At 36.4% G+C, this 144,179-nt stretch overlaps 2 protein-coding genes and 1 long non-coding RNA gene across 3 annotated transcripts; 2 read left to right on the forward strand and 1 right to left on the reverse strand.

Moving 5' to 3' along the window:
* Positions 1-11,576: 11,576 nt before the first annotated feature.
* Positions 11,577-15,517, forward strand: LOC121416638. The gene is made up of 4 exons (XR_005970224.1): positions 11,577-11,767; positions 12,773-12,933; positions 13,239-13,329; positions 13,852-15,517. It is a non-coding gene; the product is annotated as an uncharacterized LOC121416638 (long non-coding RNA).
* Positions 15,518-55,966: 40,449 nt separating this feature from the next.
* LOC121417452 (steroidogenic acute regulatory protein, mitochondrial-like) lies at positions 55,967-64,223 on the forward strand. Its single transcript, XM_041611169.1, has 5 exons — positions 55,967-56,002; positions 58,103-58,205; positions 62,002-62,148; positions 62,666-62,834; positions 63,369-64,223. Exons 1-5 carry the CDS (start codon positions 55,972-55,974, stop codon positions 63,642-63,644), a joined length of 726 nt encoding a protein of 241 aa, XP_041467103.1. The 5' UTR covers positions 55,967-55,971; the 3' UTR covers positions 63,645-64,223.
* An 11,931-nt stretch (positions 64,224-76,154) lies between these two features.
* On the reverse strand, positions 76,155-110,709 carry LOC121417453 (dynein assembly factor 1, axonemal-like). The gene is made up of 16 exons (XM_041611170.1): positions 110,637-110,709; positions 98,027-98,326; positions 95,372-95,469; positions 93,905-93,996; positions 93,197-93,418; positions 89,797-89,963; positions 88,633-88,707; positions 86,772-86,836; positions 85,980-86,065; positions 85,209-85,276; positions 82,896-83,013; positions 81,199-81,281; positions 80,270-80,332; positions 78,795-79,004; positions 77,938-78,262; positions 76,155-77,343 (listed from the first exon to the last, which is right to left on the reverse strand). Exons 2-16 carry the CDS (start codon positions 98,282-98,284, stop codon positions 77,204-77,206), a joined length of 2,070 nt encoding a protein of 689 aa, XP_041467104.1. The 5' UTR covers positions 98,285-98,326; positions 110,637-110,709; the 3' UTR covers positions 76,155-77,203.
* Between the last annotated feature and the right edge of the window lie 33,470 nt (positions 110,710-144,179).

Genomic DNA, 144,179 nt, shown 5'->3' on the forward strand with positions numbered 1-144,179 from the left:
TTCATTGCAAATATTGAAAATAACATCTATTCATTCCTGAACTATCGGAAATATAACACCTATACATGTCTTATCATCGTAGCATGTGACGGGTATAGGCCTATTAATATATTTACATTACCTCAATAAAAATATGTTAATTAAAGTATATGGAACGGGTTCAAGGCCAGAATTTTATGTTTTTTCTTTCTTGTTTTGTTACATATATCGAATTGCTATTGATGTAGAGTTATTCATTAAACTGCAGGGCGCCTCTTGGAAAGCAGTTTCAACAGAACGGGGCTACCCTGTAGTATAAAATAAAGAAAACAAATCAAATAAATTAAATTACATTAATATCTGGTCTCGTTTTCTGCGTATATATTTTTTGTTTTGATATAAAAATCTATTTCAAATGCATGGAAAAAGATGAAAGTTTCAGGATGTAATCATTGTCTGTAGATTTCTATAATATCCATAGACTGGTTTGTAAGAAAGGTGCTCAAAGAGCCTTTGTTATAGAAAACTTATTTTTAAAAAAGAGCACTGAGAGTGTGCTATGTTAATGGTTGAAAGCAAAAGTGGGTGCCGATTATACTTATAAATGTTTGGAATGTGAAATTATATTCTATTAATAATTCAAATTTGAACTCATTACCAATCCGAGCTTGTGCAGGGGGGCTGCATTAATAACACTAAGTTTTGTTTGCCATTAACTGTGTGCTATAAATGGAAAGTCTTAAAATATACCTTTTGTGACAAGTTAAATTAATCTAGACGATAAATTAGTCAACAATTTTATTTTTGTATATGAGAAACTGAAAGGTTTTAACGGGAAAGGTACCTGTTTTGCTACATGGTTACATAGTTAGTGCTATGTGAATGTATTGAGTACTGCATTCGTGTGTCATCATTCAAATTGGCCCTTATTACACGATTAGACTGCTGTGAATGTTGCATTATGGGTAATGAAAATGGCCAGATATGAGTAGTTCGGGACTTGAGGTGAGGCTGTCGTTTCGTATGCTCTTTAATAAGGCGACACACACTCAGGCTACCGTGATGCCCAGGTAATGTTTCATCCCACGTGACTAACCAAACAGTAGAAGCGCCGCCATTGCCAAGAGGAATAAAGGGAATTTGTAAGTCACCTGACAAGGTCACCTGAGCGGGTATCGAATTGAAATCATGGGATTGCTTCTTGAAAGAACAGGCTTGGCATCGATTCAAATCTAGGGTTTCAAATGTTGCATCATCATTTAAAAAAGAATCTTGTTTTTTCTCTATTCTAAATATGGTAAATTCAGTTCAACTCAATTCAAATTATTTCAAAAATCACGTAAGGAAAAGATCTAATATGATAATAATTTATAACAATGATAATGATAATGATGATAATAATGATAATATTATTAATCATAATGATAATGATCGTAATAATAATAGTAATAAATAAAAATAGATAATCAATAATCAGGACTGTAAATAATAGTAAATGACATTTCAGTGATATAAATATGGAAATCAAAATACTAAAATTGTTGGTTACATGATTATCGCGATATTAATGTATGAAATAGTAAATTAGTGTGTTATATTTCAAACAGATCTATAGTACAATACTACACTGCTGAAAATGTTGCGCCTATAAATGTTTTTAATCAGAAATATGGCGAAATATAAATGCTGTGGGTCATCATTATGGGTAATGGAGTTGGCCAGATGGGAGAAGTCGAGGACTTTAGGTTGGGCAAAAGAACGTAGAGGGCAGCAACATTTTTGCCGTGTGGTGCTGCCCTCTGCGTTCGCTGGATCGGGCAATAAAGGTTCATATGCTCTTTAAATGGTAATACATGTACCTAACACAGAGTTCGTTCGGTCGTTCGGATATCTGTTAGAAGTGTTATTTTAATAGTATGCGGAAACCCGTCTGTTCCTCTCATTGACATGACTTCTCTCAAAAGCCAAAGGATCACCGGGGCTCACTTCCGGGAAATGTTCTTCGTTTCCGGGTCACCGTAGGTCAAGGTGGTTTTGCTATTTTATAGTTTGGATTGTCAATAGATATGTCAGAGAAGAGAGGCAATTGGATCTATCGGAGTTTGTCAACTCTCCTCCTGTATTTTTTTTCTTTATATTTATGTTTTCATAATGCCATTAACATTTTGTCGTCTTGTTAAAAGTGCTTTTCACCCTGCTAAAATTTTATTGCAAAAATAACTGAAAATATAATAAAATTCATGGTGAAGGACAGAGGAAAATCAATGAAAGAATAATACAAAAAAGTTATCCGAATTAAAATTTTGTCGAAGTATTACGTCGTAATAAATCATGCAAGCAACTTTTCACGCATTGTATGGTAAAAATCAATGAAATGTCATTTTCTCAGAAAATTTGAAATAGTTTCATTCTACCTTTATGATATCAAAAAGAAAGATCATTTCACATCCGCTCCTGAAAGAAATAAAAAAAAAGTCATCACGAGCTATTGAAAATTATAGAATTATACATATTATATCACAAAACATATTGGGGCCGCTGCTCGTGCACAATGTCACAAATTGAGAACTTCGAATTTAGATAATTCAAGTTTATGATATTGTATCGATTTACCTCAAAACCTTCACCAATAATCATTAATAATCTTCTTTAACAACAAACCTATTACAGAATGGCCATCGCTTTTACGGGGTACACCTAAACAACTAGGCCCGTATTCTGAGAACAGGTTTAACTAAAACTCAGGTTTAACGTTGTGGTTTAAGTATGGAGAGCCAATTGTAACATAAATCACTAACAGTAGAGATATCATACTTTAGCTCATTTGGCTCTCAAATCATTCATAATTGTGTAGGAAGTATAAATAGATGATTGTCTTCACCATCGATGAATCAAGAAATAGCACTGTAAACATAAGAAACATACAACTTAATAAAAAAAATTGATACTTTTGGCTGGCCATACTTAAACCACAATTTTAAACCTCAGTTTAAGTTAAACCCGACTTCAGAATACGGGCCCTAGAGTTTTAAGATGACAAAGGTGACGGAAATACTACATCCTTAGCATGACAATTACACCTTGGAGTTTTAACATAATAGTATCTGTTGAACACCACTTTCATGGCACATGCACAATTTACCGATAACCTCCAGAGAAATTTTGTTTGAAGGACTAGTCCACCCCGACAAAATGTTGATTTGAATGAGAAGAGAAAATCCAACAAGCAAAACATTGAAAATTTTCAGCACTATGCTAGTTTGATTTTTCTCTATTTATTCAAATCAGCATTTTGCTGGGGTGGACTTGACCTTCAAACAATGATGGTGAGAATGGTTAAAGGGCAGTGAAAAATTAGCATAGAAAATGCATACGACAATAATAACGAAACATCTTTGTGTAACGCGAAATACATATGCAAAATTGCATGTCTCTATTCACTTTATTCAATAACGAGCCGAGATGGGGTGGGGAGCTGTGTGTTACTAAATGATAATTAAATGTGTTTTCAAACTATTTCAATGCTTGGACTATACTAACAGAAGTGTCCTCATATTGATCCCTGATACGGTATTTAGATTCCAGTGACAGTTGGGATGGCTTTATTCCATATAGTGCTAAAAACAACAGATGATTTATCCATCATTGTGGTCTTTAGCGAGTCGATATATTCCGGGCTGAGGCGACGTTTAATTGCCCAGTTCACCCGGGGTCGATACTTCATTGTGTATGAAAAGCATTCTCATTGTCATCGTTAAGGCGAAGGTCATTATCATTTATGATCCGATTCATCTTGAGTTTCCGTCTGCTCTCTCTCTCCCTCTCTTTGTCTCTCCCCTTTCTATGTCTCTCTCCCTCTCTTGCTTTATCTATTTCCGTTTATATATCTCGTATTCTCCCTCTCTTTCCTCCAAGTCCCTCCGTTCAGACAATTTATCTTCAGTATTTGTTATAAAATGTCATTTAACTGTGTGTATTAATTTGAGTATGTATTATTCTGAACATGTATTTACACTGTTACTTCGATTGTATCCTTTTTTAACGGAAATAAATCAATCTAAATCTTTCATCTCTCGTATTCTCACACACACACACAAAATGTAGTTTATATTAGCAATTCCTTAACGACCCAGGTCACAAAGCCAAAACTTTAAAAACTATTTTTTTTTCTCTCTCTAATTCTTTGATATATATATCTTGTGTGTGCCAATACTTGCTTGATATCTGTCTTTCATTACTGTACTTTGTGTGGAACGTAATTTGACGTTTATTTAGTAAACTACACTGTCAATGGAGGTAATATTTTATTTACCGGTCGATATACAGAGTACTCCACATTTTGTCGTGCAATAACGCTTTAAAATATCTTTTCATAGCAAATATATCACTTTAATAGACACACACTACGGGATAGCAGATGTATGAGTATGAAATGATACTGTGTATAAATCTGTGATTTATATCACATTGTTAAGTGAAGTGTGTTTCAAAAGCCACTCTTTGCAGCGCATTCGACATTGATCGGTATTGATCGCTCCGCTAGACGCGATCGTCCAGTCGTTTCATCACCAGAATGCTGCTGCGTGTTATACCAGAATGCGGACTTTTGTTTTTAAATGTCATTGCCCGGGAAGGAGGCGAGGCATGTATGGCGATAGTGCTTGAATTCTGAAAGTGACTTTCTACAGGGCGTTTGGAATCGCCTGATGTTTCAGTCTGTGGCGAGCCCGAGAGAAAACAGTGAAAGAATAAGCAATAAAATAAACCGCAACGATCTTAAGGAGGCTACACCGTAAGGGCTAAGCAGTGGTAGCACCGTTACCTATGCATAATTCATAAGCTATGCTTGAATTAAAGATGGCGGGTGAACATATAAACACATTACATTTTCCCAAACTGCTTTGAGGGATATGATAATGAAGGGATCTTGTTGGGAAGTTGTAAGTGAGATGGAGAGGGGAGTATTTGGTGATGGAATAGTCTTTCCCCGTGTTGCTTTTTTCACCCACTCCCTCCCCTCCTCCCCATCACAACCCCCCTCTAATCCACTCCCCCCCCCCTCTCTGCTCTCTCTCCCAACTCCCTAGATCTCTTCTCTCAAATATTACGCATGAAATCAAATACTGTGATTAACAGACGAACTTGAACATGTAAATTTCAGACAATATAAAAAAAAACTAGATAAGATGCTAAGGCATCGTCTTTCAACATGTTCAAGTGCTCAAACGTTTAGTGACTGCGTCTCAGGTGCTAGCTTTAAGCAGTTGGGGTGCTAATAGCAGCACCTCGGGTGCTCAATATACTATGCCACGTGTAGTTGTTAAGAACCAATGTGCTGAAAAATCAACACCGGTCGTCCCATTACAAACGTTACAAAAATAAAAATGCTGGTTTAACACTCGATTGTTTCTTATGCCAACTCCCTTTCAGGTGGACGATAGAACATTTACAGAATTTATAACTATTTCTGTTTTAGATAGATTTCATTTGATTATTGATAAATAGAACAATGACAATTGTGATTTTAGGGAGCAATATATATATTTCAGGACAATGGGAAATGCATGCAAAATAAGCCTGTGCACGATTCCATTTTGGCTTGCCATACAACTTGGTGTAGTAGATATAAGCTAGATTTGAAAGACAGTATTCTTACTTCTTTAGAGCATTTTGATGATATTTTATTGTTTATTTTGTAGGCAGTGGACAAGTAAAAAGGCAATATACATGTTTCAGGTCAATGTCAAATTCAGAGGGAATTCATTTAAAACGTCTGGCAATGAAGCCTATGAATTTTACGCACGTGTCCGCGGCTTTAGTACCACCTTGTCGGGATAATGGCTAGGTCGCGTGCCCGGAGACCCCCCGAGGTCAAAGTGTCGCGTGCCCCCCTTCACCCAACAATGTCTTTGTCAACAACTTAAAGGGAAAGATTTCCCGTAAAAGGCCAATTAAGGGTTCAAATGTAAAATAAATATTTGATAATTATACCGCTTTGCTTGGTGATTGAATATTTTAGTAACTTGGCAATGTTTTGAGAATGAGAGAACATATGAGTTCCCCCCCCCGAAAAAAATGGACTCCTCTATTATTGATTAGTGCAATCAAGGGTCTATTAATATAAATAATAATAATAATAACAGCAGTAAATAGCCTCAATGGCGAATATAGGAGTGTGACCAGAAAGGGGAACGAGTTGATATTGAAGGGGAAAAATAAGTCAGAATAACTATATTGGTGATGATAATTAGAGGATAAAGCAGCAAATGAAGACCAAGGAAGGAAAAACGGGGAGAAGAGGAAGAAGAAAGGGGAAAAGACAAATTATATCAAAACATGGAAGAAGCAGAAAAGCAATCAAAAAGAAGAAGATAATGATAAAGAAAGAAGAGAAGAGAAGACGAAAAAAAAAGAGTTGAAGATTTTGGTGACAAGAAAATGACAGGAGGGATGGGTTTGATGGTTATTACAGGAGAGAAAGAAAGAGAGTGAGAAAAAAGGAAAATGAAGAAATAAAACGCATATCGTGGTTGTTTTTAATGGCAAAAGTGGACATAAGCATTATAAGAATATGGGTTTGAAACGGGGAGAATATACATGATAAGTTCAAGGGAATATATATATTATATATTAAGGATTCTCAGGACTAATCTGAAGATTTTAAGTCAATGACAACGATGTCTCTCACTTTAAGAACACGTCAAACGTCTTGCAAATGACCTGCTGTTCAATAAGATGTCACACTAATGATATTTATTTGAATATTTGCAAAGAACGATTCATTCTGCCATTTCACTACAACAGAAAATGAAAATCATATCAATAAGGAAACCAAAGGAGAAAGTTACACAGCAAAAATTGTGGTGTTAACCGGTGTACATAGAGGACCACACCAGTTATTTTACACCGGTGTTAAATTGATGGTGTTAGTTTTACACCTATAGGTGTTATTACAACACCTTTTGTTATTACATTTACACTCTTTGGTGTTATGTTTAATCTCTAGGGTGTAATTTTAACACCTCAGGGTGTGGTGCTCTATTAACACCAATTGGTGTCAGTTTTAACACCGCAGTTTTTACAGTGTATTAGAAAATAGTTTATTATTTGACGAGGGTTTCACTGCCATGCCTGTACCAAGTAGACCCTACTTCGGTTATTTTCACTTTATTTTATTATTTTTTTATGTGAAGAGCATATGAAATAAAGCTACCGAAGATAATATACGACCTGATGAAACGGGTGATGCTCATAGCCCGCTCGAGAATCAACTCGGGACATTTCTTGATGCGGTCCTTTAAATCATCTCTTTGTCTCGAAAATTCATATAGCTGTTTGACAGTCAGACACAGAATACACGTCAAACGTCTGCAAAACAGAACACGTGCCTATCTGTGCGAGTCTGACATGTCTGCTGTATTTATAATCTGAATTCAAGACACAAGCGATATTTTTACTCCTTTAATTCTGTTATTTTCACTTGAAAAACCTCAGGTTAGCATTAATATTGGCTCAGCAAAATTAAGCTATGTGTGCTTGCCTTATATCGCACTTAGAGTACGAATGAAATTTCGCCAATGCACAACGATCCGTATTATGATTAATTGTGATCATTGAAATAACCGCCAACAGCCTGGGTGCAAGAATAGTTGGTTCTTCATTGTCTGTGCCAGACAAAGAGTTGATATTTATATTTCATTGCATATCATCTTTTGAAATCTGAGCTTATGATAAACTTAGAATATGAAATACAGAAACAGAAGGATATTTTACACGGTGCTGTGTTTCTTCCAATTTTGCCATGTGCATCATAATACATAAAAAACACATTGTGATAACATATTCTTTAGAAACAAAGTATGAATGTATTATACTGAGTCACCATTGACTGTGCATTGCTAGTCTTCATTGATAGTCTCTTGAGATTTCCTTTCCGTTTTAGTTCAGTTCAAGCGTATTAATGTCAAATGAACCGTTAAAGAATACAATATGGTAAATAAAACATGAAGTAAATTGGCAATACATCTTTGATACATAATAATACAAAATCAATAGCTTGATTACACATGATGTAGAAAGCATGAGATATGAGACACTTAAAAGGAAGCAGAGCTTGTAGAATATTTGGTGTCTCTGAGATTAAAATACAATTTCTAAGTCATACAGCGTAGTGGGGTTCACGGTACATAATGTATCTTTTTGAAAACGACAAGAACACACTGTTCGAAACGTCGAGTTTGGGTGATTCTTTTGAGGACCAACAATTGACAGAAAGATACATGTTGTACCGTAAAACCCACAGCACTCTCCTTCGCCATGGAAACATTTAGAAGTTACATTTAAGTCATAGAGTAAAAATGAGATTGTATATATATAATATTGTTGACTAGTATACATTGCCTTAAAAATGTAAAACCAGGGGAGTGTTTCATCAACATTTTCATCCAATAAGTTGTCAGATCTGACATCTTTCTCTGATGTTGATTGGCTGAGAGGTACTGTTACTATGGTAACTGTCGGATAAAGTGGGACTTGTCGAATAAAACGTCCGACAAGTCCTTTCATGAAACGCTCCCCTGGAGGTCTATTTAGTTAAAAGAGAATCAAATAGCCTGATTTGTGTGGAGAAAAGAATATGTTTCTGGAAAGTATAAACGTGCCCGTGTGTGTATTTGAGTTTTGTCAGACGTGTATCAATCAGATATGATTATTTACGTCTGGGACCGACCTTTAACGTCACCACCCGAAAGACGTGACCAGGGCTCGAACCTCGAACCTCTGCATCAATTTGTAACTTCCCCACAGCTTAAATTAAAGGCGCACGCCACAACGCCCGTTTTTGTCTGGGTGACATGTTCATTGCGAAATACATGGATTGAGTAGTTAATTACTGGGTTATCGTGAACGTGAGGTCGTATTGCAAGACTACACGCTGAGAATGTTGCATTATGGATAATTAACTTGACCAGATATGAGTTCTTGAGGACGGAAGGTGGGGCTATATATTAAGACTTCTGGTTCGTATGCCCTTTAAAAGAAAATCACTCTCCGCTTTATCAGCATTCTCACTCTCGGCTGCCTGAATGTGTTGTACGTGATACAAATGATTGATTGATTGATAACGAATTTATTTCATCACCAAATTTAAACAAAATTACAAAGTAAAGCGAATTATGATATTACGTAATGAAACAAAATAGAAACCGTCTGAAAAGCAAAGCTTGTTCAATGAATAAGACATATTGATACAAAGTTCAAAATACATATATACAAATCATCATATCTTTCTTGTAGAATTGAATAATACAGATCCTTGTATAATGTAAGTTTTTTAATTATCCTTTTCTCCCGATTAAAAGATAAACAAGGCTGGATTACATTACAAGATTGGACAAAAAGTGAAAAGGACACATGAAACAAAACGTTACGAAAATATGACACAACAGAACGGTACAAAAACAAGGCATGTCAAAAGCTTTTCAAGAACAAGACATAACCAAAATAGTACAAGAACGGACAAAATAAAGCAAAAATAAATAAAAAGACCAAAATATAATGTAAGCATGCATTAGTTTGCAATTCCTACCAGAGTCCCGTTACATCAAACTTTTTATAATAACAAATTTCTAGTTAAAAGCTCCTGAAATCGTTTATTTAGTCTGATTTTCTGATAGTGAATTTGTTGTAGACTTCTTCAGTCTTTATGACATTGGACCCAAATCTCATTGTCCATCGAAAGCTATAAATAATGTTTATAAATAAGATATAAATAATGCACAGTTTGTGAGAGCGGCTCCTTCATGGAGGTGGCGGAACCAAGGGGGGGGGGGGTCTTCACAAAAAAAACCGACCATCTTATTATGATTTTTTGCTTAGTCAACCCCCTTCCCCATACACTTTCGGCCCCACCCCCCTCCCCACTTTGAAAAATGTTCCGTAGGTCCTGATACGTGGGGGGCAGGGGGCGACTGTCCCATAGTGTTAAAAAAACGAGGAGGATAAGAAAAGGGGAAAACGGGCAGAAATAAGCAAAAGGACAGCTGGTGAGAAAGAAGTCTTTGTCAGTCGTCTGTTTATTGCCATGTATAATGATAAAATACACATCAGATTATACATTGTGCTCGTGGAACGTTGCCACCCCCCTCCCCTCCTCCCCCTTTCTAAAGTTAGGAATATCTATAGTTATGTTCGCTATGGATTTAGCATATTCGATACACTCTTCTTGATTTCTTCGTTGACTGTATAAAGCACAATTCATTAAATGATGACATAATGGCCATTAATGAGAGCGTTTAGATTGCATTAGTAATATTGATTGCAGTTTATAATACACAGATAAATCGGTTTCAAACTTTCAATGACACTCAGTTATGATGGATCCTCGTTTGAAATTGTCAGTTACACTAACGAAACGGACTCCACACTGAAAACCTAAACTAGTCCAGCAGAGGCTCGACTAGGCTTTTACTAGTCTGGCATGTTAGTCGAGGCTGCTGGACTACGAAAAACCCGAATTTGAAACTAGTCCAGCCTCTAAGACAAGCTTTCGGCCTGCTGGACTAGCTTGAAATTAGTCGAAATTGCTCGACTAATGTCATTTTCGGTGCTGGACTAGTTTAGAGACGGACTAACTTTTGGCTTGTCAAGTAGGACGGACTAGTTTATCGCTTGCCAATCGAGACAGACTAGCTTTTAGCTTGTCAGACAGGACGAACTAGCGTGTAACTTGTCAAGCCAGATTGACTAGCTTCTGACTTGTCAAGCAGGACTGACGAGTTTAAGGCTTGTCATTCGAGACAGACTAGCATTTAGCTTGTCAGACAGGACGGACTAGCTTGTAGCTTGTCAAGCCAGACTGACTAGCTTCGGGCTTGTCAAGCAGGGCGGACTAGTTTATGACTTGTCAATCTAGACAGACTAGCTTTGAGTTTGTCAAGCAGTACACTAGTTTCAGTCTTGTAAATCGAGATATGTTGTCATGCAAGGTTTCCTGCTTAATAGCGAAAAAAGTTTTTCCAGCCTGGCTTGTCGAATTTCAGGCAATTCATGTCAGATGCTGATAATAAGATAGCTTTTACAATTTTTTTTTAAAACTAAAGTATGTTTGGCTTCACCACGAAAATGAAGAAAGCTCTTCGATATACCATTGTCCTCTATTGTTATTCCTGCATTAAGATTAGTACGCGTAAATCATATAGTTATTAGAAAAGATTAGGTATTTTTAGCACTTTCACAGAATAAATCATTATCATGGTTATATTGAAAAACCTGCAGCGCAAAGTACGACACGGAGCTTGATTCAAGACATCTGTTGAATAATGCAGAAAGTTCTAAAATATTAATGATTATCATGAAGTGCATGAAAGCCAAAGAAAAGATTGGATGAAAGATGAGCAACATGCAATTAATGTTATGATTCTTTCAAGATGTTGCCTTTAGGTATATTTAACCCATGTCCAACAATCAGTGTTTACAGGTAGGCCTAACTGGAATCTGAGCCTGTGCATTGAACAACCCGAAAAGCAAACACATGCATTATTGTCAACATGCAGTAGCACTGAGCACTACAAAGAAGTTGCTTATTTGGATACAAAGACCAATCCTAAGCCAGCTTTGCTTCAGTTGGAAATTGCCCGCTCAAATTAACGCTTTCACAAACAATGCATCATTTGGGTCATCATTTCGCTGTGTGATACGATCAGGGAAGCAAGTCTGAAGTTATTCTACTGAAAGCCTGTATCTTTTGCCTGTTTTCAAGAATCAGTCGCACCATATCGAAAACTTCAAAGTAAGTACGATTTTCCTCCTTTTTAAAGATTAAAATCGATATCATGCATGATCCTAAAGAGACAAATCTGGGAGAGGACGAAGAGCATATTAGGCACAGAAAGTCACTGCCCAGTTTCCAATATAAGTGAAGTGTGTTAGAGGAATGTGAGAATTTTCGTATTCTTAGGAGAGTACATCATAGTGCAGATAACTTCGGCTGGGTGTTTTCGGTTATATTTTTTTACTCTGCACTATTAAATAGGCGTTAAATTGATTTGTGGAACTTTTGAAATTAACTTTAGTATCAGGAATGCATCTTTTCTGAAGGAAATTCAAAATTATGTCATACATACTTAGCCCAAGTTATTTGAGATTGTTGTGTTTTCTACATGTAGGAAAGGAAATTCTTTGTGTTTCTTAATTTTGTAAGATTAGATATGTAATTGTGAGAATAATTATAACTGTTCAGTAGTATAAATGTTTTTCTATTTTATTTGTGATTTCTGGAATATTAAGTAGGCTTATATAATTTTTATAATAATTTTCCATTATAGGTGGATCTTTGTATTTGTAAAGCAGTCTTTAAATGGAATGTTTTACACGTTGAATTCCCCCATTGTCAGTTGGATTGTATTGATTTTGATACTTTTATACTTGTGCCACTATAAGTTTGGAAAGGAATCTTAAGAAAAATTCTTTATTCAGAATGCACTAAAAACAATTGAAATTGGAGCCTGCTGTAGGCAGTGTTGAAAATTAACTATGTCCATTATTAGGCTAAAGTTCAAGAAGAAGTGGCTTTTATAAATGAACTGATGCAAGTAGATGAAAATCGATAGGTTTATCCCTTTTTACATAACCCACGAATTTAAAAGATCCCAAGCACAAAATTAATGTTTATATGTTGCTAATGACGATGGCGAACTGCAGGAGCTAATTAATCATATTGTTTATCACAATAAGACGCACTGATTCTATAATAAAACGATGATGATGATATATTTTTTTTCACAACTATCTACAGATATGGGTCGTCTACAGAATAAAGAAATATGGTATATGCCGATCATTGAAAATGGGTCCGCTGAAATCTTCTATAACTCATCGATTAAATTTAGGAATGGCAAGAAGAAGCATACCAATCATCTGTGACTATAGACGATAGAGGTCAGGAAGAAAGAGAAGGTGAGGAAGTGCTTCTATGCTTATCTGCTGCTTTCAAACGATTTACATTTTAAAAGAATATAGGCAGAATAAAAAAAACATTATAAACGATTAATTACTGACAAGTTGACCATTATCATTATAACATTGATGATACTGTACAAAACAATGTTTCACTGCTGGTCTTAACTGTGTAAAGGAGCTGCATGTCATGAGCTGTTTTTATTGTTTATTGTACCTGACATATTCTGCATCGATTGATAAAGAGAGATGAAGTGAATATAATAATTGAACATCTGTTCTCCTTTTTCATTTAAACATTCTAGAAGCAATGACGAAAGCAGTAGGCCCATCCTTGGTAACAACATGACTTCTTCAGGGAAAGTTTAATGATCTCTTTGTGTCACCAGAACTGAGGTTAGTTAAATTTCAATGTGTAATTTTTTGCTTTCCTTAATTCATATTTGCTTAATATTGATATGATTTAACAAACATGAAACATTGTGAAATTTCTGATAAAGTTCCTTCCTCATTTAACATCTAACTCCCATGTTCTCTTCCATTTTAAATAAACACATTCTTATGGAAACATTAGTCACATTAGTCTTTAGGATTTGGTATGTTTATAATGAAATAGCTATGAGGCAATTGTTTTAAGGGGATTTCTCCACAAGTATCAGACTGTATGAAAACTATTCATGGTCCATGTAATTATGACGTAAGATACAGGGGCGATCTTTTATAGGCAATTATGATTTTTTTATAACAAAAAATACATTTATATACCATTACTATGATTTTCGTAGTGGTGGCTTCCTCGCCAGCACTTGCTGCTAACTTTGAATAATATCCATTTCATCCTCCTGATTCTCCAATTGTTTCTATCACTCTAATTGTCATTTCCATCTTCTGTTTTATTATTTATCTGGAATGTCACAGAATCCCGTACACATCCAGACGGACACGGAACACAATCCTCACCATCACCACATCACTCGACCTTCTGTCAGAGGACACGATGTCGATCTCTTCGTTTTATATCTTCTATTTTCAATATCCCACTTGCCTAGTAAGACTCTCATATCTATTCCGAAGATCTTATTAGATATTCAGGATGGAGACAACATTCCATACACGGCCATATTTACATTAAAAAAAAAAAACATGCAGTGAGTTAAGATAATTAAGCTACTTTATCTATCTGTGTTAATTCTTTATTGCTGAAATCTAGTATAATCAACACTCAGTGTCCTTATAACTTTGGTTAAGGTTTGTTCTATAACAATATCAGAATTATCTTAAATCTGTATATTATAAAATGTTGGTTTTCACAATTTCAAATCTAAATAGTGTTTTCTTAATCAGATGCCAAGTATATTATTGGATGTTCTTGGTATACATATGACTAAGTTTGAAAAAGTTTCTTTTTGTATAATCAACAAATGCAAATGTTGGTGTTATGACATTACAGAGCAAAATATTTAGTTCTTTTATAATGCATTAGGATTTATTTGGACAGAAACAGTTCGTACATACCAAATTCTCTAATTTGTATTATCTACATATCACCCTTTTCACAAAGGAATTTATCTATTTGTATTATGGATTTTTTCATCATTCTGTCACTCGAGTACAAACCCAAATTTTTCCCTATATACCTTGAATTTGTATCAAAATTATTGTTTTGATATTTTCATGATGAGGATCATAATAACATATACTGATACTGCAATGTACAAAACTATCCATCGAACAAAAGTAAGCAAATATACTTCCAGAAATAATGAAGTTGTCATATGTATATTTTTATATTTGAAGTCCTTCAATTGAATATCAACCTACATTCACTTATTGCCATATTGTTTTCAATAAAATATACATACATGTATTCCCTGTATCGAGAATGAAATCTAATTAATGATTATAATTACAACTTTGAAAATTTACTTTGATTTTTTTATGCGAATTCATTTTGATTTACTTTTTTCTGCCATGATTGTATTTAGTGTATATAAATATGCAATATTTTTAACGCTTTTCTAATGTTTTCAAGTTCAGGCCTGTCTCGAGTGGGGATTCCTCTGGAATGTACATGCAAACTATGCTCAGTGTATTGATTTGGAATATTTAGTATATAATGCTTTATTCGTTTCTTTCCTCTGTTGTTTTACCGTTTTTTTAATCTACGATTTATTCTAAAATATGTACATTTTTTATTACTTTCTTTTGTTATATATTTTGAAAAGTTTTTTTTATCTCATTATATAAATTGAAAGAAAGAATTTGAATATGATGGTTTACATAACCTTGTTAAAAGAAAAACAAATCGTCAAATAATCGTAGTATGAAGTGCGCATTAAACTGCACTTCCTAAAATAATGTTATGTTTAAATCTCGAAGGAACATCTTCATTTGGAAAAGTAAATAGGTTATAGATTTTGCATATATGTATGGAAGTTTAATTTCATTAACAGTCAGATGAAATAATGTTGATATTATTTTCTTGTGAACAAATAACAAATTCAAAACATTTTATTGTAAAGAATGCATTTATTAATGAATACTGTCAAGGAGGTATTTTTTTCTATCTTAATAGTGAGGAATAATTTGTCTCAAATTTGGTATGCTCTAGCCCATCTGGATGCCATTACTTTGATGATGTGATATTACTTTTCATGTCTTGGAAATATATGATACTTGGATAATAAAACTGTATTGTTACTGTAAATGAATTTACAAATTTTCTTGATTTCATATTTTGTTCCTCGAAAATATTTTCATTCGTAATATAGCGATGTCTAGCAACGTGGTGGGAACGTCTGAAGGCGCGGCTAGGTTTCCTGGATCATTCATGGCTAGTCCGTCAAGTTAGTCCGTCATGCTAGTAATGCAACCTAGTCCAGCTTGACGTACCGAAAAATGCTAGTTTCAGCAAACTAGTCCAGCTTAATGGACTAACATCAGGTTAGTCCAGCAGCAAGACTAACTTGAAGTTAGTCCAAGTGGGCACCATTTGGACCAACTTAAAACTAGTCAATAACTAGTCGAGCGACTAGCTATATGTTAGTCCAGCTTTCTGGACTAACCAATAACTAGTCGCTGGAGTAGCATCAAACTAGTCGGGCCTGCATGACTAACGTTAAACTGGTCGCTTGACTAGGAACATGCTAGTCAGGCGACTAATGAAAGGCTAGTCATGCAAGATGGACTAAGCAAAACTAGTCCATCATGCTAGTCCAGCAAAGCAGACTAACTTAAAGTTAGTCCAGGTGGGCACCATTTGGACTAACTTTAAGCTAGTCTGGCGACCAATTTTGGTTTTCAGTGCAAGCCAATCGACGATATTCCATGGGAAATAACGTAATAGCTTTGATCGGTCTAAAGTAGATTTCCCCAATGTAACTGTAGCATGACGATATACCATCATGACTATTACAGTATTTAATGTTATAATCAGTAGCAAATGAAGTGTAAAACCAAAATACGCGTTAGTTTTTCTTACTAATAAAAATGAATAATTGACAATCGAGAACCGAAATATGTCTTAGCTTACATTCCTTTCGACATGCCCCACGCCGGAAGACATAGTGATATAAATGGGTGCTATGAATGTTGAAAAAAAGTAGCAAGGACGAGTAGAAAAGAAAAAAATAGAAGTGACGTCATATAGGCCTTCAAAGGCCTTATTTTGTTATACATGGTATATAGTTACTTTACAAAGACCTCTTGGTTTTTTTTATTATTATGATTCCTTCTTTTGTTCCCTTGCCCTCTTTTTAGTTTTTGTATTGTTTTCTCTCTGTTATTATCTGCTTAAAAAAACGGAGCCCCCCCCCCTCCGCTCACCCGTGTAGACGCCCCCCGAAGTCACATGGAATTGTGTAGGATTACATCATGTGACAAGATATGTTTGCTATCGTTGACCTTGAACTATTACATGTATTCTATTGAATTGCGAAAGTATAAATGAACCCAAAGAATCGAGACCCGAGTTTATTACATAAAAAAAATATGTTTTTATATCAGTCATACCTCAGCAGTCCGATACAAATGCACTGTAAAACCTCGTGATTTTGTTTACAAATTGTAATTGTATAGATTAATGCTTGACTTCCAACTTCTTTGAAAACACAGTAAGTGGACCGCTGTTGTAACAGCTGCAGTAGAAAAAGAAGAAGAAAAAAAAAGAAAGAAAGAAAGAAATAAGAAGATAGAAGAAAGAATGTTAAAAAAGAAACAGATTAGTATAATTGTATTTCAAATAACGACGGGTCGCGACGCTCTTAAAATAATAATTTCTTTCAGTCACTTTGGTATACTCTTAACCGCGAAAGTCATTAACATTTCCCTGCGATAGAATTAGCTATTTCAATACAAAATACCACCCCCGACCAAGGAGTAACTCCTTGCTCTTACAAGAGGGAACACACATTAGCAGTTACCATGGTAACACGGAGATATCGTTAATTCTTATGTGCTTTGTCTGGAGTGGCGCGCTCTCTCAAAAGCCCCTGGGGTGGGAAATACTTTATTGTAATGTGCGCATATCTCTTGATGTGCTTCTTATTCGAACGTCGGCGATATTAACTCCTTGTAAAAATGGAATGAAATTATTTCTTTAATAAAGCACTTGTAAATCTCAGTCTGTCTGTGGTGCTTGTTCAGATAATCTAGCTTAAAAACATGTATTGCATACAGATTTGAATCATATCATAAGTATCATAAGTTGATAAGATATCAGTCTTATTGTTCATATACCATCATGATCATCACTACCGCAATCGTCATTCTTAACATGGCAATATTGTTATTTTCTCCATCATCACCATCATTGTCACCATCGTCATCATCATTATCATAACCATTACCGCAATCATCACCAATATCATGTCACTCTCATCATCACCATTGTCATCGATATCATTATCATCATCATCATCACAATCATCACCAGTATCATCAGCAACATAATATTCACCATCACTACTATCATCAGCACCATCATAATTGTAATCATCAGAACCGACACCACAATTATCATCATCACCATCATGATCATCATCCCATCATCATCATCGGCATCCTTGACATCACTATCATTATCATCATCATTATCATCATCACCACCATCATCATCACTATCATAATTGTAATCATCATCTCCGACACCACAATTATCATCACCATCATCATCATTATCATCGTCATCATCATTATCATCATCACCATCATCATCATCACCATCATCACTATCAACATCATCACCATTAACGTTATTATCATCAATTTTGTTGTCACTTTCTTCGTCATCAATTAAAAATTCATGTATACATTTATTGGCTTTTCTCAATAAAAGTATCTTTCTAGATTTTAAGGGGGAAGGAGGGAGTATAGGGTTCTTTAAACAAATTATTAGCAAACTGCTATCGAGCACCCAACAATATGTTTATGATATTAGATTGTACATGTAACTCATACGTCGATAAAGGTTTAATGACCTAAAGTCTTAAAGTACCAATGAAAATATCCCTCAATTTAAAAATGAAATAAATCGTAGCAATCTACCTATAAGTCAGGTTTGCTATACATTTTCATTTTTTGTCATAATTATATTTCAAATTTTGGGTGTGGATGATAATTTTCTCTGTATTTATCCCTCTCATAGCGAGTGGTGCAAGCGAGGATTATCCCTCGCATGTGCACTGCAAAAACTGGTGTTGATTTAACACCAGCCCGGAATTATTTCCATAACAGAGAAGTGTTAAACAACACCAGTTTGGTTTTGGTCTAACACCAGATAGGTGTTTATACAACACCAATTAAAACAGCATCGGTTTGATTCCAAAATGATGTTGTTTCAATACTTCTCTGGTGTGGACATATATAGATTCCGGGGCTGGTGTTAAATCAACACCACATTTTTTTTTGCAGTGTACGCCTGTCTACTGCTCTAATGTTGCAAATCACCGTAACATGTATAGAGACGTTTGGAATATTTCGTTCAGTAATTAAGCGCATCGATTCACGAGTAATTGATTCCCATATTTATTTAGGGAACCATCGATCTGTGCTGTCCTTGGGGGAAAAAGATGTAGGGTCATATCGATGTCATCGCGACGGATTTCAGAGATTTAATTGGCTACTGTGATAATGAATTCTCAGATTGAGGCCTTGTGTCGGGAGGTAGTTTTGCCGTGCAAACCTTTCGTTCAAGGAAAGGGGTCTGAATATGTAGCCTAAACGACTTGACTGGGACACATGCGCATAGAAAGTACCCATCGATCAGGAATGATTGCTTTTGTACTACATTCTTAAAAATGTCGGGCAACATACTGTTATGTAGTATGAATATAACTTCCTGTTATCCTTTCAGTCATTCACCCTCACTTGTTTACAAACTCCCCCAATGTCATCTTAGAATCCCAAAACCCCCAATACCATTTAACTGCTAAGCCTTGACCATAAAAAGACCAACCCTCAGTGACGTCAGCTAACTTCATGGAAGAAGTATGACTCACACTCCAGCCCCAGTCACTTGCACAGAGCATCACCACACCCCTTGATACCAGAGAAAGTTTGATAGACAGTGAGCTGTAGACCAATCAGATCAAGTTTAGATCACTCCCACCTTTAATAGTTACACCCCAAAACCAATGATATAAATAAGACTTCTTGATTATTAGAATAGAGAACACCAACGATAGAAGACTAGACCCACACTCATCCAGATAGACTTCAAGACTTAGACGTCCATCGAATATTATAACTTCACTCCGAATCTTAATCTTATACTTCGAAACTATTATATTCATCGTCTCCCGTCATATCCGAATCTTCATGTACTTCGAACTGTCTGTAGCTGAATATTGATAATTAAATACTTTGTGATTTGAACTGTACAACTTTCTCCAAAGTTTCTTCATTACGAGTCCCTAATTACCGATCCCATTCCCCAACACGACAATATTGTCCACACAACAATTGGTTAAAACTTCTGGGTACACAGCAAAAACTGTGGTGTTAATCGGTGTACATAGAGGACCACACCAGTTATTTTACACCGGTGCTAAATTGTTGGTGTTAGTTTTACACCTATAGGTGTTATTACAACACGTTTTTTTGTTACATTTACACTCTTTGGTGTTATGTTTAATCTCTAGGGTGTAATTTTAACACCTCAGGGTGTGGTCCTCTATTAACACCAATTGGTGTAAGTTTTAACACCACAGTTTTTACAGTGTAGTCTCAACCAGTAATGTGTGCTTTGAGTGAAAAATACACAAAATTGGTTGGATAAATTTTTAACCAATTGTTGTGTGGGCAGCATTTTGCCCGATATTTTAAGAGTGAAGCCTTATCTGAAGGCTCACTTGTTGATCAAAGTTTCAATCACTGTCTGTGCCTGCCTGCAGAATAGTCGAATTGTGTGCGTATTGTGTGTGTGGGTGTGTGCGTGCTTTCTTTTTGAGGTGTGTGGGTGTGTTGATATATTTATTTGTTTGACTGTTTATTGATTGTATACTTGCAAAGAATCTTTATTTATATGAATTGTGATTGTCAACTTATTGTTTTGAAAGAGGAAGAAAATAAAATATTATTTAAAAAAAAGTGTGTGTGGGTGTACCTCGATTGACCAATATGACAGTGAGACAGATGATGCACTGGCAATTGTGAAGAAGGGCCTCAAATTATCATCTTACATTGTAAACGGAAACCACCAACCACCTTTCTCAGACCACAAAAAAATGAAGAAAAACATCCGTTTACACTTTGGCAGCACGTACTTAGTTGAACGTGATTAAAATACAACCACCTCTTCTTACGAATCTCGTGATCATTGTTTTTTCCAATTTGTTCGGTCAGGGGTGGCACCACAGGGGGAGGGGGCACCCCCCCTCTAGATTTTTCGAGTACAGTGAAAAGGGGGAAGTAGGTAGAAATGAAGGAATAACATGAATATGGAGGAGAGGATACAAAGGAGGCATCAACTCTATGATTTGATTAAAATGAGAAAAAGGCTTTAAAACTATATACGCAATCGTTATTAGAACAAGAAAAGACATGATATTACACTTTTACGATATCAAATTTCGATAGAGTTAGATGAGAACTATGTGAAAATTTGACAGGACAGGGCCACAGAATTAGAATTAAATATGTTGTGAAATTTCGACACTTTAACCTGTCCCTCACTTCCGCCGTTGGTTATTCTCTTGCTGCATTATAATTAGGCAGGAGGAAATGTAAGAATATGATTAAATATTTTCTATTTCCCCTCGTTTTCTTTCTAGCTCTATTTCACTTTTCTTGTCGTGTTTGTCCCCTTTGGTGAGGGAATGTATGGGGTTGGGGGAGGGTCCAGTTCGACACAAGCCCCCCCCCCCATCATCTGTACGCCATTGTCTCTGGTGATTTGTTAGGAGGTTATCGCATGAAGATTCATTATAGACAAAACAATCTCGCTTTGTGTAAGGTGAAGTATCTTCGCATCGAATATCAAGAAAGATCGGGAGCATTTTGAGGACAAGAGTGGGGCACGGGAGTTACGACATGTGCGAGTCACGAGGTCGTTAGATCATGAATAGAGAGTTTTCGCATTTACAACTGAGACACTCTCTACAACGCATCAATTCCTTTGATATTGCAATTAAAATCACAATGGAGAGCTGACAGGCTTTTGTCGAAAGTTGTTGGACTCGAACAGCAGATCGTCCGAAGATTTGCACCGGACGAACAATTGCAAATATGTTGTTGTCGAAAGTCAAGAGATTCCGATGCTCCCACAGTCCACAAACATTCGACAAAAACCTCTCAGCTCTCCATTGGGATTTGACTTGTATACTTTCAAAGAAATTTGTGCCTTGTCGAGAGTGCCTCTGGAGTATATGCGAAAAGTCCTGATTGATTTGGCGTCAAACTACGCAACAGGGAAGGGAATTAATATCCCTACACTACACTGTAAAAACGCCGGTGTTAATTTAACACTGGCCTGGTTTTGGATAAAAACCTGTCTGGTTTTAGACCAAACGAAATTGGTGTTGTTTAGCACTTGTCAGGTGTGGACATATATAGATTCCGGGCCGGTGTTAAATCAACACCAGAGTTATTGCAGTGTAGATAGTGATATACACCAAGTACACTCTAAAAAATGAAGTTCTAATTTAGCTCTTAAAGAACGTGTACAGTGACTGCACTTCGGAGTGCTGATTTGTCTAGTTCAGATTTGAACGAGATAAGTCAGCACTCCGAAGTGCAGTCACTACACTGTTAGAAAAAATAGAAGAAGTTCCTGCAGCAGAGTCTCGAGAACACCTGTAATCTTACCGAATTGCGTAATCTTACAGGAAATTGGTATTTGATGTATGGAATCTTACAAATTTCCTTGAATAAAACACCCTTTTCCCCCTTTTTAAACAGACCTGTTCTGTTAAATTGCAGAAAAATTCTTGTTTTATGAATTTACAGAATGATTATTACGCAATTCGGTAAGATTACAGGTGTTCTCGAGACTCTGCTGCAGGAACTTCTTTTATTTTTTTCTAACAGTGTATACACGCTCTTTAAGAGCTAAATTAGCACTTCATTTTTTAGAGTGTATACAAAGACAGATCTATGGATAGAGTGAGCGAGTGTGGGTTTTGAAAATAAAATTAAGAATGAGGAATTGGAGAGAGAGGGGGGGAGGTAGGGATTGAGAAGAGAATACAGATATATTAATAAATCATAAATCAATAATGTGCAACAATACGTGAAACCTCTTGTGGCAGTAGTAGCGGGATAATCATGAAACCATGTGATTAATTACCACATGATCATACGAACATACGGAGGTGTATTTACCATGACTCCTATGATTGTCATGTTTGGCTAATCATCATGAATATTGTTGGAACACAATCCCTGATCGAAATAGACCGTGGAATAAATAATAGATTGATCTTTCCTGGGGTCTAGTGATATTATTTTCTCTCAAATCATGCTAATACCGATATGTGTGAGTCACAATGTTTTGAATCAGTTTGAATGAGCAACATTCGTGTTACATTGAGCACCATCGTATTATATACGAATTGTGTTGTCAAGATCATTAATGTTTAAAGTGAACACACTCAGTGTGATAAAATCAGTCGCTTGTATGTTCTGTAGTTAACGTGACCGTTTTTGACTCCAATTAGGGATTTCTCCCTTGCACGCAGCAGACTTGGTGGACCAAACGCTTCAAGGGGTACTCCGGGCTGAAAATAATGATATGTACAAAAATAGAGTAAGATTCACCGACCAACATTTAATATGTATATCACCGGCACCCCCCCCCCCCACTTGATTTTTTTTCGTTATGACTTGAAATAATAATTATTTCATATTTTCATACATGTGTGTACGATATGTCTCCCTTATAATGAAATAAGTTGCAGCGATGAATATCTAATGCATTAAATCAGCTGTCAATCCATTTCTTTTCATTCTTGGTGGACAGAATTTGAATAAACATAATTTCATATCAAAAAGTACAAAAGAGCAAGTGGGGATATGATATCATCAGATTGCTCATTGAATATTCATGAAGACATGCATAGAACTGTTTCACCAAAATAATGTAAATCTTTAAAATGTCTTAACTTTGTTATTCCTTGCGGATTTCGATGGAAATTTTTAGTGTTTGTTAGTTGCTTTTTTTAATCTGTTCCAACTGTATTATTTTTAGCCTGTGGTATCCATTTCAGTCTCTGTATACATTGGTTGTTCCGTTGAACTATGTGGTCCCCACTCACCAACACATGAATGATGAAATGTCAGAAAATGTTAAATGTATCCCCAGAAACCACGGTTATTCCTGACTACAGACTAGGCATGCTATAAGAGTAAAGGTGAATAATACAGACGCATCGTTCAGATGAAAAACGTTTTATTGCAAAAGCGTATATGGGAGGGGGACTGAATATATACACGAAATCGCAATTTTGGGTTCTTTTTCTTACAGTTCTGTACACGTCTACGACCCACAAAGGTTGATCATATTGATCCATTCCTTGGACTAAAACCATCTCCCCTATTATGTGGTGTTCAAAGAATAGCGTATTTTAGCATCCACTTCGCAGGCAATGTCTGGAAGGGGGCAGATTAGAGGTTAGGGTGGGAAGTTGGTAGAACGGAACAACACATCGTAGAAAAAACTCATCGTCTTAAGACTCGGACCGGACGAAAAATGTCAAATGTTTTGTCCATAGTCAAGTACCACACTGCTTTTTTGGTTTGCCGATTTTCGGCAAAGGCTGATTTTGCATTTAAGGGCTATAATAATATAATGATAATAATAATAATAGCGGCATATTTACCAAGGGTAGCCACTTCAGTTCCGAAAACTGTTCTCCCAGCGGGCCCTGCTATTATTACCCCGGCTTTAGGACGGCTACCTTGATCGGGCGCTCGAGCAATCGAGGAATTTCTTCCTACCGGGTACCCATTCACCTCACCTGGGTCGAGTGCAGCACAATGTGGATACATTTCTTGCTGAAGGAAATTGCGCCATGGCTGGGATTCGAACCCGCGATCCTCTGTTTCAAAGTCCGAAGACTAATCCACTGGGCCACAACGCTCCACATTTGACAAAAGATTCTCTATTGACAAAAGATCATCTGCGTTATAGAACGCGTCTGCCAAGCGATTGCAAAAATTGTCTTGATATTTTGTCTGGGACGCGTGCATAAAAAACACATTCATCGAGTACATAATTGATTTTGTTTGCTCGTTGTTTATTAATAGCTCTGGCATGCGTCCAATTACCAGGGTTGTTTTCTTATGATGGGGTAGTGAATAGAATCTCTCTATAATGATATGAGATTGTGAGATATCCGTGTGCTTTCCTGACATTCATTACCACTGGATATCATGGGCCAACTTCATAAAGACGTTAAAGTATGGTAATTTTGTCATTATTGTAACTTGTAATTGGCAGTTTAGCCCTGTTACCATGGTAGTTTTCGTAATAGTAAAGTTAGAATAGTTGCATATCCTTTTGTTATTGGCCCTGAGTTTGTATATTTTTAATCATAATTATGCAAACCGAAATCGAATGGGCATTACCAGCGTTGTACTATCTTCCCAATCTTCATCAACATCATCAGTATCGTCGTCATCATCTTCACCATTAACATCATCACCATGTTTATCATTGCCATCATCATCTCATTAATCATCACCATTATTGTTATTACTCTACTAAACATTATCATCACCATCATCGTCATAATCATACTCCTAATTATTGTCATAGTCGTCATCATTACCAACATCATCATAGTCATCGTCACCATTGCCATCATCATCATTATCACCGTAATCATCACCATCATCATAATCATCGTCGTCACCATCATCGTCATAATTGTCATCATCACCATTACCATTATCGTCATCATCATCATCACCACCACCATCATCTTCATCATAATCATCATCATCTTCATCATCATCACCACCATCATCATCATCATCGCCATCATTATCACATTTTTGGCACCCCCCCCCTTATTCTCTGCATTCCCTTAGAATTTCAGTTAAACTCCTGATTTTTAAAACACCTTGAGTTGAAGCATACCATGCCCTTATAAAGGAGAGCCATCAATAGGCTCGATACGGTTTTATTGTATCTTTGATCATTTTCTTAAATTATATCCCCTGATCAGCTAATTGATATGTACCACTACCAAGCTTTTACAATGTATTTGAATGTTAACTGAGAAACAGAGTATACGATAGCCCAAAACCAAGGTAAACTAACTCTTCATTTCCTCTAATAAAGATATGAGCTGTAATTTGCTGGGAATGTTCATGGTTATCTTTATTAATCTCTATGTACTGAAATTCATATCGCCTCTTTATTATTTTTTTTCTATTTCTTATTCATTTTTTTATATTGTTATGCTATTATTTCATCAATAAATACTGAATTATAGAAAAGATCTTTACACCCCCCACACACACTCTGTTGTTGTTTTTTCCAATCTGCCTGATGGTACCAGTTAATGCTATTAATAAGAAGTAAATTTAGATATATCTTTTTGGATATCGTCATTGCTTTTTATATGTGTTTAAAGTTTCATGTTAAGCTTATATTCATGTCAAGTTTATATCAGGCTTGTTAGGCATGGTAAAAACGATGATATATTTTGAGAATGGAGATGTTAGTATAGTTGGCGCTATATAAATGCAGATACTGTATTTTATTGCAGCGTGGGGGATGGGAACTAATGCCGTTCGAGATGCATTTACACAAGGCATGCCACTATGAAATGAACATAAGTGTGATTCATTATGACGTCACTATTCTGGCGATTGCGCAACTAACTTCATGAGTAATACTTTTCTTATTAATTGGACTTTTTAATGGCCTTTAGATCACTGCACATTCGTTGGAGATATCATTGTAATCTATCAGAATTTGGTGTAAATTCTAAAAATAAAATAGTTTACCCCCTCCCACACACAAACAAACAAACAGACAATCCTCCTAATCTCTTTCCCGCTAATATTCTTACTTTGTATGTATTTATATATTAATTGATAAATTAATTCATTCATTCATTTAGTTAAATATTTAGTTTGTTAGTTATTTTTCTTTTTTATTATATTATTCTAAAATTCTTCGTAGAACAACTGGCCATCCCTTTTACGGCACACATTATGCATACCCTGGGTCTGATACTCTACGAATGCTTGATCAGTACCTCCACACTCAAGTCAGCCACTTCTTTTCCCCGACGCTCACAAACACTCGAATTTTTTTCACGAAATATCATTAAAGCGGCAGAGCAGCGAGTGAGAAGAATCAATATTGTGATCACTGACTGCAATTATCATCCCTGGCAATCTGCATTCACCCACAAAACGCACCCTCACGTATCATTAACACACACCCACATTCACCCTCACTGACCGGACGCATTTTAGTTTAGTCCCCGATTTCAACCCGCACAGCAAAAACTGTGGTGTTAACCGGTGTACATAGAGGACCACACCAATTTTACACCGGTGTTAAATTGGTGGGGTTAGTTTTACACGTATAGGTGTTATTACATCACCTACGGTTGTTACATTTACACTCTTTGGTGTTATGTTCAATCTCAAGGGTGTTATTTTAACACCTCAGGGTGTGGTCCTCTATCAACACCAGTTGGTGTCAGTTTTAACAACACAGTTTTTACAGTGCGTGTTCGCCACAGCCAACCGTCCATTCACAACGCACAAATACACGCACACTATGATTAACACTCACCCGCACTTCACGCGCGCTCGTTCACACAGACCAGACGCATTTTACTCCAAATCTCAACCCGCGTTCAACTATCCGCTCCAAATGCACAACCCGAAAACTCACGCACACTATTGTTACATTACAAAAAAAAATTCGCTTTTTTAAAGCCTTTATTGAGATACTATCACATTTTTCATACATACAAGGGTAATAAATCAAATACATGTATACAAATTAAAGTGAAGTACACGTATACAGCAATATAACAAATGAAATGATATACATTCTTTATATAAATTTTTCGAACAAATATTATCATAACATTTAATACCAATAACAAAAACCACGTAATTTCATATGTATTTACTGTATAATAATACTGTATTGTATGATGAAAAATCAAAAGTAAAGAATTTTTTAGTGAATAGGTTATCTCATAATAATAAAAAAGTACTTATACATGTATATCCGTGCCTCCAACTTTTGTAAGACAATAAAAAAAAGTCTCTATGTTTATTCTTAAAAAATGGGCCTATACAATAATCGGAATAAAGATTTTATATATAAAACACACACGAAAACAAAACACAACATCAACAACAAAAAAAACCTTTTCCACACCCCCTAACAAATATTCTCTCTCAAAGCACACACACACACACCCACACGCTTCATTCCCAAATTTCCACTAATGCATGCTAAATAATATCCTCACTTCTTTTAACCCTTTCTTGCTACAGCCAACTATCAACACACATCGCACAACTTAAGCAACACACACACATGTAAAATTAACACAAACTCTCATGTCGCACTCGTGGATTTACCAAGTTTAAAAAGACATACATATTCTTTTCTAACTCTGTCGAGCTAAAATTATCTCGCTGCGATTTATTACTTAATGAAGCAATTACTTAATATTGGTTCTCTTTAATTGTTCTTTCTGGTGTCATGTACATCTTAACTCAGATTTATAAGAAAATGGATAAGTAAATAAATAAATAACTGAATTCATACACAAGTAAATAGATTAATGAGTAATGTACTTGATTAATATATAGAAAAGTTCATTCAATTTTTTGTTATTTATACATTTCACAAATGCATGGCATACAGATGGCAGCTAGAAGGCTGAATTTGGCATACTTTTTTGAATTCTCAAAGATAATACATTTTAAATAAAAAACAGAAGAAAGGTATTTACACTAGCGTTATACCATTATGCATATGCAATTAAAAATATATGAAATAAATAAGTTATATAGTAAATAATTGAATTAATATAATGAATCAATACATAATTTGATAAATGGACAATAGATGAATGATAACATACATACGCGCATGCATGAACATATATATTATACAATTGATCCTGCTTTTAATACTGAAAATGATAATAAATTAGGCATTTTTAAAAAGATAAATGCATAGATTTTGATGATTACACATCCAGGGGAACGAGCACAGTAATAGGCATCACTACCGCAGAGCATTCTACTACATCGTGATTTGTCAGATGAAGAGAAAGGTTACTCTAATGAGTACTATATGTGTCATAATATCACTGGATAAAGGGTATACACCATCATTACTTACCGTGCTGTACACCGTGCGATTTTCTGTAAACGCAGATGAGCTGGGTTGATTCATAATTTCGTCATAGTGAATAAGTGGGACTAATGAAAATGAACCATGAGTCGTGTAAGCTTTAATTCTGTGAAACACATGTCCCATAAATATTGTTGCTGTAAAAGAAATTCGCCACCTCTTGCTGACGTTTGAAATTGACTATGTAAAAAAAAAAATCGGATAAAGGAAACATTGAAAAAATATGTTGAGTCCTTTTGATTGATGATGTAGAGAACCATTGTTTCATGTTCTCGTTGGGTATTTCGTAATGCTCTCATTCAATTTGTAGAATGCATAAGCATACTCAATAAACTGTGCCACACAAGATCCTCATCCAATTCTAATATGATATAAATTCGTGTCTTTAGTTTTCCCACTGTTTGGAATTCCATTCCTCGTAACATACGATCATACACAAATCTAAATTTATTTAAAAGATGTATTAAAAAATCCCTCTTGTCCAAGTATTAATTCTTTTGCTCTCCCTATTTTACATGTTTTTGATGTCATCCTACATTATTATAATGATCTAGATATGCCTGTGTAATATATATTATAATTTCTTTTGAGAACTTATTCTCACAAGGCCTCTGTGCTTTTCTTCTCAAGTTCTCTTTCATTCAATTATGATATTTAATCAAGGCAATGTTTTGTTTATTTATGAAATGATTTACTCTGTATAATTGTATGCATTTTTAATTTGTTTGCATTGTACATATGTTTTTTTAACCTATTTCAATTTGAATGAATAAAGAATTGAATTGAATTGTCTGAATGAAAAAAAACCCACCCGCCTCTCGTAATACGGTAATAAACTGTAACATGATCAATCCACACGGCAAATATAACCCAAGCAAATATGGGACGTCTGATGGAGTAATTTCAGTCATGATTATTGATTTGGTAAACATGGATGAATGATTGGGCCTTACATGAAAAAGTGTATTTTAGTTTAGGTAAACCCACACGTCACTGAACATTTGACCGCATGTGAACGGGTCGCGTTGACTCATGCAATAGTGAGTCATAGTCAAATGTGACTCATCTTCTTTCCCGTGTGTCCACCTCATCGCATTTCACATGAATAGTTTGTTCCCGCGCGTCCAATTCCGCGGGAAATATATATGAATGGATCACGTGACCTTGCACAGAGGCATGATGGGACGGATCTATAGAGTTGACCTTCACCTACATGTAGTGACTTGGACTACTTTGATTTTTTAGAACTTATTTTTTATCCATATTATTTCATTACATTTGAGTGAATTGAATTCCATGATCTCTATAATCTATATTGTAAAATCAGAATCTAAGTTAAAAGCACCATGACAAGTTAGTACTTTTTCGAGTATAAGGTTAATCAAAAGTGAAACCTATTAAAATTCAGCACCAAGCTAATGAAAATGCAAGCATAAACTAAGAAAAGAAAGACGCATATAAAATGACCATTTTGATAAGCTCGGTCGCTTCACTTACTCGCATTTACGTAAGTCGTAAGTTTTTGTCCCGTTAGAGAACATTTTGAGCACACGCATGCAGTTTCTAATCGAAAAATTAAGGGTTTTTTTGTAATAGTTATTAATTATATTCAATTCTGATTTCATTTATTTTTTCTAAATATTTCTTTGCTTTCCTTCTGATCATGGTGTAAAGGTTCATTAATTTGATCGAATTAATGGCAAATGCAGGAGGGTTGCTACTGCTTTTGCTTTTTTTTTCAAAACCATAGTGATACAATAATTATTGAGTTCGGGTTTGGACAAAGTCATATCACACACTCAACATTATTACAAAGTAGTATGACCGTGGTTTAAATTGCCCAATATCGCTAGCGGGAATAATTGACCACGAACCGACCTGAAAAGCTGACCATTAAAGCCACGTCCTGGAGCTTTCCATGAAGCGATTTGTCAGTAATTCCCACCGACAATCGTTACAAGCTATTGAAATCCGTGCATCTGATTGGTCGAAGGTAATTGTGTCGGCGTAAATCACTGACAGAATGGTTTATGCAACGCTCCCCTGATATTCACCGCGGCGATCATGCAGAAAACTGCCGAATAATTGGGTTTTGCTATCTATCATATCGCTATAATTATGATAATGGTGACATTTATTTTTTTATCGAATCTATTCCTCCTGGAAGTGTATCTCTTACGACCGTTTAATGGTCAAGATGGCTCATATCTATACAGAGACCGGTGACCTACAATTTAGCAGGTCTCAATATCGGCTCTTTTGTTGAAATCTATCAAAGCCATATGGCTCCCGTCACAGAACTTATAATGTATCTAGCATTATGGATTGATTTTATCCTACGAACATTGTGAATACACTTATTCAATTAAATTATGAAGATTTACATGCCGTTATATTGTCTTTTAAATGCGAGCAAGCGAAGCAAGCGATCTTTTACATTTAAATAAACTTTTTAGTGTTAATAATCTACAATTTTTATCACATGATTATAAGATAGAAGCCTTCAAAATGCAACCTCGCTGCGTCACTCAACCTTACGAAAAATGAATTTTGCAGATACATTGGTATTGAAAGCTGGTTTTTTTTACTATATCTGCGGCGGGGATATTAATTATTTTTAAAGGCGAGCGAGTACGTACAGCAAGCGATTGTTGCAAAAAACATTCTCCTTTCACGATTTGATGACATCTTAGGCTATCTCTATCTCTGTATTTTTCATTTCTTGCTGCTTTGTCAGGAAGCAAGTTGTATTATTGTTACCATGGCGACACATTCACCTTGGAAAACCTCATCAACACCTTTACCGGAGGCACTTTCATGGTACATGTACATGTACATGCAAAAGTTAGATTACAATTCTGCAATAATTTCGTTTGATGGCCTTGCTATTTAAACTTTCCGCAGGAAACAAAATCAAATGTTCCCTTTCGATCACTCCGTGTCATTTCTCTATCCTCTTGACTGTCGTTTTAAAGAACAGCATTCCGTTTCCTTAACCTTTTCACTACCGAATTCTGTGATTTACATAGACTTTGTGCAGAGATTACTCGGTTCCAGTAGCCAATTATTTTTTTTTCTTCGGCGGAGAATACACTCAAATGAATTGTAGTGATTTAAAACAAATCAGGATGGATTGTGGTCAGGGACCAGTCGATTTCTGGATTATGTGTAAAGCCCACAGATTTTAATTCTTAAATCTCAAATGATTTTAAATTTAAATCCCTCAAAATAAAAGGATTTAGATTTAAATTCCTCGAGATTTAAGAATCAAGTGAATCAAGAATTGAATTGGTCCCTAACTACAGTTCATCTGGATTTATTTTAAATCCCTAAATTTGCAGTTTTCCAGTACGACTTCAATGAACGCGCAGAGTACATCAGTTACATTGTAGTAATGTTTCGTGGAAATGCATGCATCTTTATGTCGCCACAAAGCCTTATGAGTGCACAAGATTCGTAAATCAGCAAGAGATAGATCGAAGTAGGGATCTGAAATGTCAGATGTCTATGCCTTAGCCCACACTACTCATGAATGAGTAATGGATTGGTCTTCAAATTGGCAACGTCGTTGACGAACCACCCTCTCCGAATGCCCCACGCCCAAGCCCCCTGTGGCCACCGGCGTGCATAAATCGCTTGTCCGTAGGAGCACTCCATGTCGGGAGCATCTTGTAAATGATAATGTGCTGCTATGTTCAGTGCATTCAACGGTATAGTGAATAATTATGAGCATGGAAGACTACGTGATGAATACCATAGAGCGGTATAATGCGAGTATTATGTGCTCATATGCCTGGCTGGCAAGTGGGTGTATGTTAAAGGCCTCATACGGTGAACTCTTGGTGCTTCAAAAGGCTCTTTTTCCCTTTAAAAGTAATACTGCATCAAAACGATCAGTTATGATAAATATTGGTCGTTTTCAGATATACTATAATATTCAAAGGGAGGCAATGTAATTTAATTGAATCATTGATGTAAAGTATGTACGTTGTCCATGCATACACTACTTTCAATAAGCCACAAGCAGAATTTGTCAAGAAAACGTGGCAGAAATAGTAGCCTATATTGTAGACTTACATAATAAAACATATTTATGAAATCCAAATTCTCATAAAAAAAAACGATATAAACGAAAAACTGTAGTCACGATGGCTCAATACTAACATTTCAAACAAGTTGACTGAGTTGCCGTTTAGATCTTAAGGGGCAGTCACATTTCACTTGCGATGGCAAACAGCGAGTAGAAACAGCCATTTTTTTAATATAATGTTAGGCAAAGTGTGACTGCAGCAGTAGGAGTTCACTTAGTCTCATAGTCTGAAGACACAGACCCTGATTGAAACTTTGATCAACAAGTGTGTCTCCTCGCAAAGACTAGCACATACAAAACTTGCCGTTGAGTAGGCTGCACATTCAGACCCTTAACTCGAGTGAAGGGTTTGCACAGCAGACTAGTCTCATCACTAATCTCAGTGGTCAATAGCCACTGGGTCTTCACACGTTTAGACTACTTTCCATTTGGTCACACATCACTTAATCTATGATTAGATTGTCATTTAATGATGAAAATATATGACAGTAAACAAGATTTGTAGCAAAGGGAACGTGAGCTATCTTTTTGATGTATTTTGACAGAAACCAATATTCTGATACAAATCCCATCCCTCTATATATTTTCTACGTCTGTCTCTTCCACTTCCTCTTACAAGCGATATGCACTTCCTGTTCCCACGACCTTCCCATCATGCACTGCACCTCAGGAATGAACCTTCAAAAGTTCGTTCACCCGGCTCGAGACATAGTATTTGTTTTTCTCCCGCGCTTTCGCCGTCACTCGGCAGACGGACCGTAACTGCCTGTGTAAACTAAACACGTACTGTTATTGACTGACTAATCTGTATTTTGACATGTGACGTCTCATAAATGCCACATGACTAGCATTGTGACAAGTCACCTGATAATCATCTGAGTATCGACGCTGAATAGGTTTAACCAACGGAGCGTTAAAAGTCTGCAATGAAATGGAGATTTATATAATTATATTCGGATCATACCTATTAGAGTTTACGTCGGCCATATTGCTGACGATTTTCTTAAACGCTAATATCGTTGGAATAGTTTGGAAAAGGGTGTCTTAAGGAAATTTGACAATTTGTCTTAACAATACAGGAAGTTTTATAATTGAATATTATTATCACTAACATGATTATTGCATCAATTGAAGAAAGATGAGAAAAGTGATCGATATTATGTAGAATAACAGAAGATATACACTGGTTTAACAGCGTGAGGGTCATTTTACACTGTGAATGTCACCACAGTGTGATCACAGTGTGTTAAAAAACTGCACTGTCCGAAATGTAATGTGCACCGTTAGAAGGCTCGCATGTAACGGTGTGAAGATGTTTTCACACTGTTAACACCACGATAGTGTGAGTGTTCACAGTGTATTTACACAATGTAATAATGTGATGGTTTGTCTTAGTTTGCTTGTTTATTTTATATTTTTTAAACTTGCTATCAGCCGACAAGCGAGTCCGTAAAACAAAAGTTACAAACTATACAAAAAACTGCAAAAAGCAGATTTTTGAATAATAGGCTTAATGATAATTTTTCATTACACGCACATATATACATATAACCTTACACACACTATAAAAACTGTGGTGTTAAAACTGACACCGATTGGTGTTAATAGAGGAATACACCTTCAGGTGTTGAAATAACACCCTAGAGATTGAATATAACACCAAAGAGTGTAAATGTAACAACCATAGGTGTTGTAATAACGCCTATAGGTGTAAAACTAACACCACCAATGTAACACCGGTGTAAAATTACTGGTGTGGTCCTCTATGTACACCGCTTAACACCACAGTTTTTGCTGTGCAGAGTCAAAATACCGTGACAGTATCTCAATGTGGCCATGGGAAATAAGTTTTGATAAGCCTCTGATAGTTTCACACTGTGGACTCCTCGGCAATGTGAGGTTTCATAGTTTGTTCACAGTGGACTACGCTCCAATTGAAGAGTGTGAATATAAGGTCAAACTTGACATCTCGACAATGTGAGTGTTGATAGTGTGTGCTCACACAGTGAGTTCTGTATGACCTACTCTTACTTTGTTCAGATTTAACAGTGTAAAGGTGATTTTACATTTTGTTTCACACTGTAAAGACACTAAACACACTGACAACACTGTGAACACAATGACAACACACTGAGCACACGTTGTGAACACACTGTGACCACACAGAGCACACTAACAACATACTATGAACACACTAACAACACACTGTGAACACACTGGCAACACACTGACAACACACTATGAACACATCGTTAACACACTGAACACACTGAGCACACACTGTGAAGACAGAACGCACTGTGATCACACTGACAACGTACCATGAACACACTAACAACATACTGTAAACACACTCTGAACACACAATGAACACACTGTGAACACACTAACAATACACTGTGAACACACAACATACTATGGACACACTGACAGCACACTGTAGGCGCACCGTGAGCACACTATGAACACACTGAAAACACACTTTAAACACACAATTTACCGTTAACACACTTACAACACACTTTGACTTCACTGACAACACACTGTAGGCGCACTGTGCTCTTTCGAGCAGGGTACTTTAATGCATAATGCGTCTCATGTAAGCATATGTCCAATCGTAATTCTCGTCTGATGAGTTACGCCCTGCACGTAATTAAAGGATGCCCATTGATGCATAGCTGTGTAATGATCGTGACAGTCATTAGGTTCAACTTATATTAAGGTATCCATCTCTCTTTGTCTTTCTCTCTCTTTCTCCGTCCTTGGCCCATTGCCTACTATCCATCTCTCCCCCCTTTCCAACATTATCTCTATCTATCTTACATGTCTCACCCTTCATCTACGTACTCTAAAATAATGAGTAGATTTTCACTCCATCATTCAATCTCGAGTGAATTTAGAGCGCACATAAATTACAAGAACGAATGTTTCACACAAATGTCACTTTTAGATTGGTGAAACTCGCTGAAACGCAAATAACTCTTGATCTCGTGAGTTTAAAGAATCACTTGATTTCGGCAGAAATGAAATAACAACTTAGATTTAGATTTAGATTTATTTCCGTTCAACAATTTTTTTTTCAAAAAAATACAATCAAAGTAACAATACATATTCAATATAATAGATATTACAGACAAATCAATGACATTTCGTAACAAATGTTGAATGTAAATTAAACAAAACTACAATTTGTTGCAGTAATTTTATCAATGAAAAGAAACAAGAAATGAATGGACTTCGAATAGAGCAAGAACCAGTCACCTTAGTTTAATCAAAGGAAGTTCCCAACTGGCAGCATTTTCTCTTGATTATGTCATTATGGCCGTTCCGACCTTTTTCAAATTTCAAAAATATTAATTTCTTATTTTACTGGACAAGGAATACTCCTCCTGTTTTACACCCAAGAAGATCGCGTTACAACGCCGTACACGACTTCTGTATAATACTGGCAACAAAGACATTGGGGTGCATGGGGTTTGTGCATCGTTCTTATTCATATTTGCCGAAGTGTTTCTTTATCCCACAGGCGATCATTAATCTTTGAAAGCACATAATCACTCATAGATGACGGAGTATCAAAAAGAACCTTGTTTCCATGGTTACGTGTCGGCTGGAAGGGGTGCATAGCATACTTCTTTCCATTAAGAACTAAAAATCATCCCCATACATCTTACAACCCCCCCCCCCCCCTCTCAAGATTTTTTCTCCCTCCGACTCTTTGCAGCTTACCTGTTGAATTTATTTGATTTTGTATTTTATTTCTAGTTGTATCTATTAATGTTATTGCGTTTTCTCTAAGCGCTAAACATATGTAGTATATATGCATACTATTTTTTGATATACATGTAGAAATTGTATCACAAAATTTAATCTTCATTTCGGTGATTCAAATGAATTAATCAGATATCTGATTTTATCATATCTAAGGTATTTCAGCAAGTACCTTCACCCAAAGTGGCGTACTTGCACTTCTTCAGGTATGTCAGGCTATCAGGAGGATCAGAAACTTTCTAAAATCTAAATAAAAATGTGAACATGATGCAATAGCTGGCCCCCTCACCTGTTCTAGTCCCTATGCAGCTTTTCAACAATGCAATCTCATAATTATGAATATACCTATTATTATTTTACAAAATGAAATATACTCCTAAGGGTGTCATGAAACAAGAAGTTTGTTGACCTACTTTGGAGAGACCTTGCATGCATTATAATGGTACATAGTGTATCACTTTGAAATTAATTGTGGATATATTTCATTTGTGAGCGCCCTGGCTATTCCATTACGAATAAACAGCTGTTGTTAAGACATGTGTGTCCCATCGGAAATATTTAGAATGGAATTCTAACGGATGAGCATTCGGTAAAGGTTTGCCAAAGCTAACTCAATTTTCTCGACTGTGAGAGGTAATCAGAGAATACACATGGACATTAATACCTGATATTGATTGATTGATTCTTTATTTCCATGCAAAAATTTATCATATAACATAAAATATATTGATAATATTTCACGGTAAAATAACAATAAATAATCATTGCATGGGAGGGGACAGTCATATAGCACAGAGGCTTGAAAGAGCACGCCCCTATATCGCATATGACGATACGGTGTAAGATAACGACGTGTTTTCTTCCCATGCAATACATTAAGAACGATGGTACCTTTAAGATGTGCTGTAGACACCAATCTAGCTATAGATAATTCTACTTATTCTTTAATTGTAATATATTCAATTGTTAGTTGTAGTCTGGGCAAAGAAAAATGTATGTCAAATCGATGCGTTGGACTTCCAAGAATTCAACATTTGCATATGAAATAAAAACCTTATACCGCATATGCAATACCGAAAATAGTTTCGTGTGTGACTGTATCCTGGAGATTAACAATATAATTATGCCATATAAGGCATTTACCTTAAGACCTTATATCGTAAATGCGCTTTACTAGTTCTTAGGACACATTGATTAACCCATTACTTGCTAACTTGATGGTCCTTTTACAAAACCCAACTGCCCAAGGTTATGAGAAAATTTTAGTTAACAATTTAATGGAATTAAAATCAATGTTTAATCGTCTTCGAAATTAGCAATACCAAAGCACAAGAGCAGTTACCTAAAGTATAATAATTGAATTATTGCAATTCAATCATAATCAATGAATCAAGCCATTGCCCCTCCATATAAACCATCTGGTGCAACTAACATGAATTTATCATGTATCCAGACATAATAACTATTTAAGAATACTCGTTTCATATACAACCCGTGATATATAGAAGTGTTTACCACTAAAGCCCACTAGGGCTTATTTTTTATTATTCTTCTTTTTTTTAAAATTAGATTCATATCACTGAAATCAAATCATTTTCTTTAATGCTTCAGGTGAACTAATGTAATAAGATACGGGCGTCTGGGTTTGCGATTCTATTGTCGATTTGTTTTTCTTTTCCAGAAGGCCTTACAAAGTGGCTTTATGAAAAGGCGCGTGAGGTCAGAGCAGGGAACTTCTATGAAAGCCCCATCACACTTATTTGGAATCAGCAGGAATCAAGCAGAAGCTGGAACAAAAAAAAATATTCCAAAAATCTAGAAATTTTGGGGAGGATTCACCAAATTGGAGTTGAAATTCAGTAAATTGACCAGGTGAATCATGGCTAGTCAAAATGAACCGCAATGGAGTCAGATTGATAATTCGTGCTACATTCTTGGACATTCTAGGCACATTCTAAATATTCTGAGTGCATTCGAAATATTTTTGTCATTTCTTTTGCCCGTCCCGAAGGTTTTGATCATTTTCAAAACATTCAAAGGGGTATTTTCGAAAGATGTTCGAAGAACATTTAAATGACCAACACGTGGTCGAACAATGGTCCTTTCATTCCGGCCAATTCTGCTCGATTCGGAATAAGTGCGATGGGGGTTTAACACTTCCCTGCTCTAAGTTAGGTTCTCTTTACTTTCTGCCTAAACACGAAAGTGAAAGATGTTTTGTGTGGACCTACTGATTAAGATGTATCTGTGGGTCATGTGGGGGAGGGCGTGTGAGTGTATGTGTGTGGTTTTTAAGAGAGAAGGGGGGAGAGATACAGATAAAGAGAGGTAGATAATGGGATAAGATATGTGCGTGGGAGTGGGTTTGTTTTAAAAGTTATTGTGCAATAATGAAAACCAAACTAATTTTCTAAAAACTTTGACAAACAGTGTTGCTTCTATCTATGTTACGACATATTCTGATAATGTTATGATACTAAGCATTTTAGGCTGATGACACGACATTTGTTCTGATCTTAGTATCTTAGAAGGCATAGGATTAGAAGTTTGGATTGTAATCATGGGCGGGAATCCCAGGGAGACGTGTCCCCCTACTCAAAATAGTAGGGGGACACAATATAAAATGTCCCCCTATTATTTTGGTCTTTTATGATGGTAAGAAATACATCGTTGAAAATCGAAATAAAACATGTATTTTGGGACGAGATGACCTTACTTTTGGGACGAGAACTTTTTTTTTTTACTTGTCAAATTTTCCAGCCCCTACCTTTTGGAAAAGATTTCCGCCCCTGGTTGGAATAGGGATTTTGGTACAGAATCATGCAAAGATAAGGATTAAGGTTTATTTACACTTGAAAGGGACTATGAAACGTTCAAAGAATAAATATTACGATGATTTCATTCCTCATTTCGACTTTCAAAACATTCATATTCCACTTTATAAAAAAAAATCCATCTGAACACTTGCGTAATGCTACTCTACGAGCATAAGAATCACCCGAATATTTAGCTTTAACCGATTCTCATAGATTTTAGTAAAAAGTCACTTCAAAGGCCATGATTAGAACTCGGCTTAACATCTAACCCCGCAAACCCAACACACAAGATCGACGATGTATTCCACATCAGCTAGAAACGAGCATGCACCGGGTATTACCCCCGGGGGCTTGTAGGGGCACTTGACACGGTCAAACCACTGGAGGGAGAGCGACAAGGGGGTAAAATGCTTTCCAACTCGAGTGGAAAACGCTGATGTAGAAAGCTGCATAATGCTCCTGAATGGCGTACGTGCTAAAGCGTAGGGATACGTTCGTGGCATGCGCCATGTCTTGCCCAGAAAGTGGTTGGTTTCATATCGTGAATGCAAACGTATGCTCTTATAGGTCATTGGTTCTGCTATATTTTTACCCACTATGTTCATTATTCATTAGTTGGTTTGGAATTGCGGTTATCTTTCTTGAAAATATCTGCTGACAAATAGCTTAGATTTGTACATTACTTACTTAATGTTTTTTGTTCTTTAGCTTTTACAAATTTGGGTATACGGACCATCATTTTAAATGATTATTCACTAAACCTACACGAAAATTCGACAACCGAATTTAGTTGTGGTTAAACATAATTTCAATAATGTTCAATATTTAAGATTTTCCTCCTCCTATTTTCCTTCTTCTTCTTCCCGTCTTTCTTTTCTCTTATTCTTTTTCTCCATCTTATTATCATCACTATATCCAGGGGACCTTTATAGTCTCTCCCTCCCCCTCTCTCTTTCTCTTTCTCTCTCTAGTAGTGTCTGGGGCCCTTTATATTATCTCTTTTTTGGTCTCTCTTGTCTCTCCTCCTCAGTCTTCAAGACTCCTCTACAATATCTTTCGTTCTGAATTTCTGTTTCTCTCTCCCTCTCTCTCTGGCATCGTCTGTGGACCCTCGGGACCGAATCAAATTCAATTTCCATCGTGTGCTTGGATTTCATCGGCTCAGCTAAGCTGAAATGAAAACAAGGAACGTCGATGTGCGGGTCACTGAAACGGTGCTAAGTCGAACTTGCCCTTCCTGCATCGGTACACCTTCACCATTTAGCTCTCTCTCTCTCTCCCACACTGCAAAAACCCTGGTGTTGATTTAACACCAGCCCGGAATCTATATATTTCCACACCAGAGAAGTATTGAAACTACACCAGTTTGAAATCAAACCGATGCATATGTTCAAATTATAGGCTAGTACATCATGACAATTTAGTTTCTCATAAGAATATTGCAATAAGTGAGAATTAAAAACGTGATTTTTTGGGGAATAGTCCAAAGTGGACCTGACCCCTTTTGCAACGAAACTCTTAATCTTGACACTTTGGATCATTCTGAGGTCGCTTTCCTCGGTGTTGATGGAGCATTACTGTCAGACAAGGAAGTATTTTTTTTAATGAAATAAAATAAACGGGAACAAATCAGTTATTCATGAGAAAATATGTACATTGTATCCCCCAACAACAAGGAATATGAGAAAACCGCTTACTTTTTATTCCTTTGTATTTTTGTCTAGTTGTAATGCGAATGGAAGCGCATAAGAGGAACTAAAATGAAAGCTATTTTCAATATGAGGAAATACATGTCAACATATCTGTATTGTGATATGCAATAAACATGAAATTGATTTTCTTTTTGTACTGCTTCAAATAATAAATCGGATTTATTATTTTTTTATGGTCGGTGTTTATCGGTACATTGCCATTCTTTTCTTTCATGGGCTGAATCAGTTTTTTTTTTCATTCATGAGTGAATGGGAAATGCAGCGAAACTGATGTATTTAACGCTTTAAAGATAGGCTAGACTATCGTTTTAAAAATCAAACCTTGTTTATAATAGAAGATGAATTAAGGTATTATATTTGTTTGATGTTTAAACAACAATGCTTAATGTTTGGGCAGTGACGATGGTGACACTAACGTATGAACGACAGGTACATCACAGTGCAAAGTAAAACTAAATTAAACAACAAATATCAGATTTGTATACAACCTGGATTCGAATGTGAATTTGAGGTTGTGCCTTAAAATATACTTTATAAACAATTCATACCATAGACCCGTTTCATAAACACTTTTCACTATTGGTACTTTGCTAGTATTGTGAATGTATTGGATACATTGTCATTGGCTGCCGCGGAGCCCTGTTACAATGACAGTTGTCATAATGGCAAAGATATTACAGCTGTTACTCTTTATAAAACGGGTCCTTGATTATTGTTAAGGCCTAAAATAATGTGTTTCATTATTTAGTTTTAGCAAAAAATGTTCATTTTAAGCAATGACTGTCTACATTATCATTTTTGTTTTTTACTCCTGCTGTTTGTGATGGTGATGATATTCTAGCTTCGTTGCATGTGGGGTTTCACCCTGATATAGGGCCCGTTTCATAAAACTTGTAATAAAAAAAATTAGCAATAACGGTCTAAAGCTATTAAAATCATCCAATCGGATTGGCTGATAGTGATTGTGTATTTGTTATTTTAACAACTTTAGTCTTTATGAAAACGGGACCCTATTGTACTTGCACCCTATTGTACTTGCACAAACCCAAAGCAGACTCAATTGCTTCAGTCGATCTCGGCGGATTTGCATTATATATTCCCCACCGGCCAGCGACAGAGACAGTGGTTGGAAATAAATAACCCACGTCTAGTCTACTATGGTATATTCGAATATATCTCCTCCTCTCTTCTTCAGCCTCCCTCTCTTTTCGCATTTAACCCAATGTTCTGCGCTGCAGTCAAGGTCCGGCACTGCAATTTCAACGCGCTTGGCCTTGACTTTCAATTGGCGCGCTCTGGACAACGCCAAATCGGTACGGTGGTTGTAAATGGAATAAACTCGCGTGTGTGAACGGAGGGCTGTTTGGATGACACTTCGTTGTCGATTTACAGACACATCGTTTAAGCTTAGTCTTTCATCGAGGAAATTGTGATTTGACTTGGCAGCAAGCCGACCTCGAAAGGGAAAATGGTGGGAATCTAAATAGTTAGAGCACTCTCAATATAGGTAGACAACATTTGTGTGGTTTATTTATGAATATGGGCCTTCCAACCGTCTTTTGTCTCGAGTTATTTCTTGAGTTTTGTCTTTAGTCTCTTAACTTCCTTAGCATGTTTACAGAATCAATTTCTATGAAATTTTTGTAGTCAACGTCCAATTTTTTTCATGATGTATGTATATGTTATTGTTTGTGTTTCGTTGCATGTACATATTATGCATAATTTTTATTGGCGCAAATAATACAAACAAACAGATGTATTTAGACGAGAAATATAAAACGGGGATAGGTAATTTGATAACAAAGTAACATTTAACTGCAATCTTGTCCATTGCAATTTCAAAAAAAAATAAACTGATTTATCGATATTAGGCGATTTTATTTAAAACTTAGACTATTTGATATTTGACTTTGCAGTGTGTGGGGGATATATAATGCATGGTAACAGATATTGAGTAACAAGTTTCCTGATATTGAGTAAAACTGCAACATGTATGTTTGTTAGGTTCTTGTCCAATTTCAGGAAAATGCATGTTTTATTGGTAGATTTTGGAGCAGCTTTGGTAAATTTCACGACTTTTTTGTACACACGCGTGACAATAAAAACTTTTTTGATTGAACATTTTTGTGTGTGTGAATCAATGAAGAGGTTCTTTATAGACAGATTCTCATGATTGTGACGTAGGACAGGCTGAGAGCCGATTAATGCGTGATTCGGTGGCCTTCATTTAAATTAGGTCTTTGTTTCATTTTCGTGCTTCAATTAAAGTGCTAAATTGCTCATTAAATTCACATTATGTGAACAGTGACAATTCCGTCGAAAACGGATTAATGGCACTGAAATAAGCAATGCAAATATGCCAATTGTCGACGCTAGAAATTGTACATTCTTAAAGGCATACGCTGAAATCACATTGTTGCATTACCTTCTTAAAATACACCCTCCTTGCACCAAGCGCATGAGGTATGCCCCGTTTTACAGTTTAAAAAAGCAAAAAATATTGCTTGCTTCGCTCGCACGCATCATTCTATAGATTTCTTTCACATTAAGCAACTGCCCCCTCCCTTCCCTAAACTTAAGAAAAAAATATTATAAAGCAACAGAAATTTGTGTCTGTCACCAACTGGCCCCCCCCCCACCCACCATGAACACCGATTGACACCCTTGGAAAACTGCCTGGTAAAACATAACGAGGTTCTGGAAGTGTATTTGATTAATTTCATTCAAAAACATGATTTAATTTCCCTTTTCCTATAGTTACGAGGAAGGAACAGTGCAAAACTAGAAAAATATTGACAGCGATGTTGCCATTTCTCCATGTGGTCTGGTATCAGGGCACAGTCACACCAACGATACCGATAGCGAATCGATCAATGGTATGTCGTTGGTAATTACGTATTAGCTTTGATCGTTCTGAAGTTGAGTTCGTTGGTGTGGAATTGGGTTACTTAAACTTTTGATTCCCTTTTTATGGAAAAGTGAAATAAGGAAAACTTTTTTAATTAAGTGAGAAAGATGGAAAGAGATAAGAACTGGAGAAATGTTAAATGAGAATACAATAAAACGTTATATGAATGAGTGTATGTGTGTATGTGGTGTGTGCGAGTGTATGTGTGTGAAGAGAAGGAAGAAGAGGCATTGAGAGACGGGTGGATGGCAGATCGAAATGTTTAAGTTGTACAATCATGACTATAGTGATTATGTTTGAGTGTTTTGCGTATGTATGAAGAGCGGGATGAAGAGAGAGAAAGAGAGTGATTAAGAGATCGGTTTTACCCATAAGATGTAAGCCACATTGACATCCAATTTTATTTTTTGTGTGCAATCTACCGACATGTATGCCTTTAAATGACTTGAACAAACGACGTCACAATCAAAACATGTTCCCGTTTTAAGCTCAGTGTTATCATAATGAGAAATCATTTCAATGCAATTAATTTTTCCGTCGTTAGTTCGTAGCGGGGTCATTTTGGATGTGGGTGCAATCGAATTCCATACTTAGATATCTAACTTTGAAATCAATATCAATAATTATCAACTGGGCTGTGGGAGCCGTTCAACTACAGTGTGAATCAGTCCATGTGAGTTTGGCTTTTGGAGAGATCACTAATTAAAAGAAGAATGGTTATGATAGAGCTTAATTAGCTGGTATGCATGGCATTGGGAGTAGATTACTTATAATCAGATGGTGTATTGTGGTATGTAAAAGTTCAAATATGAAATTCATGTTTGTTGTCACTATTGTTTGCTTATCTAAATATTCAGAGTTCCGTATTATGTTTTATCATGATTATATATATATTTTTTTAATATTTCATAAACATGTTTACATGTTTTTGGTCAATGATATGAAATTTAGTTTGTTCGAACAAAACAATTTGTAATGTCTTATACACACAAAGATAACATACTCTCAAGGAATTACACACATTTACGAAAATATCATACAAATCAATTAACAAAGATAAGTGGAAAAAAAAGCTTTTATATGTACAATTGATATAGGGACAAGGGGGTTAATGGGTTTCTGCGGTAAAGTGATCTCAAAGGTTTGTTGTGGATGTGTGTATTTATCTTAATACTTTTCCCCATTTCTTTCGTTGTTCATTATCCATTATACATTTCCACATTATTAAGATACACAATATAACATGAATATTCATAGCAGGAAATAAAATGTTAATGTGTGAATTTAAATGATTATATCTATGTTTATGTTGACTTCGATATACGCTGGAAGCTTGGGAAGTGTGTGTGTGTGCGTGATTGAAGTCAATGCGAGTGTGTGTGCGTTTATGTGGGATTCTTCTCATTGCGGTGGACTAGTATGAGTTCGTTTCACTACAATTGCGTCCCATTGTTCCTTTGTCCTTTATGAATACATTCGATTAAAGAATAGATTACATGCCCTCCCCCATCTGTCATTTCCCAAACTACATTCACGCACAATAAATCACATTCATGCTTGCCAAGCCTAATTATGAGACACACTATCGTCTCTCGCTCAAAATCTAAATATTGCGCCAAAGAAGGTCGCCTAAGCTTGCAAGCTAAGTCAGGCCCAAGGCGTGAAACTTGTCCAAGTCAGCAAGCATTTGATTTGGAAAATTTAAATTAGTATAGAGATTGCCTCGCCTTGCCTTGGCGTACACCAGCTACTGCGAGTACTCACATCGTACTATATACTAGGCATAAACTGCGGCGCTCACGCTTCGATGCATGTCTGCCATTAGCACGGGGGCAACGCGGGGAGCGTGGATTTCACATCTCCCTGCCTGTACAGTGGTTTTACATTATGCAAGGATTTTTTTTTCACCGCTCCCTGCATAAAACGCGCTCCGCACGCGTGGGGCCAGGAGCGGGGGTTAACGCACATAATTCATGAACTCACCCACACATAGGAGATACCATAAGGAAGGACGATGTGACAAGTCGCTTGCTCGGCGACGCACAAGCAGACTGATTTTATTAAGGGAAATTGTTACTATATTTCTTGGGACATCTTGATGTATGACATTAAAGACTAAATAAAATAGTTATTCACTGACATAAAAAGATGAAGAGGAAAAAAATACCTTTCTATTGTGGTAATGATATAAAAGACCTATTTGAGTAATCACCTCACGAGGTATCGAACTGTTACGACAATAGAATCGAAAATAAAAGAAATGGTACTTTTTCTTTTTACCGACCTTTATGTCTGGCCTAATTTTGTTGATCATGTAATCTTTTTCATGACGTCGACGCCGATGATGATGATGATGACAATAACATTATAATAACTATGATGATAATGATTATGGTAATGATACTAATTGTTACTATCAAACAATTATTATTGTAGTCATAATAACCAAGCATGAGGAGGTTTATGATGCCAATGCAACAGTACAGTAGTAATAGAGGTATTAGTGGTATTATTAGTACTATGTAGTAGCAGTGATATTAAAAGTATTAGTAGTAGGAGGAGGAGTAGTAGTATAGTTGCAGTAGTATAAGAGGTATAAGAAGAAGAAGGAGAAAAAAGAAGAAGTAGTAGTAGTAGTAGTAGAAGTAGAAGTAGTAGTAGTAGTAGTAGTAGTAGAAGTAGTAGTAGTAGTAGTAGTAATAGAAGTAGTAGTAATCGACATAGTATAAGTATTGATGTTTGAAAATATATGTAGGTCTATTCACCAGTCGCTGTTATAGCACGCACATTTTCATAATATTTCCCGTGGTTGAAGTAATTTCGTAGTATATGGCATGTATGGGAACAAGCCAGCTTACTTAGAAAGAAGATCACATGTAACAGTGTGAAGGCTACCTCTTTATTCCATCATCACCTGGGAAACACGATGCTACTATGTACATACGAGATTTACAGGAATATTTTTAAAACTAGGTCACGAGTATGAAATCCAACCTGGCAAGTCGCTCAGAAATACGTGTTTAGAGGGTGGAGAGAGGGGTAAGAAGAAAAGAACACTTGTTAGATGTGAGGATAACAATGTTGAGCGGTATAGTGGCATAATGGTAGTAGATTTGGTAGTAATGAAGTAGTATAATGTTGGTAGTAGTAGAAGTAGTAGTAGTAGTAGTAGTAGAAGTAGTAGTAGTAGTAGTACATGTAGTAGTAGTAGTACATGTAGTATAAGTAGTAGTAGTAGAAGTAGTAGTAGCAGTAGTAGTAGTAGTAGTAGTAGTAGTAGTAGTAGTAGTAGTAGTAGTAGTAGAAGTAGTAGTAGTAGAAGTAGTAGTAGTAGTAGCAGTAGTAGAAGTAATAGTACACTGTTAGAAAATTTATCCTTAAAGTAAAAGAAGTTCCTGCAGCAGAGTCTCGAGAACACCTGTAATCTTACCAGATTGCATAATCTTACAGGATATTGGTATTTGGTGTATGAAACCTTACAGATTTCCTTTAATATAATTTTCCCCCTTTTAAACAGACTTTATCTGTTAAATTGCAGAAAAATTCCTGTTTTATGAATTTACAGAATGATTCTGTTATTGCTTTTTGCAAAATTTTCTTTCCTTTTTCTGTAAAATCAGGTATTTTTTAACAGTGAAGTAGTAATAGTAGTAGTAATAGTAGTAGTAGTAGTAGTAGTAGTAGTAGTAGTAGTAGTAGTAGTAGTAGTAGTAGTAGTAGTAGTAGAAGTAGTAGTAGTAGTACTCACTCTCTCTCACACACACACACACACACACCCTCACACATGCGCTCTCTCTCTCACTCGGTCGATCTCATTCATGTTTATACATCTAAATTCCTATTTCATCATACTATGGGCGGGGCTATTATATAAGGTTATCAATAGTTTCCTCTTGTCATTTAAAATTACTGAAATTCATATTTAGTGTCTCAATGAAACACTGGAGTTTCGTGGAAGAAAGCCCAGAAGCAGGATCGGGAGAGAGCGAGAGAGATAGAGAAAGGGAGAGAGAGAGAGAATGTGCTTTAATCAAGGCTAAGGTCATGTGACTCATCTTTATGATTCACGTGATCTTTTCTGCCTTCACAGGCATGATGAATTGCATATACGCAACACGTAAAAGGCACAGTTTGTTGCATAGATAATGATGAAACTTATAAATCATACTAGAAGAATTTCCATGCAACTAGGGGCGGATGTTTTGGATATATTTAGAATTTTCAAACAAGAAAATAAAACGCAAAGGCTCTATTTAAGGAGAGGGAGAAGAGTGTCATGCACCCAGCCCCGCCCCCTCCCTTTACTCATACATGCAAAATATAAGCCACAATAATTATGTTCGTGGACTGGTGTGGAATACCCCCCCCCCCCCCCCGCCTCATGAAGAAATCTCTATACCATCATGACCATGTACTCTACTTAGTCTATAGGGTGGTAATGTGTGCCAACAATTTGGAGGGGCGCAACGTCGTGAAAATAAAGAGTAAAATACTTTTTTTTTTAAAATCTGTCGCGAGTGAGCGAAGTGGGCGAGCAAACAATTTGGCATGTTCTTGGAATGAAAATGTTAATTTTGTGATAGATGTTCATATAATATTCAGAAGATAACACATTAATTCTTTCCTTAAATATACAGCCATGCCCATGGCTGCAATTTTATGTCAATTTCCTGTGTAGAAGCCAGTGGAGGACACATTTCATTGTGGATTTCATATACTAATAAACTGAAAATTAACAATGGAAACATCTATTGCACCATTTTTCTTTTCCCTTTTTTTAGTTTTCTTCTTCTACGTGGATTTTTTTTAGTGCACCATCTCCCTCAGTGTTTACACTACTGGGAACTTAAAAAGGAAATCGGTCAAGTTGCGAGGATACATCTAACTCGCCTATGGAAAGTGTCACAAAAGATATTAATTATGTGGCAGAGAACTGTAAAAGGGGTTTGCCATCAATACCGCTAAACCACATATCCATATTGTCTAGTGAAACCACATCAAACATGTTAATGATATGTCTAACGGAAGAGACTGGGTGGTGATGAAGTATGAGCTGTATATGTTCCCAGAATTGCTACATATAAATTTCATTAACCACCGATAGGTCTTTCATCGAATAAGGGTTACCATTCTCGTCTCTTTGCTGAACTGTCGTTAACCTCTTTGAAACATTAACAGTTTCATTTCATACCGATACAGTCACAACTCCAAAACAACTCCACAACGATCAAATATATTACGTTATTTCCAATGGGATATCATCGGTTAAGTTGGAGCCGGTTTCGTTGGTGAGACTATGGCACTTTGACACTGTCGCAGACAAATCAGTGAACCCGGTTCCTAACCGATCAAATATACTACGTTATTTGAAATGACATGTCATCGGTCGGTTTGAAGTCGGTTTCGTTGATGTGACTATAGTATAGCACTATGACACTGTCACAGTTTAACCGGCGAACCCGGTATCAAACCGATCAAATATATCCCGTTATTTCCAGTGGAAAACATTCGGTCAGTTTGGAGTCGGTTTCGTTGATATGACTATAGCACTATGACACTGTCACAGTCAAAGCGGTGAACCCGGTTCCAAACCGATCAAATATACTACTCGGTTTGGAGTCGGTTTCTCTGGTGTCATTGTATTATGACGAATTTCCTGAGTCATTTTCTCATTAACTATTAGTCACATACAAGACTGATGGATGGTTGTTCAGAACAATGGAGGTTTCTTCCGAGCCATAATTCACTGAATTTCATGGCATGACAAGTCTGGTTAATTTACATTTCATTGGTGTTTTGGAATTACCTGACAAAACCATGTTAGCGGAAATGAAAACCTAAAATGTTTCAAATAGTCCTTTCTTCAAAACAATTTAAAGGGTTTGTTTGTTGTTTGTTTTGATAATAATTTATTGTTGCTTCATACTATGTAAAACTCATTTGAATAATTTCCTTACTTGGTTTCACAGAGTTCGGTAATATTTATGGAGATATTAAGCAGAAGATGCTGGAGAATTGATTGAATCTATGAACCGATTCATCCAAACATGGATTAAAAACAGTCAAACTTGGTAATGTCAAATGGGGAGAGATTCTGTCTTAGAGGCCAATAAAACGAATAATTTTCAACTTTAAGCATATCTACATTTGAAAACCCACCTCAACACACATCAGTACCCTATCACTTGTAAAACTCAATTCATAACGAAAAAAGGGACACCATATCAAAGCTTAAACAACGCTTTTCTTCTCCCCTTGCGTCCTTTTGCACCTACCAGCCAGAATCTGTATACACCCCTTATTAACACCTTATTGGTAGTACACTAAGAAGCAATATCATTTAATAATGAAGCCATCGTTACCCAGAGCTTGTCAACAGCCTCAAAAGGCATGATAACATGTAATAGACTGATAAAAGTAAATGACCCGTAAGGTTATAACGTGAGTCACTCTGTATCATGTAGCGTGCCTAGTGCGTAGGCGGTGGCTTAATATCTAAAGAAGATGAGTAAGAGAGGGGTTACTCGTAAAGGTGAATGGAATATAGTCAGGAATCGAATGTTTCTACCAGCGCTATTTGTAGTTTTATTTTTTATTTTAATTCTGCTTAGTAAAGGTTGGAAATATATGGGTCATGTAGGTGGTGTTTAGATGAGGAAGGGGGTAATTGTCGGATATGATGATGGTGATGATGACGATGGTATGGTAGTGGTTATGGAGATTGTGATGATGATGATGATGATGATGGTGGTAGTGATGGTGGTGGTGGTAGTGGTGACGACGATTATGATGGTGGTGATGATACTAGTCGAAAAAGGGTCAAGACAGGGAGGGTTGTGATGATGATAATGATGATGGTAATGATGATGATGATGGTAATGATGATGATGATGATGGTGATGGTGATGATGATGATGATGATGATGTTGATGTTGATGATGGTAATGATGATGATGATGGTAACGATGATGATGATGATGTTGATGATGGTAATGATGATGGTAATGATGAAGATGATGATGATGATGTTGATGATGGTAATGATGATGATGATGATGATGATGATGTTGATGATGGTAATGATGATGGTAATGATGATGATGATGTTGATGATGGTTGTGGTGGCGGTGGTGGTGATTGTACCGATCTTGGTTATTAGTACTTTGGGAACTGTTTTGGGGGATTATTTTAGGTTCCATGATATTTGCTCTGGCGACAATTTCTCCGCTCTAAATTCCACACTGTAATCGAATGATTACAGCGTGGAGCGTTGTGGCCCAGTGGATAAGTCTTCTGACTTTGAAACAGAGGGTCGTGGGTTCGAATCCCAGCCATGGCGTAATTTCCTTCAGCAAGAAATTTATCCACATTGTGCTGCACTCGACCCAGGTGAGGTGAATGGGTACCCGGCAGGATTAATTCCTTGAATGCATGAGCGCTGAGAGGCAGCTCGAGCTAAAGCCGGGGTAATAATAATAACAACGCGCCTCGGAATAGAATATTTCTAGATAGATGGCGCTATATAAATGCCTATTATTATTATTATTATTAATATGATCAACTTTGACCTTCGATTTAACACTATACTCTACCTTAAACCTACCATAAAACACTAAGCCTACGTCTTTATAGACGAAATTAAACCCGGAGCAATTGTCGCAGGAGCTAATATCGTATGACTTATTTTTCAAGGGTGTAGGCTGGTTTGAGCATGGGGAGGTGCAAATCCTGGGCAGATGGAACTGAAGTTTGTAAAATAAGCCATTGAAAGCGGAAGAAGGGGTACACATTTCGTTTTGCTTGTCAGTGTCGGAAATCCTCTGCCTCAGCGGGAGGGTGCACCCCTCATCCCCCAGCCTACGCCCTTATTTTTAGATTACTATGATACGAGATTCGAATGTATCTCCTATTGATAGGATTTTAATCAGTTTTTTGGGCCTGTTTTCAGAAAGAGTTTGAATTAAACGCAATTTAATACAGAAACTTGACGCAGCGTGACTTCCAGAAAATGAAATGCGTGTATTGGGGAGTTGCGCTTGATATGTGCATTTAGATACAACTCTTTCTCCAAAGTGCCGCTGATATGTCAAAACAATATCACCATAAAAATACATGCATGCAATTGGCAGCTTAAATATGTTTCTTAATTGAAAAAGTGTGTCATGTAAGCTGGAAATAAATGATTTTTCGTAGTCATTTATCCTATAAACAAAATGACAACGAAAGTTTGTGGGCTGTCAATTGATTAAAGATCACGAAAGTTTCACTTTCATTCCTTTTGTTGATTTGAGTGAAAGAAATAATCTACATAGGTCTGCGAACTTCTGTCTCTTAAAGGAAAGAGTTGATTGGCAAGTTGTTTCTGAATCATCTAGAGGTATGGGTTTACTACTAGGCATTGGACGTACATGGAAAAACATAGATGGGACTACATGTAACAAACGATCGGTCTAACCGTACAACATGTTATCTGTAACGTTAAATATCATGATGTGTGTGTGTTTTGTCAGACGTGTATCAATCATAAATGATTATTTACGTCTGGGACCGGCCTTTAACGTCACCATCCGAAAGACGTGACCAGGGCCCGAACCTCGAACCTCTGCATCAATTTGTAACTTCCCCACAGCTTGGATTACAGGCGCACGCCACAACGCCCAGTTATCATGGTGGCATAAAAAAGGGTATTTAACGCACTCTTACTGAAATATCCTGTAATGATAGTTAAGAGGAATATCGATTCCATATTATTCTCTTTAATCTTCATGTAGCTGATAGCCGGGTTTGTGGTGAGCAAATTACAAAGTGGTTCATTGTAAATTATATTATCTGGACGACAAACATTGATATCACCATACATACAAACCGGATTTAAGACAACAGAAAGTTATTGGGGATAAAATATATCATTATTATATCAGATACAAGAAGAGTATCTATGGTATCTTTAAGAGTAAATGAAATGAAAGAAAAAATGTTTGAAATTGATCTCCATTTCTACCGGGTATATGGGCGTTTCGCAAAAGAAATCGGGGTATGAAGAGTTCAAATAATAATGAAAGTAAACTTTTCAGCTACCTATATCAAACAGTTTAACTCCAATTTTATCATTATTACAAGTAATTTCATTGTCTCATTTACATTTTCAGTAAATTGCAATAAAATTATCCCAAGTACATGTTCATCGTTCATATATATATTGACATAAGGGTAATCAAATAATAGATTTCAAACATAGCTTAAGTGATAATAAACGACAATGAACCCCACCCTCTTTGGCTTGTCATAATCCTAGTGGTACATAATGCCGTGTGTAACCAAATGAACGACATTCAGAAACCACCGGCCACTCGTATATGGAACCTCTTGTAAATCACATTAGGGGACACAGTGCTTGGAGGATTTCTCATAAATCGCATGAGAGACTGTAATGCGACCGATGTTTTACGAGAGCCTAATGGCTATGTCAGTGGAAAAAAGATGCAGATATAAAGTAAATGACAGAGGTTATTATGATTCAATAGGGGAGGGAGAATTGGGTGGAACAGAGAAACGAAAAAAAGAAGGTAGGAAAGAAAGAAAGAAAGAAGGAAAGAAAGAAAGAAAGAATAAAAGAAAGAAAGAAAGAATGAAAGAAAGAAAGAAAGAAGACACCAGAAGCGGATCCAGGGTCTTTAAAGGATGAAGTCTGTCAATATATCCTTCATTTTCTGACAAGCAAAGCAAAAAAGTTGCGACAAGGGAATCTATTTGCTTTATTTATTCAGCTTTCTAAAAAAAAAAAAATCTGTCTGTAAAAAAAATGTTGAAATGTGATATCAAGCTAGGTGGAAAGGGGCGAAAGATGAGAATAGTAAAAGATGAGAAGAAGAAAAAATGAAAAGAGAAACGGAGAGCTCGATTAATTTTGAATTCAAGAATTTGAATGTGATCAGAAATGTGTTCGAAATCAAGTGAAAACATTAACACTCAAACTTAGAGGTAAGGGAGTGGCAAGATGGCGCGGAGATGAATAAAAGATTGACGTCTCGGAAAAACTACAATGTTGAATAGAAGAAAATTCAAGCAATAATCGAAAATCGCAGACACCTTATTCAAGCCGTGTGTGTGTTTCGAGCTCCTTTATTCGTCCCATTGTCTCGATCCTTACGGCGCATTTCATTTGCATACACACATAATCTCTCACACCAAACACACACACACATATATCAATACGTTTAATCAGACGACAATTGGGTGTGTGCATGTTCTATGTGTACCCACGTGGTGACAACGCGCCAACAGACTACACTCTCCTCCCGACAATGAAATCGGTGTGGAAGCGTGTAGGTGTTATCATGTTTATGTAATAATAATTAAGAATGATAATCTCTTCTTATAAAGTGCATACCACATTATGTAGCCTTTTGACTGGAATGTATTCTGAGTATGAAATAAAAGCTTTCAACAATTGATGTCATTGGTGAAAACCATTATAGCATATTTTAGCATCTGCTTCACAGACGTTAAATGCAACGTTCATAATCTATTGGAAATGCCCTTCAAATCACGATGGACAGATTAGAGGTCATTGTCAAAAGTTGGTGGACCAGGGCTCCGTAACACAAAGGTTTGCGATTAATCGCAAATATGCAAGAACCGCACTGATTGGTCCCTGGTCAGTATTTCAAATCTAATGCGCGTGGAACATTGATATTGATTGGTCAGTTCATTTAGCGATTGATCGCTAATCTTTGTGTTACGGAGCCCTGGTTTGGTGAATGGCCTTTGACACAAATTCTTTCCGTTGCTTATTGCGTCTGCGAATGCTGTGTTTGCTAAAATGCCCTATTATTATTTATATGGTGAATATTGTTGTCCTTTCTTTATTATCTGAAGAAAGGGGGGGGGTGACATTTTGTGACTATAAGCAGTCATAAAAACAGTCAATGTAATTTGATTTTATTGCGTCTGATCGTTTACATCACGTGGTTCGTTTAATACGATTCGCTTTGTTAATTAGCATTCCCGACGCGAACGATCATTTTCATGACAATCCGTGACATGCGCCCGCCAGGAGGTCAGTGGTTATTAAAGGGTATGGTGTATCATATACAGTCATGCAGGAATGAACGCAGTTTCACACACTGTGTTCATGGTGTGTTATCAGTGTGTTCATAGTGTGTTAAGAGTGTGTTCACAGTGTGTTAAAAGTGTGTTCACAGTGTGTTAAAAGTGTGTTCATAATGTGTTCTAAGTGTGTTCATGGTGTGTTCATAGCGTGTTCATAGTGTGTTCATAATGTGTTCATTTTGCTTTCACAGTGTGTTCATAGTGTGTTCTAAGTGTTTTCATAGTGTTTTCACAGTATGTTTAAAGTGTGTTCATAGTGTGTTCACAATGTGTCGTCGGTGTTATCACTCTTTTGTTCACATTGTGTACTTAGAGTGGTAAGTGTGTCCAAAGTGTGTTCTTAGTGTGTCACCCAATGTGTTCTCAGTGCCACACGATGTGGTATTATAGTATTATTAGTGTCCAACATTGTGATCTCAGTGTGTTATCAATGTGTTCACATAGGCGACTATGTAAAGATGGACACTTAAAATGCCTAAGATAATCTAAGGCTGAACACCTATGTGTGTGTTCACAGTGTGTTCACACAATGGACTTTATGTAAAATCGACTCCACTTTACACATTTAAATAAAATGTGATAATTTTTATGTTTATTTGTTTTATCGGTGTTAAATCAACACCGATGTATTGCAATGTGGTTAATAATTATGAATTGCCGTATTAATGATCAACCTCTTTTTTTCTCTCTTTCTCTCTCTCTCTCTCCCATCCTTTCTCTCTTTTTTTCTTGTCTATCTCCTCCTCAATCTTACTATCTCCATCTATCAATTATTTCAGGCCTCTATGGACTTGGCAGGGATCCCGGTGGACAAAGGTATGTGCTAAGATAGATAGATAGATAGATAAATTGTATTTATTGTGATAAAAATTCAATTATGCAGACCAAGGCTTAATTACTTGAGTTTGTACAGAGTAAAATTTCAGTAAACATGGTAAACAAACAAACAAAAACATAAAAACAAAATATACCAATGTATAATATTAGACAGGGGATACAAAGATAAATGTATACAGATGAAGTAGTAACGTAAAAAGGAGGAATGGGGGACGATTAGGAGTAGACTATTAGACTATATACCTTTAACGAAATGATTGTTTTAAACGTAGATATATATTTAACCAATGTTGAATGAATAACAATAGATTATAGAGTGGATTGTATGAAATGATACTTGCTTTCTTTAGAAAACAAACGAAAGCTACTAATTAGGGTCAAATATTTCTTTTTAAAAATATTCCAAAATACTTTAAAATTATACTCTGAGTTGCTGATGAATTGTATCTCCAGAGTTGTTTTTTCATTTTCGAGAATGTCTTTCTATTTTAAAATCAAATGTCGTAACATAAACCTGGCAATATTGAATATTGAATATCCCCATGAAATCAGACAGTTGATCAATGGCTTCAATATAATTATACCTCCGAAAGGTCTAGGCCCTAGGGTTATGTTCATAAATCGTAGAAAACTCGATGACTCCTTCGATCTAGTTTGTGATTGATGTCTTTGGGCGAAGACATCATAGACCATAAAATATTAATAATATTTTATGGTTATTGGCCAAGGTTTTGATTATAACACTGAAAGTAATTGATTAGGCCTATTTATTTGTCAAAGAGTTCCAGTAAATTGAAGGAAACCACATATAAATGTAATGAATATTGTTCTCTATTCGATAGCAATCAATATTCTGTAATTGCAGTCATGTTGTGGTGGATCGGTTTACTCAGAAAACAATTTTTTTCGTTCTTGCATTTATACTTATACCTACAAACCTGTCTTTTAACTTATTCTTTGAGGAATCCAGACTCAACAATCCCTGCTTTTTAGTGGATCCCTCCATTTCCTCAACATTTGTTTAAATAGTAAAGATGAATAAAAGAAATAATATGCAAAATTATTTTCCATGAATAGTCTGCAGTTATTATTATGATTATCTAGTTCATTGTAAATATCATTATTATCATGATTATATTGTTTCGTGTCTATTGTAAATATTTATTTATCTATGCCATATTGTCATACTGTATATACTTGCATATTCATTTATATCTTTGTAATGATTTCTTTTGCTGTTAAATTGATTTGAGTTAAAATGAAAATAAACCAAACTGAAACTGAAATTAGCATAGAATACTCTTATATCCATGTATATACAAGATTAATTAACCTCATGTGTGCATAATTACGCTGTCTGTAAGTTACCAGCGACTTGACGAACGACTGGTGGCCCTTTCTGAGTCGTTAAATGTCAAGTCCACCACAGAAAAGAAAACTGTTGATTTGAATCAAAGGAGAAAATTCAAACAAGAATAATTCTGAAAGTTTTATCAAAATCGGAGGTCAAATAAGAAAGTTATGACATTTTTAAAGTCTCGCTTATTTTTCACAAAACAGTTATATGCACAACTCAGTGATATGCAAATGTAAGAATTGATGATGTCCATCAGTCACTATTTCTTTCTTTTTTTTTATTGTTTGAACAACATTTCAATTTTTACATATTTGACAAGAATGACCAACTTGGCTGAACCATGAAATATTAAAACAATGGTATTAACTCACTTTCAATGAGGAATAAAACTTCCTTCACATCACAAGGATGACAAAAATAGTTAATATATCATGTAATGAAAAACAAAAGAGATGGGCCTAGTGAGTTAATGATGTCATCAGTTTCCTCATCTTCAAGCCGAGCAGAATGTGCATATAACTTTTTTGTGAAATCAAGTGAAAATTTGAAATAACTTTCTTAATTTACATGCAATTTTGATGAAATTATCAGTGTCATGCTTGTTGGAGTTTTCTGTTTTTATACAAGTCTACTTTTTATTTGGGTGTACTTGTCCTTTAACTCTGAATTTATTTTTCTTTTTCTTTTTTATGTTCATTTTCCATTTCGCTTTTTGTGTATAGTTCTTGAATTCTTCACCGACCCAGAGCAGAGGCGGAAGTGGAACAAAAAGTCACCGACATTCGAGATCTTAGAAGAAAAGGATGACTTCAAAATTGTCTACACGTAAGTGAGCCCATCCCCATTCTCTTCTCCACAGCCCCCCCCCCCCCACACACACACCCACATCCTGCTATACTCGTTGCCGTCGATTTTCCCGTTGCCTTTATTATCATCATCATAATGCAATCCTGAAAATCGAAATATCGAAGAAATATTAACCAAATTAGCATACATGGCTGCCAGACCTTGTCAGTTTTTCTCCCTGTATCATCTAGGGAACGTTTCAATTCAATATAGTAATTACCTTCAGCAAGAACTTGATCCACAATGCGCTGCACTCAACCCAGGTGAAGTTAATGGGTACCTCAGTTGCAGGATTTGTTTTTCCTTGAAACGCAGCGCGCGTAACCGCTGCTCTGCTAAAGCCAGGGTAATCACGCTATATTGCTGTAGAGACTCCTGCTTATATAAGCAATTAGTAATCAGTATTCTTAATATTCCAATGAAAAATATGTATATCATACAATTGTGTAAAATTTTAAAATTGAGCAATTAAGAAGCAACTGTCATAACACTTACACAACATCCTATGATCATGATACAAGATAAAAAAAGAACTGGGGCCCGTTGCAGAAAGAGTTGCAATCAATTGCAACTCTAAAGAGTCATGCGCAACTTGATTTTCAACCAATCAGCAGCGCGCATTTGGGACTTGCGATTGATTTTTTTGACTTGCGTTTAAACGCAACTCTTTCTGCAACGGACCCCAAGACAATATTGGAATTGGTCAGTCATAAAAGAATACACTCTAAAAAGGGTTTTCCCAATATTGGGTAAAATGGGAACATGCATGTTGGTTGGGTAGAAATTTTACGCAATGTTGCATTGAAACAGCCCAATATGGGGTAAAAACAAGCCAGCAACATGTTCCCATTCTATCCAATATTGAGTAAAATTTTATTCTGTAGGCCTATGAGATTTTCATGATGACGGCCTCTGATAAGAATACATCGTCTATAATTAAATACATAAAAAGTGAAATATTTCAATTTAGGAAAAATATGAATTTGGTAATGGGTAAATGATTTTTATTCTATAAAAACACAAAAATACAAAGTCCGCACAAACCCACAACAAAATAAGCATAATAAGTGAATGATGAATATATTTTTTGTCAGTGGTTTTCACCAACAGATGCTATAAGCTCCTGAAAATTGTTGCACGCGTCTCATTGGCTGAAAGCAAATTAGTTGGGGAAAACCAATGACAAAGCCGTTCATGAACCCCCCCCCCCCCTGGCATCAGCTATCAGCATAGCGGCGATTTTCATCCGAATCTGACCCTTGCTTTTAAAAGACAATGCATATTAGTAGATGTGTGTTGGAAATCTATACGTATTAAAAATGGCGGGACTGACGCTTTTCTTTTTTTCATCGAAGTTCAAGGTTCACATTCCATGGGGTAGATTTCAAGCGGGTTTTTGAAAGGGAAATCGGTTAGTACTGGAAATATTGATGGAATACGATACAGGCCTGTGGATGCGATTTCCCCTTTCTTTTGTACAACGAATGTTTGGAAAACAAACAAGTTAAAAACCAGCTATTGTGAGCAAGTTCGGCAGCTGGAGAGTAGTCTTGTCGTTCAGACTAATAGACAATATTTCACATGCGCATAAAATACAGAAGGAAATATCATCGCGAGGAAATCCTTGTTGGGCTGGAGAGTAGTCTCTTGATTCAGGCTCCTAGACATATTTCAAATGTTATACCGTGCATAAATACAGAAGAAACTAATTAATTTTGATCAATTGCAAACTTGGGAGTAGTCTATTAGCTCAGCCTCACTTTTACATGTTAGTTTATCGTACCTTTTTTAACTCGTTCTGGATTTTACTGGTGTGAAACGTCTGAAGAGTGACTACAAGAAAACTTTAGTATGTTCACTCTAAATTCACTCCAAATTGAGTGATCGTGGAGGTCACTTCCAATGAAGGTGGATAGAAGGCTAGCTATTATTTCATTCTTAAACAATTCAGTTGATAATTTACTCTTGGGAAAGGATGATTTTTTCACTAGATGAAGAGTGACTTTCACTACTTGTTGAGGGAGTCTCACTTCTTTTAAAGTGAAACTTCGGTGTAAAATTAAAGTATGATCACTGTGAATTTACTCCAAATTGAGTGATCCTTCACGTTACTACCAAGGGAAATGAAAAGTGAGTGAAACTTTATCCGGGAACTGTATTCGTTTTTTAGGAAGTAGTTGAAATGGAGAATACAAGACTTATGGGTAAAATAACGCCACCTTTTTATTTTTATTTTATTTTATTTTTTTTTTTTGGGGGGGCTTCAGTGTTGTGTAAACTTTACATCATTCCATTCCATATTTTACCCAACAATTGTTATGCTTTGTTTAACTTATTTGATCATTGCTTACAAAACAGCTTCATATACATTCATGTAATGTAGAACATTCTTGTTTAGGAAATTATGCGTACCACATGTTGCTTATGATACGCACACATTTGATTCGATTACATGAAATGTTAAGGGCGTCAAACTTCCTGTAAGTTGTGAAAACATTTGGCACTTACTTCAAGTGTTGTTCTGTCAAGATATCAACCATCAATTTCAAGGACAAAATAGGAGTGGTATATTTCTGTTTTTAATTGACGGTTATGCAGCGAATTATTTGTTAAGCACTTGAACTAATTCCATCTGCGTTGGAATGGGACGGTCACACTTGCGGAACCGACTCGCGACCGATCAAAGTTTTCACGTTGATCGGGATATCATGGGTCGGTTGGGAGTCGGTTTCGTTGGTGTAACTGTAGCATTATGACGTGGTCAAATTCAAACCGGTAAACCCGGTTCCAAAACCGATCAAATATATTGCGATATTTCGAATGACACACTATTGATCGTTATGGAGTCTGCATGGTTTGCTTGTGTGACTGTAATATAACGCTACTTTCATTTGCAAACAGCTCCGTTGGCCAGAGTCCAATTTGCTAATATTTTTTCATGTGAGCCTGAATTAAAGAACTTACACATTGGGATACGTACGCGCTTGTATGTTAAAGGAGGAAAGGCTTGGCTAGAACTTTCATATGAAGGTTCAATGACGTGAATGATATCGGACCATTATTTTTCCATTCCAAAGAAAAAGCAGATTCTTTTAAGGGTGGGGAGAATTAATTAAAGTTTTAAACGGTTATCATTTTTTTTCATGACGTCATATGCAGCTAGCTTCCCCATTTATCAAAAAAACAAACAAATGAAATTTTAAAATAGCGTCTGTGTGCATTTCATGGTCTTCACTAATTGTATAGTATTTAAGGTGGCAAGTGCCCTTGAAAAACCATCATATGGTACAAGAATCTTGCATATATATTCCATCTGCATTTATGCATAGGCAATTGTAAAAACGTGTGTAACAAATACATGTATTGTCATATGTGGTATAAGTATATTTCATATTCTTCAATCATTACAGAGTATTCAATATGCCAGAAGCTTGTTGATGGTGGTCATATCGTAATAAACATACAACATGTGTGATCTCAACATAAATGCCTTAATATATAGTCATAAAGTAGATAAGTTTGTTCATAGACCTTAAGATAGTGAAAAGCATATGTAATAATGACAGTGTACATCACATCTTAACCCATTGCAGAGTATTCAAGGTGTCAACCGCTTGCTATGGTGTTATCACATGTGCATTCTTTACATAATGCATAAATATATCATATAACTACATAATATATTAATTAATTCACAGGCTTTTGAATTACATATGCGTATGTCATAAATGTCATATGTGGCATAAGTGTACATCATGTTCTTAACCCATTGCAGAGTATTCAAGATGCCCACAGCCTGTGATGATCGTGATGTTGTCCAATGCACTGTAGTAAGATCAGATGAAGACCCAATCCGTCATACCATCCTTTACAAGAGCTGCAATCATCCAAGCAAACCACCAAATAACAAAGGCCACATAAGGTTTGTCATATAAGGCATTGGATATATTCAATATGGTGTTCCGCTAACTTTAGTTGGTACATGGGAATGGTTACGGTGATGTTCCTAAGAATGGCGTTTACATAAGGGCAATGGTGAAAGAACTGGTTTAATCCCACTTGGATAACCACTTTTTCAGAATGCAAGATCTTGTTCTGTCATGATATGGTATCCATTTCACCAAAACCAAATGAGAATAAGATTAGCCGAAGTAAGAGTATTTCTTATTTAGTTTCTTGCTTTTGTATAATAAGTGCATGCTTAGCTTGGTATTAACGACCGTCTAGAAACATGAACCATCTAAAATAAGTTTTTAGAGACATTTGAGCGAAGTCCAGAAAACTGAATGTGTGTTATCGAAAGAAGCTCAGATCAAGCTTCAACTAAGTGTGAGAATATGTAAAAAAATTCACATCGCCCAATCCTTCGGCAACAGAATATGAACGTCTACATTTTAGATGCTGATGTGTCTTACTTTGTTTTAATATTCTTTCCCCAGAGCTGATGTTGGTGTAATGGGTATTGTGATTAGGCCTAAGGAGGGTGATGACGTAGCAACCCACGTGACCTGGGTGGGTCAGGTCAATCTCAAGGGATGGATGCCCAAGATGATGGTGAATAAGGTCACAATCGGTTATCCGGTATCGCTATACGATGACATCAACACGGTAAATAATGTCATGAATATCATATAAACTATCGATTTAAAATATGTGTAAGGGGTTAGTAATATTATGACCTCTATTAACTCGTAAGGTAAAGAACATCCGGTTGTTTGCTATCGCTATACGATGACAATAGGTTAAATAGTTTCGAGAATATCGATCGATTTATAAACTTCGTATAGAAAAACGATGTATATGATAACATTCCCTCATATATTTAAAGACCCCTTTAAAAATAGTCGGTTATCCACTGTCGCTACACGATAACATCTAAACGGTAAATAGTTTCGAAAATATCGAAAAGACGATAGATTTATAAAATGCGTAGAAACAAGTCATCAATGGTTTATTGAATATTAAAAAACAAATGATAAGATTTTAGACGAGTCTTCCACTTTAATAAAGCATTTTTTTTGTATGTTCAATTTATCCTAATACAAATGTTTTCGTTATCCTCTTTGTGCATCCTTTTATCAAATTTCACGTTTTGCGCCAGTCGTATCATTTTACATTTTCTGGGTTTCTTCAAATGTACAGTACTGGAAGAAATTGACGGGGCAGGATAAGAAGGACAAGAAAGAAACAAAAGCCGAAGGAGAAGAGGAAAATAAAGCAGAGGAAGGAGGCGAAGCAAAGGACGAAGAAGAAAAACCCGCTGAAAACGGAGAAGCCGAGCCGGAAAAAGCCGAGGAGAAGGCCGAAGAGAAAGCCGAAGAGACGAACGCCGAGGAGAAGAAGGAGGAGGAAGCGGCGTCGGAAGAAAAACCAGCCTCGGATGAGAAACCGGCCGAAGAGGGTGCTGCAACAGAATAAGATGACCTTCTTGAAAGCGAGAAGGAATATCGATTCGAGAAAGAGAGAGTTTTATCAAAATGGACATTTTTTCAAACACGTGCCCGATGTTTGATTTCTTTTGTTGGAAGAACGTCTCATGTTTACTGATAATATTTTGAATGATGCGTTCTATAATTTTAAGAAATATTAGCCCTCTGTCACCGTTATTTTGATGTAGAGTTACGTTCCCACTAATGTAGGAAGAGAAATATTACGTGTTTTAGTGTGAACACAAGTTTCTTCTACTCGTTGTGTGTAAACGCACTTGGTCAGCAAGTACTCCTTTCTTTAGTTATTCGCCATTTTACAAAAAGAGAGGGTTTAATCATTGTTGGGTCAGGAAAATTAGAGCCAAACTTTGGAAAGGCAAGTTTGCGCTGTTCGTTTTGACGTTCACACACACACACATACATGAACACACTTTGCAAGGCATGGCTAGTTAAAGCAGTTTTTAAGAAAATTTGCGTCAGCATTCTTGCGTTAGCTAAGTGATGATTCGTTCGTATCGAGCATTTAGACTAGCATTACTCGAGAGAATAATTTCACACATAATAGTAATATCTAATGGCATTCCATTTTGCTTTTTGTGAGTTTATGTAAAAATAATATTGACTGATCTTTCTATTACTAGTAACATATCGAAAATGAGTTAAGTCTTTCTATTTTTAAAGGGTATTTCGTTTAATTTTTCTTGGTCTTGTTTTGTCATTTATACTTATTTGAATACCATACCGGGGAGCGTTTCATGAAACAAAATAGTAATTCCAACTGGCTAATTTCGTTTTGACCAATCAGATGCAAGGATTTCGGTAGCTTATAACAGTAGCGAAAATCTTGGACTATTCCTTTCATGAAATGCTCCCTAATTTCCCCAACTAGGATAATACATGCATACACAAGAGCAAATAGCTTTGCGGATAATTTCGTCAGTGTTTGGAGAAAGCAAAATGATAGATTTAGTCATGATTTCAGAGTATTTTACATGAAAATTATCTTGGTAGAAAGTAATCGTTTTTAATGTTGTTTTCTTGCATTAAACCAACGAACGTAGAGGGCTTCAACGCTTTGCACTGTTGACGCCCTCTACGTTCGTTGAATTAAACGAACGGAAAGGTGCCTTGCATGCGTTTGGACTTATAATGATAATAATATATCACCAAACTGTGTTTCATTTTGACGGCTTCCGGTGTATATATTCTTTTATTCATTTATTATTTTGTCTACTTTTGTCGGCAACTATATTGGAATATTATACAACAATCATTGAAATTGCGACATTTAGGGTGAATAGGTTAAATATATCGACCTCACTGTATACATTTTAGCATAATGAAGATTTTATATATTCTGGGGTAAAAATGTTAGTGTCAGGATTGCTTTATACTACATGTTATTCGCAGATATGACACAATCACAAAGAGGTAGCCATTTCTATCAACCACATCAATCAGTCAGCCCACTTTGTATTAGATCCATAACGACTGGTGCTAAGACAATATCGTCAGATTTTTTTACAGGCATTATTATGTAAATATGGTCCTAAAACTAAAGAAGCAGATATCTGTTGATCAGGGAATGGTCTTTTCACTAGTCGAGTGGAAACAGCGATCGGTCTACTCGAAACGGATTTGTACGCGTTTGCAACTATTTCAAAACGGCATGGGCTGTCCAATTATACAGACGGTTCCGTACGTTTCAGATGTACACATGCTTAGTTGAAACAAAAATTGCAGCATAATATGGAACGCCAGTTGGGGCGCACAAATATAGTAAAGTTGCAGCGGCAAAGAACAAAATGAATAATTAGCTTTTCATAAAGGTTGGGTGTTTATGCATTGAACGAGTTAACGTACGTTTTCCTTCATAAATAGTGCATAAGTACATGTATTACACGTTTAAAGAACATGCGTGCATTCGTCCATGCACTCATGGGGAGTGTTGCATCGACATTTTCGCCTGACAAGTTTTCAGATTGGACATCTTTTCTTGATTCTGATTGGCTGAGAAGCAATGTTACTATGGTAACCGCCGGATACGATGGGACTCGTTGGAAGAACCATGCGACAAGTCCTTTCAAGAAACGCACCCTTGGCGCGATGAATCGTAAAAATACCGCTCGCATGTCGTACGTTTTCATTCAAAATTAAAGTGAGAATTCGATGTCAAATTACAAAGCTTTAAAACCTGATCGATCAAAGCAATATCAGAATCATTTGTGAGGGCCAAAGTGCTTGGAATCTAGGCCTACAGATATCCTTCCACTCAGTTTTGTTTCAGTGATTCCAATTTAGGCATATTTTTTAAATCGACCAATCATTGGAATAGTTATTGAATGTAACTTGGAGCAGTAAATAACAAGTATATTTCACGATACTAAGGCATAGGCTAGTATGGAACTGATTAGTACTAGGGTATATGGTAAATATAATCATCGTATAGTTTTTCTTTTGCATTCATACACTACATGTTTTGTGTGATTGGCATTATCGGCGATATAATTGTTCCAAACCATTGCTCTTTTGACCAAAAAGAAATTGTATCAAAAAGGAAACAAAGGCTCTGAAATTGACTATTTACGCCCTCCTGAAAACGGCATACTTCCCGTTTTGCCTTAGAAACTTTAGATCGGGATGGACGTGGTGCCAGAATGATCCATATTTTCTACTCCAATGTAGTATAACATGTAAGGTATAACCATCCTACCCACATAATTTACGTTTAATAAATGATGTATAGTTCCATACGATTGTTATATAACATACTTCAGAGACAGAGAGAAAAAAATATGTTAATAGTTTAATTGGCCAGTAATCATTCACCCAATACGGCATACAATATATTGGGTTAATTAGTGATTTTCTGAACGAAATACTCAGTCTGGTGAATATATTATGAATATTTTGGGCATTTTGCATGACGATTTTTAGGAATTTCATGAGTTGATTCCCGCAAAGCGTTCAAGTAGCAAAGTGGAATTAGTGTTTTGGGGGGTAATGAACTACTCACACGTCCATATTTACCTTCAACTGAAGCGAAATTATAATTTAACCATGTCATCGCTATATAAGAATCGTTGCTTTGTTTCTTGTACACATTTGATTTTCAAGGTGAGAAAAGAAAAAAAGCGAGATAGGGGATCTCAAATTTGCTATGCATATAAAAGTACCATTTGGGCACACACTTTGCTTCCGTTATTTTTAAGCGTTTCGTTGAGTTTTATGTTGATATTTTACTTTTCTACTTATCCGTGTACTTCCGTCTTGTCTATTCGTTTGTTTGCATGTTTTGAAAATGTTTTATGAATCAAACACAGGCAGAGGAACTGATTAAAATGCCATCAAAATCACTATCATTTACCACTTGACGATTATGACGTCACATATCTCAAATTTGGAAACGCAGCATGTTCCACCGTAGCTATCAGTAAATGAGACCTAGGGTCCGGTGCAAAAAGAGTTGCGTTTAAACGCTAGTCAAAAAATCAATCGCAAGTCCCAAATGCGCGCTGTTGATCGGTTAAAAATCCAAGTTGCGCATGATTTTTAGAGTAACGATTGATTGCAACTCTTTCTGCAATGGACCCCTATAGAGTATGTTTATGTCTGGGAATTATTCTATTGTATGTGAAGTTCTTTAGGATTTTTTTTTTTTTTGAGTAAGTGTTTCAAGTAATAACATTAAGACTTTACTTGGAACTATCAAAGTGATTTAGTTTAAGTTTTGTAAAAGGGGAGAAAAATCTGAATATTAATTGTCATGTACTGTTTTGTAATTTGCTTATTTTTGCATGCAACTCTACCGATATATGTATATACATTTTTTTCCTGACATATTACCTATTTATATGATTTCAATGTAACTGTCAGTCATTTGAATGTGAGCGAAGCTCGTGAGGGATTATGAGAAATGTGAAGGGCTTTTGAGCGCGAATGTGGGCGAGAGAGGGTTGTCAGTGAGTATGATGTATTGTAATACGATGTTCCTTTAATATTTTACTTATTACATAATTTGGTAAAGCCTGGATTCTGGAGGCTTCTGTTAAGAGAATGTCATTTAGGCCTGCACGATATAAAGGAAAACTTGAATCAGCACTAAGAATTTAAACACTGATATTTCTAAGAAACTAAGTTAAGATCGCATTGGGAATGTGATGAAAATTAAAGGCGTTAGAACTCACAAGAATAACATGTATACACTATCGTCTTGCCAACTTGTAAGTGTATCCACGAATTATTTCACTTAAGTTAATTCACAATCGTTCATTGCAAAATGGTGACATATAACTTAATTTGTTGGTTAACAAGTGACAAAAAAAAAATGAGTGAATAGAGGCTGCACGATAAAGATACATGAACTGAATATCTTCTTAAATCTACACCATTTTGTATTAATTAAACTTTTGAGAAATTAGTTCAACTTATTTTATTTATGATTAGCAATTTTTGTTTCAATAGCTCTAGGCATATATCTATATATAGAACAAGATGGAGCGTTTGAGAATCATGTGTTAAAAAATGGAAAAAAGAGAGAATTTAGTTGCAGGAAGATTTTAATGCCATTTGCACATTCACGAGCGCAACTTATCTTATAAGAGCAAAAGGGAGTTATCTCCTTTGTGGTAAGTTTTAGTAAGCGCACTCACGTCTTACATTGTGTCTGTTCAATGCATAGATGGTAGTTAATGGCATTAAAATCCCTTTGTAATTGAATTCTTATTTATTGACATAAAACTACATACATGTAATATAAAGGCATGCTAAACTGCCATAGAGTGTTATGTGGTAACGTGGTTATGTGTTAGTCAATTGTAGCAGTTACCTAACTAGATGTAGAAGTAGAAATTGCTATTCATATCTTCCGTTGCCGTTTTAGGGATCTTGCCGAAATCCTCAAACCTTCTAACGGCACGGACTGGTTTGAAATAATGAGTTCAATCGTAGCTTGCTGGATAAAAGCACATTGCAATATGAACTGTCCATATTATTTGATTTTAATTACACATCAGCAGCAACCATGTGATATATGAATATATATATTACACAAAAAAGAAAACTGGATTATGCATTCATGAATTTGTATGTATATTGCTCATGCTTTTTTTCTGTATCTGCAACACATTTAATTGTTGGATACATAGAGTTCATTTTACCTTCAACTTAAACCGATAAAAGCACACTTTTGATGAAAGAAAAAAAAGAAAAAAAAAGTATAGTCGTTAGGTTTGTATGTAAGTACTTAGCAGTGGTATTAGTGTTAGTTTGTAGCATATACTGTTAAATATATCAATTAGCCGTTTTCTATTGACTGAAAAAAGGGTTAGAAAAAGAACTGGATTATAAATACTGAATTTATATTATTGTGCAAACACTTAATATTAACTTATAACAAAATGAGACAAAAAACATGTCTAGCTACTCACTCATTGTTACCATGGTTGGCCGGGACGGCCAAAAAATGAGGTATTGTGATGTTCGTTTAAAATGGTGAAGCAATGTCAATAAAAAAATTCCTATGTTAAAAAAATGTACTTTGTGTGTAGTTATTACATGTATTTGGACTTAAAGGTCGAGTCCACCGAAGAAAAATGTTGATATGAATCAATAGAGAAAAATCAGACAAGCACAATGCTGAAAATTTCATTAAAATCGGATGTAAAGTAAGAAAGTTATGACATTTCCAAGTTTTAGTCGCTTATTTTTAACAAAATAGTTATATGAACGAGCATGTTGCATCTAAATGAGAGAGTCGATGATGTCACTCACTCACTATTTCTTTTGTTTTTTATTGTTTGAATTAAACAATATTTCAATTTTTACGAATTTGATGATTATGACCTCATTGCCTGAAGCACAAAATGTTAAAATAATGGAATTCCATGTGTTCAGGGAGGAATGAAACTTCATTTCACATGACAATGACGAGAAAATAAAAATATTTCAAATTCCATATTATAAAATACAAAAGAAATAGTGAGTGAGTTTTGTCATCAGTTCCTTCACTTGCATACCGACAGAGATGTGTATATAACTATTTTAGTGAAATGAAGCGAAACTTTAAAATGTCATAACTTTCTGATTTTACATCCCATTTTGATGAAATTTTCAGTGTTATGCTTGTTGAATTTTTCCCTTTTTATTCAAGTCAAGTTTTTGTTGGGGTGGACTTGTCCTTTAAGTTTTGTAATATCATGGACCCCCTACATGGTCGTATCAAACCAATATGCTGTACATAGTCATCATGGCTCTGGAAAGGAGGAAGATTGGAGTGCTTCAGCCCAGTCCCACCCCTAAAATATAATCAATCAATCGATACAATTAAATAAACAAATAAAATGAAATGAAAATGCTAATTACGGAGAAAATAATAATTAAAAAGAACAAGCAAATACACAAGTAAATTAAATATGCCTATTAAAAAAAATCTGTATAATTCAGGTGTGTGCAGGATATAATTAAACCTTGTAACCAAACTTAGATGGGTTTTTTTTCTTGTAAAAAAACTCTTAGCAAAAATCACCTACATACTGAAGTGAAAACCACGTCCCCTCCCAAAATTTATGTGTGTGTGTGTGTGGTAGGGGGGGGAGGTGTCAAATTTTCTTACCAAACCAGCCCCACTCCCCCCCCCCCCCCTCTTAGAAAATTGTTCCAAGGCCCCTGACAGTCATACCAACCGATTCAATAAAGAGACTATACATAATTATAGACCGATTAATTTGTAAGGAGTTGGGTTTCATTAGCGTGACTGTAATGCCAGCACTAAGAGTCCACTGGGCGGCGCCAGTTCGCGTCAATGCAAAGCGGCTGTGGCGCCTAGTGTGGTAGGTGCCCGTGGCGTACCTTGGCTCAAACTGGCGCACGGTGGCGCGTAACGATGCCTAAAATTCAATTTTGATCGATGAAAAATAAATTACAAACATGTTCAATTTTTTTGCGCCGTTACGCTCCACTAATCATGCCAGTTGGGAATTGAGTCACTGCACGCCACTGCACTACTTGCCTTATTGGCAACACTAGGTGTCACACAGCCGCTTTGCGTAAGCACGAACTGGTGCGCCAGCCGGTGGACTCCTATAGCATTACTTTGGAGAATGAAATCCTGGAAATCACTTAAAAACAAGGTATCTTTAACAGAAGTCAGAGCCATGTCTTTTACGCGGGAATCCAGCAAGCAGCCAGGCTTTTATATCATTTGTTGCATTGCCAATGGGAGGATCTCCATAGTACATTAGCGATCGCAATATTAAAATGCTCCTAACTTTATCATTTTTAGTCCGACTTTTCTTAAATTTTCTTTGATCTTATTTTTTGAATTTTCTCTTTCCACACAAGCCCACTTGTTTCAAGGGTTTCATCCCCCTTTAATCTCCGACACACATAAAACTCGCCTATTACCGTTGTATAATTTCAACTGAATTTTTTTCTTTTTTCACAAGATCATGTTTTTTTATGAGAGAATATGTAACACATGTTTTACAATATCACGGTTCAATCATTATTTTGTCTCATGTAGGATGAGCAAAAAGAGATGTATTGGGGTACATTATCAGTAAACAAAGAAGAAAGTGGAGGAGCCTTGGTATAGTGGTTCTGACTCTCGCCTTGTAAACAGAGGGTCGTGTGTTCGAATCCCACGGCGGTCTGGCGTCCTTTGGCAAGGCGTTAATCCACACTTTGCCACTCTCGACCCAGGTGCTAAATCCGGCCGGGGTACCCAGTAGGATGTGAAAGTCATTGCACCTTGTCCAGTACTGTGTTCGCCTCACCGGCGACTGACTGGAATACTCCTCAGGGAGTGGAGGATGTGCACCATTGTGTGCGGGAATGACCGATTGAATCCGATGACCGGGGTAATAATATATCTGTGAAGCGCTTAGACACGTCGTTCCGATGTATTAAGCGCTATATAAAAAGCGGATTATTGTTATCAAGAAAGTTGTTCATGACGACACACGTCTGCATTTTCAATGGGAAGATCTCCATAGCATTAGTGTTCTCGATATTCAAAAGCTCATAGCTCTATCATTGTTAGTCCCATCATTTGGAAATAATATTCTTTGATTTTTGTGTTTTCACAAAAACTAACTTGTTCCCAGAGTTTGATCCTCCTTAAAGGACCAGTCCACCCCAATTCCCCAAACAAAAAGTTGATTTTAATAAAAGGAGAAAAATCTGACGAGCATACCACCGAAAATTATATCAAAATCGGATGTAAATGCCATCTTAATTTTTCGCTTAATTTCACAAAACAGTTATATGCACATCCTTGTTGGTATGCAAATGAGGGGACTGATGACATCACTCACATACTATTTATTTTGTATTTTATTATATGAAATATAAAAAAAGTCTGATTTTCCTTTCATTGTCATGTGAAATAGAATTGTATTCCTCCCTTGAACATGTAGAATTACCATCATTTTAACAGTTTACAGCTAAGCCAAGTTGGTCCTCATGGTCAAAACTGTAATATTTGAAATATTGTATAATATAAACAATAAAAAACAAAAGAAAAAGTGAGAGACATCATCGACTCTCTCATTTGCATATCACTAAATTGTGCATATAACTGTTTTGTAAAAAAATAACCAAAATATTAAAATGTAACTTTCTTATTCTACATCCAATTTTGATGAAATTTTCAGCATTATGCTTGTTTGATTTTTCTCTATCGATTCAAATCAACAATTTCTGGCGGTGGACTTGACCTTTAGAGAAGATTTACTTCTTTAAATGTAATTCTGCTTAAGTCAAAGCTCTTGGGACAAAAGAAAACTATTCAACTAAGATGAAATTTTGACTAAGAAGAGGTATATAACTCGTGTTTTGATTAATCTGGGCCCCATCTTACAAAGAGTTACGATTGATTCAATCAATCTCAACTGTATGGAAATCCATCCACACCATAATTGTTTTCAACAAGAAATTTGCACAATCTCCTAACTAAACGAAGAGAATCAAACTGAATCTTCAAAGAACGATGATGACTGTACATGTATGAATATTCATTACATCTAGAAAATCTTTTGAACAAATTTGCATTTTAGATGTTGACATTGCCTGCAATCCATAGTTACGGTTGATCGGATCAATTGGAACTCTTTGTCAGACAGGGCTGTGGTCTACGATTGCTTTGACTTTCATGCGATTTATTCGACTTATTATTATTTGTTTGGCGTCACCTGTGCCTGGGAGGCGAAAAGCGAACTAAATCACTATGACCCGCAGGTCTCTCCTCCCGATATAACTGATTGGGGGGAATGCAGGTGGACCACTACACCGGGGTTTCCCCCCTACTCTTATACGAATAGTGCAGTGGGTTCTTAACGTGCAAAGGTGGTGATTCTCCTCTACACGGGGCCTCCATTTAACGTCCTATCCGAGGGACATACTGTATGGAAGAACCACTTAGGCAGAGTTATCTGCATATTTTTTAGATTGTGAAAAGTATTTTAAAATGGGCTCAGATCAGGATCAACAATCCATTTGACAAGCTGAAAAAAATGATACCAATTTCCTCTCCTTTTATTTTCGAAATGAAAACACTTTATTTTCAAGGCTAAGGTATCAAAACCCAATGATATACATGTACAAACAGTATCTGTTTTCCAGCAACAGTAATAATAGGCCCTACATTTTTTGTATGTACATTATTTACATAACACACGACATCCATACATGTTCACCATAATTCTAAAAAGCAAACATTCTACAGTAAAGAACATATCTGTAAGTGGTTTAAAGCAATAAGGAGCACTATAGGATTAAAAAAAATACATCTTACAGTTGTTGGACTTATGGGCATTTCAGCATGGATCGGTTTAACATTTTGGCGTTTTATATCCCAATCATATGTAAAATGATTTGTGTAACTCTCAAGAATAGCTTTATTAAACACCCCCCAGCTTTTTCCAAGACAAAAATGGTATTATACAGAGCTGCCAACCTGAACACGAACATTTGAGTATTTTAAATGCTGAAAATCAGTATTTTGGTGAGGAAATTAGTATTTTCAAAGAAATACCATAGCACAACACATAAGACTGAAACTTCAGAAATCAGTATTTTGCACGAAACCATCAGTATTCTTCTCATTTTTCAGTACTAAATACTGAAAATCAGTACTGGTTGGCAGCTCTGGGTATACCCAAGACGACACTGTCAAATAATAATAATAAAATTAAATTTTATTCATAAAGTGCTTCATACATGGACCCGTATTCTAAACTCAGGTTTAAATTAAACCTTGATTTACAGTTGTGGTTTAACTATGGAGAGCCAATTGGAGCACAAATCCCTAACAGTACACATTCAATGTATTAACTCATATGACAGCCAATTTGTTCATAATTGTCTGGGAATGATAACTGAAGTATTTTTCTTCATTATGAAAGCAAAAAGGAAACAAAATAGTAAACATACAAAATATTCAATATAAACAGAATTTTTGAACTTTTGGCTCCCCATAATTTTAGCAGAGTTAGACCATGGTCTAAGTTAAACCTGACTTCAGAATACAGGCCATGGTGTTTATAAGCACTTTACAAAAATCATTATTTAACACACATTATAGATATAATAGGACATTTAACAAAGAAGAAAAGGAATGTAATGTGTGAAGTATTATCATATTACAAATTACAAATTAGGTAAACAAGCCTACTAAAGTTGTGAATACAAGAGCGAAATATTACAAAAAAAATGATTATATCACTACATGTGTCTTGTCCTATACACATGCAGTTAAATGAAATCAGATTCTTTTTTTTGTTTTGTAAATCAATTCCCCTTAACTTGACTGTTAACATTGTGTAGCAAACCATGCTTCACAGTGGCATAAAAGTAGATAGATTCGAAAGAGGTAATTTTCTATTCGTGATTGGCAGTGAACTGTGTGAAATCAAATATTTTGATATTGACATGGATACATTTCATACTCTTTTAACGTAATTTCACACATATCTTTATACTATTCTGAAACCTAATATATAGCAATTTACAAGGAACAAATAACACAGGGCTGGGAGGGGGGGGGTTGCCCCCAAAATGCTTAAAAGAGGCTTGGTAAATCCCCATTCATCGCAGTGCTAAAGCTTACTAATGTTGCAGACTCAAGTAGTAAGTTGTGAAAAGTAGCCTCCAAAAATTAGAAAATAGTTTTTGGCCTGTAAGTTACCAAATTAGAAAACTGCAATCAAACATTTCAAACTAGCTTCAAATACAAAAGTATCAATAGATACTAATAGGTTGTACCATGGAATGACTACGGACGGAATATCGAATATAAACAGCAAATAATGAGAAGGCTAATAGCACCATCTTGCCTACTGATAACATTACAAAATTATTATTTTTTTAAACAAGATATTAATTTGTAATATCAAGAAAGAGGATCAAATAATAAAACAGCATGTCATACATGTGCGGACATCAGCATACGTAACTTCTCGCTATCGACAATAACCCTAAAAATCTTGGATGCAGTACATGGCCTGAATTTGATTTATATTTAAAACACAGATATTGTCCTTGTTCAGTGTGACTCAACAACTTCCGGTCTACTTGTGCCGATGCTAGCGTTAGTCTCTTGAAGTCCTTGAAGATAAACACCAGTTTTGGTAACGATCTCAAAATGAGTTTGAACAGAATCCAATCAAATTACCACCCAAGTGTTTGTATGCATGAATGAAAAATATATTTGCCAAGTGGCTCGGAAGAAAATGTGTAATCGCTGGGACATGAGCAAAATAAGCACAGAATTCCATCAAATGTTGGGTATGTTTCCGAGCAATATTAATCAGGGTTCCCACAGAAATTTGAAATCACAATTCCATGACTAAATTGCTGCTTTCCATGACTTCCCGTGATGTCCTGGGAGTTATGTAGAATTTGGGATGTCACAAAACTAAGAAAAATGGAAATCATGAACACAAATTATAACAGCAGAGTATGATTGGAGTATGAGAGTTGCGAGACACAACTAACTGGAAAGCTGCCATAGCCAAGAGGTAAATGCAATAAACCAGTTCGTAGTTACTTCGTGGGCAATTTTGGTCAAATGACCTTTCATTTCTTTCATTATGATAGGCAGATTTCAAAGTAAGATATTAGGTAAGCTTGCCTTATATAGCAGGATGAAGACATTGAATAGACCAGGTGACTAGAATAGCACACCAATGAACACTTAATGAAGGTATTTGTTGCATTCCTACTTTGAATGCATATCTTAGCATGTTGCACAATGTACTTGACAAACTGTGAAATACCACTCGTTCGTGGAAGCATTGTTGTTTTTTTGTGAATGTAAATGAAAACGACAATTCAAAAGAATATATGAATAATCAAGACATCAAAGTTGGTGCTTATCTCATTAGATTATCTCATTAGATTTTAAAGCACCATGTCACTTTAGTACAAATGAACTTCTTCTGATCGTGCGTAGAATCTTTTGATCATGCGCAGAAAGGAACTACGAACTGGCTTATTCCATGACTTTTCACAAATTTTCCCTAATTCCCTGACTTTCCATGACCACAATTTTTTCCAGGATTTTCCATGACTGTTGGAACCATGTTAATACACTGTATCACATACGCTTTCCTAGCTAACGCAGGTTCATCAGGATCATCGGGATTATTGGGTTTCAGCTACAATTTCATGATCTCACAAAGATAATTTTATTTCAATGTACCAGATCTAGATGATGATATTTTGGAAATAAACCTTGATTTTAAAGACTTTCTCATGAAATATTTGTTTGCTGCAACTGCTGTCTTTTACCTTGAATCACTTCATATATTTAGAGGAGTCATCATCATATAACTTACGGTTAGGTGTTAGTTTTTATCCCTCTTGCTGCATGCTATTCTCACCTTCAGCTACAGGAAACTGCTTGGTCACATGATTAAACGGCATTGGTGTCGATTTGTGTTGTGAATCTATTGTTCAAGGTGGGATGATCTATTGTTTCATCCCTGAACAGTATGACATCACCGATCAACACCAGTTGTTCATTGTTGTTCCCTGGTATGTAGTTCCTAGAGCCCTCATTCAAGTTCCATTTTAAGAATGTCTGTTAACATCAGTCCTGTCACCTGCCAATTGCCAAATCTTCTGACCCTTTTAAGGATTTCAAGAGTCTAAAGGTCCCACTCCCTGGAATTGAGCTCCTACAGCCTTCATGAGTTCCATTATAAGAATGTCTGCTATCATTGGTCCTGCCTCATCTGCCAATTGCCAAATCTTGTGACCCTTTTAAAGATCTCAAGACTCAACTTTAGGTCCCATGCCTTAGTATTTAGCTCCTAGAGGCCTCATAAGTTCCATTTTTCGAATGTCTGTTAATACCAGTCATGTCATCTGCCAATTGCCAAATCTTCTGACCCTTTAAAGGATTTCAAGACTCTTAAGGTGCCATTCCCTGGTATCTAGCTCCAGAGTCCTCATAAGTTCCATTTTAAGAACGTCTGCTATCATTGGTCCTGCCTCATCTGCAATTTGTCAAATCTTGTCACCCTTTTAAGGATGTCAAGACTGTTCTTAAGGTCCCATGCCTTGGTATTTAGCTCTCAGAGTCCTCATAAGTTCACTATTGAGACTACCGGTCTCCTCCCTGCCAAGCGTTGATCCTGCGTTAGCTGCTAATTCCCAAATCTTCTGTTCAATCTCCTTTTGCCTTTCTGCATTTTAGCAAAAACAAGATCAAAGCAAAGAATGACTCTTTTCATTTAAGTGAATTTGTTATAACATAGCAGGGGTGGTGGATATGGGGGGCTGGGGGCTTCAGCTCCCCACCTTTTACCAAACAGTGTACAAAAACGTCAAAAATTACCATCTGATGGTGATTTCTTTTGCATGGTCACTCCCCCCCACCTTCAAGAAGGTTCCCCCGCCCCTGTATTGCAATATTTTATCTTGAAGCTGTTTTTGATGTTGTACTGTATTCAACAAAATGTCGATGAGGAAGGGGAGGACAGGGACGTTTACTCCACCACAAAAATGTGTAGAAGCACATCATTATCAACAAATGAGTAAAAAAGAGAAAACAATAAATAAGCCATATGACATAGAGAAAGATTAGACAGAGTGCCATGTGGGTCAGAGTTCCCCAAAGGGAAGTTCTTCCTCGTTGCCCATGTTTGAAAGCGATTGGAAAGAGTTTCTTTGTATGCTTGTATTCGTGAACCTATGAAATCATCTCAAATCTTGAAGTAGATCTATATGAACAAATGTGTGTTCATAAAATACAAAAATGTTTGGTGAGTTATACTAACCTTGTTCAGATGTTAGATACTCATTGTCTTTGCTCTCATTGATCAGTTCACTTTCCTCGTCAACCTCCTCCCCAGCAATATTTGTCACACCAACGTTTCCACCTGCTGCCTCAACCTCCGACACCAGCGAGCCCGTGACTGCATCACTATGAGGCCCAACCTCTTCAACCAGGCATTTAGTTCGTCCACCTTCAGGGGATAAGGCAACCTCTGCCCCAGGTGGGCCATTGGTTGCACTGAATTGTTCTTTCAGCTGCCAGCTTCTTGGCAACCTTGTCTCCATGTTGCTGTACTCTGCCTTGAGTTGGTCAAAGCTTTTCGCCTCCTGTGAGTGAATAAGGAGTGAATATTTTCTGATTTAATTGATAATTGACTTAAACAAATATAGACATGACTTTTGATGTGCCAAATCCACTCTACTCAAAGTGCATTAAAAGAAAGGAGAGAATGTACAATATTTTCAGGAGAATATACATCTTATCCAAAAATCTCAAAATCAATTTTGATTTTGAGATTTTTGGATAAGACGTACAAGTCCTAGTCTATTCTTAATTAGATTTCTATGCAGTATTTCACAGTTTGCCAAATGCATTGTGCAACATGCTGTAATATGCATTCAAAGTAGAAATGCAACAAATGCCTTTATAGAGTTTTCGTTGATGTACTATTCTAATCACCTGCTCTATACAATTTCTCCATCCTGCTAAGTAAGGCATGCATACGTAATATCTTGCTTTAAAATCTCCCAATCACAATGAAAGGAATGAAAGGTCTTTTGACCAAAATTGTCCATGATGTAACTATGAACTGGTCTATTAATCACTTTTGTGTTACAGGACCTACATCAATCTACTTACCTTATTAGCAGAGTTTTCAGACAATGAGATATCTTCTATCAGACTCGTTGGGGACACCATACCATCCCCTCTCCCAGATTGCCGGCTAACTTCACTCTCTACTGGACCGACCTCTTCGATTAGAACTCGGCCTGATGTGGAGGGCTTGTTGACATCCGTTGCTATGGAGACTACCGGCTTGGTAGGTGTGATATCTTCAATGAGTGGTTTCTATAGAAAAGAGAAAGATGCAAATGAAGAATAAAAAATATAATAATAATAACTGGATTTATATTTTTTTCCCCAGAGGATACAAAGAGCTGTAAATGGCATAAGTTCAGGTTTATAGTTTATGCAGTTGTGTTTTAAGATGTTTTTTGAAGAGGTCGAGAGGAGAGATGTTTCAGAGAGATGTTTGAAGATTGTTCCAAAGATGGTGGCAAGGGACTGAAAATAATTGATGCCAGCTTGTTTTCTAGATTTAGAAATACCATCTAATATCATGAGAACTAAAGCTTTAGGAGCAATCATGAACCTCACTTTATTTTTCCATAATCTGGACTATAATACTGCTTTTACCTGGGTGAATATATGACTTATTGGTTGACTTTAGACAAATTTTCCTGTATTTGAATCATTGGAATAACTTTTCTACAGCTATATTCAAAGAGCAAGTTTGATACTCATTCCCGCACCTACCTCACACAATAAGGTGATTTATTTTCAATTGGTCTAATGCCAATTTATCCAATTACCCACTCGCCCCCTATCATTTGGTCTACCAGCAGTTTGTCCACAATCCCAAAACTACCATTTCGTCCAATATTTTGTCTAATAACCACTTGGTCCAATAGCCATTTTTTTCCATGTACCATTTGGTCTAATTGGACTAAGTATTAATTAGGCAAAATTAATGAAAATAAAATTGGGTATTCAACCAACTGGTTATGAGACTAAATGATCATAGACGAAATGTTGATTAGGCGAAGTACTGATTGGACCAAATGGTTATTGGACCAAACGGATTTTAGATGAAATGCTGATGGACGGACTGACATTGGACTACATGAAGGTGGACTATGTGATACGTGGACGAATTGGCAAATTACCAGTGAGGTAATCTATATTGGGTATCTTGCCATCTGTATATAGTAACATATTCTCGGATTTTTACTTTTTATTTACTTTTTTTCTGTATCTCATGTCTTGTTGATGTTTTTCATAAAATTTATTTTTTTTATGCTGATCAGGCTACCCTGTTTAAATATTTGAGAATGAATAAATACATACATACATTACATACATACATACATACATACATACATACATACATACATACATACATACATACATACATACATACATACATACATACATAGACAAATAAATAAATAATAACGCGATTAATTAATTAATAAATAAACAAATTAATAAATAAATAAATCAGGTTTCACAAAATGTAGAATGTCTTATTTTTAGATAACGTTATCACTTACATTCTGAGACTGCCTGGCCCACGTTATCTCATCTTCATCAATGTCTTCTAAATCTGGAAGATCCTAGTGAAATACAAGAGAGAAAGAGAATCTTTATGAAAGTTTGAAAGAAATTGAATAAAAACAACAAAAGTTATGGCTTTATTAATAATGAGACAAGTGAGACTATGCACGTCTGAGAAATAGAGAGGGTAGAGTATGAAAGAAATTGATAAAGAATACAAAAAGTTATGGCTGGTTATGAAATGAGATCTCTACGACCATGCAAGATTCAAATTGGCAACTGAGAAGCTGTGAAAAGTTGTATTGTCAGCTTTGCCATGTACTTTTTAATTTCATGTACAGGAATTCACTTAAAGTGCATTCCATTGGCCTCGGGCAGAAATCAAACATACAATAAATAATAAAATATTATAAAGGTGGCATTCATATAAAAGGACAGATGTACATTTTACTCCATCTAAGCACATATTACCCTGGTTAAACACCCTAAACTGTTAAACCTAAACTAAATATCATAAGCTTTCAAACTTACACCTAAACTATATAACCATACACCCTCAACTTTAAATTTTACACCCTATACTCTCAAACTTACACCCCTAAACTTTCTGCCATACACTTTCAAACTTTATACCCTAAACTTAAAAACCTTACATCTTCAATATTCAAACCTTACACCCTACACTTAAAAAAAATTACATCCTAATCTTGTAAACCGTGTACCCTAGACTTGGACATTTTTTTAAACACGCGCCAGATAAGCGCTAAATTAAGTGTACTTTATAGAGGAAATCTGCATTAACCATGGACTCAACCGTGGGTTTTCAAAACCACCCTTGTGAATTCGAGCCTAAATGTTCAAACTTTATACTCTAAACTTAAAAACTCTAACACACCACCACATCTTCTCCAAATGTATAACTTACGTCAATATTAATCTTTCCATCATCGATATCCTCTGACGATGTTTGTTGATCAGACCATGCTGTACGAGGGCTTGTGACAGAATCTAAAAACCAAGAAAACAGATTTTTCAAAATGCTGAATATCAAATAAGCCAGTGATATTGCCGTTTCTATCAAATTTGAAAATGCAGCTTCTATGCCGTTTCTATCAAATTTGAAAATGCAGTTTTATTCCTTTAAATCTTACACGATGGAGTCATTCTGAGGGGATAACATTTATGATTGTTTCTTTGATACCTATGTTTAAATCTTTATCTTTCCTCAATGCAATATAGATATCTCTAATTTTCCTGCAGATAAATCTTAGCATTTGTACTGCTTCAGAGGTAAAAATATGATGAAAGCTAATTATCATGCTTGTGGAATGTAATTGCATGCATGTTTAATGTGCAGAGCTGTAACCTTCACATCTGAAGGGTTGAATGTTTCATGGCGTACAACTGATACCATAATAAGTGGATTGTTCCTGAGAGTCTCCCTGCATTATGCAAGAAAACAGCAGTGATGACTCTGAAAACAACTCCATGTGAGATAAATAATTATCATCAAGAGGAGAAGATAAAAAAAACTCATTCATTTGATATTAAACTCCTAAATCCATTGACCTTGATTGTAAAGAAACTTATATTTCATTTTAATTTCATTTGTGATATCCAATAACCATCTCATAACAAATTTATCTTATGTGAGTAACATATTATTTTATCAATAACATACACAAAACCAATTCCTATCAAACTGAACTGAAATTACCTTCACACGGTCATCTAAAATCACACCCATATATTTTATGATACCTTATAAAGCTATCATATCCATGTTCCACAAGATACTGACAGAAAATTTTAAAAAATCCTGAAATTTTGTTAATTCTTTTCATGTTGACATAAGTTTATTGACCCCTATAACTGACCTATGAATTCACCTAGTGATATAAAATAACATTCATCCATCTGCTGACACTCGATTGCCATCATATGTTGTTTTTTATGAAATATTCATGTGTATATCTAGCATCAGATCCTACAAAGCATTTCATAGGCCCAATTGTCTGGGGATAATAGTGGCTCCACAATGCTTGTGCATGGGCCCATTCACTTCTTCAGTTTGTCGTAGTTGATGCTAGATGTGCTATTGATATGAGTATACATGTACACTTATTATTTTGAAAATTCAAAATCTTCACATTGGTTAAGATTTTGATATTTCAAGATCTTCACATGGTTAAATTTTATTGACCCTTAACAACCTCTGACCTTAATCATGTGACCTGGGACTCATACAAGTGGAATGCCTCTGGCGGTCTCACCTGCATCACCCGATTCAATATAGCAGCAGTGTTGACTTTGAAAACTACTATAACTCGCACAGGATGTTCAGTGATACTTGGTTACTCTTATGCCCACGTTTTATGAACTAGACCAATATGATGGCAATTCAACAAATGCCACCTACGTGGCCAAAGTTCATTGACCTTACATGACCTTTGACCTTGATCATGTGACCTGAAACTTGCACAGGATGTTCAGCGATACTTGATTACTCTTATGTCCAAGTTTAATGAGTCAGATCCATAAACTTTCAAAGTTATGATGGTAATTTAACAGAGAAAAAAAATGAGTCAAGTCCCATGTATTTATTTTCACGTTATATCTTACCAGGTTTCTGCTGATTCTCTGGTTTTTCTACATTGAAAGTAAAGAGATCTTCATCTTCAGGGGGATGGTGAATAAAGGTCTCAGGGTCTGGAATGTCTCTCTTAAAATCCGGACCATGCTGTCGAAAAAAGAAGATGGAAATAAGTGTTAAGGCTTCTCTGGTGAAGTGTTATAGACTTGTTCAAATGGAAAATTGTCAATTTATCTACACCTGCTTTGTCTAGTATTTGTGAAGCATTGATAGATTCTAAACATTTAGTGTTATAAATTCCATGTTATCATTACTATACTACTATTATTATTACTATTGTTATTATCATCATTATTATTATCAACATTGTTATTATCATTATTATTATTATTATTATTATCATTAACATTATTATAATTATTATCACTATTATCAATATTGTCATTATTATTATATTAACCTGCTTTATCTAGTGCTTGTGAAGCATTGAGAGGTCATGAATATTTCGATCTATATACTGTGTAATTCCATATTATCATTGTTAGTACTATTGTTTTATTATCATCATTGTTGAAATCATGATTTTCATTATCAATATCATTATCATTATTTCCTATTTTGTCTCATCCTTGTCAAATCCTACTTCATCTACAGTTCAGTCTGTCTACGCTCTACTAGATTCCACACATCGACACCCATTGATGAATTGCTATTAAAGGGGTACTCTGGGCTGAAAATATTTATATGTAAGGCTGTGTTTATGCTTCCACTTTTGAGGCCAGAATCAGCATTTCCAAACGTGGTTAGTCGAAAACACGGTTGCGTCCATGCTTACTTTCATTTAAACGCTGTTTCAAAACGCCGATCGTAAACTCACAAAAAGGTGCATTTGTAAACGTCGTTTGACCAGAATCAGGCTTTCTGGGGAAGTATAAACAGAACCATGATCGTAAATGTGTGTTTAAATGACGTCATTTGGTACATGCTTCCGGTGAGATTAAAATCCGCGGGCAAATACAGTCGTATTGCTCCATGTTATCTCCACGTAATAACAACATTCGGAAAAAAAACTTTCGAAAAAAGGCGCGCCCAATTTGACCTCGCTTTACGATGCGAAGCCAGCTGGATATCATGATTTGCTCTGAAAAGTTAAGCATAAACAGCACTCCCAGAACCACGTTTACGATCGGCGTTTTGAATCGACGTTTGAAATCGCTGATTCTGTCCTCGCAACGGAAGCATAAACACACCCTAAATAAATAGAGTAAAATTAACAAAGCAAAATGCTGAAAGTTTCATGACAAATGACAAAGTTATTGAATTTTAAAGTTTAGCAATATTTTGTGAAAATAGTTTTATACACGTCATCATGAATATTCATTAGGTGGGCTGATGATGTCACGACCCCTCTTTCCTTTTTCTTATGTTATTACATGATATCATAATTGTTTCATTTTTTTCATATATGTGTGAACAATATGTCTCCTTTACAATGGAATAAGTTGCAGCAATGAATATCTAATTCATTAAATCAGTTGTCAATCCAATTTTTTTTCAGTTTTTGGTAGAAAAAAATTGAATAAACCTTATATCATGTAATAAAAATACAAAAGAACAAGTGGGGATATGACATAATCAATTTGCTCATTGAATATTTATGAATACAAACCTAAAACTATTTCACCGGAATAATGCAAATCTTTAAAATGCCATTACTTTATTATTCATTGTCCGATTTTGATCAAATTTTCAGTGTTTTGTTTGTCTGATATTTCTTTACCCGTCTGAATCATTTAATTTTGAGCCCGGAGCAGTCCTTTAAAGTTTTATGATATGTGGGGCCCTGGCTTACCACGAAAAAAGCGATCCTTGGCCCCATCTTAATAAGAGTTGCGATTGATCCAATCAACAACAACTATGGAAAGCCAGCAAACTCAACATCTAAACAGCAAGATTGTTCAAAATACTAGATATGATGTATATTCATACACTTTTATTGAAAGTTTAGTGTGCTTCTCGTTGTTTTCAAAAGACATGGTGCAAAGTCCCTGTAGAAAAAAATATGACATTGATGGATTTGCATAGAGTTGGGGTTGATCAGATCAAAGGTCCTTGTCTTTTATCATACCTGATGGCCTCCTCTGTTGAACAATTCAAGAAGGCCATTAAATCCCATCTATTCTGCTAAGTGGACAATTAATTGCAAGGACTAGACTGATCATTCCGAGGTGTAGAACAGTTATTTTAGTGGCCAAAACAAATATGGAGTAGTGTGTGTGCAGTGCTTTGTAACCGAAAGGAAAAGGCGCTATATCAAATGACTTTTGGATTGGATTGGATACCTCTTCTAGTTCTTTGGCTTCTCTTTCCTTCCTCTTCTCTTCATTTCTTCTCCTGATTGCAGCAAGGGCTAGAAAATAAAAATTAAAAATCTTTAATTTCACATTCATACTGTATAAAGCTATATATTGGAGATGATACTTGATCTGTAAAGAAACTCCAAGAAATGTACTCACACACATTACAAAGGTTGAAGGGGTGGAAATTGATGAAAATCTAATTCACGGAATGACAATGTACGAGGATCTACTGTATAGTTACTTCATTACTACTTGATTTTCAATACGGTTTTTATTCTGTTAAGGATTGCAGCATAATCAGAGATTTCAATATAAGTATCCTTATGATGATTTAGACAGGGTTCGCACAGAAATTTGAAAACAGAATTCCATGACTTTTCCACGACTAAATTGCTGCTTTCCATGACTTCCCGTGACGTCCCGGGAGTCATGTAGAATTTGGGATGTCACAAAACTGGGAAAATGGAAATCATGAACACCAATTATGATAGCTGTGTATGATCACAGGGTATGAGTGTTGCGAGACATGACAAACTGGAAAGCTGCCATAGCCAAGAGGTAAATGCAATTCCATGACTTTTCACAAATTTTCCAAATTCCCTGACTTCCCATGACCACAAGTTTTTCCAGGATTTTCCATAACTGTGGGAACACTTTTTAGATCTTAAAACAGTCAGAAGATCAATGTGTCAATATTCACACCTTTATTTACAATGTTTAATTCCGAAATATAGTTTCTGATAGAATATTTACCTTCTACACTGTCCATGATCTTCTGTCTTTCTTTGTTGATCCAGCGATCTCTCTCAGCTTTCTCAGCCTCCCGACCTCCTTCCCACCTAGCAACAAAATCATCGGGAAATCATTATTAGAAGGGAATTCAACCCAAATAAAATGTTTTTTTTATCGGAAGAAGAAAAATCAGACAAATACATGGGTGAGAGTCTTGGCAAAAGTTGGACAAATTGGAAAATTATTAATTTTCAAAAGTTGTCAAAACTGGTAATCACTATACCAATTGAGACCTCAAATTGGCCACATTGAAAATGTCATCAGTGCATAAACTGAACGTTGTAAAATCATGATCACACTGAAGATAGATATCACAGAAAAGCATATATGTGAATTTTTATTGCATGGAGAAACACCCAATGTCAAAACTGGTTGCCACACTTATTTTGTCATTTTCTCAGCAATTACATAATTTCTTATAGAATCTTTTTGCACATATCTTTTTATCTAAGTGTACACAGATACTTGGGTGGTCATTTTGGTGGATTCTGTATAAACTCATTTTGAAATCATTACCACAACGGGCATTTATCATCACAATTTTTTCCATGTAATAATAATAATAATAATCCGCTTTTTTATAAAGTGCGTAATACGTCAGAACAACGTCTCTAAGCGCTTTACAGATATATTATTACCCTGGTCACTAGATCCTGACATGCTCCCATACAATGTATGCACTTTCTTAACTCCCTTTGGGAGCACTCCAACAAGAGTTCCAAGACTCAATGGCTAGACATACTACATACTTACCAGGCTAAGGTACAGGCTTTCTCTTTAGGAAACACAGGTCTATCATCCAAGTACGTCAGGTTTTTCTACACAGATGAAACCAATGCAAAAAATGTTAATGAATTTGTGGAGCATTGTGGCCCAGTGGATAAGTCTTCTGACGTTGAAACAGAGGGTTGTGGGTTCGAATCCCAGCCATGGCGTAATTTGTGTGTGCTGCACTCGACCCAGGTGAGGTGAATGGGTACCTGCCAGGATAAATTCCTTGAATTCATGAGCACTGAAAGGCAGCTCGAGCTAATGCTGGGGTAATAATATTAACATCACGCCTCGGTATAGAATATTTCTAGATAGATGATGCTATATAAATGCCTATTATAAATTTTTTCTTCTTTTTCCAATTATTATTGTCATTATTATTATGTAAAGAAATTAATAGAAAGCATCAAGATATGAAAATATAATAAGTTGGAAGCCATTTCATCAAATCTCTGTATAGATTCAACCATTGTATATAACGATAGCAAACTTGAGGTTTGTACCTATCAGCAAACTCACAGCTTCAATAGCTCTCTGGCCATTATTTCTAAAAAGCAAACTACTTCGTATTTTTTCTTTATAACTATAACTTAGGAATCTTTATGTATCAGTTAAATGCCAATGATATACCTTCTGTTATTGCCTCCCATTTAAGAAAAAAAAGCAGTGTCCATGGATATCCTACTCAGCAAAGTAATCTGTTTCATCTTCCTCGTGTAAGAACTTCATTTGCCAAAAGGAATATCACTTTTACAGGTCAAATATTCTGGAATGCCCTCCATAATGAAATATTACATTCACCCTCAATATATGTCTTTCGACGAAAGCTGAAACACCATCTTCTCAAGGCCTATACTTAGTACGAACACAGTTGTGTATCTTTTTATTAGTTATAGCCTCATTCCATTTGCTCTACTGGTTTATACCAAATTGATTTTTTTTAATGTCTTATTTTTTCATTGCTCCTTTATCATCGTTGTGCGTGGGTTGTGTTAATCCTTGGAAGATGTCCCTTCCTCTCATTGCTCCCTGATGCCATAAATTTTCCATTTCCCACTCTTAGCATTGATTATTTCCATTCTCCTACAGGCTCGAATTCAATTTGTTGCTTTCTACTCTTATTTCTTCTTACTCATCATTTATGTATTTGTGTATCCCAATTTTTTGTTTACTTTTCGTTTGCTCTTTTATTTATCCCTCTCTTGTCGTATTGATATTTTCACGGGACTCTCACTGCATATTCCTTGGAGCCTTTGTCCAACAAGCTCTGCTTTTACCTTTGGCTCCCCATATCTACACCTCACATTTTCTTTCTCTGTCATTATATTACAACCATTTACAAGAATGCATTATAGTACTTTTTTTCTATTAGTACACTTTTCATATTTTACGATATTCATTTATGCTTTCCTATAATAATTTGTATTGTATAATATTATTGTTTGTCTTGTATAATATAATTGTTTGTACTGAGTTGTTGACATTGTTGAAAATGTGTGTTTGATGGGCTTTCCATTTACAAATGCATGTCATCGTAAACAAAATAAAGCAAAATGTAGGAGAGCCGCTTCATAAAAATGCAATGCCACTCTACAGCAGGTACGTGTTTCATAAAACTTTAAGACGACTAGTGATCCTTTCTTACGCTAAATGGTATACACTAAAATGTTCATTGGCGATGGTTTAGCGCATAAGAAATGATCACCAGTCGTTCTTAACTTACGAACAGCTTTATGAAATGGCCCCCAGGATTCCTGGTGACTTTTTACACATTGCCACCCTGCATCTAAAGAAATAAATAAATCTACTTTAATAAAGTTGTAAATAAAGATATTGCACTTACCACATCGCGAATCAGAGTCTTGCGATAATTCTTGATCTGTTTGATCACTGGATTGTCCATAAGATTCAAAACCCTCTGTAATGTGAAATAAAACATGCACAGATTCTCAAAATTCAAATTCTGTTTCTCATCAAAACTAAAACTTTATCATAATTTCTACTCTTACTGATTAAATTCAATCAATTTCATGTTGTTTGTGATAGGTGAAAAAGGTCGCCAACAAATTTTTTTTGAAAACTCAATCCGAAAAAAAAGTTGAAGAAAAAAAAATTATTTGAATTAAAAAAAGTACAAAGTTGATATATAAAAAATTGTTTTATGTACACAAGGTCCCTAAACAAAACAATTTGATTTGATTTTATTTATTTCTGCATTCAAGATAATATATGCAACAATTCAATAAGGTGATACAATTCAGTTTCACAAAGTAATAAAGCAATATTCATAATAAAGCAATGAAAAATAAATATCGACAAGAAGCAATATTCAATCGAAAGAAAATAACAGTTTAAATGAATACAGGAGACCGCCATCGTGAGCGGTTAAGCTTGAAAATGATGGCGGCCTTGTAAAATGGTACATAAATTTATTTCTTCATTGATCAAGTGGGTGCAATGCAGGTGCAGGTGCGGGTGCAGTAAAGGGCAGTTGAATAATTAACTTGAAGAGGGGGATGCATATAATTCAATGGTTTTTCTTTTGACAGTGGCTTTGAATGAGTATATTGTTGAACATGACTTAATATTGTCTGGAAAGTTGTTCCAAATATCAGGACTTCGAACACTTCAAGGGCCTTTACAGATTTACAACTAAATCCTGATTTTATGCTTACATTTGCATAATCAACTAAAGATAAAATTAATTAATTTGGGAATAATAGGATACAATTTTGTAGATATTGTTTAGATAACTCAACAAACAGCAAAGAGCTTTCGAAAAAGGACCACCTCTTTACATGTAAATCCAGCAAAATACCCCTTATTAAGGTTTATGTGCAAGATGAAAACTTTTGAGCATGTCTCTATTTAGCACCATTTTGAGATTTTGTAATTTACCAAACAGCTTAACACAACTACAGGTACATTCAGTACCATTTTGAGATTGTTTATAGTATCACTCAGCTTTTTACTTTACAATCATGAAAATAAATCATTGTTATCTTACCAGAACTGGCATGGCAGCAAAGACCTCTAAGACCTTGGGATCGTTGATACGATTATGTGAGAGATCCAAAACACTGAGGTTAGGACAACCTTTGAGTTCCATCAAATCTTCAGCCGTTGTCAATCTGTTATGGGTGATCTGAAGTGTGTTCAGCTTTGGTAAGCAGGCTGGATAGGAAAAGAGAAAGAATGTTTATGAGAGAGATCCATAATGCTAACAGATCAGGTGGGTGTTTCATAAAACTGTTCGTAAGTTAAGAGCGACTTTAAGAACGACTGGTGATCCTTTCTTGTGGTAAATGGTATATACATTGGCGATGGTTAAGCGCGTAAGAAAGGTTCACCAGTCGTTCTTAAAGTCGCTCTTATCTTACGAACAGCATTATGAAACAGCCCCCAGGGGCCCGTTTTCCAAAGAGTTGCGATTGATCCAATCAATTGCAACTATGGAAAGCCAGCAAAGTCAAAATATAAAATGCATGTTTGCTCAAATAAATTCGAGATATGAATGAATATCCATAAATTCATTGACAACTTGGTGTGTTCTCCTTTGCTTACAAAGGACATTTTGCAAATTTCCTGTAGAAAAGATTATGACACTGATGGATTTCCATAGTTACGATTGATTGCATCAATTGTTACTCTTTGTAAGACGGGGCCCAGATTGATCTGTAGGCCATGATGTCAAGGGTAAAAGAAAAGAGAAAATGAGAGAATGGTTATGAGATCCACAATTTTAAGATTTGGAGAGCCTTTGAGTTCCATCAAATCTTCAGCTATTGTCAACCTGTTCTACATGATCTGAAGTGTGCTAAACTCTGGAAGCAAGTTGGGGAGGGAGAAAGAAAAAAAAAAGGTTTTGAGAGATCCACAATTTTAAGGTTTGGAGACCCTTGGAATTCCATCAAATCGTCAGCTGTTTGTAATCTGTTATGTGTGATATAGAGTGTATCAAGCTTTGGTACGCACGCTGGAAAGGAAAAGAGAAAGAGAGATCCACAGTTTTGGAGAGCCTTGGAGTTCCATCAGATTTTCAACCGTTAACAAACTGTAACGCATGATCCGAGTCCCTTTTCATAAAGATTTGTTATAGTAAAATATAATACACAATTTCTATTACAAATTTACCATCAGCCAATCAAGCAGAAGGATTTCAGTAGCTTTTATCTGTTATTGCAAATTTGTTATCATAACAAGTTTTAGGAAACAGATCCGCCGAGTGTTTACAGTTGAGGTAAGCAAGTTGGAGAGGACAAAATAAAGAATGATTATAAAAAAAAGAGATCCATAACACTAAAGTTTGGATAGCTTTTCAGTTCTACCAACACTTTGACAGTTATCAATCTTTTATAGAGTATAATACTCCAATATGTTGAGGGTGATCAATTTTGACATATTACATGTACATATCATCTCTAAATGTACTTTTTTAATCACGATAAAAATATCCGAATATTCATTTTGAGTGACTGATTACAGATTTTTTCATAAGGGCTATCTGGAACGAAGAGAATCTATGACAATAAAATCTTTGTCAAGGGTCGGTGAATTGGAACTGTGCCTTTGGATAACAACAGATTTGCAATTTTTCGTAAGCTCCGGAATGTCGGATGAAAGTGCTGGTCCGATTCAACAATTTTCAATGAAGGCCTCTCAGGTTTCAAATAATTTGCTTGATGCAAGGGTTGATTCTGCATCGCAGTGCGAAAGCTTCCAATTGTTGGTTATGGGACAGGCAGATCACTTATACCGTGTTTACACATTGACTCGGCTCGCATGTTGAATCCGTGAGCCGGGTTGAACACTGCGAAGAAGGGATCAGAGATCGCGTTGATACGTACATATAAAAAGGCGAGTTCAACACGGCCCACGGATCTCGAACGGAAGAAAAATTATGACGTCGCAAATCAAACGCGGGAAATTCACCACCGGAATCGAATCTTGTCTGTGTTTTTTGCGAACAACAATGCCAAAAGTGAAAGCGCGCGCAGTCACCTAGGTCAAGAGAGTTCGACACGGCTTTCTGTTTACACACGAAAAAATTGCCGAGTCTGACTCTGGTCGCGGGTTGAAACCTTCGATTTTGTAGGATCGATAAAGCCGTGTTCGACACGGCTCGCGGATAACTCTGATTGCGTTCACAAACATGAAATTGCCTGGTTGAGCACGGCTCTCGTGTTCAACTCCCGAGCCGAGTCAATGTGTAAACACGGTATTACTGACAGACAATGAAACAGCTGTTGATGGTAATGTCCACAAATGTGAAACATTCTCAGCCGTACTCACGGATATTCTCTCTCTATCCTTGTGATATGATTATGGCAAACATTATCATTATTTGTATGGTGTCACCTGTGCCTGGGAGGCGAAAAGCAAAGTAAGTTAATCACTGAGCCAAAGTTCTCTCCTCCTGATATAACGTATTGGGGGAGTGCAGGTGGACCACTATATACCAGGGTTTCCCCTAATCTTATACAAATTGAGTGTAACAAGGTTCTGCATGTTCTGTAAATTGTCCATATTGCTGATGCAATTTTATTTTCAAACCTACATGGTGTACTCATCGATATTCTCTATCCTTGTGGAGCGTTTATGGCAGACATTCCCGGCCCCGGCCATGGAGGATTAATCCATTGTTCCAAGGAGTGTAGAGAAATGTCAGAGTACCCTCACTCGGTGGTTTCAAACCGCCTCGATCACAAGAATCCCCGTTAAATTACAAGAACTTATTTAGGCTAAAATATACCCATTAATTACTTCTGCATTCACACCGCCCTGAAACATACCCTTTGGGATAAGTTCCTGAAGTTACCAGCATGCGCAGTATGGTCTAATAAGCAGGCAAGGCGCGAGATTCAAAATCACTAGCCCAGCAGCCCCCCACGGCGCCGCGCCCAACGACACGCTGGGCTAAAAGTTCCCGTAATTTGCTTTCACATCGCCAAAATACCTGCGACCTTGGAAAAATCCCTGCGAAAGTTCTCGTAATTTCGCCAAGTACCTAATATTTAGCAGGTATTTTCTTTCGGGGAAATTACGCATAGTTTGCTTTCACATTACCAAAATACCTGGTATTTTCTGATCGGGGTAAATTTCCCGATCAGAGAATACCTGGAACTGAAGAACTTCGAGGCAGTCTGAAACCACCTACTGACAACTGATACTAATCCTCCATGGCCAGGTTCCTACAAACACTGAATGTATCAAGGTTCTGCATGTTATGTTAGGTGGTTGTCGTTGATCTTGCTAATGATATTCTACTGCAAATATGAAACATTTTCAGCTGTACTCACCGATTGTGATGTGATTATGGCAAATGTTGGGTGTATGTTCTGTAGAATGTCGATCTTTCTGATGATATTCTACTGCAAATATGCAATTTCATTTCCAGCATTACTCACCGATATTCTCTATCCTTGTGATATGGTTATGGCACACATTGAGTGTATCAAGGTTTTGCATGTTCTGTAGGTTGTCGATCCTGGCGATGATGTTCTGCTGCAAGTACAGGCAGCGCAGCTCTCGCTGGTTATCAAGGTTTTCAATCTTGCGGAAGCCGTTGCATTCCAGGTAGAGGGCTTTCAGTCCGGTGTACTTGTCCAGCCCCTCGATGCGGGTGTAGCCTACAAAAAAATAATTTGACGAATCGATCAAGTTTTATTGTTTAACTAGACATACACTGAAGGTGATTGATACCTCTGCCACATCGCAAAGGATTTTCCCTGTATCTTTTGGCATAACATGCCGTTACCATGGCAACACAGTTTTCAAACTTCTTGAAAAAATGTCTTCCACATTATGACTCCGAATTATACGTTAAAAAACTGTCAAAATCTGAAGAAGTATAGTTTGATTGGCAAATATTTTTAAATCTAATTTTGTCCCATGATATAAACTGATACCATAGCATCAAAATTTCTTACACATCTTTACTGCAGGACAGATACAGTATGTATGCCAAATTTAATTGACATCAATCAAAATATGAGGAAGATAAATGCCACTAACGCACTTACGAAGTCTGACATACTATAACTATAGCCCATTTTTAACGTCCAAGTTCCAACGCATTGCTAATGTACCTAAGAAATGGGGGAAGGGTGACATACCTTTATAATGGAGATAAAGTACATCGTTAAGTTCAGGCGTCCTGTACAGGTCATGTTGCTTGCATATATCCTTCAATGCTTTCTCTGTCATTCTTGAAATAAAAACAAAAACAAGTGCAAAATTTCCAAGTTAAAGTTGATCTGGGGCCCGTTGCATAAAACTTTTTACCCGAGAAAACTCAGGTTGTTTTTACCGGAGTTTTTGCCCTGTGTTAAAGTCAATGGCAGAAATCAGACTAACCTTAGTTTTCAGTTTTTACCAGAGCTTTCTCAGGTACAAAGTTTTATGCAACAGGCCCCAGGGGGGTGTAACAAAGAGCTAATTGATTGATCATGGAACTGATTTCCATGATTGATTGAAGTGAATAATCAGTCGTAAAAAGGCCCAATGATTAATCACTAAGCTCTATGATAGGGGGCCCAGGCGTCTTTAACCCTTATACACCGGGGGGGGTATACTGCTCCTCCCCCAACACATTTTGCGATAAAACTGTAAAATGAAATTTTCGACAACACTGCTCACTAACTTTTTACATGTACTGTCAAGTATCCACGCAACTTTTACGCCCAAGGTACGCAGTTACAAAATCAAGAAAAATTATGTGAGTGTATGTCAAACCCCAAATCCCTCAAAAACGTGATTTCATGTTGATATTTCTAAAACTAGAGCTTTTTTTCTGGTGTGACCTCAAAAATATGTAAACTCAAGTTTGACAGCCCAGCCAGGCAGTCAATGTCTGATTGCTAGAATACAGAAAAAATTGCATCAAACTTCAATGACTTCATTCAAATGAATATGTTCATTGGTATTCTCAAGTCCTCTTTAAGTTAGGCACAACTCTGAGTTGAAATTATGGGAAAGTGTCCAATATTTTGCTTACTTTGAAGGTTTGTAAATGTTTATGGTTGTATCTTTTCTATTGCTTTTATGGTGTAAAACATTGTTTGAATTATCCCAGACAATGTCAAATTAACGGATAACATGACCCTGCGCTGTTAACTTCAAACACAATCTTTAGACCAGAGTTCACATTAAAAAAAACAATTTGTTTTGTTATTGGGGTTCCTCATTCTGGAGCATTATGGCCCAGTGGATTAGTCCCCAGACTCTGAAACAGAGGGTCGTGGGTTCGACATGTAGTTTCCTTCAGCACAAAACTGACTCAAAAAGTGCTGCACTCAACCCAGGTGAGGTATAATGGGTAAGAAACTAATTCCTCAAAAAGCTGTGAGCACCAGAATTGGTGGACTAGCCTTGACAGCTGGGGTGATATAGGAGCGCGTAACAGGTGAATATGTGCGCTATTCAAATACTCTTTGTTTCATTGGCGTAAATCTGTAACGACGGGCGTACTATTCAGGAGGGGTGAAACAATAATTCATCCCCTCCTCGAAGGTTAAGTTTGCCGTTTGGATTTACCCCAGTAATATGTTATCATTATTATTCTCAACATTTTATTTTTCTACCTTGGAAATCTGTCATCATCCTCAGGAACCTGAGAGTCTGTTTCCTTCTCGTCTTCCTCCTTCCTGTTTCTTTCCTTCTTGCTTGGCTTATCTTCATCCTAATTGATGAGAGAGAGAGAGAGGGGAGAAAGAGAGGGAGAGAGGGGAGAAAGAGAGGGAGAGAGGGGAAGAGACTACAGTCAAGCTATGAAAAGTACATTGATTCTCAAGCGATAGCTAATTTTTGGACCGCCATGCCAAGGGCAGAAATCTCTCCCCAAAGGTATGAGGGACCAGGGGCTGAAAAATTTGACAACAAAAAAAAGGGTTATCAGCACACCACAAATGTAAGGTAATTTCGACCAAAATAAATTTGACAAGCAAAAAAAAAAAAGGGTATAACCACAAAAAGTTATTTTGGGGGTGAAAAAAACTAAATTCTTTCCATCATAAAAAAGACCAAAAATAGTAGGGGGACACTTGATATTGTGTCCCTCCCCCCCCCTACTATTTTGAGTAGGGGGGACACGTCCCCCCTGGGATTTCTGCCCATGCGCCATGCAGAACAAATCCAACACTGTCAGTAAATGTATCGAAAATGCCCCTCGAATCAGAACGAACAGCCCAGAGGTCTTTGTCAAAAATTGGTGACCCCAATGACCGGGGTCCCGTAACACAAAGGTTAGTGATTAATCGTACGCTTGATTTCCACGAGTGATTGTGCATTGCAGTCAGTGCAATCAATCGCAGAAATGTGTTCTACGATCATTCCTAAGCTTTGTGTTACGGGCCCCTGATGGTCCTAAGTTTCAGAGCTGACAAATAATGGCAAATACATTGTGGGTCCAGGGGCCCATTGCAGAAAGAGTTGCAATCAATTGCAACTCTAAAAATCATGCGCAACTTGATTTTCAACCAATCAACAGCGCGCATTTGGGACTTGCGATTGATTTCTTTGACATGCATTTAAATGCAACTCTTTCTGCAACGGACCCCAGGACGAAAATGCAATTTTGATTCCACAATTTTCGACAAAGACTTCTTGGTTATTCATCGTCATGAAGGGCAGTTTACAATACATTTGCTATATTCTCAAAAGCATTCTGTATCAAAGTGTGAAAACTTCCTAATATCACAAGATGGTGGTCATGAAAACCCATTTAAATGTACACATTTCTTGGCTTGAAACCCCAAAAGTATTGATTTTAAAAATCTAGCAAACCTTACATATAAATTTATATGCATAATTTGTGACGTTAAAGGGAAATGAAACCTTTGGAACAAGTAGGCTTCTGTCGAATCAGAAAAATCAAAGAATAAGAACCAAAAAAGTTTGAGAAAAATCAGACAAATAATGACAAAGTTATGAGCATTTGAATATTGCAATCACTAATGCAATGGAGATCCTCTTATTGGCAATTCAACAAGGATGTGTGATGTCACATGTGAACAACTTTCCCTTTGGCGGACTTTAAGATACCCTCAAAATGCCTCTTTTTGCTTTTTCTCATGGTGATACAAACTCTTTATCCGTGATGTATTCTTTAAAAATCTGTATTACATACCAACCCCAAAAAAGAATACATGATCTACTGATAGATGTGATAAAAGAGGCACTTTAAGTGAAATATATAATAAAGTAATGGGGAGAGTTGTTCCCAAGTGACATCACACATATTCGTCGCATTGCTGATTCGAGGATCTCCATAGCATTAGTGATCGCAATATTCAAAGGCTCATAACTTTCTCATTAATTGTCCGATTTTTCTCAAACTTGCGTTGATCTGTTTCTTTGATTTTTCAGTTTTCACAAAAGCTATCTTGTTCCAAAGGCAAAGGTTTCATTCTCCTTTAATGCCACTGCACACCTTACAACTGTTCGCGATCCGATTTTGGAACAAATCGCATTTTGCTATTTTCTGAAAATGTGAATGGAACATATCATTTTATTTCAGGTTAAAATTAATTGAAAGAATACTAATATAACCATTTTGAAAGATTGCAAGCCTTTATTTTGGAGTAATGGTCAAATTAGTTTCAAATCGTAGCCAATCTACGACTGCTATGACGTCATTACGACTAGATATTGAATTTGCTTTTATTCTAAGAAGGATGATAGCATAGTCACAGATTTGAACAGAGGTGCTTGTATGATGATTTCGAACATTACGCAGTAAGATATACCAATTCTCAATATTAGCATCAAAATATACTACGTTTTATTCCAAAATTGAGTAGCAGACCAATCGTAAGGTGTGCGGTCACCTTTAAGTTCCCCTTACATTTTACTCACAAATGGACAAAGCAGAGGAACTACCCTTTCTTACATTTGAAATCCCTATAGGGGTAGCAATTACAACAGGTCAGGCGGGTATTTCATAAAGCTGTTCGTAAGTTAAGAGCGACTTTAAGAACGACTGGGGATCCCGTCTTGTTGTAAATGGTATATTCATTGGCGATGGCTTAGCACGTATAAGAAAGGATCAACAGTCGTTCTTAAAGTCGCTCTTAACTTACAAACAGCTTTATGAAACACCCACCAGGGCTACCATACTACAGCCTCGGGTATGTAGCACTAAGAAGTACTGTGTATTGTGCTAATGCTATAAAATATTGCATATTTCCATGAGACTTCATGTTGGAAAGCCAAAGCTCCATAATGACATTCCATTTTACCTTAACCAATTTTGGTCCATCATCTTTCTGTTCACCATCTCCTCCTCCTAATCCTTCACTTGACAGTCCATCAGCATCCACAACCTCAGCTCCAGGAATATCCACTTCCTCCGCATCTAGGGCCTTGGTGGGCTCACAGGAAGCTAGGTTGCTTGATTTTTCCACAGGCTCGATGGAGACAGGTTTGACTTCTGTGACGAAGACCGGTGCCTGATCTACAGACGGGTCTTCATCCACAATCTCAACAATAGTCGGCATGTTGGGTTACCACTCTGTCTCTGGTTGAAGTGCGTGTGTAATCTGAGGGATGTATCAACCAAACACGGAAAACACAACTGTCATGACTTTTCATCAAGTGCAATCCCAATCAAGCTATTAAAAGACACGTCTACCCCAACACAAAGTTTAATAAAAAGAGAAAGTCAAACAAGCATAATGCTGAAAATTTCATCAAAATCTGATGTAAAATGAGAAAGTTATGACATTTCAAAGTTCCGCTTAATTTCACATTAAGTTATATAAATGCACATCCTGGTCGGTATGCTAGTAAGGAAACTGATGACGTCATCCACTCATTATTTCTTTTGTATTGTATTATATGAAATATTCCAATTTTTCTTCATTGCCAAGTGACTTAATGATTAATTCCTCCCTGAACATGTGGAATTAGCACTTTTTATACTACATGTATATGGTTGCTCTTTGTATAATTTGTATAATTGTATAATTCAAACAATAAAAAAACTTGTAAACTTTTTTTAATCAAAGTGACAAGAAATCTAGATCTAGTTGATTGGTTGAAAAATGAATCCCCTCAGATACTCTAAAGTAGTAGAGACCAAAAAATGCATCAGAATTAAAGGGGAAGTTCACCCTGACGCAAACATTGTTGTAAAGATAGCAGAAAAAGTAATTAAACATATTGGTGAAGGTTTGAGGAAAATCAATGGAAGATTAAACAAGTTAATAGAATTTGAAGTTTTGGGATTTTTGACATCATAAACAAACAACTGCTCCTTCTTCTTCTTCTTCTGGAGACAGTAAAGGCCACCGTCTGGTGTATTGTTGTACTGGTTAAGTGCAGTATGGAAGTGGACCTTCATCATCCATTAAAAAAATGCTTACAGCGTGAAAATGAAAATAAAAACAACAACTGTTATTAACTGACTCGAGTCTTTTGTACTTTTTATTTAAAGGACAAGTCCACCCCAACAAAAACTTGATTTGAATAAAAAGAGAAAAATTCAATAAGCATAACACTGAAAATTTCATCAAAATCGGATGTAAAATAAAAAGTTATGACATTTTAAAGTTTCGCTTCATTTCACAAAACAGTTATATGCACATCTCGGTCGGAATGCAAATGAGGGAACTGATGACATCACTCACTCACTATTTCTTTTGTATTTTATTATATGAAATATTTTGGTTTTCTCGTCATTGTCATGTGAAATGAAGTTTCATTCCTCCCTGAACATGTGGCATTCCATTATTTTAACATTTTGTGCTTCAGGCAAAGAGGTCCTAATTGGCAAATTCGTAAAAATTGAAATATATATCAAACAATAAAAAACAAAAGAAATAGTGAGTGACATCATCGACTCTCTCATTTGGATGTAACTGGCTCGTTCATAGAACTATTTTGTTAAAAATAAGCGAAACTTTGAAATGTCATAACTTTCTTATTTTACATCCGATTTTGATGAAATTTTCAGCATTGTGCTTTTCTAATTTTTCTCTATTGATTCAAATCAACATTTTTCTGGGGTGGACTTGACCTTTAAAGATGTGAATAGAGGTACAAAGTAATGCAATATAAAATGAATGAATTAAAAATTGTTGATGATTTGTGATGATTTATTTAATGTTTCTTTTTAAAGGAACCGATGTGAAATGAATTGTCTATTCATACACTGAATAAAGGTCCTACTACTACTAGATCTACACAGTGAAAACCATTTTCAATTCTCTGATATATAACAGTTCATTATTTTTTTTCATGTGATATGAAGGAAAGCTGATTGCATATTGAAGACATCATAAATCAAATGATTAAAATTCTAATAACTCTTTTGTTTTTGGATCCCTTTTCTTTCTATTAACACCAGCAATTATTACATTTTTATTACGGCATATGATTGAAATGTTGGGATTGACTTGACCCAAGTTTTGCTGTGACTAGCAGACCTGTGCAATACACCGGGTGAGCACCCCACTCTTTGACTACTCTTGTAGCTATGGACAGCACATCTATCTCGCCCCCCCCCCCTATAATTAAGAAGAAAAGTGATTGTTAGACTCTGGCACAAGTATGACGAGGCGTTTACTGGATCTGGACATGCTGTGGAAGTTAGCAAAAATGTTGACTGTGGGCGTCGATCATATTTTGATACATTATGGGAATCATAATTGTCAGCTGCTTGCGTTCGCAAGGTCACATCTGGACAACAGCGGCGCTATTCATGCTATTGCTCCCTTCTCCATCCCATGATCCTTTGCGTGATTGTATTTGCGATAAGGACAGTCCATTGCTTTAGCCATTTAGGTCTCAACATCCAACTTCCAAGACCAAGTAAATCCAACTTTCAAAGTACTAAGAAAGTAAAGTCAAAGTAATGTTGTAAGTTAGAGTAATTACGGGATCGGAGTTCGGTTCGGAAGTTTTGCTCCTAAAATCGGAATCGGTTTGGATATCGCATCGGAAGATATTAAAAAACAAAAAAATACATTAAAATTTGTATGTGGCCGGCGCGTGGTTAAATGCGGCACGCTACACTGATGGAAGAATTTGTTTTGATCTCCGACAAAAGCGGAGGAAGAAGATGATGAGTTGTTTTGATCTCCGACATAATCGGAGGAAGGAAAATAAGATAATGACATTCCAGCGCGTGACACTACGGCCGATCAACGATAGGCCTCTTCTCTACAACATCGTGGTGATGGCAGAGTCCGTCGTGAACTTTTAGAGGCCGCATTACTTACCGAAAAAGACGCACTATTATCCAAAGTTGTTTACAATGATATTCACCTTCTCAACAACATTGTAGTGATGGCGGAGGTAATCGTAATCTTAAAAAGGTCGCATGACCTCCCGCAAAAAGACGCATTATTATCAAGTTGTTTACCATGATATTCACCTTCTCTACAACATCGTAGTGATGGCGGAGGTAATCGTAAACTCTTAAAGGTCATGACCTCCCGAAAAAGACGCATTATTATCAAGAGTTGTTTACCATGATATTCACCTTCTCTACAACATCGTAGTGATGGCGGAGGTACATGTAATCGTAAACTCTTAAAGGTCGCATGACCTCCCGAAAAAGACGCATTATTATCCAGAGTTGTTTACCATGATATTCACCTTCTCTACAACATCGTAGTGATGGCGGAGGTAATCGTAAACTCTTAAAGGTCGCATGACCTCCCGAAAAGGACGCATTATTATCCAGAGTTGTTTACCATGATATTCACCTTCTCTACAACATCGTAGTGATGGCGGAGGTAATCGTAAACTCTTAAAGGTCGCATGACCTTCCGAAAAAGACGCATTATTATCCAGAGTGGTTAACCATGATATTCACCTTCTCTACAACATCGTAGTGATGGCGGAGGTAATCGTAAACTCTTAAAGGTCACATGACCTCCTGAAAAAGACGCATTATTATCCAGAGTGGTTAACCCTGATATTCACCTCTACAACATCGTAGTGATGGCGGAGGTAATCATAATCTCATAAAGGTCGCATGACCTCCCAAAAAAGACGCGTTATTATCAAGAGTTGTTTACCGTGATATTCACCTTCTCTACAACAACGTAGTGATGGCGGAGGTAATAGTAAACTCTTAAAGGTCGCATGACCTCCCAAAAAAGACGCATTATTATCCAGAGTTGTTTACCATGATATTCACCTTCTCTACAACATCGTAGTGATGGCGGAGGTAATCGTAAACTCTTAAAGGTCGCTTGACCTCCCGAAAAAGACGCATTATTATCCAGAATTGTTTACCATGATATTCACCTTCTCTACAACATTGTAGTGATAGCGGAGGTAATCGTATAGTCAGATAGTCGTAAATATTACCGCGCATGTCAGCGTGTTCAACTAAATCTTATTTGCCTCCGCTTAAGATCAAAACATATCGTCTTTTTGCTGTTTTTCTTCCTCCATTTTTGATGGAGATCAAAACAAATTATCACCAATTATCATCATCATCGTTTTGTTCTTCCCCGATTATGTAGGAGATCAAAAGAAATCATAATCTTCTTCTCCACCTGCCTTTCCGCTAATATCTTCGTCAGACCTTTGGTGGAATATGCATCTACTGTCTGGGATCCATCAACCTCCAAGAACATCTACAAGCTTGAAATGATCCAACGCAGAGCAGCTAGATTCACACTGAATCGATATCACAACACATCAAGTGTGTCATCGATGCTGCAGGAGCTAGGATGGACATCCCTTCAACAACGACGGGAAATCTCTCGCCTTGTGATGTTCTACAAGATCCACAACGAGCTTGTCCCATTCAACTCTGATGCATACATCACCAAATGTACCAGATCAACAAGAGCTGTTCACACTCAAGGATATCTGATGCCTCAATCAAGGACTCAACAACATCAATGCTCCTTCTTCCCCAGAACCATCAAGATGTGGAACACTCTCCCAGTAAATGTTGTGACAGCACCATCAACCGAAGCCTTTCGTCTGCAACTGACGAAAGGCAACAACAGCTAGATCAATACCTGTTTTTACTTGCACCATGTATATATTTGGCACATGCACTTTATCCTTGTGACACACACCTCACCAAGTTCTGCAAGAATCTTCAGGATTGAAGGAAGCAGACTACACAGAAGAAGAAGATATCGGAGATAAAAACAAATCATAATTTTCTTCCCCTTTATCTTCTTTTCCTTCCACCGCTTTTGTCTGAGATCAAAACAAATCACCAGCGCATTTTGACGGCAAACATGTCGCCACGTGTTTTTTTTTTGTCTTGTTATGTTTTGGTTTTTCCGATCCGATTTTTTCCCCACTGGTCAAAAATCGGAGTTCGGAAAAATGTAGAAAAAAGGGGAAAATCGGATCTGATCGGGAATTGGAATAAAGATCGGTTACAGCATAAAGTCAAAGACAGTCAAGACAAACCTAACCTAACAACAAATGTTACCTCCGGGCTCCTGCCTGCCTGGTTTCGGCTTTGCCAAAGCCAAGCCCAAGCCAAGGGCAAGGCTTTTTAGTTTAATTTGCCAATGCCATGAATATATTTTTTCAGCCATTTTTAGTTTTACAAATACAGTCAATAAACTTTTTTGTCATGTCACTCAGGGCTTATGGTGAACTTCCCCTTTGGCTTTACTCCAGGGCATATCTACCCATCACCATCCTTGCACTTTATGACACACCTTTTATTAACCAGAGCTGCAAAAAGAACAACAGTCACACATCCAAACAGGACCGAAAATGGGGTAAAATGTACCACAGTCTGGGGCACGCGCGACTGCTCCCTACATATAGTACTGTGGGATGGGTTGGAACATAGATGATTTGAATGTACTAAAGAGGCTGTGTGCACACAACAATAGACCCCAAGCCATGTGCATTCATCCATGCTTGGGTGCACAACTCAGCAGAGCTGCATTGTCAGGCCAGCCAAGAGATCTTATGATCACTTTGAGAGTCGACATGAGCGAGACGAGGACGTCTGTGAACAACACAACAACCTTTGCTTCGCCCTTTCGCTCTTCGAGGTTATCTACAGCTACAACAAGCTACTATATATTACATCTACACCAGGAATACATCACATCCCAGTAATATCACCACAGCAATTGTCTACTAGTTTCTTTGGCCTGCTTTTTGGTTCTACCTGCATTATTGTTTTCACCGTGCTTTCGGTTATTTTCAACGTGCCCTGCACCATCACTTTCTTGGTAAGTATCACTGATACTTCCCTCCTGTTAACCCCCTTTCCTTCCTTCCCAACAGGTTAATCCCATAACCAATATTCCTATTATTTTACCACAATGGCGCTTGCGAATCTTACTTTGCGCGAATTGGCATCCCATTAGATTTCAGTTCGTTCTTTTCATTTTATTTTGAGTGTGCTTTGGGAGTGTTCTGCTTCCTTCATAAATTTTTGGAAGGGGGTAGATTGGATAATTTTGAGTGTGCTCAAAAGATCGAAAATATATTGTGCTTTTTATTTGTTATTGCTTGTGATATTAAAGTGATATTCTGATTATTTTTCTGAATGCTTGTGTGTTGCATGGGAGCGAGACTCCAGAAATAAATTTGTATCTTTGACATTTTGCAAAGCATAAGTCAATCCTTGTATTTAATACGCAATTTGTTTTTTGGATTTAAACTTGTACTAATTTTACTGTCCAATTTTAGTGGGATAATTGTATCAAATTCTCCAGATTATCCCAGCTATCAATTTTGTTATATTTCCCACATTGCGCAAAATTGCGAGATTTTGGAACATTGATTTTCTAGTCTCTTTCCCATATTTTGTTTGTGTAATTTTTGAGTGATTCTGAATGCTGAATTTTCATGCTCTTTGCAGTGTTCTGTTTGTGAATATTTGCCTTGGGCGTGGCTCAGTTAGTGAATGAACCAAGCTGCATTGTGCTTGTTTTCTTTCACTTGTTTGGCTGAGCATTGGTTCAATAGTTTGTTGAATACTGTATAGTCACCACATTTTCCAATTTGAAATAATTATTGTTTTCTGGATTAAAATAAAATAAGTGGATACTTATTTTCAGCCATTTTCCAAGGAAGTTCCTTGTTTAATAATTAAAAAAAAGATAGCTTGACTTTAGGAATTGAAATCAGGATAGTCTATATTTGATATTCTTCGGTATATTGGCTTGCTATGAAATCTCAAGGTGGGATTAGGAATTTTGATTTCTGCTTGGAATTCCGCATTATCATCGAATTTGACATTGTTCTGCGCTGAATGCAATTTAGCAGGAAGGTATTTTTAGCCTGGAATTTTATATTCTACTTATATTCCTTCACTGTGATTGGTTTAAATCTTTGAACTAAGCAAATTTGCAAAGAATTTTCTGTTAATAGGTCCAATTGGGTTTCATGTTTTTGAAATATGGTTGTTTGAAATACTTTTGATCAAACTGTGGAGGATACCACATGTTTTCTAGAAGTCAATGGCAGACCTCTTCCACTTGGTTTAATAAAGAAAAAGTTTCTGTTTTAGACAAACCAATTTATGATGGCATTAATGGTAGTTGGAAAGTTTTTCTTCAACAATTTTCTCGGTATGCCGATAAAGCAGGTTGGACCGCCAGGCAGAGAATCAATAATTTGTATTTGTGTTTGCAGGGGCAAGCTGCTGAATTTTGTGCAGCTATATTTGAAAGCAACCCCAGAATTGATTACTTTGATTTAGTTTTTGAATTGGGACATAGGTTTGGAAACGATTCACCTAATACATACCCTCAGAATGTCCAAACTCACCGAGGGCATCCTGCTTTTGTTTATAGCCAATTTTCTTCACATTATTTTCCAAACCCCAGAACACAATGTCCAGTCCAGGCTACCCCTGATATTTTGCGGGATTCTACCCCAAAGTCATGTAACTATAATTCAAGGGACTCTGATGGAGCTGGAAAGTCTCAATGGAAGACTGAGATGGCCTGTATTAATAGCAAGTTAGACAATCTTATTAGTACCCTTGCTACATGTAAACTTTCAAAATCCAATTACCCAAACTGGGAAGGGTTGAAGATAGAGGCCGACCTTCAACCCCAATAACAGAAGGCCAGGGTTCCAAAAAGAAATTAGATCCACCCAAATCTGGTAGTCTGATCTCTGTCAATGGGGAGGGCTTTGACCCAACAGTTGAAATAAATGTGGCTTTGACCACAGCTCTTGAAACTGAGGGCTCCCAAACCATTGGGGAGGGCTTTGACCCAACAGTTAAAATAAATGTGGCTTTGACCACAGCTCTTGAAACTGAGGGCTCCCAATCCAGTGGGGAGGGTTCTGACCCGAAAGTTGAATCAGAAGTGGCTTTGACCACAATTTTTGAAACTGAGGGCTCCCAATCCATACCTGACCAGGGACTGACTTCAACAGTAAGGGGGAAGTTTGATTTCAGTAACAAATTAGATGAAGGTGTTTCCTCATTTTCTAGTAAGGGTCCATCCTTATTTGTTAATACTCCTATTATTTCTGAATCTGCAAAGGAGCAGTGCAAAAATATTATTTCTGATCCTTTATTTTTAAGTCCTAAAGTGGTAGAAAGAGAAGCCACTCCAGCCAAAACAGAGTTGAGAGCTAACACTGTAAATAATAAGGCTGTCAACTCTGATGACATTTCTGATAGTTCAGAAATTACTGTTCAATCCAAGCCGAATTGGCATGATGTAAATATGTGTAAGATTGGGTTGAATTTGTTCGGGTTTAATCCTAACCCTCATGCAGTGCACTGGGATAGCGTTGTAGCTTTTCAGCGTCAAAGTCAAGGGTGGAGTGACCCGCTTCTGTATTTTGGTTTTGCGCGAGATCACCGTTGCTATCCTTTTAGGTTGTACGGTACCACCTTGGTACCACCATGGAATTGCGTAAATTATTTTGCCTGCATACTTTCAAGAAATTGTATTTTGGCATTGATGATTTTCCTTTACTATAATTTGAAAATACCTTGTTATTAATTTGCTCAAATTTGATGAGGTATTCACTGAAGAGAATTCTCGTAACATACTTTGTGTATTTATTACTCAGAGACAAATTGTCTGGTATTCTTTGATTTTGATCAATTATTTACTTCGGAATTTACACCATTGCTTAGTATTCATATTTTCTACCAAATTTGATTTAGATTTAAAAGCATGGTGTTCTAATATTCACACCTGAAGATAGACTTTCAGTTGTGATTAGGAATCAAAATCCTACACTCCAACTTGTAAATGGCCTTTGTCATTTGCACAGGTGTCTCGAACACAATTAACTCAAAGTGTCGAGAACACAACCCCAAAATATCAGTCCCAGGGGAACGAAACCCAAGAAGAACTAATACAATCGTTCACTTAAACATTAAATGAATAAAAAGGAGGGGGTAGGGAATAATGAAAATTTCATTAAATATTTAGTGATTTTATTGATTTAAAATAAATCATGTCTGTGAACATTGTTACTTTATCCCTTTAAAGTTTAAATAATTATATTGAGGAATGCTTTGGAAGTTAAGTTTCTTCTATCCAGGCTTAACATGCGCATATAACATACAGCACACCCTTTAGGTTTTATCAAAAGGGGTAAAATGCTTCTGAATTCAAAATGATTCAAAGTTATTTCCATTCATAATGTTTGTAAACAGATTCCTCAGGTAATTGTGTTCAAAGTTTTTATACAAAACTACTCCCCTTTTAATTAAGCAGATGCTTTAGATAATTTCTTTAAGTGCTTTCTATAGAAAGCTATTTCCATTGATCAAGGGTTCTTCAGTCAATTGGAGGATTTGCAGAAAGCCTCCGAATAAGCTATTGATCAATTTCAATCAAATAATACAAATGTATTTCTTTTGTTTAGTTTCTTAAGCAGACCCTCTGAATATTTGAGAGCAGACTTGAGAAACACCCAAATTTGTTGTCTTCAACCCTGGTTGCAGAACATACATAATAGGTTGGAATTGCTATTGTTTATTGAAAGGTAGAGCAATCTAATTGTTTAAGGGTGACCCAACTTTTCAGACTAAAGGTGAAAGCATTGTAAATGGCTTACCTTTGGAACAATTCATCCAGGGCAATGAGTTAATTTGCATTCTTTCTCTAAGAATCTTCCAGGGCTGGGTGTTTATCTGAATTGTTCAGACAAGTTTGAATTAATCTTAATTGTTAATCAGGGGTGTTACTAGGGAGTTCCAATTCATTTGGTTTATTCAGTACATATCTATTTTGGGAGTACTTGTTATTTCCCATGTGCTTGTCCATGGTCAAAATAACATGTACTTACCTCGGAATATTTTTTGTGCTGATGAACTAACAATGTCTTTGTTAGTCAGTTAGAGTAGCTGCAAAATTGTATTCATTTTCTAAAGTCTGACATTTTTACTATCACTCAGAATGTCATTGACACCATTGAATACAATTTTTCTTTAACATTGACATAAAGTCACTTAAAATAATGGGAAATATTATTTATCATTATGCTATAAATCATTAATTAACTTGAAAAGCTGACACTGTTTTAGCATATGTAATTGGAGACAAGAATTACACAAATGTAAACACTTGTCAATAATCTTAATCTATATATCTTTTTGATAGATGAGAGTTTAATTTGCGGTCCTTTCTCAAATTAGTTAATGAATAGAACTTTACCTTGAGCAAATGAGTTTCCAGTCCATTGCTTCCAAAATGTTTGAGAAGTTTACAAATCAGGTGAAAAATATTATGCTACTTAACATTTGGGCGTAATATTCCTGGGATTATTTAATGCAGGTTAGATGTGTGTGAGGTCTTGAATTTTATGACTTCAGACTTCATCATTGTGCAGAGCTGTTCATTTTTAAACTTCACAAGAACCAGAATGTGTTTTTGTTTATTCTGGTTATAACCTCCTTGGGAATCTGTTAACTTATAGATTTCTGCAAGGAAGATATAAACATCGTTAAAACCCAGCAAATTGATAGAGTTCAATAAGGTTTTCTTTTTACTGGATAGATGACAAATATTAACAGATTCTCCTGAATCTGATTGCTCGTCTCTTGGCAATAAGGGCGGAGATCCATCAAAGGACTCCAGACCAAATCCTGCCCAAGGACTAGCCTCAGAAATTGAGATTTGTATTTATTCAGTAATAATAATCAAGCCCCAAATCCTTACAAGTCTAAGAATTTATCTTTATGGAAGGGGTTAAGAGTAAAACAAAGTTTATAGAAATTTTGTCAAACCTTTGGGTCAACTATTTTTCTTGCTGCTGCAAGCATGCGTTCATATGTACATTACAAATTTTAGAAATTCCAGTATTTCTGGGATGAGGTTAAGCTTGTCAAGTGAAGGGTTCAATAATCAATTAAAGGATCCTTTCATAAATTCACATTGATGAGCTACACCATTAACCATCTGCTCAAAAAGCTTAACCTTTTTCTGGTTTAAAGGGAAAATGTACAAATCGGCTTCTGTAGACAATGGTTCAGGTGTCATTCCCTTACAGGAGTAAAGATTTCTAGATCTTGACTTGTGGGATGATAACCACCAACAAAGTCTTCATAAGCATTTCAATGAATATATGCATTCATGTATTCTCCTTCCCCTTGCGGGCATAAGGTTTGACCTTCGCTCTTCTGGTAGTCCATTTCCCTTTCGGGCGTAAGGCTTGACCTTAGCTCTTCTGGTTGTCCATTTCCCTTGTGGGCGTAAGGCTTGACCTTAGCTCTTCTGGCAGTCCATTTTTATATTAATATATTTTTGCAAAACTTTAGAAATCCCTCTTGTAGTCTCGGTATTAGCATCAAGTTTATCATGTGGCAGCGTTTGTTTGATTAAAATACTTGTATCCAAAAGTCACAATGATAAGTCCCCCCTTGACCTTTTACCTGAGAAGTTGGATAGTTGTTTTATTTAAAATAAATTTGGGCATATAAATATACCGACTAAATGGCATGTTCATCCTCTGACCCTTGCGACTCCAGACAGTTTCTTGCAAACCTCTGAGAGCGGCAGTGGATTAACATTTATCGTTCCCTCCTTTCACTGAGGACTGCTTAGATCCACATGTGTACATATGACATATGGCCGGACGATGACAGTCCAAAAATAAGGGAAGTAACGATGTTCTAAAGTCGGGGGGAGTGTGGTAAAATGTACCACAGTCTGGGGCACGCGCGACTGCTCCCTACATATAGTACTGTGGGATGGGTTGGAACATAGATGATTCATGTACTAAAGAGGCTGTGTGCACACAACAATAGACCCCAAGCCATGTGCATTCATCCATGCTTGGGTGCACAACTCAGCAGAGCTGCATTGTCAGGCCAGCCAAGAGATCTTATGATCACTTTGAGAGTCGACATGAGCGAGACGAGGACGTCTGTGAACAACACAACAACCTTTGCTTCGCCCTTTCGCTCTTCGAGGTTATCTACAGCTACAACAAGCTACTATATATTACATCTACACCAGGAATACATCACATCCCAGTAATATCACCACAGCAATTGTCTACTAGTTTCTTTGGCCTGCTTTTTGGTTCTACCTGCATTATTGTTTTCACCGTGCTTTCGGTTATTTTCAACGTGCCCTGCACCATCACTTTCTTGGTAAGTATCACTGATACTTCCCTCCTGTTAACCCCCTTTCCTTCCTTCCCAACAGGTTAATCCCATACCAATATTCCTATTATTTTACCACAACCGTGACGTTTGCGTAATGTTCAACAGTGACAACACACAAAAATAAGCAGGCGGGACTAGTGACAGAGACAATCGGCAACTTTGAATTGATCTTGCAGCCATTAGTTTTAGACCTAACTTAGATCTATTTCTCATTAAAGATAACTCAAAACATTTTGGAAATATCAAAGAAAATCATCATTAAGAAATTCACACGAGTAAAATGTCAGAATGGTTGGAAAACTCACACTTTATCAGTGAAATGAATATCTGCGATTGCGAGTAGAATTCAGTGGCGTCGTCACTAAGCAACAACAGAAACAACACGATCGGGGCGCGCCGGCCGGCGAGGGCCGGCCGGCGCGGAGCATCACCAATTTTAGAAGCCATAGCGGTACATGTATTTTCCAGAGCCGTTCCACAGCCCCTCAAATTTATGGTTTCTCGTTGGACAGTGCTCTAGGTTACGATTAAATGGCAGAATATTTTTTTTTATTTGTGCTCATATGGGATTATGAAACAGCCAGAAATGCTGGATAGTATTTTAAACTTAAAGGGGAATGAAACCTTTGGAACAAGTAGGCTTGTGTCGAAATAACAGAAAATCGAAGCTAATTAAAGTTTGAGAAAAATCGGACTTATGATGAGAAAGTTATGAGCATTCGAATATTGCAATTCCTATATCCATGGAGATCCTCCTATATTGGCAATGCGACAAGGATGTGTGATGTCACATGTGAACAACTTTCCCTAGTGATGGACTATAAAATACCCCTCCCCCTTAAAGTCTCTTTTTGCTTTCTTATAGTGATACAACTCTTTATCCATGACGTATTCTTTGAAAATATGTATTACATGCCCTCCTATAGAAGGAACACATCTACTGATAGCCCAGATGGAAAAACCAGTTCCACTAGACCAGTAGAATTTTAACTGATATCTCTGGAAATTGGATGGTCCAGTTAAAAATTCAACTGGTCTTGAATTACTCGAATTTTATACTGTTGTTGTTTATGGTGGTTGTTACTGGTCTACTGGTATTCATACTCATTGGCGGCGCGGAAGCAAAAAAATGTAGGGAAGGTCCACCTGAAATTTTGGGATGGAAGCAGGGGACGCAGGAAACAAAATTGACAAGCAAAAAATATATATATATCAACAAATATTTAAGGGGGGACACGTGATAAAAAAGCAGTTTAAGTGAAATATATACTAAAGTAATGGGGAGAATTATTCACAAGTGACATCACACATCTTTTTCGCATTGCCAATATGAGGATCTCCATAGCATTAGTGATTGTAATATTCAAATGCTCATAACTTTTCCATTATTTGTCCGATTTTTCTCAAACTTTCGTTGATCTGTTTCTTTGTTTGTTTGTTTGGTTTTTTTTCACACAAGCTATCTTGTTTCAAAGGTTTCATTCTCCTTTAAGTTAATTCGAGGCAAATGGCGTTGTATAAAACTTTTGCCACAAAAAAAAACTCTGGCAAACAAAGTTAATAAAACCATTGAAAATTAGGCCTACACATTAAAAATTTCTGGCAAAAAAATTGCCAAAGAGTTTTTTTTATTGCGAAAGTTTTATGCAACGGGCCCTAGTAAGTCATTTCTTTGATTAGAACTCTTTGTACTGGCATAAATCCGGTCCGAGCAGGCAGGGGCGTCGATCCATTTTTTCAGATGGAGAGGGGCAAAATCAAAGCACAAAGCAAACAAACACACACATATACACCCATCAGACACCCTCACAAACGACCTTTTTTTGGTGACCCCATTTATTATTATTATTATTATTATTTGCTTTTCAAATATACTTTAGCACCCCCAGCAAAAAAAAATCGATCCCAGGTCCCTTTTTGAGAGTGTATTGAGCCTCAAGCATTGTGCTTTACGGTTATTTCATTCTATTCTGTGATAGGCCTATACTTTCTTTGTCATGGATCCGAGTGCCCCCCCCCCAAAAAAAAAAAAATGGGGTTCAGATTATCTAGTATGTGACTTTAAGAGGCCAATAATCCACTCAAGCATAGGCGGTGGAAGCGGGGGGGGGGACGCGTCCTCCTGAATTTCAGGTTGGGGGATAGCCCCACCCCTTAAAAAAAGAAAGAGAGAAAGAAAGACTGAAAGAAAAAAGAAAGAAAGAAGAAAGAAAAGATGAAAGTAAAAAAAGGATAAACGATAAAAACGATTTTAAAAAATTGTATTCTCTTCATGAACAACAGCGAACAAAAAGCTAAAATTAAGTGTTCCCTTTTAGTATATCACTTATTTTTATCTCGCTCCTCACACTCGCATAAAATGTTTAGTTGGATATCCATCCTTTTAATGATTACTAAAAGTGCTTATAATGTCTACATTTTATCTCAGAATAAAAAAGAAAATTAGCTCGCGCTTCGCGCTCGTATAAAATGTTTAGTAAGATACCCATCTTTTTCATGACTACCAAAAGTCAGAACATAAAAAATGTTTAACACGCGCTTCGCGCTCGCATAAAATGTTTCGTCAGATATCCATCCATTTCATGATTACCAAAAGTGCTCAGAATGTTAAATTTTAGGTCAGAATATAAAAAATAGCTCACGCTTCGCACTCGCATGAACTGTCTAGATAGATACCCATCCTAACCGTTAAGGGTCACAAACAGTGGTTAGGATCACAAGCTTTGGGTCGGAGCTTCGCGCTCGCCTAAAATGTTTAGATACCCATCTTGTTCAGAATTACAAAATGTGCTTAGAATGTCCCGTTTTGGGTTTGGAATATCAAAAGTTTCAGCTCGCGCTACGCGCTCGCATACAATTTTTAATTAGATACAAGTCTTGTTCATAATCACTAAAAATGTTCTAATAACGTGAATAACGCCCAAATTTTAGTTCAGAATATTGACATTTTTCAGCTCGCGCTTCACGCTCGCATCATTATAATTTCTTAGGTAGATAACCATCCTGTTCATGGATTTAAAAAAAAATAGCTAGAATGTCCAGTTTCGTGTCGAGTAAAAATATCAAACATTTCAGCTTGCGCTACGCGCTCACATGAAATGTTTATTTAGATACCCATCGTGTTCACGGTTTATGTTCATAGGTGGTGATTTTCTTTAACCGATTGCTAAGAAAGCGTGAATGCTTGTAAGCAAGCAACCAGAGGACCGACGGCTTAAAGTCCCCTCCGAAGGACCTGGTACTGAGGATTAATGCCTTACCAAAGGGCACTAGCGCACCAAGTGGGAATCGAACCCGGGTCACCGGAATACGAATCCCCCGCTCTACCGACTGAGCTATCGCTCCATTTTTCGAAAAATACACAGGGGCATCAAAATCGAGTCGGGCCCCCGGGGGCAGAATCCTCGACACGCGCCTACCTTATTAGATATCTTATCTTGTTTGTAAGAAAAAGACTACGATGTACTTAAAACTTCAGACTTAAGAGGGGGCTACCCCTGAACAAAATATAAAAAAGTCAGGTTTTAGCAGCCGACTGGGGAAAATGTGGGTGAAAATATTTTTTTTGTTCACCTCCCCCTCCCCCCTAAATTTTGATGACTCCATCGCAAATGCGCAGGTGATAAGCTAATAGCGATCCTTTTTATTGACAGTATTTTTTTATAGCCACTTTTCCATTGAAAAAAACCGTAAAAAAACCCTCGGTTGCTATCTGTTTGTATGGGCAAACCTTAACCTGCGGCTCTTGATGTACCCCTACTCTCCGGCCAGGGAAAAGGCATTTAAAATGAAAATATGAGTATAACAAAATAACAATACGCTGTGTTTCACAGCAAGGGGGGGGGGGAGCTGAGGGACATTCATAATAACTATAAAATTATTTCGGCCTCGTCTTGCATGATTGCAATAGATGGATGGGATACCTACCGCATTATCTCGCTTGTTTACCTCGCTTACTCGAGCACACAAGTAATTATTATTGAGTAAAGAAAATACTGATATATGAAGTTAAAGGGAAAGTTCACCCTGAAAAAAAGTTTATTGTAAAAATAGCAGAAAAAATAATAAAAAATATTGACGAAGGTTTGAGAAAAATTCATCAAATAATTAAAAAGTTATTTGAATTTCAATTATTTGATTTGTGACGTCATATGCGAGCAGCATTCCTACATAGCGAATGGTAAAAAATCAATGAAATGTCATTTTCTCAGGAAATTCAAAATTGTTTTCACTGTACCTTTTGTATATCAATAGACAAATCATTTCACACCCGATCATGAATAGAAAACATAATTAAGTCATCAGGAACCATAAAAAATTTGAAATTAATGCATTTTATATTACATAACACATGGGGCAGCTGCTCGTTTATGACGTCACAAATCCAAAACTTTGAACTCTAATAACTTTCTTCTTCTTTAACGGATTTTCCTCAAACCTTCACCAATAATTTTTACTATTTTTTCTGCTATTTTTACAACAAAGTTTTTATCAGGGTGAACTTCCCCTTTAAAGAACATCGTTAGCGGGGTGCGTAATCATTATGGCAAAACCCCCATGGAGTTCGTGTTAATTGCGATAAATCTGTAGTAAGCCAGGTTTTTGTAAGCAAGGTTCCTCAGGGCGTTGTTATACAAGAAAATATTGATGTCAAACAGTATTCTTTTCTCCCCCCCCCCCCCCCCCCCCCTCTCTCTCTCCTCCCCCTCTCTGTCCATCCCTCCATGGAGCTCTCTATGTATCTTCCTTGCTCCCATCTTTCTTTACCCCCTTTTGTACTTTAATTTAAAGGAGAATCCAGCCTTGGCCATAGAATGTTGTGTTGGGAAGGAGAAAAATGAATTAAACAGAATGGTGAAAGTTTGAAAGAAATCGTGACAAGCAATAAGAAAGTTATAGCTGCTTTAAAATTGAGATCACTAATACCATGTATAGATTTCAAATTGACAACTGGGTAAGTAAATTATGACAAGGGGCAAGGACAACTTTCCCATAGGCCATGTACTTTATTATCAGGGATTTGTGGTTTTCTCCTATAAGTACCCATTCCCCTGGGGCAGTAATCTAAATATAACCCAGGCAATAGTTGTTTAATGTCCTCATGAAAGAAAAATATAATTTCAAATAAAACTTTTGGGGAAAATGACATTTTAGCCAGAATATGTATTGGAGTACATGGAAGAGTAGTCCTCGCCTTACATCACTATGACATCACATAAGCGGCCAATTTGAAGTCTCCATGGGTATAGTGATTACAAACATTTACAACTTTTAAGAATTCATAACTTTCTTGTTATTTGTCTGTTCAAACTTTCACCTATCAACTTGTCTGATTTTTCTTTTTCTTATTAAAACAAGTTTTTATTTGGGTTGGATTCCCCTTTAACTCCTCCTCTCTCTCTCCATACCTCTCCTCCACGCACGTAAACTTCGCGTGCAAATTTGGCCCTTTTTTTTGCTTGTAAAATTTTCCAGCCCCTTGTCCCCCTACCTTTTGGGAGAGATTTCCGCCCCTGGGTAGACTTGTCCTTTAACATTAAATGTTTATTTAGATACCCATCGTGTTCACGGTTCATGTTCAAAGGGGGCGCGCCATTTTTCGAAAAATACACAGGGGGCATCAAAATCAAGTCGGGCCCCCCGGGGCAGAATCCTCGACACACACCTACCTTATTAGATATCTTATTTTGTTTTTAAGAAAAAAAACTACGATTTTCGTTAAAGCTTCAGACTTAAGAGGGGGCTACCCCCTGAACAAAATATTAAAAAGTCAGGTTTTAGCCCCCGAAAAGGGAAAATGTGGGGGAAAATATTTTTTTCCGTTCACCCCCCCCCCCCAGCCCCCCTAAATTTTGATGCCTCCACCGCAAATGCGCAGGTGGTAAGCTAATAGCGATCCTTTTTATTGAAAGTATTTTTTTTGAATAGCCACTTTTCCATTGGAAAAAAAGAAAAAAAACGTAAAAAACACTCGGTTGCTATTTGTTTATATGGGACAAACCTTAACCTGCGGCTCTTGATGTACCCCTACTCTCCGGCAAGTGAAAACATAATTATTGTTCTTGTGATCAACCAAAACAAAAATAAAAATTAAGGAAAATATAAGAAATATAATAGGGCATTTAAAGTGAAAATATGAGTATAACAAAATAACAATACGCTGTGTTACACAGCAAGGGGGAGCTGAGGGACATTCATAATAACTGTAAAATTATTTTGGCCTCGTCTTGCAAGATTGCAATAGATTGATGGGATACCTCATTATCTCGCTCGTTTACCTCGCTTACTTGAGCACACAAGTAATTATTATTGAGTAAGGAAAATACTGATATATGAATTTAAAGAATATCGTTAGCGGGGTGCGTAATCGTTGCGGCAAAACCCCCAGGGAGTTCTTGTTAATTGTGATAAATCTGTAATAAGCCAGGTTTTTGTAAGCAAGGTTTCTCTGGGCGTTGTTATACAAGAAAATATTGATGTCAAACAGTTCTATTCCCCCCCCCCCCCTCTCTCTCTCTCTGTCCCTCCCTCCATGGAGCTCTCTCTGTATCTTCCTTGCTTCCATCTCTCTTTAACCCCCTTTTGTACTTTAACTCCTCTCTCTCTCTCTCCATACCTCTCCTCCACGCACGTAAACTTCGCGTGCAAATTTGGCCCTTTTTTTTGCTTGTAAAATTTTCCAGCCCCTTGTCCCCCTACCTTTTGGGAGAGATTTCCGCCCCTGGGTGGACTTGTCCTTCATCTCACATGAAATTTAGATACCTATCGTGTTCACGGTTTTATGTTCATACACTCTAAAAACTGAAATGTTAATCCAACATTTTAAGTGTTAGCTTTAACATTAAGCAAAGATTGGAGGAGTGACAACCTTTTAAATGTTAATTGTGAAAGGAAAATTGTATAATAAAGAGATGAGAATTATTTCTTATACTGAACATACCATTTACAAGTTTATAATAAAAACAATTGGTGTTATTTACGTCTGATTCCAAATGTATTCATACTCAAGTTTTTGTAATAAATCACTGTCAACTTGTGTTCCAGTCTTTACAAATAATTATTATATACCGTTTCTGCATCTTGTTTAGGGGGCCTCTGAACAAATCTATACAGTGTATACATTGTTATCTAACTTAGGTTCAAAGTATAAATGAAAATTGTTCCGAAATACTTTGGATATAGTAGCCTATCAAATGTAGAACAAGTTCTATTTTTAAAGTTTTCTTTATCAAAACCATGAAAACTATCGTGCTTTAACATCATGCCTTCTAACAAAATTATTCCTCTTGTCTTCAGCCATGACCAACTTGACAAGAAGTGAATACATTTCTACTCGATCAAGAAATAAAAAAATATTTCTGTAATGTCATATTTCCGATGTGTTTATCATCATCTCAAGATAATAAAAAACAGACAAATTTAGTGAAAATCTAGCGAATCTTGTCTCCTGCTTACTGCCAAAAAAGAATAGTAAATTTGGAAGAATTTTTAATCTTATCAAGATTTTGGTCATTTGGACTGAAATAATGGCTGGTGAGGAGGGACATTGTCTTGTGTCTCTGCAACAGGTTTTGTGTCATATGCTGGTTACAATTTACAACTTTTCTATAACGCCCAGTTGAATCATATCCACTAATCCACTAACATTCATGTTAACCTTTGACCAATGCCACTGATTGAGTGTAAAGTATATTTTTTTCCTTTCTGAACCCTGTTTCATAAAAATATAGTATCTCTGCAAACTATCTTAACTACCATAGCAACCATAGCCCATCAAATTAAAAATAATCAATGGTAGTTACGATGGTTTTCAGAGATACAATAGTTTTGAGAGATACCATATTTTTAAGGAACGGGGCCCCGGTCTGTCATTTTGCCACTGGGATTTCCTTGATGAGCTGATGCCCTGAATGAGTTTTCTGAGGAAATGTGTGTAAACATAAAACTTTGACCACTGTCCCTATTACATCATTACAATGAGCCAAAGATCTTTATACCATAATACAATGGACCTGTACAGTGCGTATCAAAAAAAAGTTTACACTTAGAAAAAGTCCTGTTAAATTATACATTTGTAATATCCTGAAGATTTTTCCACATTATAACATTGGTACTGATCCATTTAAGCAAATGACGATATAATTGTCGAAAAATATTTCCGCTTGAGTGAGCACCACTTACTTTTGAAAAGTTAGTGAAAAATTATTTGCGCAGAACTTTGAAATAGTTATGCGAATAAAAGTAGACCTTAATTATGAAGAACACATGGAGTTTAGCTAGTAAAATTGATTTGGAGATATTTTTTACCCTTTTTAACTTGTTTCCTTGCCCAAAACACTTCGAAGAGTGCATTGCGCCCCACCCCACTCCCCCACACACCAAGGCCATTGTGACGATATTTGCTTTTCACTGAGCTGTGATTTACATGAAATGGATTAGGCTTGATTTTCATTGTGTTAATGATTGTCAAGCTTGGGAAAAGTGTGGAGAAGCTTGTATTATATTAAAATGTGAAGAAACAAGTATTATATGAAATGTAATATAGGTGTAAAACTAACATCATCAATTTAACACCGGTGTAAAATAACTGGTGCGGTCCTCTATGTACACCGGTTAACACCACAGTTTTTGCTGTGTTGGTATATTGTATAGGAAACCTGATAGCCACTTAGAATTCTTTGAGAGTTTAGAACAAAATCTCGTGAAAGTATTTGCAAAGTCATGTAATGTTATCATACTTGGGGATTTTAACTGTATCATGTTAACTGATAATAATCCGTCAAAATAAGTAAAGAAATCTATGTATGACCGAGCAGATGACGCAGGTTGTATTTGAACCAACGATGGTTACGCCTAACAGCCAATCACTTATTGATTTAGTTTATATTTCTGACTCACTTAGTGAAAGTGTCATTAAATCAGGAGTACAAATAACAGGTTTAAGTGATCACTATGTAATATCTTCTGCCATCAAAGGCAAATATCAATATCTTTCTCCAAAGATAAGCAAATTTCGCTCGTTCAAACATTTTCATTTTGACACATTTAAAGAAGATATGAGCAACATTGACTGGAAAGAATTTTATTTATCTGTTCAGGATGTAGAAAAAAAAATTATGAGGTTGTTTCAAAAGTACTCTGTTGGAAATTTGTGACAGACATGCCCCATTTATAACAGTGAGTCTTAAGCAAAGAGGTGTACCATGGACTAATGATGGGCGTCTGAATCTAGCACCAGAAAGGGATTACTGTTTAAAACATTCCAAAAAACTAAATTAATATCTTGGTGGCAAAAATTTCAGCATTTTCGAAAAAGAGCAAACAATTTGAATAATCTATATTAAAGAAGAATTACTGTCAGAATGAATTTCAAAACTGTGGTAATATTCAGAAGGTTTGGGGAGTTCGTTCAAAACTTATACCAAAGAAAAATAAGAAAGGAAAAAATTATGTCAAACTTACAATGGAGAATAAACAGATACATACCAAACAAATAGCCAATGTCATAAACAAAGCCTTTAATGACGTAGGACTGAGATAACAGACTCAATCGGATAATACATTAGTAGATGCGTTAAGTAGTTTACAAGCATTATCTTTACCCGAATGTGAGTTTAAATTCAGTGAAATAAAAAAAAATACGCTTTTAATTAAAGGCATTGTCAAACATTGATTGTTCAAAGGCTGTTGTAGTAGATGGCGTACATCCCGAGTTTCAAAACTGGCTGCTCCTTTTTAGTAAAACCATTGGTATATACAATATGACATTGCGAACATTAACTATTCCAAGAGATTTAAAGACGGCCAGAATTACTCCAATACATAAAGGAGGATCATTATGATGTTGATAATTTTAGATCGATAACTGTTCTACCTGCCTTTTCATAATTAGTAGAAAGACCATTCCATAATCAACTTTACGAATACCTGAATGAAAACAAATTGCTAACGAATTCCCAGTTAGGTTTTAGACCTTTGCATTCTACTACTACATGTCTAACTGAAATGACAGACTTTTTGTTTGATAAAATGTATCAGGGGCGAATGATGGGCGATATTTTCCTCGATTTACGTAAAGCGTTTGATGTTATACCACACAATTTCATTCTTGGAATACTGAAGTATTATGGAATTGAGGGTAACGAATATGATTGGATGAAAGCATATTTAACAGACAGGAGTTTATTGTAATTAATAATTGTATCAGTGAAAGTGTAAAAATAGATCAGGCGTCCCACAGGGATCCATGTTGGGTCCATTGATATTTTTCATTTTCATCAGTGATATATTTAACTTGAATTTGAATGTTGATTCCAAAATGTGTCTTTATGCAGATGATACTGCTCTGTTTTGTCATGATGTATTTTATGAAAAGGTTAAAAAAAAACCTGCAAAGTGATTTTGATGTCATCTGTAACTGGCTCAACCTTAATAACGCGTTATGTATTTGCATAAAAAAATACAAAAGTCATGGCATTTGGTCCTAGGAAAAGATTAAAAAATTATGCTTTAATGACAAAATATAGAAATGATCCCATAACAATGTAAATATGATAAAATACTAGGGTGCAACACTTGACTCTGGCATGACGTGGGGAGAACATTGTATCTAGTACCATTGTTAAAACATCTCGTATGATAAGTTGTATAAGGAGAATCAAGCATTTCCTTCCGCCTAGGATTCTTAAGAATTTATCTTTTGCCATGATTTTACCTAACTTTTATTATTGTTGTACATCAAAAACCAACAAAAATAAGATACAAAAACTGCAGAATAAGTATGCCCGAATAATTTTGAATAAGGACTATCTTACTCCCCAACATGAATTGTTGTCTACTCTCAAATGGCAAACAGTGGACGAACGTATCAAATATCAATTGTGTGTTCTTGCTTTCAAAATACAAACGATTCAGCAGCAGCCTATCTCGGACCACTTATCTGCAAACGTAATATTACTTATAAAACACGATATTCTGAACTATCGTCCCCTTAAAATACCCTGCCCTAGGACAGATTACAATAGAAAATCTTTTGAATATGTTGCTGCCGTCGTATTTAATTCTCTCCCTTGTGATATACAAAAATGCAAGTCTCTCCATGCATTCAAAAACACTGTAAATCATTAAAATTCTGACTGTCATGCATGTAATTGCACTGAATAATTTGATGTAAAATGTAATGATTCCATGAGTAATCGTTCGTTTCACTCTGTTTTTACTTTATTATATGTTACATATTGAATTGGTATGATGGTGAGTTATTTTGCCTAACTGCAGGGCGCCCTTGGAAAGCAGTTTTGCATACTGAACCGGCCTACCCTGCAGTGTAACATAAATAAAATTTAAAATGAATAAAACTAAATAACTAACTAAATAAATCCCCAAAACTTAAATATAGCCATTTATGAGCTTCTCCAGTACAACTGTTACGGAGAAGAGTAATTATTACGATTGTTGTATCATTTGTACGTATTTTGCAAAATTACAAAACAGCAGAGCAGGGTTTTAGAGTCTAAGGGTCCGTAACACAAAGCTTATTAAACATCGTAGAACATTTTTTTTACAATATTGAGTACAATCAATCGTACAAATCTAGCTTATGATTAATCCTAATTTGTTATTAAGTTGCACGAAAATTTTGGCATGTGATAAAAATTAATTGATACATTATAAGATACCAGTTAAAGACGATATACTGTTATAATTTTTGTATTAATAATAATACATGTGGCTTAATATAAAGCGCCAAATCCACTCGGTAAAATGCTCAAGGCGCATGATCGAGAAGTAAAAAGAGATGTTAACATTTTTAAAGGATTCAATAGAGATACAATTTTGTATATCTTCAGGAAGTCTGTTCTAAATCTTTTCCCCATTTTTTTAACTTTTGGAACCAAAAGCAGACAAGATGTTGAAGAGCTATCACTGCATAATATGTAATTATAAAGCAAATGTTCATGTGAAGTGAATGAAATTCATTTATAAATTCAAATGTAATCAGACAGATCTCACGTTTACTGAAAGAAAAATATGCGATCATCCTCAAACGTAGAAATTGAAATTTCATTCGTATATTTTTTTAATGATTTTACCAGTAAGAATTAAAAGTGTTACTCTAATCAGATATTTTGTGAAAGGCTTCTCTGACTAAAGAAAAAATGTTTGCTTGATTGTGAGTGTGTTTTTTTAATTTGTTTTTTGCGATACTTTTTACATGTAATTTGTCAATCATAAATGTGTATTTTACTTTGTTCGAATAGATAGGCCAGCGTGATTACATATGGATGATAAAAACAAAGAGTTGGGACCAAGGCAGTCCCAACTACATAGACCGCCCCCCCCCCCCTCTTCTTCTCTCATTCTCTCAAACGAATATATGCATATCCATACACAGCATGTATTCACTGATCTCTCCCCTAACTGGATATGCGGGGAGGGTCCTTTGTTTGAAGCCCGCGAGTTCTATTGTCCGCCATACCAGTTCCCCCAAAAGGAACGCGATCGCTCCATCCATTAGCATGTGCATTGCGAGCGATACGCTAGCTGTCTGCACACTGAAGCTCTCATTGCTTTTTATACAAAACTTCATATATTTAAGGTGCCAGAATTCCCAATTTTCTTGAAACCATGTTACTTTCCCAGTATACATTTCGGAAACATAATTTTGAAGGGGTTGGTGTTTTTCTCACCTAAGGAAGAATGGATGAAATCTTTGACTTGTCCAGGGGTATTTTGGAGGTTTGCCAAAATAACATCTTAGGATCGATATGGCGAGGACTTTCTAGGTTATGCAGGCTTATAACACTGGGCTTGAAAATTTAAGTCCACCCCACCCCCCCCCCCCAAAAAAAAAAATCAAACAAGTGCATGTAACACCGAAAGATTAAGTATAACTTAAAAAAAAACTTTCATATTTTGCTTCTGATTTTGATTAAATTTTGAGCATTATTGTGTGTTTTTTCTCTCTATTCAAATAATAGTTTCCATGACGTGGACTCGCCCTTTAAAGAACAAGTCCACCCCAACAAAAAACTTGATTTGAATAAAAAGAGAAAAATTCAATAAGCATAACACTGTAAATTTCATCAAAATCGGATGTGATATGAAAGTTATGGCATTTTAAAGTTTCGCTTCATTTCACAAAACAGTTATAATGCACATCTCGGTTTGTATTCCATTATTTTAACATTTTGTGCTTCCGGCAAGGAGGTCCTAATCGTCAAATTCGTAAAAATTGAAATATTATATAGTTCAAACAATAAAAAACAAAAGAAATAGTGAGTGGGTGACATCATCGACTCTCTCATTTGGATGTTAACTGGCTCGTTCATATCACTATTTCTTTTTTAAAAAAAGCTAAACTTTGAAATGTCATAACTTTCTTATTTTACATCCGATTTTAATGAAATTTTCAGCATTGTGCTTCTCTGATTTTTCTCTTTTGATTCAAATCAACATTTTTCTGAGGTGGACTTAACCTTCTCTCTCTCTCCTTCTGTCACATCGATCGACCCTCTTCAATTATCCTCTATACCCAGTTTGTTCATATAGGCAGCGGAAGCGGGGGGGCCCTGTCCTCCCTAAATTAGTAGGTGGGGGACAGACCCCCAAATTTATGTTGACAACTTTTTTTGTTCTTTTTAATTGCTTGTCAATTTTTTTCCTGCATTCCCCCTAAATTCAGGTGGACCACCCTAAAATCGTTGTGGTCCGCACTAAAATGCTGGTTGATAACCCTTTTTTGATGCTTGTCAGATTATTTCTTTTGTTTTGCATCCCTCGCTAAATTTTGGGTTGATAACCTTTTTTTTTTGCTTGTCAGTTTATTTTTCTTGCGTCACCCCTAAATTTCTGGTTGATACCCTCCCCCCCTTTTTTTTGCTCCACCGAGACATTTTTTTTTTCTTTGAAGACATTCGGCATCTCAAAATATTAAGTTCTGTGAAATTTCTGAAGTCTGTATATCCGTCTGTGAGCTTAATGTCTTTTTTTAAATGAGCTCTTGGCAAAAAATAATTCCATCTGTTGTTGACACAGAAATATCAAAAATTCACATGCCAGTTACATGAGCCCCATAAAGTCCTACGTACATGTAACTATAGCTTGTAAATTTTATTGTCCTTTCACAAATAAAAGATCAAATAATTTTCAGAATACCTTGTAGATCCAGTCCTTTTTCCTAAAATCAGTCTATTTCGGTCCGGATCTATGCTTCGCAAAATATCATTTTTTTAACTCCTCCGAAACGGTAGATTTTCAGTCTCAAGTTTCAGAATACAGACTACACGGTCAGTATTTTCGTGTCTCGTGATATTCTTCTGTCCAAACATGACTGATAAACTCATAAAACTTGGTAACATTTGTGAATATTAATACACTGAATATTGATTTGAATCATGGTTTAAATTCATCACGCTTCCAGAGAAATCACAACAATCGATAACCCCCCCCCCCTGGAGTTTTAAAGTTTTGGAAACTTGCTCTGGTAATTTAGAATTACCACACATGTATTTGAGCACATGGGACTACATAAAGTCTACAACTATGCAGTTCACCAGCTTGTCTTATCTGCGAAAAGTAATCCCCTTTTCTCTGTTTCCACGGTCGTCACGATAAGTGCAATTATACGTGGCACAGGACGACATCTTAAACTTTGTATCAGGTATAAATTCACATTGAAAAGTGCTGTTATAAGAGTTGATCTGGTAAGTATAATTAAGAATTGACACTATTGCCGTGAACCAGACTCTACTCCGATTTTGGCTTTTTGGGGGAACTCGGCGTGCGGAGTTACCAACTTCCGGTGCTTCAACACGGAATAGGCCAATCAGCGTTATTGTTCCCATCCAGATAGGGGAGAGATCAGTGCATGTATTTTGTGATGGTAACTTTCCTATTTTTGCCGTCAGATGGCAGCAAATAACCTCCTGGCAAACTGCGTTTGAATTTTGCCGTATTTAATGACAGAATCATGGAGGGGGGGGGGGGGGGGAGGCAGCTCAAAACTTCACAATAATAAACATCTACCTATTCAAAGAAGAAACACCAGAATCATTAATAACACAGTTATTCGAGCTCATTCATTTATACTTTTTTAATTGTTGTAATATTTTTTGAATCCATGATCTTCATAATTATGTTTAACCTAGCTCGGAATATTAATGTTTCCAATATCAATTTTTCAATTCATATCATTATTGTCGAGACAAGACAAAAACTGCCCTTCACTCTCTCTTTCTTATATTGTAAGGAATGGCGAGATTTATTCCTATTAGAATACACTTTAAAGTCATTCTTATCATCTTACACCTACTCACATTGCTTTCTCATGTAGGCCTATATTCATGGGCGGAAATCCCAGGGGAAACAACAATATTCAAAATAGTAGAGGGGGAGGGGGACATAATTTAGATTTAGATTTATTTATTTCCGTTCAACGTTTTTTTTTCAAAATACAATCAAAGTAACAATACATATTCAATATAATAGATAATACAGATAAATCAATGAAATTTCGTAACAATGTTGAATATAAATTAAACAAAACTACAATTTGTTGCAGTAATTTTATCAATAAAAAGAAACAAGAAATGAACGGAGGGACTTGCCAAGAAAAGCAAAAGCTTGTAATGAAGGCAAGCCCCTAAACTTAGTTTCAATACTAATTATAAACAAACTATATATACAACTATACACAAAAATCGAGACGGACGCAGAAGACAAACTTAAAACAAGTAATCCACAAATATCAAAATAAAAACGAATAAGCGACCAAAAAATAAAAGAAGTAGTTCAAATAATAATTACAGTGGTAACACAAAAAAAAAGTACTTACAAAATTATAATAGGAGGGTAAAGTGGCAAAGGAAAGAAAGAGGGAGAAAGAGGGAGATTTTTGGTGGAAAGAAATACATCATTTAAAATCGAAATAAAGCATGTATTTTGGACGAGATGACGTTAACTATTTGGGTGATTTTTTTTTTGCTTGTCAATTTTTTTCCAGCCCCTGGTCACCCCTACTATATACCTTTGGGGAGAGATGTCCGTCCATGCCTATATTGTGAATGGCCTGTTATTTTAAAATGATCTTCAACTCGATTTCCAGTTCCGTACAGCTCATTTAAACGCAAAGTGAAAATTTATATAGCTTAAAGGACATGTTCACCCCAATGAAATGCTAATTTAAATAACAAGAAAAAAATCAAACAAGTAAAACACTGAAAATTTCATCAAAATCGGATGTAAAATAAGAAAATAATGGCATTTTAAATTTTTTTCTTAATTTCACGTAATAGTTATTTTTACATCATGCCGGTCAGTATGCAAATGAGGAGACTGATGACATCCACGCACTATTTCCTTTGTATCATTACATGTAATATGAAATATTCAAATTTTGTCCTCATTGTCAAGTAAATAAGTTTTATTCCTTCCTAAACATGTGTAATTATTATTGTTTTAACATATTTTGGTTCTAACATGAGGGTGCATATTTTCAAATCTGTAAAAATCGAAATATTGTATAATCCAAACAATAAAAAAACAAAAGAAATAGTGAGTGACATCAACGACTCTCTCATTTCCATATAACTGAGTTGTGCATACAACTGTTTTGTGAAAAATGACACTTTAAAATGTCATAACATAACTTTGAGTTTTCAGTGTTATGCTTCTTTGAATTTTCTCTATTTCTACAGATCAACGTTTTCTGGAGTGGACTTGACCTTTAATATCAAGCACGGCTCCCTGTATATCAGGTCCCGGATGACAGTCCACCCTCTTCCCCCCCTCCTCTCTCTCTTAAAGTACATTTTTTTCGTTTCTTCTTCATCTTCTTTAATAAAATAATATTACAACAATTTGTGGTTTTATTCGCACGAATTATAAATAGAGTTATAGGGAAACTATAAGGGGACAGTGACAACCTTTTCCCAAATGTCATTATTCAATATTGCATAAAGCTGAATCCAACATTTTAAGTGTTTGGTCGAACCAATTAATGTGGTAAATTAAAATGCAACATTTTGAGAAGGACTTTGTACTCCTCCAACGTTTTCCATGATTTATTATGTCATTTATTTATATGAAGAGTCATAGGCGGCGGAAGCGGGGGGGGGGGGGGGGGTTGGATGTGTCCCCCCTAAATTTTGTTTTGATAACCTTTTTTTTTTTTTTGGTTGTCAACTTTTTTTCCTGTTCCCCCCTAAATTCACGTGGGCCCCCTGAAGCGTATGTTGTCCCCGCCTAAAATTTAGGTTGATGACCTTTTTTTTTTTTTTTTTTTGCTTGTCAAAAAATTGTTTGTTAGCAACTCATAAAATTTAGGTTCAAAACCTTTTTTTTTCAGGAGGACACCTCCTAAATTTTCTGGCTTCCGCCGCCAATGTGAAAAGTTTTTAGGCAAAAGAGGTGAGATTTTCATTAAACCATTTGGCAAGAAAACCGTTTTTTTAATCCCTCACAGAATTGCAATATTCTTGTGCGAAACTAAATTGTCACGATTTACTACCCTACCATGCTCACAGGCCTATGTTTCCGTAATTTCATTGGTCAAATTATATGATCGCTGACGAAGTTTCGCAACCGAGCATGTGGTCAAAGTTCGACAAATTGAAAATCCCCGAAGCAGACGAATACTAAATACATAGCACACCTTTTGTTTACCTTAAACAAAAACCTCGCGCCGCTTTTTATCTCGGGGAAAACCCAAATTGACCTTTAGAAGAAAGCGATATATTTACAACGATAGCGTACTAGCTGTTATCGAAAGTCCATGTAACATTGACAAAATATCGGCAAATGCGAAATCGTGCTAATTAATTCTATGAAGCCGGCCCAACCCTTACCTAATACTCCCGTAAATAAAAAGATATCGGAAGGTCTTCACAGCAGAAAAAAAATTTGACAAGCAAAAAAAAAAAAAATTCGTTGTGGTTCATGAAAAAAAGACTTTAAAGGCCCTATGCTTCGCAATATGCAATTTTTCAGTTTAATTGATTAAGTTACAAGATCAGTATTATCGTTGTTTCTGTGGGGGGGGGGAGGGGGGGGGTCACTGTAAAATATTGGGCCTTTAAACTTCCAAAAGTATAATCCTTTATTTTCGATGTTTTTTAATTCTTGGTCTTTTCCTGAATTCCTTCCACCTCGCCCAGGGGCCCGTTGCAGAAAGAGTTGCAATCAATCGCAACTCAAAAAATCATGCGCAAGTCCCGGATGCGCGTTGTTGATTGGTCGAAAATCAAATTGCGCATGATTTTTAGAGTTGCGATTGATTGCAACTCTTTCTGCAACGGGCCCCAGGCCACCACAAACTCGAGTTCAAATTCCAGCAGGAGTACTTTGGCCATGCAGGATCTTACCATGTCCATGATCATACCAAGTTCTAAGTATGAAGTTTAACTCCCTTCCTCTTTTCTCGCTCTTTCTCAAGTTTCCCCCTTTTTTCTCCCCTTGAATTTCAGAGAGCCCTTTTCTTTTTAAAATAAAATATAGACAAATTCAACGGGAATTTATATCATAAACCTTGAGTTCGATTGCGACTTCGAATATTCAGATAGTCCCTCTGTACGCCCCCCCTCCTCCCCCTCAAAAAAGAAAAAAAAATCTCAAAAATGGGGAAATATATATTTTTCATAAATTGGCCTTGGTTATAAATGATAGGTAGACTCTATGCTTATTATGTTATCAAGAAGACCGACATCAGGGTAGTTTGATCGGGAGAAGGGGGAGGGGCTGATTAAAGACGACTTTTTCTCAAATTGGTTAACTTCATTTCAAACAGTCAGGCATATGACCTAGAGTCTAGAGGCCTACAGGTAAAGGCCATATTCTACATTCATCAGGATTTTTAGGAGGGCATAAATTTTATGCTCTCCGTTCCATCCTTATATCTCTATTTTTTGGGACACAAAAACGATAAATTACTGTCTGTTTGCGTATATCGTATATCCGATATTGTTCGTTCTAGACTGGCTGCATAAATCAGCTGATATCGTATGTACACAGCACCAATACGCTATGCTGCGGTATGCAAGGGATGGACCGAGAGCGAAAAAAGCAGCAAGTTTTGCACCGTATTTTTGCTCAGAAGACCCTGAAATCGCTGAAGGTGAACAAGTTGTAATTCAACTAACTTTTTTGACTAATTGCCTGTAAGTACCATTTACTAACGCATACATTTCCATCTATTTTGTGACTAATGTATTCGCGAGCTACTCGTGTATTTGTACACATCGTCCCCCATTGCTGTGCAGAACTTTGCAGGTACCATTTATTATGCACATGCACGTTGCTTGAAGTGGAGAGAAGGAGAAAGAAAAGGAGAGAGAGACACAGAGCTGAGAGTGTGTGCGTTTTATATATATATACGGTACGGAAGGTAATAACGCGTCAATCCAGAGTTCAAAACGGAATGACTGCTATTTAAAACTTATCATTGTTTATTTTTGCACATGACCTGAACTTGAATAGTATATGTTTTAACTGGTATTATCCTTTTATTATTTTCTTGATGTTAATCCCAGTTGTGCATGGTAGCTACTTGATCAACTACATCATAATTCCAGTCTAAAAAAGCATACATGTAGTCTAGGAGCAAACGCAGGAGAGAGAGAGAGAGATGTGTTATTTTCAGAATTTCCATATAGTATTTCATCTTTATGTAATGTCATGAAAGGAAGCTAAGAATTTATGAAGCTTTGGTGTTTTAACTTGATGATTGAAGACAACCAACTAATCAATTGCGATTGCTTTAAGTTTATGCCTATTTTAGTAGGAGTATTAATATTTGAGAACCTTTTTTATGGGTAAATTAATAGCCTACTTTAGTTACTCTATTTTATAATGAATATAAGACAATTTCTTTTTATTGATATAAGCCTAAAAGGTTGTGATGGTGATGACGGTGATATTACGGTGATGATGTTAATAATGCCAATAAAAAATAATAATTATAATGATACAGGGCCGTTACCAGCTTTTTTCTAGGGGGGTGCTTTTTATGAAAAAAAAACACAAAAACACAAAAAACAATGTATTAACTCAATTTCATGCAGTTATATAGCCCGCCGGCCAGAATGGATATAGAAAGTACATACTGGTCAACATGCCTATTGTTCCTCAATGCAGTTTCGGTGTCTGTGTGTCTTTTTTTTTTTTTGGTTCTGAAGGGGGGTGCGTTCGCACCCTCCGCACCCCCCCTGGCGACGGCCGTGTGATAGTGATAATAATGGTGTGATAATGATAATAATAATGTATTAATGATTATAATGATGATCACTCTAGTAATTACACTAATAACATAATAATTGTAATGAGGATGATAATAACAATAGTAATATTACTTGGAATAATGATCAATATTGAGGACATATTTACAATGGTGACAGTCTTGATAATAATGATCATGCATGGTGATCAACAATAATCCCAACTGTAATAACTACACTACACTGTAATTAATAGGTCTACCAATTATATTTAAATAGCCCAGTACCAAAAAATCTGGGCTTTGTTTAAAACATGGCCCAATTATTATTCAGAGGGCTTTCATTTGTCAAGTTATGGTATCAAGTATGCTTTAATTTAACTTAATAATTTGAATTATGGTAATAATGTTAATTGATAATGAGACACAAAGGCTTACCTAATTAAATCATAACTTAAATTGGGCATATCAATATGGATGAGGAAGCCATAGGATTTAACCTTATAAACCTTCATGTAGTTGGGTTTGACTTATATATAAAATGATTGTTGCCAAAGTTGTGATGATTTTTGAAAACAAAAATATGTTCTGGATTATAGATGCTATAAAATGTTCATGAAAATGTATTATCAAAATTTGATTTCTACTAAAGACACATCAATGGGGTCTGTAAATGGTTTCAGAATAATCATTAATTGAAAAGAGAACAATCTAAATGAAATGTCATCTTGACCCCCCCCCCCTTCCTGGCCGGGGCACCAGCTGCCTATATGACTCATACAATGGAAAAATAAATGACAAAACTGAATGTACTAGGTAGGTTGACCTTGGCACTTTGTATTCATTAATTGTGTACATGAACAGCATCTTCAATTCAATGAGGATGAAAGCAAAATTGGCTGCATATGGATGAGCTGTGATGGACGTGTATTGTATGCATGCAGAGTTGACATGGTCCAATAGTGGATCCAAGGGGAGGGGGGTTGCACATGCGGCCTGTGCCAGAGACGAGATAATTTTTTAAGGGATTGTGTGATACACTCGTGTTTACCTTTTCTTTCCTTTGTTGGGGGTTGTCAAATTTTCCTTTGTGTTTACCTTTTCTTTCCTCTGTTGGGGGTTGTCAAATTTTCCCTGGAATCAAATGACCTCTCTTTTCTTTGCGTTGTCAAATTTTCTCTAGAACATTATGACCTCCATTTTTTAGTGATTTTTGTTGGTTTTTTTGCTTGTCAAATGATGAAACTATTATTTGGCTTGTCATTTTTTTTTCTGTTAAAAAATGCCCCCCCCCCTTTAGGAAATTTTGTATCCACACCTGATATGGTCTACCAGTGTATGTCTTCAATGGGTGATTTCATCATTTCAAACAACACATTTTTTTCTTCTTGGTGTACCTGAGTGTATAGATACAGGGACGCATCCAGGATTTTTTTAAAGGGGGGGGGGGGCACATTTTTTTGAGGAATAAGCAAAAAAAAAATAAAAAAGGGGGTACACTTCTGCTTTTACCCCATTTTCACATTAGAAATTTTAATTGTGCCTCTCAAGGGGGGGGGGAAGCAGGCTGTCTGTACCCCCCCTGGAACCGCCAGTGGAGACATACATTATTTGATATAATATATAGCATTTGTGAGACTGCCGATAATCTAGGTACCTATTCATTTGTGCACTTTACATGTATATTACCCTTGCTATAGCTGTGACTCAAGATATAACAAAACACTCATAATCAATAACATTTTTCATTGAAAAAATTTAAGAAGTATCTAAAAAGTATTTGTATTTCTCGAGTTTCTGGTTTCCTAAATAATAATTTAGAGTGTCCTTTCATGATTGACCCTAAGAACAATATTAGATGCAACTGTGAGACACTGTATGCACTGATAACTGCATAGCTGACATGTGGAAAAGCAATGAGGAAAGATGTTCTTTAGATATTACAAGATGCAGTCATGCACAGATGATGGTTTCTACAGAGGTGAAAGAGAGATAGAGGAGAAAAAAGAGAGGGAGAGACATAGAGGGTGTTGCAAGAAAATATTTGCGATCGATTGCAAAATTTTGAATTCATTTTTAGAAATGATAGATCAATTTTAAATGAAGCAAATGAGTTTATATTTGTTGATGCAAGAATCAGACCCTCAATCAGTTGCAAATTTGCAATGAAATGCATGAATTTCAATTGATTTGGGGTCCTGAAATTGACCTGTGATCAATTGCAAGTTTCTATCAACACCCTATTAGAAAGAAAGACAAAAATTAGGAAGGACGGAAGGAAAGGACAAAAACAAAGAAACAAATATGTACAGTGTATATATATATATACACCCGGGGGGGGGGGGGGCATTTCCATTGACAAGTGGATACCATGCGCGACCATGGGGTCTCGAAAAGCACCCTTAACACGTATTTTCCATATTTTGAAAATGCACCCCTTAACAAGTATTGGCGTCTCAAAGCCTAGTAGCCTACCCTTAACATTGAAAACAAAACGATACTCTTGTCTTGGCAAGTAATCCCTGAAATGAACCCCTAAACAAGTACAGTGATATATTGTCATGTACGGATCCGTTGGTCGTCGGTTTTACCTTTACACACCATTTGGTTTCGTATGGCCCCACCTTCCACAACTCGCGCAAATCGGACTCTAAACATGGAGTGTTAGGGCAATGTATCCTTTATCAAACATTTAATTTTGTTTTATCATCCCCGAAAATATGACCCTAAACACGTAGCTTTCCTAGCGAAATAGATACCCTTTGGTGTTTTTGATACCCTTATCTCGTTACGTACGTAACGTGCCCTATCGTAAAAAAGACATCCCTTTTACATGTTTTTTTGGTCGCGCATGGTATCCACTCGTCAATGTAAGTGGCCCCGGGATATATACGTTACATACATGCACTTCTGTCAAGACTTAAAGAAATCTCAAAACTCTTTTATTTAACTCTAACATATACACACATATAGCTCTTTACATGTATGTGCCTTGAGCACAGAGTTGATTTGGCGCACTATAAAAAGTATGTCACATTATTATTAACAAAGAAACAGAAAAAGAGAGAGAGAGAGAGAGAGAAGAGAGAGTGAAGGGGGGGGGGGGCAAAGAGCAGAGAATACACATAGGGGAGGGAGTTCCTGGAGGGGATACAGATGGAGAACGGGGAGGCTGAAAATGAATAGGGATGCTCTATAATCTATGATGTTCTAATTTTAATTGTTTGAGGTGAAAAAAAAATGGATGCAAGTTTGAATGTTTCCAATAGGAAATTATGAATTGTTGTTAAAATGTACCAGTACAAATACCAACTGTCACGTTGATTAATGAGATTGACACGGCTTCTTTCCTTATGCTGTACCTGCATTTTCAAGCAATTTTGAGCTCACATGTTTTGAATGTTTTGGATATTTTTATTCAACCAGATACATAGAATTTTACATCTAAACCATGTATTTGACTTGATGTTCCAACTTCATTTGCTTTTATAAAATAATTCTTTAGTTATGCCAGGCATTGGAGGACCCTGACCCGGAGGAGACAAAGCATTGGAGGGGCACAGCATTGTTCACAAACAATACAGTGCCCCTCTAATCATTGTCTCCTCCGGGTCACGGTCCCCACTGATGCCAGGGTATGTGAGGTGGCGTATTGAACAGTGAATAATGATGTACAAATGTGCAGAATTCTACCTTTGCATGTAAACGATAAAGTAGTCAGTGGTTTCTGCCAACTTGATCTGTTGTTTTGTTAAATACTGATCAATGTTTGTGATCATTATAAATGAACACATGTTTAAAACTCAACTAAAGATTCTTCAGTATTTTTCATGAGCATCTTTTTTTGAACACAAGGGCTTGAAAACTAAACCAACAAAGAATGGTCACTGCCCACCATGAGTCAATTATCTATGGTCAGCAGTGGCCGAAAGAGAGTGACCACTGCCAGTAAATGTCCAGCTGGATGATGTATAGAATCAATATTTTACTGGCAGACGGGAGTAGGTCCCTAACTAACCCAAATGGATTTATTGATCTGACTACTGGCTTCAAATGCGAAAGGACAGATGGGCAGATATGGATTTTATAAATTCTGATAATTAGCATATTTTTGTCTTTGATTATTTTCTTTTGTCTGTTATTGCTTTCAGTCAGAGAGAGGAAAGGAGGGTGGGAGGGGGGGGGTGCTTCATATGTTGATGTTGTTGTTGTTTGGGACTGTATTGATATGATTAGAGAATGAAAGAGAGAGATAGAGAGACAGACAGAGAACTTTGGTGGGGTGGGGTCTGTTAAAAGAAAGCATTTCATTGATATTGTATTTGGCAATTTGCTATATATAACAAAGATGAATATTGAGGGAAAGAAAGTGTGAGAGAGAGAAAGGGGGGGGGGGGGGGGCTAGAGAAAGAAACATTTAGTGGTCATTGCATGGCATTGATTTTTTGGTAATTAGTTGGGGGGCCTAATCTACATGTAGCACTGTCTAAAACATCCCCACACCAGATCTTGCCTTAGCCAGCCAAGGAAGCATTTCAACTCTTCATGCCTACCACTTATTACTTGCCAATACTTCAGGAACATCTAAAGTTTGCTTTAAGATTGTTCCTCTACTGAAGACTTTTTGCAGTTTTGCAGCTGGGCTGTTTTCAAATACTAATACGGGGTATTAGATCAGCCTTTCTTGCCATCGATTCCATGCTTCGAAACTGCTAATCGTCTTCGACTCAAAACTTCAAGCGTCGTCCGACAAACCTCATCGCTAAAGTTCAACACAGATCTCCTAGTTTGATTGAGCACCTAGGCTTTTGAAGTAAGACCTTTCTTGTCGATTCACCTCTTTAATGTGCAAATTATTGTCTTTTTTCATAACTTCAAGTGTTGTCTGACTCAGCTGATCACTAAATTCCAACAAATCCCAGTTTGATTGAATTTGCCTACTGCATAAACTCATCCATAATACCTAAACAGAAAGAAAGAAAAAATAATTGTATTTGTCAATTGCATGACAAGGACTTGTGACTTTCTGGCACTACAAATTATAGATACATGTCATCTTCCATCAGGCAAATGTTCCTTTTCTACTAGACAGTCTTAAATCCAAGTGATCTTCGACTTAAGTTATAGTGGCATTTCTCCCCTCGCCTAGTCTTCTTCCTTATATCTGTGTATGACTGAACTTTTCATCTGCCTTTGCATTTGAAATTAACTGCATGATTAATCTCAAAATTTAAGATTGCCATCGCTTGCCTACTTGTAAAACTACATGTACCTAAGAATATTTTGTTGTGGGGCATTTTGTAATTCACCTCGCTGTTCACAGATTTGTTTGCTTAATTTGTGATTGATTGCTCATTGAACAAAATTTATCCATCTATACTCGCAAACTGCACGAAAAAAAAAGTTGATTCTGAGATTGGAGACAGTCCTTTCGTTCCGACAAACTCTATGTGATTGGATAGTTTCAGCTGGCAACTGGTGAGTAATTTATTCATTTTTTAGAATTTGCTTTTTTTAAAGGGATGGTGCAGGCTGAAAGTATGTATAGCTTAATAAATAGAATAGAATTCACTGAGCAAAATGCTGAAAATTTCCTCAAAATCGGATAACAAATAACACAGTTATTGAATGTTAAAGTTTAGCAATTATTTTGTGAAAAGAGTCGTCATGAATATTCATTAGGTGGGCTGATGATGTCACATCTCCACTTGTTCTTTTGTCTTTTATCATATGAAATTAGGTTTATTCAAATTTTTTCCTCCAAGAACTAGAAAAATTGGATTGACAAAGATCTGACTTAGTGCATTAGATATTTATTGCTGCAACTTATAAGGGAGACATATTTTTCACACAAGTATGAAATATTGAAATTTTTTTGATTTATGAAAAGATATAAAAAGAATTTAACAAATTGAAAGTGATTTTGTATAATTTGTTGGGGTGGATACATCATCAAACACACCATTTCATTCCCGCATCTATGAACAAAATATTTATATGGAATACATGTATATGAATATTACATTATTACCGATAAGTGATATGGAGGAGATGCGTGCATTTTATATCGCAAATCAAAACTTTAAAATTTCATTACATTTACATTTATTCATTGTTCATTGATTTTATGCTCTGTGTTCAAATTATGAAAATGAATGATTAAGATAAATGTTGACCCATTGAACCTCAATGAGCTGCACTTGCAGGCTAGATCCGTAGAGCGTACCCTTGTGGCGTACGCCTGAAATACTTTTCCACCTGACCGGCGAGCAAGCGTCGATCTCATTTCATAAATTAGTTTGGCTGGAATAGGATTAGGGTACCGGCGAGAAGTGACTGATGACAAGAGGTCATCTTACCAAGCTCTATGTAAATAGATAGAGAGCCTTGTCAGAATAAGCTATAGGCTCTACTGGACAACAGTTCCTAGCCCCTCTAGAGGCAGTGCAGTGACATGCGATAGAATAGGCGTTTATTTGAATTCTCTGCGTGTTTACCTAGCTTGAGTGACCATACGAGTACAAATATTGTTGACTATTTTAATTAATTTTAATATTACAAGTAGGGCCTATTATCATTATCATTATTAGCGGGGGTTTCTGCATTCATTAATTAAAAAAATCACAATAATTGTAATATATACTGTATGATCGAAATAACAAAATGTGACATTAACATAAAAACAAATGATAATAAACATGCATAAGTCATATGTAGTACAAATAATTCAAATGCAGGAGTAGGCCCCGTATTAGGCCTGTAAAGCTATCATAAGCAGAAATAACAGCAGCAATTATTACTTCGTATTATAACTATAATTATCAATATTGCATGTATTTCATTATTATTTGTATTCCTCATAATATTACTAATGATTTTATCCTACATGTAAAGAGCACAGTATCACAATTGGCTTGCCCATGAGGCACAAAGTGCTTTATACATTGCAGGCATACTGTTGTAGGCCTTCATGTGTAAACTTAATCTCTACAAAATGATATTTTTTCACCACCTTTCTGATCATAAAAAAATATGAAAATTTTCCTATTAAATATTGTATTTTGAACATTTTCATCTTAAAAAATGTTATTATTGTCATCATTGGTATTAATGATGATGATTATTATTATCATCGGAAGTGGTAGTAGTAGTAAACTGTACTTAGTAGTATTGTTTTTATTAACATTATATTATTATTTCCATCACAATTTGTATTATGCTGATATTTCTTATTCTATTGGTAATGCTTTCATCCTCATTATTATAATTAGCAGAGTGCTTGAAGAGCGTTGAGACGTGTACCTAATTTCTACAAAAATGATGAAATATGTGTTTTCGCCACCTTTCTTAGAAAAACAGATTTTTCTATTAAAAGTTTCATATGTACTTTGAGCTTACAACGTATGTATTCAAGATCCTTTCTCACAGCAGACATACCAACTTCATAAAGCCCAGACAGCTCTTTATTTTAAAATAGTTATTGAGATGATCTGCACACAAAATTAGAATATGAACTTGCCTTGGTATTATACTCTTTTCTTTGGAAGAGAACATACTATCCATCCCATCTAGAATGTCAATGCATTTCAGACAGTCTCCAAAATTGATCGAAATTGTCATAATTTGGCAGCTGAGCGCAGCATGGAAAACTGTCTTATTGAATAATGTGTCCCACAAGTGATATCTGGTGGATGTTTCATAAAGCTGTTTGTAAATTAAGAGCGACTTTAAGAACGACTGGTGATCCTTTCTTCTAAATGGTATACCGTATCTTCATTGGCGATGGTTGAGCGCTTAAGAAAGGTTCACCACTCGTTGTTAAGTCACTCTTAACTTTATACAAACAGCTTTATGAAATGGCCCCCTGTACTCTATAAGTTGTGGGCTGGCTTTTATTGTATTGAGAAGCAAATTTTAAATTTTGTATCTACATATCCATTTAGGGACAGGAGAGATGTATTCAAGTATTCATGGTTTTCAGAAATAAAGCTCATTTGTTCCCAGGTGATGCGATGTGTGGTAGCTATGCTGGTCAATGACTGCAGCTTCCTCATAACATCTGGGGGAGGGGGTAGTCAGTGTTGTCTGTCTGTAATTTGGGTAAAGAGCAGCTAGCCCTCCCCCGCTTAAAAGGATTTAATTGAATTCTGCCTGACAATCTATATACAACTCTCGACTCAAGAGCTCATGAGCTTTAATTATGTATATTGGGAAAGGGCTGGGATGGGGGGGGGGAGGGGAGGGTTTTATGTTATATTTTAAGTGTTGACAATTTCAGTGAAGCACTTGCCTCTGCCTGTTACTATATGGTAAATTTTGGAGAAAGACAACTTTTTGCTGATGACTTTCATGAAACGGTCCCCAGGGGAGCTCTTCTTCAACACTTTGTTGCTGTCAGAATCCAATTACTTTCCTTGAATTTGATTGGTTGAGAAGCACTGTTACTATGGTAACATAATTTGCCAGATGAAAGGTTCATTCATTTATGAAACGCGCTGCTTAGGACTGATGCTATAGTCTTTAAAGATCACTGCTTTCTTTGTTTCTGCATCCATGATCAATTAATCAAAATATGACCAACAAAACAATAATACTAAAGTATAGGCCCTGTACTTATCTTTAAGGAATTCTTTGAATGCAGAATACCACCATCAAGTTCAAATCTGCAAAAGAGAAGATGGATCTCAACAATGGGGGACAATTTTTCCATCCATACTAAATCTTCCACGACAGTTCCACTCATGACCCCACTTTGAGGACACCATAAATGGATGCAAAATGACAATAGGGGGTCGTTTCCTTGCTTTCTCTGCTGTTGTCAGCCTCCAGAAATCTTATTTGTGAGATCATCCTTTGTTATGATAGGATCTTTGTTACAAGAGTTGTCATGCTAGTTTGCTGTGCAAACCCTTCACTCTGGGGAAAGTACTTCTAAAGTGGTCTGAATACACAGCTTAGAGAGAAATGCCAGTAGTTGCAGTAAACACTGATTTCATGAGAAAGTCTGTAAAACCAGGCTTAATTGTCTGAATATAATCGAGGATCTAGATCTGGTACAGTTACATAAGCTGAACTTTTTGAAATCTTGAAATCTACGCTGAAAAAATGTTCACACTAAAGATCACCAACACAGATAGACACACATGGGACAGTGTATTAATTTTGCTGGAATAAAGACCTGACGGAAATGCAGAATCTGCGCTTATTTTGCTTATTTCTCAGCAATTACACAATTTCTTCCAGAATCCTTTGGCACATATTTTTTATTCATACAAACAGACACTTGGGTGGTCATTATATCAGATTCTGTCAAATGTCATTTTGAGATCGTTACCAAAACTGGAATTTCTCTTTAAGGTCACTGCCAATGACTTGAGTACATAGAGAAGGAAACAGCAAGTAGTCTTCTTGCTACATGTTGTGTTGTGTGAAGATCCACTTGTTGATCAAGGTTTCACTCAGGGTCTTTGTCTGCAGGCTACTCTCACACTTGGGGACTGTTGCAGTTTAAACGCAAGCCCCCAAAATCAATCGCAAGTCCCAAATGCGTGCTGTTGATTGGTTGACAATCAGCTTGCGCCTGATTTTTAGAGTTGCGATTGATTGCAACTCTTTCTGCAACGGGCCCTGGGTCTCGGTATTATTAGTCTTTGTGATTGCTAAGAGATGCAGTATGAAAAAAAAACAAGGCTAAGGAAAATTAGGGCTAAGCATTAACCGATCACAGAAGTCAAAATCGCATGTTAATCATGCTCTGTGTGGCAAAAATCATCAATCTTCATGAGCTATACGATAGTCAGGGGTTAAGGCGTTAACCCCGGCTAAGCAAATACAGTAGAATGGGGTTAAGAAAGACAAGTGTGAAACCAAAATAATATAGTATGGGGTTAAGGAAATGCAGTGTGAAAAGCATATAAGTAGGGTGTTTCCAAAGAACAACTAACACACATTCAATATATCATGCAATGAACTAGGTGTGTTGCAATGTCAGTGCATATATTATCCTTTGGCAAGCCTACTTAAAGCCCCCCCCGTTAGAAATTACCATAAAAACAACATTCGCACCAAATTGGTCTAACGGAATTATTAAATGCCCTGCAATTTTACTTAACACTAGCCTTTTGACAAGACCTTTGTAACTGCCATGTACATGTAGCTTAATCTTTTTTTGTCCATACCACACAGATACTGCGATGAGACTAGCTGTCAATTCTGTCTGACCCAGGCGAGTAGTCTCTTTTCTAGTTGCTCTGTTTCTACATTCTATCTGACTCAGGGCCTTGTATGAAGGCTAAATGAGATGGAGGCCCATACTGTTTTGTTATGAAAAAGGCATTAGACTGGCTTGCCAACACTTTAATGACATCTATATTGCTTTCCCATAGCTGATAGCTGTGTTTACATCGGTGTGTTCTCATCAGCCTCTCTTTTTGTGGTGTGTTCTCATTAGACTTTTGGGACTATTGGTAGAGTATATTCACACTCTGTACAAAAACAAAAAGGAGAAAATATAACGGTACAAAGTAGTTGTAACAACAGCAAGATTTGTTTTCTGTTTTCCTGTCAGAACAAGATATTTAGAAGCATAGCATTTGTTTAATAGGCCATACAGTAACAACAAATATGATGTTTGTGCTATTAAAATGCAAAAAGAGTGTTAAATATTTCAGAGCTCCACGTTATTTTCACCCTTTACCACTCCCCTTCCTGTTTCCTCTTGAGGAAGAAGGAAAATGATGACGACAAAGAAGGAGGATGAGTAGGAGGAGAAGAAGACGGAGGAAAAGGAAAAGGAGGAGGAGGAGAAGGAGGAGGAGAAGGAGGAGAAGGAGAAGGAGGAGGAAGAGAAGGAGGAGGAGAAGGAGAAGAAGGAGGAGAAGGAGAAGAATAAGATGGAGGAGGAGAAGGAGAAGGAGGAGGAGAAGAAGACAGAGGAAAAGGAGAAGGAGGAGGAGAAGAAGGAGGAGAAGGTGGAGGAGAAAGAAAAGGAGGAGGAAAAGGAGGAGGAGAAGGAGGAGGAGGAGAAGAATAAGACGGAGGAGGAGAAGGAGGAGGAGAAGGAGGAGGAGAAGGAGGAAGAAGGGGAGGGGAGAAAGTTTCCACTTTGGTCCCGCTTTCTATCTCCCTCTCTACTTCTTACCCACATTCTATCTTTGTCTCCTCATCTCTGCCCCTTCCCCCTCTTTTGCTCCACCTCTCTCGCTGGGCACCTCTCTGTCAAATATCATTATCACTTTCCACTGTTGTTTCTTTGTTATACCCCTGCACCTCTTACTTTGTTGAGTATACTTACTGCTTCTTTCAGTCTCCTTTCCCTCTCCCCCTCACTCTCCCTATACCTCTTTGTCCTTTTCTTTCTTTATCCCCCTATTTCTTTCTTTCTTTCTTTCTTTCTTTCTGTCTGTCTCTACTTTCTCACCCCCTCCGCTCTTCATCTCTCTGTATCTCTGTCCTGTTCTTTCTTTATCCCCATCCCTCTCTTTCTGTCTTCCTCTCTCTTTTCACCTCTCTTCACCTTCCCTCACCTCTCATTTCCCCATGGCTGACTCCGTCTTCCCATGGCTGGCTGGCTGGCTGCGACAAAATGTCATTTACAGTTTAGCAATATTAGCAGTCGTGCATGAAAATATCCGCAAGATATGGATAGAGCTGCCAGAAGATGGGTAACGTGTAGGTATCAGGATGGGAATGATGTAGTACATCTGTAGGTATTGTGATGTACTGTATGTATTGCTGGGAGGGAATGTTTTCTGTCATTTGGAAAGATGGGATTCCACAAGTAACAAGGGTGGGGTCATGGAGGATAAGGATGGAGGAATGAGGTGGAGGAGGAGAAAGAGGATGAAACAGAAAGAGGAGGGATACAGAAGCAAAAGAGAAGTCTCTGAGGAGAAGACGAAGAAGAAGAAGAAGGAGAAGGAGGAGGAGGAGTGGAGAAACTAATACCCCTTTCATAAACCTATCCTCCAATTAGCCGCCTATTAGAGTAATGCGGATAATTCAATAAAAATTGCATTCACAAACTCCGAAAATAAGCCGCATTATTTTACGAGCGCCCGTCCTGAAAAAGGCGGATAATCGTCATGACAACTGGACACGCCCCCCCTCCGATGCGGTTGTGTTGGAAAAGGGTGACCTTGTGACCGCACCACGGCAATTATCCGCATTATTTGGAAATGCGTTCATAAACTCAAAATCTTGTCCCGATGCTGCTATAATGCAGAAAATAGCAGCATCAAAATAATGCGGATAACTCTGGTCCTCCTCCAATTTTACGACCAAATTATGCTGCTATTAGCCACATAATTGGGTTTATGAAAGGGGTATAAGAAAAGGAAGGGAAAAAATGAGGATAAAAGGAAGAATAAGGTCAATGAGGATCAGAACAGGAAAAGGAGGATAAGAATTATGATTAAAAAGGTAGAAATAAAGAAGAGGGAGAGATGAAGGATGACATACCCAACAATATTCTTGGAGGGTTGGTAGTATGTTTTCTTTGATTAGGGATGACCATGAATTCCACAAAGATCTAGGATGGGGTCATTGAATGGGAATTATTGTAGATGGACGGAGGAGATGACAAGAATGAAGATAGACCATTTCACACTGCGACTTCCACTAATATTACTACTACTAGTACTACTACTACTACTACTACTACTACTACTACATGTACTACTACTACTACTACTACTACTACTACTACTACTACTACTACTACGACTTACTTCTACTACTACTATTTCCAGGAATATGTCTACTACTACTACTACTACTACTACTACTTCTACTACTACTACTACTACTACTACTACTACTACTACTACTACTACTACTACTACTACTACTACTACTACTACTACTACTACTACTACTACTTCTTCTACTACTACTACTACTACTACTACTACTACTACTACTACTACTACTACTACTACTACTACTACTACTACTTCTTCCACCATCACCACTACTACTACTTCTACTTCCACTAATGTGACTTCCACTGCTACCACCACTACTACTACCTCTACTACTACTACTACTACTACTACTACTGTCCTACTCCTAATATAATTAAGTATGTGAACTTTTCTTAAAATGATTAAATATCTGAATGAATAAATTCCTTCTAGACACGTAAACATCACCATTTCATGTTTAAAAACAAGGATGTGCATTGTTGGCAGTCATGGTATTATGTATCTATATTGGATGTTTGCCTAAATTTTGATTGCTTCTCCCAAAGTAGAGCTAATTGAAAACAACCCATACCTCTGTTCAGCATCTCTTCTTTGCCCCAATTTCTCAAATTTGCTTCAAAATTCTCTCTCCGTGTCCGTGATGGAATTATTTGGGCGCTTCTCTTGAATCTATTATTGTCGTCTAAAATAAGCAAAATTGGTTGCAAATTCAGGACCATATTTGGGACTTTTACTGTGCTGCATTCTTGGTGCTATATTACATGAAATATAACTGTCCAAATTACAGGGGTAGTTGATTATTGTTCGATGGAAAGTGAATTTATGACCAATTTAAATAAAAACCTTTAGGTATTTCAGAACTAAAGTTTGCGGTTGTTTTATCAATACAGTACAAGAAGTTATAGAATGTGGATTTAATGAGTAAGACATACTGC

Source organism: Lytechinus variegatus, chromosome 6, assembly GCF_018143015.1.
Source record: "Lytechinus variegatus isolate NC3 chromosome 6, Lvar_3.0, whole genome shotgun sequence".
Classification (NCBI taxonomy): domain Eukaryota; kingdom Metazoa; phylum Echinodermata; class Echinoidea; order Temnopleuroida; family Toxopneustidae; genus Lytechinus; species Lytechinus variegatus.

What these genes read in the sequence shown, in the direction of transcription:
- LOC121417452 (XM_041611169.1), top strand. Translation starts at nt 55,972, where the DNA reads ATGGACTTGGCAGGGATCCCGGTGGACAAAG. An exon ending in AGGGATCCCGGTGGACAAAG is followed by an intron (nt 56,003 to 58,102) that starts GTATGTGCTAAG and finishes TTTTGTGTATAG; the next exon opens with TTCTTGAATTCTTCACCGAC. An exon ending in TATACGATGACATCAACACG is followed by an intron (nt 62,835 to 63,368) that starts GTAAATAATGTC and finishes TCAAATGTACAG; the next exon opens with TACTGGAAGAAATTGACGGG.
- LOC121417453 (XM_041611170.1), bottom strand. Translation starts at nt 98,284, where the DNA reads ATGCCGACTATTGTTGAGATTGTGGATGAAGACCCGTCTGTAGATCAG. An exon ending in ACTTTATCTCCATTATAAAG is followed by an intron (nt 93,419 to 93,904) that starts GTATGTCACCCT and finishes ATTTTTTTGTAG; the next exon opens with GCTACACCCGCATCGAGGGG. An exon ending in AAGCCAAAGAACTAGAAGAG is followed by an intron (nt 83,014 to 85,208) that starts GTATCCAATCCA and finishes TTTTTTCGACAG; the next exon opens with CATGGTCCGGATTTTAAGAG.